Here is a 135,913-nt window from a genome sequence, read left to right on the forward strand (position 1 = left end):
TAACTACTTTCATAGTCTGTCTTAAATTCAGTTATGATTTTGCCTTTGGGTTTTTTATCCTCTTTTTTAATGCTCTCTTAGATTGAAATTTTTATGAGAATATTGAGAAAAGTAGCTTAAAGGCATCATTTTAACATAGCTTGAGAAAGGTCTTTTAAGGAGATATAAAATGGCAGATGGCATTTAAGGTGAAGGAGGAGCAAACACTGAAGAGAGAGAAGTTGCAGAAAACACCAGGAGAAAACTAATGCTGAGAAATGGGAGTTTTGTTGCACAATGTCCAGCTGAAGACTGAGTGAAACTCTGTATAATTATAAGTTTTTGTCACATAACAGCTTTCCCTGGAACCAGAGTTACATCTCTAAATATTAGCAGCAACTTGATGCAGTAGATGGATAAAGCTCTTAAAGAGTTATAGGAAGACCAGGGGGAGAAGGATATGCCAGTTATTCCCGCAGCTGCCTGTGGTATAATTGATATATCGCCTGACACTTCTTGCCCAGCAGCCCTATCCGACCCAGTGCTGGCACCCAGGGCTCTCCATACTCCTGGTGGCACTTGGTCACCAGCTGATTTTTGCTGATACAGCAGTTTGCTGCAGCTGCAAGAAGAGCCCAATCCTGCTCAGGGCAGCCTGGAAAAATGATGAGAACCAGCCCAGGCATCCAGAAACAGCTGCTCAATGAAAGCCATTTCCATTGGATTATGGCACTTTGTTTGCTGGGTCTTTAACATCCTCCATTAGAAAGGATTTTTCTGCCTCCACATGCACAGCGGATAAAATATCTCTATGTGTTAGTGCTCTGTGTGTATTTGCAAAGAGCTAAAACAAGCCCTTATAGCACAGCAATAATCACAGCTTATTGGATTGAGGAGATAAATCTTGATGAATCCGAAAAGTTTGTCAGCTGTTCCTGGTTTTTTCCCCAGTAAATAAATCAACAGATATCATTCTCAAGACACTATACCAGATTACCGTGCCTGAAACTACATCCATCACCCATTACGTTGTAATAAGACTCTTCTGAGAGTTAGATTGGATCTGCAGTATTGGGCTTCGGAAACACCTATAAATCAAACACTAGTGAAGATAGCCTATAGTAACGTAAAAATGACAACTAAAGATGAACCAGCAAAGACAATAAGCAGAGGAACACTGGTTACTGTAGTACCAAATATGCCCTTGCAAAGTCAGATAAACCCAGCTCGTCGTTCCAAGATGCTCTTTTGACACTGTATGACTAGACTGCCCTTTACAAATTATTGTGCTCTCCCACATAATCTCGTTACAAAAATAACTCCTCATTATGCTCTTGCACTGCCCTGGCTGGCACTTCCCCTCGCAACCCCAACATTTATGGTTATGCCAACACAGTGCGCTCCATCCCAGCACATTCGACATTCAAACACCCATCTACGGATGCTCAGAGTTTGCTGGCGTCATCCTGGGTGCTGCTCAGTGCTTACCAACGGCAATACAATAAAACCTGAGACTGAGCCATTTCCTCCACCACAGGAGCCACTCGGCAGGTGAGGAAGTGAGTTTCCTTTCCTCAAGTGTCATTAAGCTGGAGATGATCCTCAAGACCAAGGTGAAGGCTTCTTTAGCACTTTGAATGACTCCATAGTCTACCCAGGGCCATAAGTATGTCATGTTTTACATGAAAACTAAACCTAGAAAAACATGTCCTTTTTGTTGAGTGCATCAACTGTAATTTCAGCAAGCATTTCTTCATTCAAGAAATCTGGGGCAGAGATGGTCTTTGTGGCTGGGCTGCCCTGATCCCAGCCCCAGGCCTGCAGTGCTGGTGGTAAAGCAGCAAAGCAGGAAGACGACAAGATCCAGCTAAACCCTTTTGCTGGTCCATTTTATCTGGGGCTGGACTGCGTTTGCATCTCAAGACTCATGAGCAGCCTGTTCATTTTCTTCCCCCAGCTCTTCATTCCTTCGACGGTTCTCATGTTCCCCTCACCATGATCTCCTCCCCTCACTCATCTGTCATTATTCCTGCCTTGTGACACCTCTTCATCATCAGGGTGGAGCGTAATTGGTACAGCTGGAAAAGAGGCATCAGGTGTGATTGTGGCATTCCTAACATATCAGCAAGTAATTTATCCCTTTCCTACAGAGAGGAAGGAAAGGACAAAATGCCACCCAACCCAGGTTTGGCCAAACTTTGTTCGCAAACAAAAGTCGAGGACCTCATTTCTCGGGCATGGCTGAGAGCTTGTGTACAGACATCTCAGCTGGTACTGAGATGAAGGACCACGAGCAGTACCCCAGGCCTGGCCTTGCTTATTTCATGGGGCTGGGTGAGTCATTTTAGGAAGCCGATCCTCCAGAGCAGGTCAACTGCTGCACGTCTGCACTTGTGAGCGGTGCCAGTCTGGAGTCCACATTCTCCTGGCCTGAGTCACCAGCTCCAGAGGGTCTTCCAGGCACACTCAGGAGACTGAGAAGTCCAGCTAAAACTAGCATCTCCCACCCATTACTAAAAACAGAGAGGTCAGCACCCCTTTAGCACACCCAAGTAACTCTTCAAAAGACACACGAGCTGCACTAAGTGAAACATTTATCAAAAGTAATGAGTTCAGCCATTGCCACATCGGCTCTGAATTCCCTATTTCTTCATCCCATTTTTCCCCCTCTGGTTTTCAGGCTCCCATCCAGCATCTTACTGGGTTCAGGACCAGGTCACTCTTGCCCGTGGGCTGCGACTGGCTCCGTTTCGATCAGGGCACAGCTCTAAGTTTCAGCACAAATGTACACCTGGGCAAGAAGTTTCTGAGAATGGCTGGGAGCCTGCCAGAGCCCAGCACACCTTCCCCATGCTCACCTTTCCAGTGTAAACAAACAGAAATGTTGCTCTTAAACACGGCAGGCCACAGGCAGAACTGGTAGAGCCTGGTTTCCACCGTCTGTCCTGTGTCCAACAGCCCGATGAATGGAGAACCGATTAGTGCTTTCTACTACAGCAACATCAACCAAGTCTCTGCCAATTTTCATGAAACTCATAGAGATTTAGCATTCGTTTGAACCATGCCACTGTATCAAATTTGCTTGCAAATAATAGGTTAGGATATTAAAATCAGGAGCATGGAAACTTTATTTCTTGGGAAAGTCAGGCTAAAGAAAGATGAATACCTATGAACAAAAGCGAGCAGGTGATTTCCCTGGCTGTATATCTCCCTGGAATAAAAGGAGAGGTCTGGGAAGGGCAGGCAGGAGTTGCATCCCTGCCAGCAGCACAGGCAGCTCTAGGTGCATCAGCCTGGCTTTCCCCATCCTGCCACGCCACAAGCCTTCTGCTAGCAGCTTCCACGCTTGCACTGTTTGCCTCGGTGAGTGCTGCCTATACCACCACCAGATACGTGTCCCTGCCAGGCAAGCTCCATCTTGCCGCAGAGCACCTGCTCCTGTCCTCAGCTGCCAGCCTGACACAATGCCTTGTCCCTCCCCAGCAGGACCTTGCCCAGCCAGATCCACCACGCTGCCAGCCTGGCTTTGGTGGGGTTTCTTTCAGGACATGTTTCCCAACATGTCCTCTCTGCCCCCTTCCACCCTCTGCTCGAGACGACACTCCCGTTGTTGCAGCACAGACACCCCTGAGCACTTCTTAGTTGCTTCCTCTCTATCTGCCCTCAATGCTCCTGCATTTGAGAGACCAGAGCTACTTTTCAGGACAGCAGAAAACAGCTTTCTGCCCCAACCAGAGAAGACACTAAACCCAAGAATTTAAGCCATTGGCCAAAATTGCAGCTTCCTGCAAAAACGAGCTGGCAAAAGGAACTGAAATTCTCCCGCTGATGCACTGGGCAGGGAGGAAGCTAACGGGCAAGGGCACTGAAATCGTCCCCACCGCTGAGGGGAGCAGCCGAAATGAGTACAGCCCGTGACTCACTTCCACTGCGGCCACAGGAGGTGACTCAGGTCTCCACCAAACCCTCAGCTTTTGAGTGGAACAAGCCAACAGAGACCACAACTGAGCCAACTGCCCTCTCCTGTCCCAGCCCACCTCCTCCGCTGCCAGCCCTGGGAGAAGATGGTGAGCTCCACATGCACACGGGTGGCAGGAGCAAACTGTCACTGCCTCCATGGTCCCCACACATGGCAGGAGCGATGGCTCTGAGCTCAGGGTGATAGAGTAGGGGAAGAAAATCAAAGAGGAGTACTCACAGCTGGACTACTACACCTGCCCAACCCCTGAGCACTACGACAAAAAGCTGGTCCATGGCCAGAGCCCTGCCCAGAAGCTGATTTTCCAATGCTAAAGCCCGTGGCTGGCTCAGGGAGCATGTCTGAGCGAGGTCTGGGTGCGGGCAGCAGACGTGCCAGGAGGGATGGCACCCCAGCTGCTCACAGGTGTGTCTGTGCATGCACACGCTTGGCTGTGGCACCCACAGCACGCATGCACATGTGTGACCACGCATGCACACAGACAGCGTCCTCTGGTGGTGTATGGCACAGGAAGGCAGGAGGACACGGTCTGTTGGAGCTCGGAGAAGTTGAGAGGCAAGGAACACGCGAGAAGTGTCAAAGCTGGTTTTCTGGTGACAGATAAAAAGCAGGACTTGGAGTCTTCTGGCCTGGAGGTAACAAGTAGTAGCTGCGTGATTAATTCTGTCTTGATCGTTAACAGCATTCCCAAACACCTGGGATGAAGGCTGCCATGCAGCTTGCTGCCTCACAGGAGGTCCTCCTCCTTTCAGTGAAAAGCAGGTACCTTCAGAGGGAGGCAAAATAATTCTCATAGCGATAAACGCGGGATAACCTAGCTTTACCTTCCTCCCTGCCCTGTTTCCATGTTAGGTTTATTCTTAGTCTCTAATTGCTAGAGATTTGCTTAAATTGAGATACAGAGTTTCATACACGCTCTCTATGCGCTGGCTAGCTTCGTATCATCATTTCCTTTCCTTTTCCAGACCCAGGCCTGTTGAAGTAAACTTGTGAGTTCCTTTGCACTTTCAGGAAAAATATTTTACTCAATGATAGCTTCTACGTATTGAATTAAAACAGCCAACTGGATAAGTTATGAGCAAACGAAGCACAGAAAAATCCTGCTTTCACAAGGAGGATCACTGGGTGAGAGGAACAAGATAATCTGAGATACCTGGGCCCCTTTGTGCATTCTGGGGTACAAATACAAAGGAAGGGTTTAATTAACGTCTCCGTAAGTATAGTTAACGTATGTATTAAAACTGTCTCAAAACATGAAAAGTATCCTCAAAAGCCTTGTTTCAGCCAAGAGATTAATTCCTAATGTTAACTGTGGGATTATTCAAACGCAGAAAGAGTCTTTTAGATATTAAAGGCATCGCTAGCTGGCTTTCAGTGCATTACCACAGGGAGTCTTAGAATCCAATTATCTCTGAAGAAATATGTTAAATATGCTCATTAACATGTAAAAAGGTGGAAACGTGTATTAGAGAAAAGCTGATGTATTACACTTCTTAATGTCACAATAAATTATCAATAAAGGCGGTTACAACAGAAATAACTTGCTGAAATGCCTAGGCAGCACAGGAAAATAAAGCATTTTATTCCAGTTAGCTTAATTCCTGATAATGACATAGATGTAGCGATAGAACTTGCTGTATAATGGGCTCCGTCCCTGGGAAAGTTTAGGAATTGTGCTTTGTGTATGGAAGGAGTCAAGAGAAGGGAGGGAAGTCTGAACCTCAGCGTGAACTGCCCTCAGCAGGCAAGAGAAAGAAGGAAACACCGGGAAGAAGGGGCACATTGGGAAGGCAGTAACCACAGATAAAACCTCGGGGTCTCATGGCTGCACAGTGCAGGCAGTGACCAGGCATTTCCTTTTTTCTTTTAACCTCCCAAAGCAAGCCCCATCCACTCCAGCCCCGAAGACTTCCAGCTCTCCAAACCCGTATTTAAAGGCTTTGTCCCATTAAACCTTCAGTGCAGCACTTTCCCTCCTTCCTCAGCGCTAACCCACACTTCTGCTCCTCCCTGCTGAGCAGGAACAATCAGAGCCACGCAGGAATAAACAGTAACTTCCTCCTTTGTTTTTTGTTGGGAAACCTGACCGCTCTGACCTAACTCCCACCCCCTTGAGCCCCAGACCTTAAACACCCCTCCCCAAGTCCTAACACCAGTCCCTGCCATTACTGCCTGACGCGCGCTCACCACACTCCCCCGACTGCTGGCAATGCTTCTGCTGGGCCCCCTTCATCTGCTTTCCTTCCAGTCCCTACAGGGGCTCCAGGAAAGCTAGGGAGGGACTCTGGAGCAGGGAGGGGAGCCATGGGACCAGGGGGAAGAGTTTTACACTGAAAAAGGGGAGATTGAGATGAGATGTGAGGCAGAAATTCTTTGGTGTGAGGGGGGTGAGCCCCTGGCCCAGGTTGCCCAGAGAAGCTGTGGCTGCCCCATCCCTGGAGCGGTTCAAGGCCAGGTTGGACAAGGCTTGGAGCAACCTGGGCTGGTGGGAGGTGTCCCTGCCCAGGGCAGGGGGTGGGATGAGACGGTCTTTAAAGTTCTTTTCAACTCTAACCATTCTATGATTCTATGAAATTTAAGCATGACCTAAGTTGTAGATCTTCAGCAATCACCATGGCGGTAATAACAGCTACTAAGTTATTTTAACGCTCTTGCTTAACGCTTAGATTTTCCACACCTTTCTTTTTGTCTGCACTTCTGACACGTGTCTTCCTCCAAATGACCACACCAAAGTCCCCATGCTGCCGTGAGCCAGGTGTCACCTTCAGCTTCACCCAGCCCTGGTGCACATCACTCCTCCAAACCCATCCCAGCCAGGCAGTCCACAGCCTGGGCAACCACAGCTGCCCCTTGTGTGAAAGCCCAGACCAGCCCGCTTACAATATCATTTTTACCAAGAAACAGAAAGAAAGGTGGACTGGAAAGATGCGGATAAAATTAAGTGGTCAAACTGCTTAAAGGAAGCAACCAGAGAGCATTTTTACCAGCAGCCTAAGCCTGAATACACACTCTACCTATCCAGTGAAGCTGGTTTGCCCAGTGCCCCGACACATTTTCTAGAGGTGAGCTCAGAAAAGAGAGCTCCTTCAGCAAATACACCTCAAAGACTTGTGAATATTAGTGGAGTGAGTTTGCCAAGTTAACAAAGCGCCGCAGACATCTTTCCTCCTCCTTCTCCTCTGCCGCACCGTGCACCTTACCTCCATGTCTCCATGGTAAATCCACCTTGGAAAGCCAGCCCCGATTAATGTGCACTTTGGCTGCTTTGAACAAAAACTCCCAAAGTATTTATTCTTCTCTCAAGTGCAGGTGATGATCAATCACGCTAAAGGAAGGTGCTGCCCCTCCTGCCCCAAAATTTGAGCTGTGGTGCTAATGACCCCTTTCCAGCACCAGCAGGGCTTGAAGGTCTTGGGGCGTCCAGGAATCTCTAAGCACATGGGGCACAGCCTTAGAGACTGATACCCCCTCTTGATATTGGATGAAAACAGAGAAATTTGAGCTCAAGCTTTATCTCAGCCAAAGGCATCGTGAGCTAATTGTATTCAGCTTTGCTGGAAGAGCAGTTTTCAGGGTAAAGAGCAGCACAAAAGCTGCTTTTCTCTTGCAGAGGAGCTCCAAGGAAGACCAGCTTCTTCACAGACCTTTTCAGAGGGACCCCTCCCAGCCCCTTCCCAATCCTCTTCAAATCCCCCCAGCACCATCACAAACCAGGTGTGAGCTCAGGCAAAGCCTCCCCTCCTATTTCACGGCTCTTCAAGGCAGCACTGCTGAGGTTTGGTGGGATTTCTTTAGCACAAGGCTCAGAAGCACCTGCCCTTCACTGCCTGCGTTCACCATGATTTATTGCAAGCTCCACTAATGGTGGTGTTTCCCTCTTTTGCGTTCTGCAGCGCTTTTAACTTCTTCACTCATTATTTGACCCTCTAACCTTTTCTGCTTTATAAAGCAGGTACAAAACCCTGTACAACATAAACCTGTTATTGTCTGTGGCTGTCTACAAGAGGAGAAACCACCCTGCGCAGGGTCGGGGTGGTTTGACTAGAAATAACTTCAGCAAAAACACCCTAAATGCTTTTGCTTCTCCAAGGTGCCCCAGCAAATGCCTCCCACCCTTCTTGCAGCTTAACGAGAAGGTGAGCAGCCAACGTGCCACAGGGTAAGAGGAAAGCGGCACGTTTCCATGCAGACGCGAGAGGAAGGTTGATAGATTGAGAGACAGAAAGAAAAGGGAGATCACGGCTCCTCCCTGGGCACTGACAGAAGAGCTGTTTGATGGTACTTGGGATTAAACCTGCAATATATGAGAAGTCTCTCAGCTTAAAGAAAGGGCATGGCTTGGACAGAACTGGCCAGAGAAAAAGCAGCCCTGAGCTCAGGAGGACTCAGCACACAAAGGACAGAGCAACTCACAGAGCTCTCCTGACCCTGCAGCCTCCCGTATTTATCCCCTCCCAGTCCTTCCCTGCCCACCTGCGAGGATTTCACACAAACCCAGTGGGACCCATTAACTTTCCCCCTGCCAGGCCCAGAGCAAGCCAGGGCATCTTCCTGAAAGCACTTTTAATACAAAACTGGGTGTGTTTTATTTTCTGTGCCCAAAACACCTTGTACTTTAAAAGCTACATGCACTTGTGATATCTTTTTTTTTCTGGTCTTTCATATTAACCATGAATTGGCCAAGAAAAGGACTTTAAAAAATAGAAAGCTGTAGTGAGGACACCTCAAAGTCTCACTCAAAGTGCCTAGGAGACAACTTTCATATCACACTACATTTGCAGCACCTGGGAGGCGATAAGACAGCAGAGGGAGACATAACATTTATTTTCCTGAGCAAACAGCAATAATTGCATTTAGGCCTGTGGGCCTCCCAGTTAACCCACTGGTGGCCTCAGCCACAGGGTTGCAGTGGGGACTGGTGCTGGATGGAGCGCAGGGATTTGAAATCCCATGTGCATCAGTTTCCTCTTCTGGTAAATGGGCCATTGCAGCCCACCATGCCCATAGTCCCCAGCTGCTCACTGGCCCTGGGACACACCATGTCACCCCTCTGTCCTGCTCCAAGTGCCACTTGGTGGCACTGTTTGAAAAGATTTCTCTGCTGAAATGATTTCTTTGCTCGATGCCTACCTCCCCATCAGGAGTTTCTGGAAGGAATCACATTCATCTTGATGTGATCAGATTAATCTTGATGCATCACAATATCCTCATTTTTCCCCCTTTGTTTTCTTTTCTCTTTATTCACCATGAAATCAGTCCTGGGCGGTCTCCTCCCCTGCGTGTCAGTCACCGGGGATCTTCTCACAAAACACATTTGCCAAACACAAGCGTCCGGGGCGTTGCTCAGACATCACCTTAAACTAAATCCTCCAGTGGTAAAAATAGCCTTTTCTGTTTAATTCCTCTGAAGTGTGTCTGCAGGTGGGGCAAGCTTAGGAAGGATCATGTGTTAACTCCAGAGAAAAGCATCAGAGCAGAAGTTAATGAGAAAGAGACAAATGAAGACAGGGGCTTGACAATGTAATTGGGTGTGAGATGATTCAGGTCACTCTGCTGAAGGGGTGTCTCCTCGGGAAGATGCAGGCTGTGATCCTCAACTCTATATAAGACGACCGAGAGCTGATTTGCTCCAGACTACGCTCACGAAGCTCCACGCTCCTGCTACTCATCCAGGTAAGCCCAGACACACTTTTCACGCTGTCTGACTTTGCTGCCAGTAGGAAAGCTCCTTGCTGTGAGGACGTCCCTGGAGCTGCCACTGCCGAACTCTCCTAAAGGAAAAAAATGAAAAAAAAGAACACAGTAAGAGACCTGGATTTAAACTATTCCACGGTTTGGAAGAGACGATCTTCATTCACAGCTCTGCTCTGCTCCAGAGAAAGCCAAATGGGATTTTTTTTGCTCTCCTCCCTCACTGTGTGCCCCCAGCCTTTCAGCTCTCGCTGTCTCTCACCTCTCCAGCCATCACCTGCTGGTCCTCAATCCCAGTCATCTCCATAGCTGAGTTCCGTTTTCCAGATGTGCTTTCCTTGCTCTCTCTTTCCCTTCCCTTACATAGTCTCATTTTATCTGTGCCCTTCTCTGGCTCTTCTTTCCCTCTCACAGTGTTTTTTTAATAGCAACTTATCTGAAAACCAGACAAAGAAAAAAAAAGCCCTTTTTGTCTGTGTTTTTCTCACAGGCTACCTCAGTTTTGCAAGGAGATGGCCCAGCCCGAGGAAAACATCCATGACATCAGTGCTCCTGTCTACCTGTGTGGCGGAAGCGACGGCAACTGCAGCCCCCTGAGCAGGGAGGAGCTGAGGCAGCTCATTGAGCAGGAGTTCGAGGACGCGATGGAGGTGAGGATCTGGCCCTGCCACTGGCACCTTTGGGCTGTAGGACTGGGATCAGTAAAGCCAGGCTCTCCCGTGTGGGTGTACAGGACACCTGGCTCCCTGCGAAAGGCACAGATGCCTTCAAAACCCAGGATCTATAGGGAAAAAGAGAGGATGATCATTGACTCTGTGCCAGCAGCTTGTAGAGCTCGTTGTGGGGAGCAACACAAGCCACAGTGTGGGGGGCCATGGGGCTGGATTTCTGCCCTGAGACTGCTTGAGTGCTCCTAGAGTGGTGGCACAAATGGCTCATGGGCTTTGTCAAGACCGTTTGTCTCTTTACAGAACCCCCAGGACCCCAAAACTGTCAAGAAAGTGCTGCGCTTCCTGGATGACGACAGCAGCTACAGGGTTGACTTCAGTGAGTTGCTCAGCCTGGTTTTCCGCACGGCCAAGGCTTGTTACAAGCCGCTGCAGCCTGGCCAGGGGCAGGAAGATGGTCAAGAGCTGACAGAGGAAGAGAAGGCAGATGGGGAGCAGCCATCAAGGCGGCACACAGCAGGGAGGGTCTCCCGCAACCAGCAGGTCCCCGAGCAGGGTGTGAACAATCAGGTTCAGGACACTGACAACCATCAAACTCAGGAGGGTGAGACACCAGAGAAGGACCAAGACACCCGTCAAAACCAAGAGGGTGAGACAGAGGAGGAGGACCAGGACACCCATCAAAATCAAGAGGGTGGGACACCAAAGCAGGACCGGGACAACCGACAAACCAAGGAAGGTGAGACACCAAAGCAGGACCGGGACAACCGACAAACCAAGGAAGGTGAGACACCAAAGCAGGACCGGGACAACCAACAAACCCTGGAGGGTGAGACAAAGGAGAAGGACCGGGACAACCATCAGGATGACAGGACTGGAGCATCAGAAGGGGATCCAGAGAGAGGTGAGATTCTGGACACTGCAACCCCAGAGCAGAACAGAAATACTCATAAGGCTGAAGAGACTAAGTCACCAAAACAGGACCCAAAAACCCACCAGGCCAAAAAAACAGAGGCACCAGGACAGGGTTCAAACCACCATCAGAGTCCAGAGACAGAGTCAGCAGAGCAGGACCTGAATTGTCCCTCTGAGACACAAAGAAGAAACCCAAAGAACAAGACCCAGGTCTGCGAGGCCCCTCAGCAGGACCCCAACCCTGACAAGACCCAGAAGCTGCTACCCCCACAGCAGGGTGCAAGCCCCTGTCAGGATCCCAAGCCCCAGGGAACGCACCACAACCCAGCTTTCCAGTGGGTCCTTGAATCCAAGGTGCTGGAGCAGGAGCACAGCGGGGCAGAGGCTCCATCTTGTCCAGCACAACCTCAAGACACTCATCAGCACAAACAACCCCCTATAGAGCAACAGGTTCTGCAGTCTCTGTATCAGTGGCCACCACAGCAGTAAAGGCAAGTCTAAGTGAAGATGTTGCCCACCGCGAGGAGGTACATTTTGCCCCGTCCCCACTCTGTGTTTTGCATTTCTATTTGTCATCTCTTGCCCAATTCCTTATTAACCCTGGGCTTCACCTCCCCTGGTTTGTACTGGGCTGTGCATGACTAGAGACCTTCCCTCTTACTCTGTCTTGGGCTGCTTCTGCCTGTGTAAGCAAAACAATAAAACTGAAGACAAAACGGCACAGTGTCCCATTGTGTTGCTGCCAGCGTGCCCTCAGCCTGGCTCTGAGCAAACAGCCAGGGTGACATGATGGGGTCCATCCCTTGCGTGAGCATCCGTCCCTTGCATCACATACGGCCAGGTTGCCCCAGGGTGCAGGTGGAGGGATGGCTACAGAGATGCAGGTGTGTCTTGGGGGTGAATAACCTAAAGGAGCTGCTGCTCAGCCGCCTTTGCCATTTAGCCGAGGTGGATCAATTGCTCCCTGCGGGCTGGGATGTGACATCCCTGCAAGAGATGTCTTCCGAGGGGGTAGAAGGCTGGATTAACACAAAAGCGCGGCCAACCTGAACAGACTCCTCCCAGCATCCATCTGCTCCGGGCATTTTTCATGTCTGCTGTGGAAAGAATAAACAGCTGCTTAACGCTGAATGGGAGAGATTTGTCCTATTTAACCTCACTTAGTAGTAGTCTCAGAAGCAAGGGGAATGTGGAGCATGCTATGAAGATCACAAATCCCTATTAGCTATGGAAGTCTCCAAAGGAAGGAGTGGAGATATATTAAACACAGGAAAAAAGGATTATTCGGGTACATCCAGTCCCAGCAATAACTGGGAGGTTAGAGGGAAAAAGCTGACATGCAAACCACACGCAAACAGAGCCAATCCCAAACTCAGAGTCAGCTCAGGCGGTTCAGGGTACCAGGTCCTCGGGCTCTTGTCCAGATGCGCACATAGGAATGTGGGTAACTCTGTGGGCATGAGCAGTCTGGTGAAGTCAGTGAGGTTTATTAGGGGGTTCAGACGTGCTGGACCACCAGGCAGGCCCAGGGCTCGGCGTCCCGCAGGGAGGGTGATGCTCAGCCTGTTTTTCACTTGCGACCTATCAGCAAAATCAGCACACGATAAATGCACCCGCACCACCTGCTTTGTGGCCAGTGACAAGCAGCACGCAGAGACCTCACTGGAAAATAAAACGTCATTCCTCTGGGACACCCCAGAATTTCACAATTTGCTAAGTGCTGAATCAGAAAAACCAGCATTTCAAAACTATCCCCAGAATGTACATCACAAAAATGATTTGGTTTAAAAGTCCTAATGTCAAAATTCAATGTATTAGACACAAAGTACACCAGTCTGCTCTACTACTGATGAAACGTATTAAAAAAAAAAAAGTTCTGACCTACTTCATGACAGCTGTGGACACCCGACGGGAGAGTCAAGACTTAAATTTCATCACCTATCTGTCAAAACCCCAATCCATCTGAGACATTCTTCAAAACATTCCATTTTCCAGGGAATTCCATTTTTCTTGTAAAATAGAATCACAGAATGGTTTGGGTGGGAAGGGACCTTAAAGATCATCTAGCTCTCCCCCTCTGCGTTGGGCAGGGACACCTCCCACCAGCCCACGTTGCTCCAAGCCCCGTCCAACCTGGCCTTGAACCCCTCCAGGGATGGGGCAGCCACAGCTTCTCTGGGCAACCTGCGCCAGGGGCTCACCCCCCTCACAGCCAAGAATTCCTTCCTCACATCTCATCTCAATCTCCCCTTTTTTCCAGTGGCAAACCCTTCCCCCTCGTCCCGTGGCTCCCCTCCCTGCTCCAGAGTCCCTCCCCAGCTTTCCTGGACCCCCTTGAGGGACTGGAAGGGGCTCCAAGGTCTCCGCGGAGCCTTCCCTTCTCCAGGCTGAACCCCCGCAGCTCTCTCAGCCTGTCCTCACAGCAGAAGGGCTCCAGCCCTCCCAGCATCTTCGTGGCCTCCTCTGGACCCACTCCAGGTCTCAGAGGTTTGTCCAATAGCTCTTTGCTTCTCAGTAGTTCCGGCTTAGGGTCTAAAGTCACCAGACCAAACCATCCCCCTGTAGTCGGTCTATCCCTCAACCACCACCTTTTGCAGCATCAATAAAAACCTGACCTCCCAGTTCACACAAGCCCTGTTAGGGACATGTTAATCATACGCTGTATTCTGAATAACATTACTTTTGCCATCAGGAGTGTCATATTTGAAGTTAAGCATTTTTTTTTTGTTCATTTTAAGTAGAACATGAAAATTATCCCACTGATGCAAATACTTAAGAGTCCTGTAAACCTGGGTGGTGTTGGAAGAGAAAAGGTCTTTTATACACCCCACAAGGAACCCAATTCCTCTAAGATCAATGAAATACAAGTTCAGTCACCCTATATAAATGTTGACGGGGACGGGTGCAGAATTGGGTAAAAAGAAGGACGGAGCCCACCCTCCTGGGTAACAGCTTTTCAAAACCGACCCAAGTCCCATCTCATGAAAGTATTTTTGGGGAAAACCAAACCCTTGGAGAAAAGGGGGTTTCAGTGCTTTGAAACGTCTTGCTTTGAATGGCAGCAAAGCACAAGGAAGCAGGTGAACAGGGCCGAAACGCAACGTACCTTTTCGTGCGTCGATACCCGAATGGCACCCATCCATCCTGCACTGCCCCAGCCCCTGCCGGGGGGATTACCGACTGTTACAGGACACCAAGCTGCACTGTAATACTCTAATTTTAATAATAACTCCAATCTACCATAAAATTACAGTTTCCCAAGGGTATTATTATCCCACAGGTGGGGTATAATTTGCACAAGTATAATTTAATCTTGAAAAAAAGCTCAAAAATGAAGTATGGTTAGTAACAATCCTTCGTACGCACTTGTATGAGTATCCCCAAGGTGTAACCAGCACTAATTAATTAGACTCCTACACCCAGTATGATCTTACCTTACAGATGGGCCAGATGAGCCACTCACCCAAGGCTGCGTGACAAGTTCATGCTCTGGAGGCTCTCTGCAATGTCTCCGTCACGCGTGTCAAGGAAGCATCCTACCTCCAAAACCAAAAGCAGGGGCCCAGGTGGCACAGCTGGTATCTTCCTTATTTGCTCTGTGTAGTGGGAGAGTCCGGGGTGAATAACGAAACCAGTTGGTCTCTAATTAATTTACTGTTAAAAGATTTAAAAAAAAAAAAAAAAAAAAAGAAGGTTGTAGAGGTAATTACAGCAAAAGCTGCCTAGGGCAACCAGATGAAGATTCAACATGAATCGACCTCTCAGCAGAGAGGTTTCTGCTTTTATTTTTAATTAAAGATCAAGCAAAGTTGAAATGAAAGTCATTCATGGAAGACAGTTAATATGAAAAAAATTTTATCGTGATTTTTCTCAATGAAAAGTCATCGCTTATTGAACAGATGTTTTCTTGTACGAAAATTCATTTTGCAAACTTTGCCATTTAAAAATGTTCTTTTTTGGGTTGGGTTTTTTCCAACAAAGACCTGGATAATATAACAAAATGATCCTTGATAAGAAATTACAAAAAATAAATTACATCTTGCAGCACGCTCTACAAGGACGCCACACAAGCCAAGATCTTGGAGGAACTGGGGGATCTCACTGCTGTGAACCTGCATTTCACCATTTTCATAGCACTTAGGTCTTCTTCTGTCCCTCTGTGAGCGAAAGCCAGACCTAAACCCCATTGACTTCAGGCCCAAGGTGCCAAAGGAACTGCAGAAAAAGCAAATAAAAATAATCTCTGGTATTGTGGTACCAGGATCACGGGCCATACAGATCTCATCTGTCTCTGGTCTGCTCATCGTGTGTTCTGCCACCATCAGCGCTTCTGTCCCCATCCTCAAAATTTCGTTCTGGTACTATTTTTGTGTGTGTATTATACATATAAAAATTCATACCTATACAAACACACATTTATATAAAAATACACCCTCCCGTTAATACATATATACACTTCATAGCTACTCTAGATCTTTTAAAATCTGAAATACAATCAGCCTGTAAAATAACTTTACAGTCTGGATTAGGTGGAACCAGCCAGTGCCTGAATTGCCACATGGCAACTGCTATTTCTGGGTTAAAATGATAGGTAAGGGGATGATAAGTTAAATAACCCGTTTGAGGACGTGAAGGTGCAGCTGGGCTTGGCCAAAGATGAATCAGGACAATGTCCACAAAGGGTGTCTCCTTTCTGCAGCTCCGTCAAGGACCCTATAAAAGCACTCAGGTCCTCTGATCACTCCGCACGGCTTCACAGGAACCCCACTCGATCCCCTTGGTGATTTGGGTAAGTCACTCCTTCTGAAACATGCACTTTGCCGGGCAAGGACATGCTATTTCTATGGGATTCATGTTGGGTGGCAGTGTCATTCCTGCCGCAGTATTTTCTGAGAGTCTTTTGCGTTTCTATCCAGTGAAATGTTGGTTTGTGTTATTGGGACACCCGCATGCTCTCGTTGTGTGTCCGTGTGTAGAGGCAGCTTTTCTCAAAGGGGAAACGAGGGAGGGAGCCAGGTTTTGTGCCTGACTTTGGTCTGGAGTCAGCTCCCAGCCAGAATGAACAGATGGGAGGAATTTTCCGGTTTCTACAGAAACACCAAAACACGGGATTTCATATGCAGAGGTGTGCCCATGTGTTCATGCGTATGCGCATGTTACAGAAGCGGCAAGGCAGACACAGCACAGCTTCCCCAGCTGACAGCTGAGGTCTCAGCACTGATGTGCCTGAGAACAGGCTTGGGGATCCTGTGAGGAGGAAGGAAGAAGGTGGCTTCTGAGGTTTCCAGACACAAAGCTCCAACAGGAGCACTGCTTTCTGCCATGCAGATCCCAGTAAAATTAAATAAGTAGCCCTGACCTAGGTGATCTGGCAGTTCCCCTCTGGCCAAAGTCTATTTGCCAATGAACTGATGCTTAAAGAAAGCTTTATCAACTGTTTTGCATTACTATGGGTCACAGGAACATCAGCCACAGGCCTTGTTTTAACTCCCTGTGAGCACTCTACCTGTCTCTGACCCAACTAGATCTTGTCTCAGGCCATGCCAGCGCTGCGTTAGACATCCTCTAACCTGTTCCAGAGAAGCCAGTGTACCTCAGTGCCAGGTAGAGACAGCGTGGGTCCTGGAAACATAAGTACCTGGTATTGCCCCATGGGGATGGGTTCTTGGGGCATCTCTTGAGTCATCATCCCCAGTCCCCTCCCTGCGATCCATAAATGCAGGCATCCTGCCATCCCCTATCAAACGTCATTCAAACACGTCAGTAGATAAGTTGAAGGACACTCCCCATCCCACTAAAACCCCTAAGCATTTGAATTTCTTCCCAGTCCTCTGGTGAAACAGAGCTCACCGTGGCACAGGAGGGGACACACAACACATGGCACTCAGCATCCCATTAACACATGCAGCTTGACCCCAGCAATTCTCCCTCCTTTTCACGCTCAGAGACAAGCAAATCTCCCACCCTTAGGTCTGCTCCTTTTTTTGCAGGCTTGCTTGAATCTGCAGGAAGATGTCTCGCTTCTTAGACAGCATTTCCATCATCAGCAGCGTCTTTCACCAATATGCAAAGGAAGATGGAGACTGCTCCAACCTCAGCCGAAGGAAGATGAAAGAATTAATCCAGAGGGAGTTTGCAGATGTCATAGCTGTGAGTGCTGCTGCAAGGGGGAGGGCTTGAGCCAAGACTTGAGTGCAGGGACTGCAAAATCTCCTCCTGGGGAGGGGATGATTCTTATGACAGTGGGATTGTGAGGCTTTTACCAAAAGGGATCAGCAGTTGAGTTCCTTTATACCAACTGCTTTGACAGCTCTTCCAATCCATTTTGCCATGAGCAAATGGGCAAAAGCTGGAGAATGCGCTGTGGAGAGGTATGGTTTTCTTTCAAAGGTAGGAAGAAAATGCATCTAGTAGAGGGATAAAGTATATCTTAAAGAGAAGAGAGCTAGTTAGCTGCAGCCAGGGAGCAACCAGGAAAATGGAGAACAAAGACATAGTGTTTTTGCTGTGAAGGTGTGAGATATGGAAGGAGAAAAGACTGCAATTGCTCCTGTCTTTGCATTTCTCTGACAAGAAGCAGGAAGGCTAAAATCCCTTTCTTGTTCCCCTGTGTGTGTTTTCCCTGCAGACGCCACATGACCCTCAGACGATTGACAAGATTCTGCAGTTTCTGGAGTGGGATGGTGACGGGGAAATAGATTTTAATGAATTCCTGCTTTTGGTGTTCAGAGTGGCTAAGGCCTGCTACTGGTACCTGCCGAATGGACCATGCCTTCGGCAAAGAACAAAGCTAACGGCCAGTAGCAAGTCACTCCAAGAGCCTGAAATTAATAACAGAGGGAGCCGTCAGCAGCTCCAGGAAGAGGAACAACAAACTTGTGAGAGTAATCATGATCCCGCCAATGAATATGAGCTGCAACGAGAAACCAGGGTCAAGGAACTTGAAACACTAGAGGAAATAGGGAGTCATCACCAGCAACATAAAACACAAAGCAGAAACTACACAAAACGAAGAAGGGAGCCGGGGGAGCCAATCCCTCAGGTATACGAAGAACGAAGCCAGGAGCCATGCGACCAATGGAACAACCAGAGAAGACGTCAACCACCGGAGCCAGACAGAAGAGGAGAAGTAAAACTTTGCAAGCGTGGCAGCTTGCAAGCACATGAGCAGGAACTTCAGGCAGATGGAAGGCAAAATCAAGAGGAGCCTCAGCCAGAACAACTGGCGGATGCAAGGAGTCGCAGCCTTACGAGGGAAGCTCAACCACTGCCAAACCGGTGGAGTAGCCATCAGCCACATGAGACAGCAATACAAGCATACGATCAAAGCAACCAGCAGCCACAAGAAGCAGATAGAGGAAGTCGCAATCAGCCACGTAAACCTGAATTAGTCACAAAAGAGACAAGCCGCTACCACCTACGTGAGCTGGAACAAAAAGAATTTGAACACATCAGCAATGAGAAACGTGAGCCTGAATGTCTGGACTCAAGACGCCCACATCAGACATACATAGAGGAACCGCTAGAACTTGACGTCAAGTACAACGAGACTTGTGAGCCAGAGAGACGTATCTATGAACATAAGGTTGACTATACAGAAAGTGAGAGAGATATCAGTCAGGTAAACAACTGGGAAGAAAGACATGATGCAAAGAGGAAAGACACAGTGCGGGAGAGGAGGACCGATCGCCAACGTGAGCTGGAGCTGCAGGTCTATGAGCGCCGCAGCCGCCAGACACGCGAGAGGGAAGAGCGAGGTGCCACCACCGACCAGAGAGACACATGCGAGAGACGAGAAAGATGCGAGCCGGAAGACGATGGCAGGAGACAACGTGAGTCGGTGAGATACGAGAGGACAAGAGAGACCGCCGTAGCAGCAGTAGAAGCCGACGTGAAGATCCGCCGCGTGTCCCGGGAACGGGAGCCATGTGAAGACGTGGAAAGGAGGGACTGTCCCCGTGAGTGCGAAGAAGCAGAGGAGGAGAGGAGGATTGTCAAAGGAAGAGAGAGGGAAGAGCCCGTGCGGGAGAGGAGGATCGATCGCCAACGGGAGCTGGAGCTGCAGGTCTATGAGCGCCGCAGCCGCCAGACACGCGAGAGGGAAGAGCGAGGTGCCACCACCGACCAGAGAGACACATGCGAGAGACGAGAAAGATGCGAGCCGGAAGACGATGGCAGGAGACAACGTGAGTCGGTGAGATACGAGAGGACAAGAGAGACCGCCGTAGCAGCAGTAGAAGCCGACGTGAAGATCCGCCGCGTGTCCCGGGAACGGGAGCCATGTGAGGACGTGCAAAGGAGGGACTGTCCCCGTGAGTGCGAAGAAGCAGAGGAGGAGAGGAGGATTGTCAAAGGAAGAGAGAGGGAAGAGCCCGTGCGGGAGAGGAGGATCGATCGCCAACGGGAGCTGGAGCTGCAGGTCTATGAGCGCCGCAGCCGCCAGACACGCGAGAGGGAAGAGCGAGGTGCCACCACCGACCAGAGAGACACATGCGAGAGACGAGAAAGATGCGAGCCGGAAGACGATGGCAGGAGACAACGTGAGTCGGTGAGATACGAGAGGACAAGAGAGACCGCCGTAGCAGCAGTAGAAGCCGATGTGAAGATCCGCCGCGTGTCCCGGGAACGGGAGCCATGTGAGGACGTGCAAAGGAGGGACTGTCCCCGTGAGTGCGAAGAAGCAGAGGAGGAGAGGAGGATTGTCAAAGGAAGAGAGAGGGAAGAGCCCGTGCGGGAGAGGAGGATCGATCGCCAACGGGAGCTGGAGCTGCAGGTCTATGAGCGCCGCAGCCGCCAGACACGCGAGAGGGAAGAGCGAGGTGCCACCACCGACCAGAGAGACACATGCGAGAGACGAGAAAGATGCGAGCCGGAAGACGATGGCAGGAGACAACGTGAGTCGGTGAGATACGAGAGGACAAGAGAGACCGCCGTAGCGGCAGTAGAAGCCGACGTGAAGATCCGCCGCGTGTCCCGGGAACGGGAGCCATGTGAAGACGTGGAAAGGAGGGACTGTCCCCGTGAGTGCGAAGAAGCAGAGGAGGAGAGGAGGATTGTCAAAGGAAGAGAGAGGGAAGAGCCCGTGCGGGAGAGGAGGATCGATCGCCAACGGGAGCTGGAGCTGCAGGTCTATGAGCGCCGCAGCCGCCAGACACGCGAGAGGGAAGAGCGAGGTGCCACCACCGACCAGAGAGACACATGCGAGAGACGAGAAAGATGCGAGCCGGAAGACGATGGCAGGAGACAACGTGAGTCGGTGAGATACGAGAGGACAAGAGAGACCGCCGTAGCAGCAGTAGAAGCCGACGTGAAGATCCGCCGCGTGTCCCGGGAACGGGAGCCATGTGAGGACGTGCAAAGGAGGGACTGTCCCCGTGAGTGCGAAGAAGCAGAGGAGGAGAGGAGGATTGTCAAAGGAAGAGAGAGGGAAGAGCCCGTGCGGGAGAGGAGGATCGATCGCCAACGGGAGCTGGAGCTGCAGGTCTATGAGCGCCGCAGCCGCCAGACACGCGAGAGGGAAGAGCGAGGTGCCACCACCGACCAGAGAGACACATGCGAGAGACGAGAAAGATGCGAGCCGGAAGACGATGGCAGGAGACAACGTGAGTCGGTGAGATACGAGAGGACAAGAGAGACCGCCGTAGCAGCAGTAGAAGCCGACGTGAAGATCCGCCGCGTGTCCCGGGAACGGGAGCCATGTGAGGACGTGCAAAGGAGGGACTGTCCCCGTGAGTGCGAAGAAGCAGAGGAGGAGAGGAGGATTGTCAAAGGAAGAGAGAGGGAAGAGCCCGTGCGGGAGAGGAGGATCGATCGCCAACGGGAGCTGGAGCTGCAGGTCTATGAGCGCCGCAGCCGCCAGACACGCGAGAGGGAAGAGCGAGGTGCCACCACCGACCAGAGAGACACATGCGAGAGACGAGAAAGATGCGAGCCGGAAGACGATGGCAGGAGACAACGTGAGTCGGTGAGATACGAGAGGACAAGAGAGACCGCCGTAGCAGCAGTAGAAGCCGACGTGAAGATCCGCCGCGTGTCCCGGGAACGGGAGCCATGTGAGGACGTGCAAAGGAGGGACTGTCCCCGTGAGTGCGAAGAAGCAGAGGAGGAGAGGAGGATTGTCAAAGGAAGAGAGAGGGAAGAGCCCGTGCGGGAGAGGATGATCGATCGCCAACGGGAGCTGGAGCTGCAGGTCTATGAGCGCCGCAGCCGCCAGACACGCGAGAGGGAAGAGCGAGGTGCCACCACCGACCAGAGAGACACATGCGAGAGACGAGAAAGATGCGAGCCGGAAGACGATGGCAGGAGACAACGTGAGTCGGTGAGATACGAGAGGACAAGAGAGACCGCCGTAGCAGCAGTAGAAGCCGACGTGAAGATCCGCCGCGTGTCCCGGGAACGGGAGCCATGTGAGGACGTGCAAAGGAGGGACTGTCCCCGTGAGTGCGAAGAAGCAGAGGAGGAGAGGAGGATTGTCAAAGGAAGAGAGAGGGAAGAGCCCGTGCGGGAGAGGAGGATCGATCGCCAACGGGAGCTGGAGCTGCAGGTCTATGAGCGCCGCAGCCGCCAGACACGCGAGAGGGAAGAGCGAGGTGCCACCACCGACCAGAGAGACACATGCGAGAGACGAGAAAGATGCGAGCCGGAAGACGATGGCAGGAGACAACGTGAGTCGGTGAGATACGAGAGGACAAGAGAGACCGCCGTAGCAGCAGTAGAAGCCGACGTGAAGATCCGCCGCGTGTCCCGGGAACGGGAGCCATGTGAGGACGTGCAAAGGAGGGACTGTCCCCGTGAGTGCGAAGAAGCAGAGGAGGAGAGGAGGATTGTCAAAGGAAGAGAGAGGGAAGAGCCCGTGCGGGAGAGGAGGATCGATCGCCAACGGGAGCTGGAGCTGCAGGTCTATGAGCGCCGCAGCCGCCAGACACGCGAGAGGGAAGAGCGAGGTGCCACCACCGACCAGAGAGACACATGCGAGAGACGAGAAAGATGCGAGCCGGAAGACGATGGCAGGAGACAACGTGAGTCAGTGAGATACGAGAGGACAAGAGAGACCGCCGTAGCAGCAGTAGAAGCCGACGTGAAGATCCGCCGCGTGTCCCGGGAACGGGAGCCATGTGAGGACGTGCAAAGGAGGGACTGTCCCCGTGAGTGCGAAGAAGCAGAGGAGGAGAGGAGGATTGTCAAAGGAAGAGAGAGGGAAGAGCCCGTGCGGGAGAGGAGGATCGATCGCCAACGGGAGCTGGAGCTGCAGGTCTATGAGCGCCGCAGCCGCCAGACACGCGAGAGGGAAGAGCGAGGTGCCACCACCGACCAGAGAGACACATGCGAGAGACGAGAAAGATGCGAGCCGGAAGACGATGGCAGGAGACAACGTGAGTCGGTGAGATACGAGAGGACAAGAGAGACCGCCGTAGCAGCAGTAGAAGCCGACGTGAAGATCCGCCGCGTGTCCCGGGAACGGGAGCCATGTGAGGACGTGCAAAGGAGGGACTGTCCCCGTGAGTGCGAAGAAGCAGAGGAGGAGAGGAGGATTGTCAAAGGAAGAGAGAGGGAAGAGCCCGTGCGGGAGAGGAGGATCGATCGCCAACGGGAGCTGGAGCTGCAGGTCTATGAGCGCCGCAGCTGCCAGACACGCGAGAGGGAAGAGCGAGGTGCCACCACCGACCAGAGAGACACATGCGAGAGACGAGAAAGATGCGAGCCGGAAGACGATGGCAGGAGACAACGTGAGTCGGTGAGATACGAGAGGACAAGAGAGACCGCCGTAGCAGCAGTAGAAGCCGACGTGAAGATCCGCCGCGTGTCCCGGGAACGGGAGCCATGTGAGGACGTGCAAAGGAGGGACTGTCCCCGTGAGTGTGAAGAAGCAGAGGAGGAGAGGAGGATTGTCAAAGGAAGAGAGAGGGAAGAGCCCGTGCGGGAGAGGAGGATCGATCGCCAACGGGAGCTGGAGCTGCAGGTCTATGAGCGCCGCAGCCGCCAGACACGCGAGAGGGAAGAGCGAGGTGCCACCACCGACCAGAGAGACACATGCGAGAGACGAGAAAGATGCGAGCCGGAAGACGATGGCAGGAGACAACGTGAGTCGGTGAGATACGAGAGGACAAGAGAGACCGCCGTAGCAGCAGTAGAAGCCGACGTGAAGATCCGCCGCGTGTCCCGGGAACGGGAGCCATGTGAGGACGTGCAAAGGAGGGACTGTCCCCGTGAGTGCGAAGAAGCAGAGGAGGAGAGGAGGATTGTCAAAGGAAGAGAGAGGGAAGAGCCCGTGCGGGAGAGGAGGATCGATCGCCAACGGGAGCTGGAGCTGCAGGTCTATGAGCGCCGCAGCCGCCAGACACGCGAGAGGGAAGAGCGAGGTGCCACCACCGACCAGAGAGACACATGCGAGAGACGAGAAAGATGCGAGCCGGAAGACGATGGCAGGAGACAACGTGAGTCGGTGAGATACGAGAGGACAAGAGAGACCGCCGTAGCAGCAGTAGAAGCCGACGTGAAGATCCGCCGCGTGTCCCGGGAACGGGAGCCATGTGAGGACGTGCAAAGGAGGGACTGTCCCCGTGAGTGCGAAGAAGCAGAGGAGGAGAGGAGGATTGTCAAAGGAAGAGAGAGGGAAGAGCCCGTGCGGGAGAGGAGGATCGATCGCCAACGGGAGCTGGAGCTGCAGGTCTATGAGCGCCGCAGCCGCCAGACACGCAAGAGGGAAGAGCGAGGTGCCACCACCGACCAGAGAGACACATGCGAGAGACGAGAAAGATGCGAGCCGGAAGACGATGGCAGGAGACAACGTGAGTCGGTGAGATACGAGAGGACAAGAGAGACCGCCGTAGCGGCAGTAGAAGCCGACGTGAAGATCCGCCGCGTGTCCCGGGAACGGGAGCCATGTGAGGACGTGGAAAGGAGGGACTGTCCCCGTGAGTGCGAAGAAGCAGAGGAGGAGAGGAGGATTGTCAAAGGAAGAGAGAGGGAAGAGCCCGTGCGGGAGAGGAGGATCGATCGCCAACGGGAGCTGGAGCTGCAGGTCTATGAGCGCCGCAGCCGCCAGACACGCGAGAGGGAAGAGCGAGGTGCCACCACCGACCAGAGAGACACATGCGAGAGACGAGAAAGATGCGAGCCGGAAGACGATGGCAGGAGACAACGTGAGTCGGTGAGATACGAGAGGACAAGAGAGACCGCCGTAGCAGCAGTAGAAGCCGACGTGAAGATCCGCCGCGTGTCCCGGGAACGGGAGCCATGTGAGGACGTGCAAAGGAGGGACTGTCCCCGTGAGTGCGAAGAAGCAGAGGAGGAGAGGAGGATTGTCAAAGGAAGAGAGAGGGAAGAGCCCGTGCGGGAGAGGAGGATCGATCGCCAACGGGAGCTGGAGCTGCAGGTCTATGAGCGCCGCAGCCGCCAGACACGCGAGAGGGAAGAGCGAGGTGCCACCACCGACCAGAGAGACACATGCGAGAGACGAGAAAGATGCGAGCCGGAAGACGATGGCAGGAGACAACGTGAGTCGGTGAGATACGAGAGGACAAGAGAGACCGCCGTACCGGCAGCAGAAGCCGATGTGAAGATCCGCCGCGTGTCCTGGGAACGGGAGCCATGTGAGGACGTGGAAAGGAGGGACTGTCCCCGTGAGTGCGAAGAAGCAGAGGAGGAGAGGAGGATTGTCAAAGGAAGAGAGAGGGAAGAGCCCGTGCGGGAGAGGAGGATCGATCGCCAACGGGAGCTGGAGCTGCAGGTCTATGAGCGCCGCAGCCGCCAGACACGCGAGAGGGAAGAGCGAGGTGCCACCACCGACCAGAGAGACACATGCGAGAGACGAGAAAGATGCGAGCCGGAAGACGATGGCAGGAGACAACGTGAGTCGGTGAGATACGAGAGGACAAGAGAGACCGCCGTAGCGGCAGCAGAAGCCGACGTGAAGATCCGCCGCGTGTCCCGGGAACGGGAGCCATGTGAGGACGTGCAAAGGAGGGACTGTCCCCGTGAGTGCGAAGAAGCAGAGGAGGAGAGGAGGATTGTCAAAGGAAGAGAGAGGGAAGAGCCCGTGCGGGAGAGGAGGATCGATCGCCAACGGGAGCTGGAGCTGCAGGTCTATGAGCGCCGCAGCCGCCAGACACGCGAGAGGGAAGAGCGAGGTGCCACCACCGACCAGAGAGACACATGCGAGAGACGAGAAAGATGCGAGCCGGAAGACGATGGCAGGAGACAACGTGAGTCGGTGAGATACGAGAGGACAAGAGAGACCGCCGTAGCAGCAGTAGAAGCCGACGTGAAGATCCGCCGCGTGTCCCGGGAACGGGAGCCATGTGAGGACGTGCAAAGGAGGGACTGTCCCCGTGAGTGCGAAGAAGCAGAGGAGGAGAGGAGGATTGTCAAAGGAAGAGAGAGGGAAGAGCCCGTGCGGGAGAGGAGGATCGATCGCCAACGGGAGCTGGAGCTGCAGGTCTATGAGCGCCGCAGCCGCCAGACACGCGAGAGGGAAGAGCGAGGTGCCACCACCGACCAGAGAGACACATGCGAGAGACGAGAAAGATGCGAGCCGGAAGACGATGGCAGGAGACAACGTGAGTCGGTGAGATACGAGAGGACAAGAGAGACCGCCGTAGCGGCAGCAGAAGCCGACGTGAAGATCCGCCGCGTGTCCCGGGAACGGGAGCCATGTGAGGACGTGCAAAGGAGGGACTGTCCCCGTGAGTGCGAAGAAGCAGAGGAGGAGAGGAGGATTGTCAAAGGAAGAGAGAGGGAAGAGCCCGTGCGGGAGAGGAGGATCGATCGCCAACGGGAGCTGGAGCTGCAGGTCTATGAGCGCCGCAGCCGCCAGACACGCGAGAGGGAAGAGCGAGGTGCCACCACCGACCAGAGAGACACATGCGAGAGACGAGAAAGATGCGAGCCGGAAGACGATGGCAGGAGACAACGTGAGTCGGTGAGATACGAGAGGACAAGAGAGACCGCCGTAGCGGCAGCAGAAGCCGATGTGAAGATCCGCCGCGTGTCCCGGGAACGGGAGCCATGTGAGGACGTGGAAAGGAGGGACTGTCCCCGTGAGTGCGAAGAAGCAGAGGAGGAGAGGAGGATTGTCAAAGGAAGAGAGAGGGAAGAGCCCGTGCGGGAGAGGAGGATCGATCGCCAACGGGAGCTGGAGCTGCAGGTCTATGAGCGCCGCAGCCGCCAGACACGCGAGAGGGAAGAGCGAGGTGCCACCACCGACCAGAGAGACACATGCGAGAGACGAGAAAGATGCGAGCCGGAAGACGATGGCAGGAGACAACGTGAGTCGGTGAGATACGAGAGGACAAGAGAGACCGCCGTAGCAGCAGTAGAAGCCGACGTGAAGATCCGCCGCGTGTCCCGGGAACGGGAGCCATGTGAGGACGTGCAAAGGAGGGACTGTCCCCGTGAGTGCGAAGAAGCAGAGGAGGAGAGGAGGATTGTCAAAGGAAGAGAGAGGGAAGAGCCCGTGCGGGAGAGGAGGATCGATCGCCAACGGGAGCTGGAGCTGCAGGTCTATGAGCGCCGCAGCCGCCAGACACGCGAGAGGGAAGAGCGAGGTGCCACCACCGACCAGAGAGACACATGCGAGAGACGAGAAAGATGCGAGCCGGAAGACGATGGCAGGAGACAACGTGAGTCGGTGAGATACGAGAGGACAAGAGAGACCGCCGTAGCAGCAGTAGAAGCCGACGTGAAGATCCGCCGCGTGTCCCGGGAACGGGAGCCATGTGAGGACGTGCAAAGGAGGGACTGTCCCCGTGAGTGTGAAGAAGCAGAGGAGGAGAGGAGGATTGTCAAAGGAAGAGAGAGGGAAGAGCCCGTGCGGGAGAGGAGGATCGATCGCCAACGGGAGCTGGAGCTGCAGGTCTATGAGCGCCGCAGCCGCCAGACACGCGAGAGGGAAGAGCGAGGTGCCACCACCGACCAGAGAGACACATGCGAGAGACGAGAAAGATGCGAGCCGGAAGACGATGGCAGGAGACAACGTGAGTCGGTGAGATACGAGAGGACAAGAGAGACCGCCGTAGCAGCAGTAGAAGCCGACGTGAAGATCCGCCGCGTGTCCCGGGAACGGGAGCCATGTGAGGACGTGCAAAGGAGGGACTGTCCCCGTGAGTGCGAAGAAGCAGAGGAGGAGAGGAGGATTGTCAAAGGAAGAGAGAGGGAAGAGCCCGTGCGGGAGAGGAGGATCGATCGCCAACGGGAGCTGGAGCTGCAGGTCTATGAGCGCCGCAGCCGCCAGACACGCGAGAGGGAAGAGCGAGGTGCCACCACCGACCAGAGAGACACATGCGAGAGACGAGAAAGATGCGAGCCGGAAGACGATGGCAGGAGACAACGTGAGTCGGTGAGATACGAGAGGACAAGAGAGACCGCCGTAGCAGCAGTAGAAGCCGACGTGAAGATCCGCCGCGTGTCCCGGGAACGGGAGCCATGTGAGGACGTGCAAAGGAGGGACTGTCCCCGTGAGTGCGAAGAAGCAGAGGAGGAGAGGAGGATTGTCAAAGGAAGAGAGAGGGAAGAGCCCGTGCGGGAGAGGAGGATCGATCGCCAACGGGAGCTGGAGCTGCAGGTCTATGAGCGCCGCAGCCGCCAGACACGCAAGAGGGAAGAGCGAGGTGCCACCACCGACCAGAGAGACACATGCGAGAGACGAGAAAGATGCGAGCCGGAAGACGATGGCAGGAGACAACGTGAGTCGGTGAGATACGAGAGGACAAGAGAGACCGCCGTAGCGGCAGTAGAAGCCGACGTGAAGATCCGCCGCGTGTCCCGGGAACGGGAGCCATGTGAGGACGTGGAAAGGAGGGACTGTCCCCGTGAGTGCGAAGAAGCAGAGGAGGAGAGGAGGATTGTCAAAGGAAGAGAGAGGGAAGAGCCCGTGCGGGAGAGGAGGATCGATCGCCAACGGGAGCTGGAGCTGCAGGTCTATGAGCGCCGCAGCCGCCAGACACGCGAGAGGGAAGAGCGAGGTGCCACCACCGACCAGAGAGACACATGCGAGAGACGAGAAAGATGCGAGCCGGAAGACGATGGCAGGAGACAACGTGAGTCGGTGAGATACGAGAGGACAAGAGAGACCGCCGTAGCAGCAGTAGAAGCCGACGTGAAGATCCGCCGCGTGTCCCGGGAACGGGAGCCATGTGAGGACGTGCAAAGGAGGGACTGTCCCCGTGAGTGCGAAGAAGCAGAGGAGGAGAGGAGGATTGTCAAAGGAAGAGAGAGGGAAGAGCCCGTGCGGGAGAGGAGGATCGATCGCCAACGGGAGCTGGAGCTGCAGGTCTATGAGCGCCGCAGCCGCCAGACACGCGAGAGGGAAGAGCGAGGTGCCACCACCGACCAGAGAGACACATGCGAGAGACGAGAAAGATGCGAGCCGGAAGACGATGGCAGGAGACAACGTGAGTCGGTGAGATACGAGAGGACAAGAGAGACCGCCGTACCGGCAGCAGAAGCCGATGTGAAGATCCGCCGCGTGTCCTGGGAACGGGAGCCATGTGAGGACGTGGAAAGGAGGGACTGTCCCCGTGAGTGCGAAGAAGCAGAGGAGGAGAGGAGGATTGTCAAAGGAAGAGAGAGGGAAGAGCCCGTGCGGGAGAGGAGGATCGATCGCCAACGGGAGCTGGAGCTGCAGGTCTATGAGCGCCGCAGCCGCCAGACACGCGAGAGGGAAGAGCGAGGTGCCACCACCGACCAGAGAGACACATGCGAGAGACGAGAAAGATGCGAGCCGGAAGACGATGGCAGGAGACAACGTGAGTCGGTGAGATACGAGAGGACAAGAGAGACCGCCGTAGCGGCAGCAGAAGCCGACGTGAAGATCCGCCGCGTGTCCCGGGAACGGGAGCCATGTGAGGACGTGCAAAGGAGGGACTGTCCCCGTGAGTGCGAAGAAGCAGAGGAGGAGAGGAGGATTGTCAAAGGAAGAGAGAGGGAAGAGCCCGTGCGGGAGAGGAGGATCGATCGCCAACGGGAGCTGGAGCTGCAGGTCTATGAGCGCCGCAGCCGCCAGACACGCGAGAGGGAAGAGCGAGGTGCCACCACCGACCAGAGAGACACATGCGAGAGACGAGAAAGATGCGAGCCGGAAGACGATGGCAGGAGACAACGTGAGTCGGTGAGATACGAGAGGACAAGAGAGACCGCCGTAGCAGCAGTAGAAGCCGACGTGAAGATCCGCCGCGTGTCCCGGGAACGGGAGCCATGTGAGGACGTGCAAAGGAGGGACTGTCCCCGTGAGTGCGAAGAAGCAGAGGAGGAGAGGAGGATTGTCAAAGGAAGAGAGAGGGAAGAGCCCGTGCGGGAGAGGAGGATCGATCGCCAACGGGAGCTGGAGCTGCAGGTCTATGAGCGCCGCAGCCGCCAGACACGCGAGAGGGAAGAGCGAGGTGCCACCACCGACCAGAGAGACACATGCGAGAGACGAGAAAGATGCGAGCCGGAAGACGATGGCAGGAGACAACGTGAGTCGGTGAGATACGAGAGGACAAGAGAGACCGCCGTAGCGGCAGCAGAAGCCGACGTGAAGATCCGCCGCGTGTCCCGGGAACGGGAGCCATGTGAGGACGTGCAAAGGAGGGACTGTCCCCGTGAGTGCGAAGAAGCAGAGGAGGAGAGGAGGATTGTCAAAGGAAGAGAGAGGGAAGAGCCCGTGCGGGAGAGGAGGATCGATCGCCAACGGGAGCTGGAGCTGCAGGTCTATGAGCGCCGCAGCCGCCAGACACGCGAGAGGGAAGAGCGAGGTGCCACCACCGACCAGAGAGACACATGCGAGAGACGAGAAAGATGCGAGCCGGAAGACGATGGCAGGAGACAACGTGAGTCGGTGAGATACGAGAGGACAAGAGAGACCGCCGTAGCGGCAGCAGAAGCCGATGTGAAGATCCGCCGCGTGTCCCGGGAACGGGAGCCATGTGAGGACGTGGAAAGGAGGGACTGTCCCCGTGAGTGCGAAGAAGCAGAGGAGGAGAGGAGGATTGTCAAAGGAAGAGAGAGGGAAGAGCCCGTGCGGGAGAGGAGGATCGATCGCCAACGGGAGCTGGAGCTGCAGGTCTATGAGCGCCGCAGCCGCCAGACACGCGAGAGGGAAGAGCGAGGTGCCACCACCGACCAGAGAGACACATGCGAGAGACGAGAAAGATGCGAGCCGGAAGACGATGGCAGGAGACAACGTGAGTCGGTGAGATACGAGAGGACAAGAGAGACCGCCGTAGCAGCAGTAGAAGCCGACGTGAAGATCCGCCGCGTGTCCCGGGAACGGGAGCCATGTGAGGACGTGCAAAGGAGGGACTGTCCCCGTGAGTGCGAAGAAGCAGAGGAGGAGAGGAGGATTGTCAAAGGAAGAGAGAGGGAAGAGCCCGTGCGGGAGAGGAGGATCGATCGCCAACGGGAGCTGGAGCTGCAGGTCTATGAGCGCCGCAGCCGCCAGACACGCGAGAGGGAAGAGCGAGGTGCCACCACCGACCAGAGAGACACATGCGAGAGACGAGAAAGATGCGAGCCGGAAGACGATGGCAGGAGACAACGTGAGTCGGTGAGATACGAGAGGACAAGAGAGACCGCCGTAGCAGCAGTAGAAGCCGACGTGAAGATCCGCCGCGTGTCCCGGGAACGGGAGCCATGTGAGGACGTGCAAAGGAGGGACTGTCCCCGTGAGTGCGAAGAAGCAGAGGAGGAGAGGAGGATTGTCAAAGGAAGAGAGAGGGAAGAGCCCGTGCGGGAGAGGAGGATCGATCGCCAACGGGAGCTGGAGCTGCAGGTCTATGAGCGCCGCAGCCGCCAGACACGCGAGAGGGAAGAGCGAGGTGCCACCACCGACCAGAGAGACACATGCGAGAGACGAGAGAGATGCGAGCCGGAAGACGATGGCAGGAGACAACGTGAGTCGGTGAGATACGAGAGGACAAGAGAGACCGCCGTAGCGGCAGCAGAAGCCGACGTGAAGATCCGCCGCGTGTCCCGGGAACGGGAGCCATGTGAGGACGTGCAAAGGAGGGACTGTCCCCGTGAGTGCGAAGAAGCAGAGGAGGAGAGGAGGATTGTCAAAGGAAGAGAGAGGGAAGAGCCCGTGCGGGAGAGGAGGATCGATTGCCAACGGGAGCTGGAGCTGCAGGTCTATGAGCGCCGCAGCCGCCAGACAAGCGAGAGGGAAGAGCGAGGTGCCACCACCGACCAGAGAGACACATGCGAGAGACGAGAAAGATGCGAGCTCAAAAAGGATGAAATCCTTTTAGATGAGGAAGAAACATGTGAGCCTGATGTGACACATTTGGACGAAGGACAAATGCACGAGAGGCGTCTCTATCAAACCGTGGATGTGGATAACAGAGACCTCTGCCTTCCAGGAGAGACGGCCTCTGTCACAGACGTGAGGGTCCGTTATATCCCCGCTGAGCCAGATGTACAGCCAGAGGTCCGGGTCCTCCCTCAGTCCTGTGACCCTCAGACTGTTGCGTACTTGATCCACGTGATCCAGAATTCGAAGCATCCTGAAGCTACCACCTACGAGATTGTCTGTCAACAGCCCCATAACCAGGGACAGCCCATCTACGTGAAGAAGTGCTCCGTGTCACCCCAGCCACCAGCAGTCCTCTGTGACAAGAGCATCCAGCCAGAGCCACGACCCCAAAGGGACGAGCAAGAAACAAAGGAGCCCGAACTTCTACGGCAAAGGGTTACGCCAGCTTCTAACTCCCAGGAAAACGCAGGGGATCTCAGTGAGCCACAGGAGAGGTCTGAAACAGGGGTGAAGGAAGGTGCTCACCAGGTTCCTGCATCCGATCCGGATGGTGTTAAGGGTGACCCTTGCCGGGCAAAGCCCAAGGAGGACAGGAGGGAGAGCCAACGCCCCCAGATACCTGACACGGAAGAGAAGGAGCATCAGCCCCAGGGAGATAGATCAAAAGCTGCCAGGAAGCAGGTCCCGCGGGAGCCTGAATCCAGCTGCCAGGTGAGGGAGCCTGAGGACAGGGAGGCCAAGAGCTGCCCACTTCTGCCCCAGGCTCCAGAGCCACAGGAAGCTTTTGAGCCGGGCCATCCCCAGCCGCCCCACAGAGATGAAGCCAACCTCTGCCATGAGGATGCAGAGCTTCCCCTGCTGGAGAAGAGCCGGCAGCCATGGCAGGAGGAGAAGAGCAAGAGGAGCCCCAGGCAAGTGAGCGATGCCCAACCTCAACGGGAGGAGGACCCACGTCTTTGCACCAAGCAGAGCCAGGGTCCCCCTGTCTCACAGGAGGCACCGAGTCGTCCTGCCGGGGATGAAGCCAAGACATCTTAAGGGAGGTCCTCTCCCTGGAGCTGGTGGGGCTTCTCCAAGTCTCTTCGATCACTTCTTCGCTCTGCTTTCAGCTCAGGGTGTCACCGTGGGGTGACACAGAACTGTTCGACACAAAAGGGTTAACGGGGTGCTCTGTGAGGGTGTCAAGTGGGTTTGGGGGCTTTCCACCTAACAAATCCTCAGCAGGTAGGCAGAGAGTTACCCCAGGATCTGCAGCTTCTTCCTTCCTGGATGATGTCTACCCACCTTAACGCAGTATGTAGTCACTTTTCTGCTCTAATTGGATTCCTTGGGTCTGTCCTTTGTGTCCCTGTCATCTCTTCTACCCTGTGGCATGACTGTTTTGCATCTCGCTGCACTCATGTCTCCCTTAGCCCCGTGACTGGCTCTCCTGTTACCTTCTGCTGTGCAACATGGGAAAAAAACCGATTAAAAACGCCAGGAGCTCGATCGTACTCATTCTGGGGCCTGAAAATCCTTGAGGCTGGGGTGGGGGGGGTGGGGGGAAAGTCCCACTTTTGTAGACTCAATGGTTTTGGTTACACCTTTCTGCTCCCCGAAGAGCTGAGCAGAATCCGTGCTCCAGCCTCACGGAGGCTTTGAAGCAGCTGAGTCGAGCTGTGGTTACTGCAGGGTAACGGTGGTGGGTGGAGGGAGGGGGGGTCTCTTTCTTCTTCACACTGATGTATTGCATGAAAAATCAGAATAAATAACTGATGACTGCACCGACTGCTGCCATCCTTCATCCTGGTATCTCATTTCTACAAGGGCCTCAGCCTGCTGGGAGGTTGCCCCAGTTCAGATCACACGTCCCTCCTAATCCCAGGTACTTAATCCAGACAGGGGCTGCTGAAAATCCCACCAAATTCCCCCTCCTACATGTCTAGGAGCCCACATAACTCCCAAACTCCAATCCTCGCTACTGATCTGCATGGTTTCAGTACAGGCTGTGATCTGTGACACCCCCCGGCAGACGTGCGGATGTGGCTGTGCGCTATGGGGAGGGACAGTGAGAACCCACTGATGGTTAGAAGACACCCAGACACCCATTTTCCTGGTCACATGCATCCGTCTGCCTCTTCCCCTGGGCTGCCCTGTACCTGGGCCCTCTCCTGGATCCCTGGGTAGCAGCACGGCAGGGAAAAAACCCCGGATCTCACACACGGTGCACAAGGCTGGAGACGGAACATCCATGACCCTCCCTGGCAGAAAAGCAGATTTTATCAGTCTCTTCTCCCAAGGAACAGGCGATGGGACAGGAGGGAACGGCCTCAAGTTGTGCCAGGGGAGGTTTAGGATGGATATTGGGAAAAAACTTTACACCAAAAGGGTTATCAAGCATTGGAAGAGGCTGCCAAGGGCAGTGGTGGAGGCACCATCCCTGGAGGGATTTAAAAGCCGTGCAGACGTGGTGCTTAGAGATACGGGTTGGTGATGGTTTTTGTCAGGGTTAGGGTGACGGTTGGACTCAATGATCTGACAGGTCCCTTCCAACCTCGGCGATTCCAGGATTCCGTGATTCTAAGAGAGAACCAGTTCCCTTAGCAGCAGATGGGGCTGCAATTCTGCAAGAGAGAAGCGAGGAGAACGCCGGCACCCTCTGTGCCTTGCTCTTAAATGCAACCAGGCTGGTACCGGGGCCGGCCAGGAGGAACAAGGGCATCTCAGGTCCACCATAGCCCGATGCAGCCCCAGGGCTTCTCACCACGGCCACCATCCCGTGCCACTTGGAACCTGGTGGCAGAGGGACTCGGGAGGGTCCATCCCAGCCGGGGGACGATGCTCTCAGCGATGTCCGCTCCGCACACGTGGCTGCAGCGCGTCTCGGTGACAAACATATGGCAGCACAGATGGTCCGTCTGTGAACGGGGCCAAAGCCTTGACTGCAAACACACCCCCAGCGGCAGCAAGAAACAGAAACACCTTCCCAAAATCCCCCACTGCGGCCAGGATGGGTCCGGCTGGGATTTGCTCTTGCAAAAAGGGGGAAATAACACTTATCCCCCGCCCCCAGCTGGCTCCTATTTTATTGTTAAGGGGGCACAAAAAGGAGTTTGCAAACTGCAGGTGGAAGTGCAAAATCCAAGAAGAGCGGCAGGTTTCCCACCCTCAGCTCCCAGGTTTGAAAAATCCTTTGGATTTACATGAACCGTTTCCAGTTTGGGAGGGGTTGGATGAGGGGAAGTATTTTTTCCCCAATGCAAAAAAAAGGAGAGTTTTGAGGGAGGAAACTGGGGTAAGAAAGAAAAACAGACTGGGGATGGATGTCCATCCCCCCCCGGCGATCGACTGCTTCCCTTTCCCCGTGCTGAGTCACAGCTTCCAGCAGGATTTCCCGAAGAGCCCCGTTCCTGGAAGCTGTCCCAGATCCCAGAGCACATCCCAGCGTTATCCTGCCCTCCCCGCCCCAGGCTCCCCCCGAAGCTTTTGGGGTAAAACAGCAGCACCCAGGGCTGGGAGTCCCAGGGAAAGGGGGCCCTGGGTGGTGGCAGAGGCGTAGAGACGGGTGTCGTAACCACTGCACGGCTGTGCAAACACGACGTGTCTGAGCAGCTTCCCTCGTTCCCGACGGATGGGGAGCAGCCGGGAATCACCACCCCATGTACTGGTTTCTGAGCGGCACAAGCCCCGCAGCCCTCAGTCCCCCTGCTCGGAGCTGTTTGGGGGCATCACTTGCCCTTTTGGGTGCCTCCTGTCCCTCCTTCATAGAACCACAGAACGTGTTGGGTTGGAAGGGACCTCTCAAGGCCACCCAGTCCAACCCCCTGCAGCAAGCAGGGACATCGTCAACTAGATGAGGTTGCTCAGACCCTCATCCAGCCTGGCCTTGGATGTCTCCAGGGATGGGGCCAGTGTCCCACCACCCTCAGTGGAAAGAACTTCATCCTAATGGCTGATCTAAACCTGCCCCGCTCTAGTTTAAACCATTGCCCCTCGTCCTGTCGCTCCGTGCCCTTGCAAACAGCCCCTCCCCAGCTTTCCTGGAGCCCCTTGAGGGACTGGGAAGGGGCTCCAAGGTCTCCGCGGAGCCTTCTCTTCTCCAGGCTGAACCCCCCCAAGCTCTCTCAGCCTGTCCTCACAGCAGAGGGGCTCCAGCCCCTGGAGCATCTCCATGGCCTCCTCTGGCCCCGCTCCAACAGCTCCGTGTCCTTCTTGTGCTGAGGGCTCCAGGGCTGGACACAGCGCTCTCACCGAGCGGAGCGGAGGGGCAGAATCCCCCCTCTGGATCTGCTGCCCACGCTTCTTTTGATGCAGCCCAGGATGCGGTTGGCCTTCTGGGCTGAGAGTGCACATCGTTGGCTCACGTCCATCCAGCTTTTCATGCACCAGGACCCCCAAGTCCTCCTCCGCAGGGCTGCTCCCTATCCCCTCATCCCCCAGGCCCTACTGAGGGTTGTCCCCACCCAGGTGTAGGACCCTGCACTTGGCCCTGTTGAGCTTCACGACGTTTGCTTGGGCCCAGCTCTCCAGCTCATCCAGGTCCATCCCCGTCTCCTGATTTCAGCCCTCTGGGGTCTCTCTCTCTGCAGTACGGCCAGCTCCAGCCGGGAGCTCAGACCCACGGGGGACAAATCCAGCCCCCAGCACAGCACCCCAACCCCACAGGGCTGCCTTCCCCTGGCTTTTTCCAGCATGAGAAGGTGACAGGGTGGCACCGGCAAAGCTGGGAGCTGGTAGGGCTGAAGGGGGAAAGGTCGTGGGCAGCCCCAGCTGCGTCGGTGTCAAGGTTTGAGGAACCCACAATTGAGTGTCGTTTAGACAATTAGGTCCTCACCTGATGAGCCCTCCCCACCCGGGAAGGGGAATGGGGAAAAAACAAGGAGGGTTGAAATATAAAGAGATTTAACAGGATAAGACTAAATAATTAACATTCTTAACACTGAAGAACCAATATTGATCCTGATGCCAATATAAAATATATGATTATGCTCAGCTTATTCTATCATGGGAAGCTGCGCACTCACCCCAGGGATAGCAAATGTGGGACCCTGCGGCTTCGGGAGGAAGGGAAGCGCTCCGGGCTCCGGCGTCGGGGCGAGGAGTTCTCAGGATGGCAGCCAGCAAGGGAGAGAGAAAACTCCTCAGCAAACTTCCTAATTTCTGCTGAATGATATGAAATAACCCTGTTGGGAGCTTGGGGCAAGTGCCCGGCTCTCGCTCCTCCTCATCCCTGCACCTGGTGAGCTTGAAAACACCGAGATCTTGAAACCCGCGCCCCAGAGCTGGCTGTAAAGTAAATATTTTCACAAATTCAGACACTAGGGTCTTCTAGAAGCGCCGTTTGCCCAAGCATTAGAAGAGAAATTAGTCCTCTCAAAGCAGGACAGGGGGCAGGGGATCGCTGCCTGCTCTGCCTTCGGGAAGCCCAAATCTCCGGGGATGCTCCGGGGAGCAGCGAGGCAGCCCCGGGGGGGTGGAATTTAGTCCTGAGCCCGGGGACAGAATGAAGGGAGCCATAAAAGGGTGCGTTTCAAAGGACAAAAGGGCAAAAACAGGTAAGAAGGAGAAAAAGGGAGCGTAAATAGAAAACCGGAGCTTAAATAAGCGTGAAGAATAAAGCTTGGGAAGGAAAGGAATGGAGAATCTAAAGGAGGGGCCCGGCGCATTCCTGAGCCTGGGCCGGGAGCCGCAGGCACGTCCCAATCTGCCGTTAGAGCGGCGGTTGCCCAAGGCGACCCAAGGGGCTGAGTCAGGGCTGGGCGCTGGCCACGCCAGGAAGGGCGGTGGCCGCGGTGTGAGGCTCATAACCATAACCGCTCCGGCTCCGGCTCCGCCACATCGCACTGCGGCCCCGCTGAGGACCGAGCCCCCTCGTCACACCCCAGCCATGGTGAGCGAACCGGGACCCCCAGCTGGGGAGGGAGAGGCGGCTCCCTGGGGGCAGGAGGGCGATGGCGGAGGAGCTTTTCCCTGCGCGCGGCCCCGGAGGCGAAGGCGAGAGGGAAAGAGCAGACGGGGCCAAGGGCTGGGCTAAATCTCTGCTGGGGAGGGGGCCTGGGTGCAGGACGAGGCGGGACAGAGGGTCCCTGGAGGTGGAGGGGACCAGCGGGTGGCAGGTGTGCTGTTTCCCCCTTCCTTCCCTCCCCTCTTTTTCCCCACCAATGCTTCCGACGGCCATCGCCAGGCTCCGGGGTGCCTCTGCCGGCCCGTGTCCCTCCCAGCACCGGGGTAGGGGGGAGAAGGGCCAAGGGGCTGCAGCTGAGCACGGAAGCAACTCGGTTCCTCTCACATTAACCAAAAAAAGCCAAATTGAGCCTGGGGCAGGGCAGGATGTGGCAGGGAGGCCCCAGGATGCTGAGGTCAGGCAGGGAAGGGCGGGCTCCTCCCAGCTCTCCCCGAAGACCAGAGCCATGGGGGGGGGGGGGAAAAGCCCCCCATCCCCCCGTCTCACCCTGTCCATCCCAGCTCCAGAGGTTGTAGTTTGGGGAACCAACTCCGCTCGCGTTTTTCTCTCATGACTCAGAGTTTCTCCGCCATCCAGACAGGGCAGGGGGAGGGAATGGGGGAGCCGGGTTTATCTTTCCAGCCAAGCCGGGCTGGAGAGCGCGGAAAAAACTGGCACGTCCCCGCAGCTGCAGCGCAAGCTCTTCCCAGGCCAGGACACTCCTCTGCTGGGAGCTGACACCTCCCCAAGGGATTTTTCCATCAACCACTCCCCACCTCCTCTGGGTCCCTCCTGCCCCCACAGCGCCCTGCCAAGGCAGCGGAGAAATTAATACCCAAGAAAAATGCAGCCGGACAGGTTGGGGCAGAGGAGAGTCCTGGAAGAAAGCGATTGCAGGAGGCCCCCCCGCCGCCGCAGCCCCCATTTCCTCCAGAGATAGCCGAGGTCCCTCTTCCGCAAGCCCCGAGCTCCCCTGAACTCCCGCTTTTGCTCCCGCAGCCCACGGAGACGGAACGCTGCATCGAGTCCCTGCTGGCCGTCTTCCAGCGGTACGCGGGACGCGAAGGGGACAACTGCACGCTCTCCAAGAAGGAGTTCCTGGCCTTCATGAACACCGAGCTGGCCGCCTTCACAAAGGTGAGCAGATCCCAGGCCAGAGGAGGCTCCCATGGGACGCGCTTCAGCCCCCCCCGCCCCCACCACCCCGGGACAGCGATTAAAGCCTCTGAGCCCACCCGCACCATGGGTGGGCAACGGGAAGAGCTCGCTTCCAGCAGAAGCCGAGTGGGGCCTGACAAGAGTTGGGCTGCTCCAATCTGCCTCCCCCTGCCCGTCCCTCTCCCCTGCTGCCGAACATCCACAGCTGGGGCGAGGGGGGGTTCAGCGAGGGGCACCTGGGCCCCCAGGCAGCCATCGACCTCCATCTCTTTGGTCTTTTGCAGAACCAGAAGGACCCAGGGGTGCTGGACAGGATGATGAAGAAACTCGATTTGAATAGCGACGGGCAGCTGGACTTCCCCGAGTTCCTGAACCTCATCGGGGGCATCGCGGTGGCCTGCCACGACACCCTGGTTGTTAAGACCCCTCACCCCTAGACCCGGCCGCTGCGCCTCCCCCCACCACTGTGAACATTCCTCCAAGAAGGCCGATACAAAGCTGGAAGCAGCGCCCTTAAGATGGGGCCATCCCTAGTCCTCATTTTTATGTATAAAATAAAAGGTTTAAAATCCTAGCGTAAGGCATGGCTTTATTTTGGCATCATGAGCGAGGAGAAAGCACTATAAAGCAGCCCGGCCACGGAGGGAGCAGGATCTCTAGGTCCTACCCTCTGCTTCTCCACTGAGGGGAGAACATGCTTGCTCTCATTCTTGGAATCCAGAACCTACCATCTCCCTGGCCTTGGAGATGCTCCAGCCCATTTAGGACCACGGGGAAAGGTACAGTAATACCACAGGGTACAACTACATAGGGTAAACACAGCGACAGGACGACCAATACGGGTAATTTGAGCACTGCTAACAGCAATCAGACACTAATAATTAGAGGAAGCGAGCCCTGCTGGCATGATAAATTATTTTCCATTTTCTGGAAACTTCAAACCCCTCCCAGGGCGGGAGGAGAGGGAGGGAGGGAAGGTGAAAAGAGGAAATTTAATCTCTTCTATCTCAGTAAAGCCAGCTGAGCTACAGAACAGGAAGATCAAGATGGTCCGTTTACTTTATTCATGCGAGAAGCTGATGATTTTGAGAAATGTTGCTAGGACAACAAAACACAAAGTCAACACTGGCACCTGAACGCCGAGCGGCTCGCCTGCCACTTCCGAGGGGAGCAGAGCTGTCCCCGAGCAGGGCCAGGCTCTGGGGTGGCCCCGGTTCCAGACAGTGCCACACTCCTGGGAGAGCCAGGCTCGGCTCTTCCTGCTGTCCCCTGCTGTCCCTGCTGCCGCAGGGGCTTTGAGCTCTTCTTTCAGGAGCCCAACGCTGAAAGATGTAAGAGTTGCTGCCTCTCAAGCAGTTTCTAGAGAGCGCGCTGTGTGGTAACGAGGGCTCAGCGAGAGCCACCCTCTACCCTCCGGAAAAGATTTGCCTTGAGACAAGGGTATAGAAACTTCCCGTCAGGCGGATCGGGAAAAAGAAGGGCAAGTTGCTACTACTTGGAAGCAGCGAAGAGTCTCGCTAGAGGAGGTGGGGAAGAGCCGGGAAGAGACCGCACAGGCACGGCTACGGTGAAGAGACTAAACTAAAAGCTGAAACGGTGGGAGGTGAAAGTTTCCACACTCTGCTGTGAAACGAGACCTTTTCCCTCCACTTGCACCCCTCCCCGGGACACGGCATGCCCTAGCGGAACTGGAGCGGGCTGATCCGCAGCCCGATGACATCTTTGCCGATCTCCGTCACCTGAGGAATAAAAGGGAGATGATTAACGCTAAAAAGCGACTCACCGGCCCAACCCCGTACCCGGCCGTCAGAGCCTAGACGGTTCTCGAGAACGCCCGCTGCCAACCACTGCACTGCCAGTCCCTGAGGTTTGAACATTTAAACTGCACAGCATTTCACAACTCCCAAATGCCAAGTCCTCCAACATTCAACTTGACCCAAAATCCATGCCAAGGAAGTTTAAGGGGAGCACTTTAAGTTGCTGGAAGGGATTCTCACGGGAAACATCATGGGTTAAGAGTGGGTGGTAACGGAAGTCAAGACGCCCTTACCGTAGTGACGCGGCAGATCTGCCCGTGGAACTCCGGGCAGTAGCAGGCGCCGCTGAGCGGACACTTCTCCACGGGTTTGCCACGATAAATGGGTCGGTAAGAAGCGGCACAGATGTCAAAGGGGTTGTGCATGTCATAGTTGAGCTGGTAGGTGTCAGTGGGATTCTTCTCACACGCCGACAAGATCTTGCGAGTCTGCAAAGAGCAACCACGTTGACCAGAGGGGCAGCTAGGAAGAAATCCAAAGAGGATCTGCCAGGGCAGATATTTCTGCCCGTGCACCTCAGAGACGTACCTGCTGGGCCACCTCGGGCTTTGGACCCAGCTCCAGCAGCCGACGGGCAAAAGTAGCAGCCGTCTTGAAGTTTTTGAGCTTGAAAAAGAGGTTGAGAGCAGTACGCAGCACCAAGATCATGTGGACGGGCTGCAGGTTGGAGTGGGTGAAATAGGCAGCCATCTGCAGGAGGGAGAAGGAGGAAAAGCAGGGATACAATCACCACAAACCATGCGAATAACCGGATGCCCTGAAAATGCTGCAAGAAAACACCTCCCAAGTAATCCCTGCCATATCTGCTTTAAAGGAGGGAACAGCAGAATTCAGGATCCCCAATGCCTTTTTAAACCCCAAAAGTCCCCTCGTGAACCTCGTAGTGAAAAAATGCACAGAGTTTCTGTACCTCGCAGATTCGCTTCTGCTGCTCCAGGGTCTCCTTGGGCAGCTTCTTCCGCTCAATCTCCATCGAGAGTCCTACAATATACTCCCGGCAAATGGCTATCAGCTGCTGGGCCTTTCAGAGAGGGAGAGAGAGTCAGGCATTCGGCCTCCTGCCCCACGGACATGCAGACGACGGACAGAAGAGTCCGCCTCTCACCTCAGCAATCTCCTGCTTGTTGTCCACCACCAGCAAAGGCACGCTGAGCAAGATGGAGCGGAACTTCTCCACGGCCTCCTCAAATTTGCCAGCTGTGGTGAGCTGGTAGCACAGCTGCAGGCGCTGGATCAGGTCATTGAGTTTCAGGCCAACGGCAGGGAGGGCATTCTTCAAGCCAGCTTCTTTCCTGGGGGCACAGAATTGAGGTGGGGGGGTACAAACGGGACCACCGCAGAGGCTAGCAAGAACACACACGTCGTCAGCTCGACTGTGACTTGTCAGAAACATTTTGAACCTAGGGCCACGCTGGTTTTCTTGGCCATCAGCTTAGCGCAAAAGACATCCATGCATCCATAATTCTGCCACCCACAATGCCCAGCTCTCCCTGCATTAGCGCAGGCTGGGAAGTCTGGCTCATTTTGCTACAGCGGCTTCCAGGCACCACTTTAAAAAAAAACACACTTGTGGTTTCTCTAGATGCCTCAGAGCAGCTTTGTCAGAGGCAGAGCATTAGTGCTGGAAAACACACCATCCCAACTGCCTCGCTCTGATTTTAGTCTCAAAGAAAAAAAAAATAAAAAGAGGAAGGAAAGCAGTTCTTTAACATCTTTACATCTAACAGCAGGCACCAGAAAAATCCCGCTAAAGCCAGAATGCTCCCTCTTTTATGCAGGGAAGGTCCTCCCTTCACAACAGAGGGAGGAGACGTTTCTGGCTACAAGTGTCAAGGAGCCTGGGAGGTACAAGGAAAAGAGCACAGAAAAGGAGCTAACCCGACTGCTTACCAGTTGCGATGTGGGTATCCATACATGGTAGGGAGACACGGCAGGGCTTGGTAGGTCGTACGGCCACGGGCATAGGTCTGCAGGAACAGCTGCTTGTAGGGTCCAAAATTTGTTACTCCTACCTGGTCATGGAGGAGCTGAAAGACACACATTCACCTGGTGAGTAAAAGTTGTCTGGGGCTGTCCAAAGGCTGCGCAGACATCACCCAAGCTCACAGCACCTCTCATTTCACACCCAGAGAAACCAATGCATGGATTGATTCACAAAAGGACACAAAACAAAGCTTCAGATTGGATCAGAGACAAAAACCTATGCGGGCAAGGGCACAGTCTTTTCCCTAGAAACTCCAGGGGAAACTTACTCTCATTGCTGTCTCAAAGGAGCCGGCCAGAACGTGGTCAACAGGGAGCTGAGAATTGTTACACCACACCTACAAGAACGGAAAGGAAACACGTGCAAGAGGAACCATGTATATGCACACATCTGTCTTACCTACCCTCACCACCCCTAACTCCCCCCTTAACAACGTCCCTACGCTCACAGACGAGTGTTAAGAAGAAGGACTGAACCCGAAAAAAGCGGCACCAAAGTAGAAAGTTTCTGAGAAAGGCAATCAAAGACTTGTGCCATTACCTGAGCTGGGCTGGTGCCCTTGGTGGGTGGCACAAAGAATCCATCCTCTGCTGCTCCCGCTGGACCAGCAGGAACATCCTGGGGGAACACACAGAGCAGTGATTAGTGGGGAAGTTTCCAGCACCCAGATGAAATCAGAGCTGGCCACAGCTGTGGTGACCAAGTCTGCAAAGAAGCCTACAACACATTTCCCCCACCTCCACCACCACAAGCTGTCATTGCCTTCCCAAGTAAGTACAGCCAGGCTACTTAAGAAACCTCCCAGAAGCCTCCTACCAGTTCAGGGGGAAGATCCAAATCTTCTTCGACTTCCCATCCACCTCCTTCTTCCTGTCCTTTACCCAGACCTTCCTCTCCAAAGCCTTCTCCAGCATCCACAAAGCCATCTGCATGGAGGGGGCAGGGGGAAATGGTCAGAGCTCTTACACAGACACACTCGTACGCTTCTACAAGTAAAACTCTTGGATTCACCCACCTTCATCCAGCTGCAACTCTGCATCTTCTCCCCAGCCTTCGGTGCCGACAGTGTCGATATCAATATCAGCAGCCAAGGCACCCCCTTTGCCTACAAAAAGAGTAGGGTCCTTGACTTACTCATTTCTGAGTGGGTCAAGCGTTAAGTGAAGAATTATGCCAGCACCCTCCCCTCCCATCGCCAAGTGCCATCTTGTGCTAAAAGGCTAAAGATTAGAGAGATTTGCCAAAGATATGTAAATGCCAAGCTGGATTCCAACCTCTGGTAGTAACACATAAAAAACCTGAGGTGAACAGCAACAGTTCAGGAGCCACGGAGCCAAGTATCTCCAACTCAGCTTAATGCAACTTTCCAAGTCCAAAGCAATACCTTTGTTGGCAATTGTTCCTTCAAAGAACCCCTTGGAGACAGTCAGCAATGGCCAGTTGGTATCCAGAGGCATGACAGGAGCAGGAGGCTGCAGCAGCTTTGCGTTGTGATCAATGTCTGGAATCTGCACAGAGAGGAGCGGAAAACAGTTAGAGGCCACATAAAGAAAATCCCACTTTGACCAACCACCTCCAGGCGGCGCAGACAGTCTCAAGCCCAAAAAAGCGGTGACTGGAATGGAGATGGTTCCTCCCTCCCAGTAAGGAGCTGCTCAGCCAGTCACACTAACACCAGATCCCACCGTCATCATCTTCCCAAACTCTAGAGCTCTTGTAATGAAGGAGGAAGCATTAGTCAGTTTGCTAACCGTTTCCTTTTCAGGATCAAAGGTTTCCTTCAGGCTTTCAGCTTCCTCATCCAGACCATGAGTTGCAGCTGTGAGATAGGCCAGGGACTCTGAAAGGAGATAATAACTGACATGAATGATTGTTCTTCATTGTCTTGAAAGAGAAAACTTCTCATACCAGCACACATGGTCACAAAGGGAAGATGAGCAGCACACCAAGGCGTAGAATCACACCTTTAGGGGCGTCACTGGATTTAGAACTAGAATGCGCAGGCAACGACTGACCATTTGGATACGTTCTACACTCGCTTCAGGTCTCCTGGACGACATCCCAGCTCTCGGGGTACTTTCTCCTCATCTCATTCAGTTTCTCAAGTAAGGGATTACACTGATCTGCCTCCAAATACTGCCGTTAATCCCAACAACCTCTCCAGCTTCTCCCCAGCCCAGAGACATACGTTAGTCTGATATTACTCACTTTGCCCACAGTTCTTCAGGATCCTCACTCTCTCTGCCACGTCTCCTAGATACAAGGCATTCTGGTAGTGGCCGCTCATATCTTTACGGATCTCAGCTAAAACAAAAGAAAAAGAAGTCACAATTGCTTTGCTGTTCTTGACCTCCACTGTGATGCCGCTCGTTCCGTCTGGGAACAACACTCAGATCCTCTTATCTCATTCTTCTTTGCCACCACCCTGGCACTCACCTATCTTCATCATCTTCCGAAGCTTCTCCAGATTGCCAGTGATGAGATAGAGGAAGGAGAGCCTATCAAAGTTCTTGGTGCGCTGGTAGCACATCTCCACAATCTGGTGATTTCCCTGCAGCAACGCCACTTCTCCCAGTTTCTCCCAGCAGTTCTTGTCATCCAGAGCTTTGGCTGCTTCCAGAGCAATCTGACAAGAGAATCGAGATGGTTACAAAGGCTTTGCAGAAAGCAGTTTTCTCTGCAGGCTTCAGTTGATAATGCCCACGACGGAAAGCACAGGATTACAAGGATCACTGCACTAAACCATTCCCCCAGCTGAGGGCCTGCGCCTGCAGTCATCCTCAACTCCATCACTCTCAACTAATACTTCTTCTTCCCAATACTCCTCCTTCTCGCAATAAAGGTCGCAAGTGATGCCCCAAAGGACGTGCCTTCCTCACCGCACCAGCTGCCTCCTCACCTCAATGTTGCCGCATTCCAGCGCCAGGCTGAAACGGGTCTTCTCATCCTTGACAAAGTGGAGGGCCACCTCCGGGTAGCCCTTTTTCTGCAGGTAGGCAATGATGGACTGGCCCACGAGCTTAGCGTTCCTCACCATGTGCAACACCTGCAAAGAAAAGGCCCAGGCAGTGAAACCGTGTCACCACCCCATGCCAGGGACTTCCCTTTACCCCAAGGTATAGGTCAAGGAAAAGCACAGCGTTTCTCGTGTCTCCTCACCTCATCGTACTTTCTGTTGATCAACGCCAGCTTGAATTTGAATTCTGTGGGATCAATAGTGAGGACCCTGGGGCGGCACTCTCTGTCCAGGCAGTACACATTGTTCCCCTTCACACGGGTAACGTAGATAGGCAGGTCCAGGGTGCGGATAATTCCATGATCCCTACGCCAACACACAGCACGCGCGTGACGCACGTGCCAACGCATCTGTATGACTACATTCCCTACCTCAAAGAAGGCTCAACACTCTGTATGTTATTTTAACCTGGATTATAAAAGCAAGCCCCAGTCAGAACAACGGAGCAGCCATCCAGCCCAGCAATAAAATACCAGTGCGCAGGTTGAGCGACCAAACACGAGTATTTAGCTCCAGCTGTCTTTGGGTACATCCCTGCTGTAATCAAAGTGCTGTTTCACAAGCACCACCTTTGGTGTCAGCCAAAAACCCCCCCCCGCCATGGTAGTCTGCACAAGGCCTGCCAGTTCAAGGATTCCGCGCACGACTCCCAGACTCACCCCGTGGTGACAGCGTATTTGATGTGATTGCTGGTGGTATAGATGAAAACACCACTTTCATCCCAGGCGCCGCTCTTGACACGGATGTTTTCATGGATATTACACAGCGACTCCAGCTTTCTGTTGCAGATCATGATGGCTGGAGAGGAAAGCCAAAAGAAGTAAGGCTAGGGAACCCTCTGCTGTTAAACAGCTGGCTCTGAATTGTGGCTTTTCTTTCATCATCCCAGTAACACAGATTATATTCAAAAGACACTAAGGAGATGATGGAAAACACAAAAAACCTGCCACCATCTGCCGTTGTTTTAAGGGACTAGCCGGATCCTTTTTGAGGGGTACCAGAAGCCCTCTGTTTTACAAGCTCGTGGAAAGGTTTTGGTGAAGAGACAAAGCAGAAGGGCGCACACTATGAACGTCTTCAGCTGCACCTTCACCCCTAGCCATGGCACTGAACGGATTCTCTAGCAGGGACTCAGCTCCCAACCAAGGGAGGGGCTGGTGTGCACTAGGGTCCAGGTGAAACACTGTGCCCGCCCCCCCCGCCGCTTACCATGCTTAGCCAGCAGAGCTACATGGGACATGTCGGCCGACCAGATGACATATTTCACCTTGGAGATCTTCACCGAGGCCAGAGTCCTGGGAAAGGACAGCACTGACATCAGAGTTGGACAAAACCCCTCCACAGCAAGCTCTGCGATCAAGCTGTACCATAACGACCAGCGCCCAACACCCTGAACCCCATTTGCAGACGCTCTGAAGCCCCTTTTTGCAGTTCTGGAGCTACAAAATCGTGCGGCAGAACTGCGAGTCTCTGCAATCCGGTACAGCAAAACAAACCTCTGTCCATACTTGTGCAATAACAAATGTATTTGAGTGACAACTGAGTGCAAGCCCTAGATTTCCGAGGGGCTTTTAGGGATGGATTTAACAGAACAAGGGAAATAAGGTATTTCCAAGCAGCATTTGCCTTGTTCAATTTACTTGTAACTTTCCCAACACTGGAAAGACAAAGGCGTACAAATAAGGAAATGAGGCAAGTTCTGGGACGTAAGCGATGAACACACACCATCTCTATCTGCAGATAATCCAGAACCTTCTCAAGCCTCCAAAGATGGCCAAAAGCACCGACTCCTTGCATGTTTCTTTGTGGCTAGTAACGCGTCTACCAGCACAAACATGCTTCCAAAAGAGCATTTTGAGCAGATATAAAACCTAAAGGACAAGACATCAGGCAAGCTTAGCTCGACTGAGTTTGGGTTTTTTTGATTTCTCTCCACTTTTACAGCACCCGGTCCTGTAGTCACGGGATTTACAAGGGTATGGCACATCTCCCTGTGATCAATGGCACGATGCCTGCAGCATAAATTGCACCTTGGCTATGTTTACACTCTGCTCTTCGTAACAGTTGTTAGCCGTGGTTTGGATCAGCCTGACGCAGCCTGCAGCTGATGCTAAATTCTGGAGTGCATTAATAGCTATTACCTGTCCCCAGAGGGCATACGCCAGCAGGATTACAATATTAAGACTTCTCCCGGCAGACCAGATCTTACCGCTTCTGCTGCACGTCAAAGAGGGTGATGGAGTCTGCATCCCTCAGTAACAGGTTCCCGGTGCCAGCATAGAAAATCTCATCACAGTTCGGCACCTGCACCTTCTTCGTGATCTCATTCTTCAGGTTTTTGATTAGGATCTGCCATTTGGTGAGAGGAAACGCAACAGCACAGGAGAGTTAGGCAGATTCTACAAAGAAATTCAGGATTATTTTAACTCCGAATTTTTGCATAGATGAACCTCAGTGACAAGAGGCCAAAATAAGAGCTGCAGCCTCTCTCGAAGCAGAATCAGACTTTATCCTGCTGGAAAACCCAGCCACAAGTTTACCAGGGCGCAGACACAGCGTATCCTTTCTTTTCAGCCCCAGTGCTGTCAGTACTATAGGGCTGATCCAATCTGCCAGCCCTCTCTACAACGAGCACGTGAACAAAGTAAATATTAGGGAAAAGTGAGAGAGGACACATCGTAGACAGAAAAAGGAAATGGGGAAGTTGAGAGGGGAGAAGAGCAAGTGGAGAAGGGGAAGGCAGGGAGGAGTAACAAACAGGTACAAAATAAACTTGAATTTACTGAGCAAGAATGAATTTTAAAAAAGTTCAAAGAAAAAAAAAAAAGAAAAAATACAATATTCTTCACGGGGCAGAGAGCAAGAATTTTCCTCCCCATCACATCACGTTAATTCAAGCAGGGAAAACTTTCCATGACTACGTTCCCTTTTTTCTCCTACTGCAGTCCACAACTGAGAACAAAGAGCTTCAATAAAAATCTAACCTGTACTTTCACCATTTCCCCACTACGTTCATGCTCTGACAGTGACCTGGGGCCTTCCCCGTCCTGTTCTGGTCAGCTTTCATTCCTGAACTCCCCTGCTGTAGCAGGTTTCCAGCAACTGAGCTAAGGTTTACTGTCAAAGAAGTTAAATAATATTTCAACTCATTACATTTGCACTGTGTTATTATATTTCTTCATGTACGTCTGCAGCCCGCTCTCTACTGACAATGCTTTGCCAGTCCACTTGGATATCCAATAATTCTGTTAACCCAATCTCCCCGCTTTCCATCTGCACGCTTCCAAATGACAACATGCCCCATTAAAAAGACAACCCTATTAAGCTTGTCCCCTTACCGAATGCATGCGATCCAGGACTGCGAAGCGGTTACGAGCAACCCACACAGCTGTGAGCCCGGAGGAACGCTTCCCCTCAGGGGCTGGGGAGAGAAAAACGCAGGCAGTGAATAAAATCCTCTGGCACGCTCTTACAGCAACACATTAGTCAGTCTTGTTTGATCCCATCTTGGCCGTTGTAGCTGCTTCCTACTAGTTCATATTTAACCTGAGGCTATTCACAAGACTCATTTCCTCCCCCGCGATGTCCTTTCGGATCTCGGCGTGGCCAGCGCCAGCCCTTTTCTCCAGCCAAGGCACAAGACAAGTGGCTGGTTGTACCGCCAACGCCACTGCTTGGCTCCGAAACGGGCCATCCTGGGCGACAGCGCCGTCTGTCAAGCTAACGAGCAGAGCCTCGCTGGCCAAACGAACGGAGCAGCGAGGGTCCCGGCTTAAATGGAAGCCCCCCCCCTTTCTCTCTCTCCCCCCTGCAAACTGATATAACGAGCTGGAGGAGAAAGGCTGAGCTCTCCCCAGCACGCAGCTGGTCTCCCAGTTTTAAAATGCTAATACAAACACAGCGCTCCGCGTGTCAGACGGCACAGAAAGAACGGGACCGCAGGATGCGCTTCGGATGCGGGGAAGGCTTTTTGCAGCAGCAGAAGGGAAGAGAGAAGCAAGTGAAAGAGCTGCTGCTGTTTTGGTAAAATAAAATTTTCTTTAGTTCCCAATTTTCTTCAGTTCTCAGCCCCTTTTCTGACCAGTCCTGCTGCTTAACACCAGCAGTTTCGGAGACTCACCTGCTTACAGAGTGCTATTTCACCACGCACAGTGCCACTTGTGGCAGGTCTACGTCCTAACAAATGATTTAAACCTGGCTGTCTCACCCCCCAGCCCTCATTTACTACCCAACACGAGAAAGACTCATCTGAATTCAGTTCCCAGCTCCGCTTGGGATTTTCTGATGGCAGCTTCACCTGCTTTTCTGAATCGCCACAACTCAGCATTTTTACTGGCTTTAAGTCTTTAACACTTACTGTACATCAGGCAGAAAATGATTGAAATATATTCCCCAGAATACTGTTAAAACGCGGTAAGAAAGCTCTGCTTCCCTTGTAGGTGAAGTAAATAAGCTGAAGGACACGAGGATGACGACTCCAAGGCACATGTTAAATACCTACGTTAGAGTCCTGGGAGCCCATCAGAAGGTTGCATATGTAGGAGCTTGTTGGAGAAGATACATGACAACCAGTAGAATTTTACGCTATTCTTGAAAATGTATTAAAAGCGCATGGTTTTCATGAGGCCTCAACATTTCTTCCTCTAGAAGAATAAGCCCTTTTCTCGTTTAAAGGGTGACAAGCTGTGCGTCCCCAGACAAGTCAGCTTTGAACGTCTCAATCAAACTAAATATTTGAAATACATTCAGTAAGACTTAATCTATACGAAGTTACTGAAAAGCTCCCTTTCTCTTCCTCTCTCCAAGCACACCTGCTGACTGCAGGCAGCAAAGAAACCTTCCCTTCGTTAGTCCCACAGAAATCAATAAATCTACGAACAAGTGAGCTGGGTTCCAGTCTAACGCATTCATCACTCCCACTCGTTTCAAAGTCTTTACGACAGAGGCAGAAGGAACCAGCTGGAGTTTCAGATCCCAAATGGAATTCATGGTTAGGAGATAGAATTATATATTTATTTTTTTTTCCCTAAATCATGTTTTGACTTGTAAATTGCACAGAACTGATCTGGAATTTGCCGAGAGGAAGAATGACTACTGGCACCATGGCACTGTCACTTTTACAGCCACTTTTCAGAGTATAAAACCTCTTAGAACAAAACATATCTGGTGAAAATCCATCTTTGTTTGACAAGCCAGGAAGGCTGCCTGCTGCGTCGAAAGGGAAAATGGAAAGTTCCTAATAACAAAATTATAAAATATATATTTGGAGCAGTAAAATTTTGGGAGGAACATGAATTTTTCAAGTCAGTGCCGTGTGATATAGTGAGCGGGAAGCCTGCCAAACGATGCGTGCTGCAGGGGCACTGGGAAACACGGAGAAAGAGTCCAACCAGAGAGGCTTAGAGAAATGAAGCTTTTTTTATATATAACACACACACACAGTTGGAGAGCGGAGGAAGGCACAGCTACACGGTAATAAACACTCACAAGGATTAATGCGAAATAAGAAATGCCTACCATCCGGATTCTGGGAGTCTGCATCCTTGGGAATGGTGTAGAGGTCATAAGTGCTGTTCTCCAAGTTGCTGGCTCTCTGCAGAGAAGGGGGGGGGGGAAAAAACCCGTTTGGAGACAGGATTTCACAGAACCGACATTCACAGCCTGGCGGGACGTTCTTTAGCACATTATGCAGCAGGACTGACATACCGTGCAGAGAAGGACGGCGTTCTCAGCCGGGTTGTATGACATGTTGAACACGGGGAACTTGGAACCACTGAAGAAGAGTCAAGAAAAAAAGAGGAAGTTATAGTGGACCAAGGTCATTCCTACCAAAATCACCTTCTGATAAACACTCTTCATTTTCTGACATATACTGAGTACCAGAAAAGCTCAGTTGTGATGAATTTCCTGAATCAAAACCACTTGGAAACACTGTAAGAACATCAGCGTTTTATAAATGAAAGAGCTGGCATTTCAGTTTGAAACTTAAAATTAGTTTTAAAAAAAAATTTTATCTATTCACTGGTAAAAATTGACTTAAAAAACTTCTTAGAGCCAGTTGAAACCGAGGTATGTGAATACAACAATATGATCTATCTGTCAGCGAGCAACCAGAAGAGATTCAGGATATTGGCAACACCTCTTGGAATACGACGAGCACCCATCTCCTACCTTCGCAGCTGCATGACAGCCACGTCTTTTGAGCTGTTGAAATCGAGCTGGCGGAGGAAACGGTCCTTCACGTAATAGAGCATGTTGCCGTGCACAGCATAAGCAGGCCGCTCCCGCTCCAGTTTGAACACAATCATGCCACCGTCATGGCCTGAGAAAAAGGCAGGTGAGAATTCAAACGCGTGAATTAAATCCTGGGGGCTTTTCTCTCTCATTACGAAGATGACACTACCAAGCCCTTCAAACCAAGAAAGAGCCAACAAAAATCATAACCGATGACGTCCAGCCACCTCTGCCGCTCCTCAGCCTGCCTGGATTAACTCATTCCACTTTAGGTTTCCTAATAAATCTAAGATCTGACACTCTTCTAGAAACACTTTGCCTCGCTGGCACGCTTTTCTTTAAGTGTTAATATTAGACGGTGGGTTCCCCCTAGGATCTCTCCCACCCCTTCTTAGCTTTAGCAAGTTAATGCAGAGGCTGTCTTCTTCTAGCTTTGAACTGCAGCCGATACAATGAGATTGTGTTCTGCTAAATAAGGATCTTTTCCCTACGATACATTTAACAAAGGCATCTGCAAGTCAGCGTGTTCTGCAAAGTGTGCTAAAGAAATGCAAATCCTACATGGATTTCCTAAAGGGAATACGTTTCCTCTTCACAGCAACCTGTCACACACTGAGCAGGAGCTTTTTTTACCTGCAGCAAAGAGGTTGAGGTTGGGATGAGCAGCCAATACCCAAAAGCGATCATGATCACGCCGAAAGGTCTGGACACCCGTGCTAAATGTGCAACAGAAGGAATAAGAAATATAAACAAAATGGAAACCTTGGTGTAAACTTCTGTTCCCCAAATGAAGATCCTAAGCTTTGCCACATGGACCACCCCTAGCATTTGGCACCAGGAGTTCAGCGAGAGTTCAAAACACTGCATTCAAAGCCTTCTGTCAAATGACATATTCTCATTTTACACCTTTTCAGCAGCAGTATTACTAGACAAGTCAGCCCTCTTCCACTTGCTTTCAGGCAATCACAGCCCTTGCTCTTAACACGTGTCTCAAAGGGACAGAAAATGTGACAAACATGACTTCTCACTCACAAATTACCAAACACTGATGTTTTAAGAACTGCTAGTGTTCGGCTTGTCTAAGAATAACAGTAGGTCTCTTTCCTACGTGTAAAAACTTCCATCATACGATGGAGTCAGATGCTTGCCAAGCACTAACCGTTTAGACATATCCCAGACACGGATGCTCTTGTCTTCCGAATTGCTGAGGATGAGTTCCTGCCGCGGGTGAAAGACAGCGCAGGAGACGTTGTTGTAATGCCCCCGGCAAGTGTCAACTTCCCAGGCCTTCGATTCTAACCAGAAGTAGAAAAGAATAAGGAAAATAATCCTTAAACAGGTTAAGTTCTGCCATAGCAGCAGCACAGCAAGCACTTTATAATAAAACAAACTGCATCGGCCACTAGTTACTACACCATTCTCTGCAGTTTACATTTACGGTCTCTCTCTAACCACTAGCACAGCTCACCTAAGGGAAACAGATAAGCCAGATTACTGAAAAAGGTGCTAAGAATTGTATATAGTTTAGCTGGACTGAGCTGACAAAAGCCCAACCATTTCTGAGAGATGGAGGGCTTCTGGCTCTCAAATCACCTCCCTTTCTTATTCCGCCGCTGCATATTCAAAAAACTTCAGAGTCAAGTTTTTCTACTCCTACCAGCTCCTGCTCAGCAGAGCGTGCACAGCAAAGGAAGCTGGAAGTGTTTGCTAGAGAACTGAGCTCTCCTCAACTTCAAAAGCCAACACTGCTTGGGATTATTTACCACTCTATCGTACAGACTCGTTTGCAAAGTGTAAGTTACCTCCAGGTTCAGCCTACAGACGTTCAGACATAAATTTCAGCTCTTAACCCCCTTCTCCCTGCGGGCTCCCCCTGCAGAATCCTCTTACCGTTCATCCGCCAGATCTTCACTTGCCGATCGTCAGCTCCCGACACAATAAGTGGCATTGTGGGGTGGAAGGCAGCCCAGTTCACCCCACGATCGTGGCCCTGCAGGCAAAAGGACAACTCACTCCAAGCAACTTGGTGACTGAACAGAACGAGCAAAGGAAGGATGAAGCAACAAAGACTGCGGCCAGGCTTGCCAAGACACAGCTTTCATGACTTTTATACACCAAATGCTGACAGAGAGTAAGATTATAGATGCCCGCAATAATCAGCTTTGCAGATACCATTCTTCACCAGTAGAGCAAAGCTCGGCAGCGGAGCTGCACCACTTCCCAGCTTTAACAAGCCCTTGCAGAAGGCTGTCTCTACCATAATCTCCTCTGTTACTCCAGTAACACAAGGTAAGAACATCTGCTATTTAACTGAGCTTTTGGCTGTACAGAGAGCGCCGTATCTGTTTGGCTACAGCACAAACATCTCCAAAGTTCAGATTTTAACCCCGGAAAAGTAATGCCATGATCTGCAAGAGCGTGTAACTCTATAAAGCCAAGTCAGGTATTTCAACTCTTTTTTTCCCCTCTGCTATTTTTCCCAGCTTTTAGAGGATCACCTGCATCACAGAGATTTCATTAAATACATCTGAAAAGGCTGCCTTGCACACACACACTGACACCGTACCTCGAGAACGTGCTTCACAACCGCATCTGTTGTCCCAAACAAATCCACCCCCGTTATTCCCCGTACATCCGATTCCACAGCTCCAGGGGACAGGTTCTTCTTCCTTAGGCCTTGTGGAACAAAGAGGAAGGAGAAGCAGGGGCGGAGGAAGCAAAAATTATATTATCAAGACAATGTTTCTAATTTAACAAGTTGAGTGTTTACACACATCTTCAGGTGGAAAATGGGAACTTGAAAGAGCAGAAGAGGGTGAGAAACATCCAGGACTCCCTTCCACTTCTTCCAAAAGCAGCAGCTCAGATTAGACACACCAAAAGGGAACCTGCAATGCAGGTTCACACGAAGGATCACCCTGGCTCACAGGGACGCAGACAGCAGCGCCTCAGCAAAGGACTGACACATTCCAATTTTCCCCCTCTCACCCCTTTGCTAATCTGAGCTTGGACCTTTCAGGGGACTTTCCCTTTGGACAACCTGCCTGGACACAAAATATTTTCAGGAACGAAATTAAGCCTGTTCCCACTTCTGAAGAAAACTAAGTCATCCAAGTTAAAACAGACCTATATCTGCTATCCTTCGTTAAAAGCCAACGGAACACAGTAAGGAAACCAAGAACCAAAAAAAAGCTTCTCCAACAGTGCCCAGGGAAAAGACTGCATAAAACACTCTAAAACAAAACTTCGAAAATATGTTTTTCTATTTAAAAGTACTTGGACCAAGGATGCCATCACGAAATTTAGGAAGGATAAGAAAAAAACTATGCAGGATAAAAGCAGAATTGCACTGGATGCCAACAGAGAGGGAAGTGTAAGAAAAATCCAAACGATACTGAAGACAAAAATTCTTATTTTCTTCCTGCAATTCTGGTCCCCAAACCCCTCAAGGATTAACAGCTCAACCTCTCCGGCAACGTTAGTCTAACAAAACCAACGTGTTAAGCAACATCTCACAGCAAAGCAAAAACGCTCAACACACTGAGTGAGCTGCACATAAAGATGGTCCAGGTAATGGTGCGGGACTTGAACGGCTGAGTAGATACTTCTACAGAGCTTCTACTTCTACAAAGTACCCCCGAAAGGAGCAATAAAATATACATAAGCCAAGACAGATGAGTGAAGAAACTTTTAGAAGAGAAAATACTTGAGCCTTTGACAAGCCAGTGAAACGGGACTGGGACACAAGTGGAAAATTTCTGGTGGCACTGCACAAATGGAGAGGAAAGGCAGGACACTCACAGAACACAGCAGCCTCCTGCAGGGCTCCGGGGAGGGAGCCGGGACAGAAAAGGGACTCAGAACAGAAAGGCTGGTATTAAGCATTCTGAGGACAGATGTTATAAAACACCAGAAAAGGAGACGCAGCTCAACATGCACGCGAGCACTCAGAACAGGTATTAAAACAACCAGAGTAAAAGGGCAACGTGCTCATTGTGAATGACAACTTGCAAGTTATGAGAGAAAGAATAAGACAGATGGGCTTTTGCTCTGTTCTCTTCTTCAGCGGAAACTAAAGAGGGCTCTTGGCTACAGACTCTTTCATTGCTGGGCTCAGGTTCCTTCCCGTCCCTGTAATCCATCCACATTCAGTGGGCAATTAGAGAAGTGCAGTGGAAGCTGCAGTTGTACCAAAGGTTTTGCCAGTCATCAACGCAGATGCACTGAGGGTGCTCAGGGAGAGGCAGTCGGGGTCTACAGACGCTATCTGGGGACTCTCAGCCCAGGTCCTCCCAGTCCCAGGGCTTCCCAACCCCACCGGGTGATCCTCGCTTAAGCTGGTCATCCAGGTAGACCAAACAGAGCCCGGACAGAATAAGGAAGTTTCCTGCCAAGCATCAGACATAGACATTGGCCAGCCATAAGTAAGGTTAAACAGGAGTTGGTGGGTGATGTTAGAGCACGCACAAAAGCACTCTCATCGGGGTGAGACCACTAACACCCTCCTCACGGGTTAATACTTACAAAGAGACAGAAAAAGACGGAAGATTATTTTGTAGTTCCTGCAGGTTAATATCAGCATCATGAGCAAGGACTTCATTCCACAGCATAGGCAAATAATACAACACGAATGTTCATGCATTTTTATATATATATTAGCAAGCTTATTCTGACTGCATTCACACAGTCTCTCTCAGGAGATTATGAGGAAACAGACCCTTTAACCTTGAACGTACTTGTTTTACACTGAACATCCTTTACCAGAAGGTTTCAAACCAATATAGTAATTCAAAACAACAGGGCCATCTTGACATTCCGGTGCCCAGTCTGCGTCACACTCCTCATCCCTCAAACTCTCTGCTGAGGCTGCCAACAGAGCCGACAGTTTTGGGAAGAGGATTTTGGAATGCGACCTTTAAACTCATTTAACTGAGGGCATCAAAAAACAGTGCTCATAATCCCCAAACCTGCTGAAAACAATTCCCACCGATGTCAGCAGAAGCTGCAAGTTAACAGCGGCGCTCAGAAATGGAGTTACAGCTCAACACCAAATGATGCTCTCTATGACTAGGATTATGTGCACAGCACACATCAGGCAAAATGGGGAAATAACCCTTCCCAGGAGACTGCCAGAGTCAGAACAGAATCCTGCTACAGACATAAAGTCATTTGGGGGAAAAACTGGGGAGCGGAACTGTATTTTGAATCCATTTCTCATCTCTATCTTGGTTTTTTTCCACACACTAGTATTCTCGCAGTGTCGTGTCTGACTGGAGAGACAGCTGAGTCAATAATTCAGCGTGTCTCTAAAACCCCTCATCACGTATCAGCTGAGAGAAAGAAAAAAAAAAAAAAAAAAAGGTCTGTACCATCTCCAAACCAATTTGGCAGCTGGAACTACTGAGAGAGAGCGTTTGTGGGAGAATGCAGCAGCAAAGCTTACCAGCAGAATAGCTGTTAAAGTCCCCATGCTGGCAGTACAGAGAGGGGGACAGGTTTTAAATAACCAGGATATCCTGTCCCCAGCCCCTACTGTTGACACAGCTGGCCGTGTCTGAGCGTGTACTACAAATAACGCAGCGTGCCCAACCAAAACTGCAATGGCGAGAGCGGCAGGTCGGATAAAGGCTGTCTCTAGAATAGTTTATGTTATAACACCACCAGTACTGCCCCTGCCTCCCACCAGTCTCTTCTCTCCATCTAATATTTTCCTCATTTCTAGCTTTTCATTTAGGGATCATATTTAATTCCATTAAGTCACTCTGTGGCCTAGGTGCAACTACGAAATAGCTAAGATATCACCAAAGTACTCTGGAGTTTTGACCTGCGACTCCTGCTCTGATCTTTAGGCCACGCTTCATTTTATGAAGCGGACAAGCGGCTTGAAAAAGTTCGAAGAATCCCTAATAATATTATCTTCCTGTCACCACCCACAGCTAGGATACAAAACAAAAACCCTCAAAAATCCCAAACCCTACCCTTTTTGCAATTCAGACAGGGGCCTTCTTATCTTTCTCTCAGAACAAATGACTTACTGCTGCCTCCGAGAGTTTTCCCAGGGGATAAAGGTGATCCCGAAATTCTTAAAATCCTCTGGCACATCTGCAAAGCTGATCAGTTGACAACACAACGTCCCTTCTGACAGCAATACTCTTTGCCTATATTGGCTATAAAATCAGGCTGGGAGATTAGGGTTGTAGAATCTCCGTCTTTCAAGGTTTTTTTGGCTGCACAAAGCTACCGCTCACCTCACCTACTGTCGCAGAAGACTTGCTTCAAGCAAAAGGGTGGACTAGATGAGGCCCCGAAGTCCCTTCCATCCTACAACTTCATGAAAACCAAGTGGAATAGGTTTTGGCCAACAGAGACGACTTAATTTTCTGCCTGAGGTTCCTGCAGACAACAGGCTACTCTTCCTGCTCTCAGATCCGAACCCCTCTTTCCTGCCTCGCTTGGCTTTCGGCAATTGCAGTTTTGAAGTGGGCTTTGCCACTGGGTACCCCCTTCACCTGGGCAGCTCACCAGAAATATCCCAAACGCGCACAGTCTGATCCAAGCTGGCTGACACTACCAGGTCCTCAGAGGGGTGAAATTGGGCACACATCACATAGTGGTTGTGTCCTGTCAGCACACTACAACAAAAAGGACAGAAAATACCATTTAAACATAAGATAGATTAATACACATCCCAATTAGCAGCAACAGCAATAAAGCTCAATCTCAGGAGGGATGAAGAGGAATATAGGATTGCTAAATGCTACTCGTCAAGAGTTAGCGTGACTGAACACTGAACACATCTGTTCAAGAGAACTCAAGGGAATTCAAGGGCCGACTTTCTGATATCAGTAACTTCACAGGCTTCAGCACCGACACATATTATTTTAACCTCAAAACATCTCCAACCAAACAACATATGAATTTATGAATATAAGTCTAGCGGCATCAGAATAAACGAGCAAAAGACCGATGGAAATAATTGTAACAGATCAGTTCTCTTTGTCAGCTCTGTTCCTTCAACTAAGCATGGTTTCTGCTTGAAAACAACAAATGAAGACAGCTCGCCCCCAAACTGTGCAGTTATTTTTTTAAAGCACTCATTGATTTTACCAAACACAAGTTCTGGACTGCCAGTTCCAAACCCGAATGGTCTGATCATCAGAAGCACTCAAGATCCAGGGATATTCCTAAAAAGACAAAATATTCTGGATACGAAATACCACACAGCCCAGACATTCCCTCCCCGCACCAATTTTTCTAACTGTCCCCAGGAATGACCCTTTTTAAATCTTATTTCAGATTTTATAGGCAGAATTTCTGCCTTTTATGCCTCTACAGAAGGCCACCATACCTGGAGCGCCCTTACGCAAGTCCAGCACAACTTTTTTAGCAAAGATTCCCATCCAGGGAAGCAAAAGACAGATTCTCTTTCACAAACACAAAGGGAGCAGGCACCCATCACCGGGGTAAGGAGGAGAGCAGCTTACGTGGTGGAAGAAGGTGGTGCGAATATAATCCAAGTGCCCGAGCAGAGTGAAGAGACAACGGCGCAATTTGTAATTCCAGACCTGCGCAACACAGAAGCAGAACAATGACAGCACGTGCCACCACCTGGTGGATTTTTTGGGGTTTTCTCACATTTCAGCTCACCTGCAGGCCTCTCTCTTTCATTTTAAAATATTCTCCTAACACGAGCTACAACTAGACTTCAAGTCGCTGCAGTTAACTCTAATGTCTCTGAAACAGGGGAATTACAATTCCCAAACAATATTTCCCCACACACACACACTCTTTCTCATCTTTTAACCAGTTTCTTTGCACATTCCCTTCCCTGCATGACACCTTTTAGAGAACAAGAGCTAAAGAGGTAAAATTTTACCTTTATTTTGTAATCATCTCCTCCAGAGACAAACAGAGGCTGCTGTTTGTGGAAATCAATCCCTCGAACGGGTCCTACAAAACGGGAAGAGCAGGTTGGACACAGCAAGGTGGCTGGAGCAGTCCCTTGCACCACTCAAAGGCTACAGTTTGCATTCCTCCTCACTGCTTTTGCTATTAATGAATTAAGAGCTTCAAATCAACCATAACAAGTCACGTAATAATCTAAGATCCCATTCTCAAACCCGTTCCTTTCACAGAATTATAGACTGGTTTGGGTTGAAAGAGACCCTAAAGATCATCTAGTTCCATCCCCCTGCCCTGGGCAGGGACACCTCCCACCAGCCCAGGTCACTCCAAGCCCCGTCCAACCCGGCCTTGAACCCCTCCAGGGATGGCGCAGCCACAGCTTCTCTGGGCAACCTGGGCCAGGGGCTCACCCCCCTCACAGCCAAGAATTCCTTCCTGAAATCTCATCTAAATCTCCTCTCTTCCACTTTGAAGCCATCACAAAACACCCAGGCCCCTCTCTGTATTTACTGTTCAGTTTCATGCCAGAAACAAAATTATTACCCCACTTTATGCATATGCAAACAGTGTTCAGAGACAGCAAACTGGCCACAAAGAAACATAGGCTAAACCAGACGTAACCTGAAGTCAAGCAGGCAGAAGCCTTAGCAATGCTTCAGCAGAGCCTCCCTTCCTCCTCCCACACCCCAGTCTTCCTCCATAACAGGTCCCAACGCCTCCCCTCCAGACACTGACCGTCGTGCTCATCGAATTTGTCGATGAGGGTGCACATCCGATAATCCCACAGCTGTATGACACCATTGTGCAGGCTGGTAAGGATCCACGGCCGCTTGGGGTGAAAGCTGAGCCCTGCGAGACACACAGAGACGTGACAACGACGCCTCCGAGCACCTGGGAGCCCAGAGGCCCGGGGGAGCCCAGAGGCCTGGGGGAGGCCCTCCGGCCCTCCCCGCTCAGGGACCCCAGGGGCGGGCGACAGCTCCCGACACGGCTTGCCCAGGTCCCCAGGGGCTCCCAGCAAATCCCGAGCCCAACCCTGCCGTTACCTTTCACCCGGGCCGATTTAGTCTCAAACTTGGTCAGCATCGCTCTCCGCCGCGGCCCTCAGCGCCGCCGCCACCACCACCCCGGCCCTCCACGTCAGCGCCCCGGAAGTGCCCCAGCTGACTTCCGCTTCCGCCACCTCCCCGGACCATAGAGGGTCGGTCCTCCTGTCGGTGCAGAGTAGCTTCCGGCAGCGCCCGAGGAAGCGGAAGGGCTGGGAAAATGGCGGCGGCGGGGAGAGCCTGGGGCAGCCGGGGGATGGAGGCTGCTGCAGGGAGCTGCTGGGCCCCGCTCCCGGTCTGGCGGCGGCTGCTCCGGGGGCTGCTTCTCGCCGTGCTGGTAGTGGGTGAGGATGAACGGGAGAGGGACGGGACGGGACGGGACAGGGTAGGGCAGGGCGTCCCCCGGTTTGGGGCCGCTCCGCGCCTAAGGCGGAGGTAGGGCGGGCCTCGCTCGACCCCTCTGACTCGGGGAGGGGTTTGTCTTTCCCCCCTGTTGATTTGAGGAGATGCTTTTTGAGGTACGGGGAATCCCTGGTTTGTTCCCTCTCTGAGGTGGGGCTGTGTCTTCTCCCCAGGCTGCTGCCGGGGGAACTCTGTTGAGAGGAAGATTTACATCCCCCTGAACAAAACGGCGCCGTGCGTTCGCCTCCTGAACGCCACGCACCAGATCGGCTGCCAGTGTGAGTACAGCTGTTGCTTAGATCAATATTGCCCTTGTTCTCAGCGCCGTTTGCCCTTTTCCAATTGTGCTTCGGTAACTCTGAATATTCTGACCTGTTCCTGCTAAATTGAGGGGTGGAGACCTTAGAGACTGTTCCTGCAGACCTCGAAAATCCCTGCCAAGGCAGAGAGCAGCATTTTGAGCTCATGCTGTTAGTGCACACACAGGATAAAAGCAAGCCACAGCTTCTAGGGGGGCGAGGCAAAGCTGGGAGCGCTGCAGACCATGCTGGGGTTAACGAGGTAGGAGAGAAAGGGAGCAGGGAGCGAATAAGTGAGATGGTGATGTCTGAAGGGAGCAGAGGGTTTGGTTGAGCTGCTGGTGCAGGGCTGGTTAACTTTGTAGGTTGTTTTTGTCATGTTGAAAGGGGGAAGGCAGGACTGCACGACTGTTAAAATTAAAAGATAGGTAAGGGAACCCCATTCCTGGCTGCAGTTAGCGTGAGTCAGTGTTTTTGCTGGCTTCCAATTCAGTTTTGCTTCCACAGGCAGCCACGCCCTGCCGCGGAGGTTGTCGGCTGCCACTGCAGGGCAGCACGGATGCACTTGGTCTGTGAGATTACTGAGGGTACAAGGTTCTCTGACTCCTCTTCCACCCTCTGTGGGAGCCTAGTGTTCAGGCAGGCAGCTCCACACGGTCCTGCTCACAGGTGGTTTCCAGCAATGACACCAGTTGCTAACTGTGGGGGTTTTGCTTGTCTTTATCAGTAGCTTCTTATGAAAGTGCTTTATCTGTCATCTGTTTTTTTTGGGACAAGGCAAAATGACAAGCGGTGGACCTGCTTTGTTGCTAGTCGCCTTTGCTGTCACAATCTTTTGCCCCTTGTGCCTCGCGCTGAGCTGTCTTTGAGGTCTCCGTTTCTGAATTTGCAATCTTTACTCTTAAAGCACTGCTTAAGACCACTTAAAAAACTGCTTCCGTGGCTGTGGTCCTTGAGTGTCTGTCTGCTCCGAGCGTCCTTCTGTCTCAGGGCCTGTTTCCTGCTCTCCTTCCTTATTGTCTTCAGTCACAGGAGACCCATATAGTGCTTAGTTAGCTGAAGGTCCTTAAGTGCTTTGATGTACTTAAACAAAAGATGCTTTCAAAGCATAAGTGCTTGTTGCTTGACATATGCCGTTCAGCTTTTTTTCTTTCGCTACTGAAAGCCACTGTTCCTTTTTCTGTGCCAATTCACCAAATTGTTTCCTCCAGCCCTCTAAGCCCATGAGCTGTTCTTCCCTAAAGCCCTCAGTAAAATACTGCTATTCTGGGATGGTTTGGGAGCGCGAACAAAGTAGATCACTGTGAAACATGAAGGACACGCTCTCTTTCCCCAGCCTCCATCAGCGGAGACACGGGGGTGATCCATGTGGTTGAGAAGGAGGAGGACCTGAAGTGGGTGCTTGCTGACGGCCCCCACCCACCCTACATGATTCTGCTGGATGGGAACCTCTTCAACAGGTCAGTCGTCATCTGTTGTTGCCTTCCCAGGGTGACTGGAGCCCAGCAGACCAATATGGGTCCCTAATCTGGTGATGAAAATGTCATTTTTCAAGTGACAGATGGTAGAATCAGCCCTGACTGCGCTGAATTATATTTGTGGGTTTACTGTGTTTTAGTCCTTGATTTTATTTCTTCTTAAATGCGCTGTTTTGCTGTTAGAAGAGCTCTGCTCTGTGCAAATTCTCGTGCCGTGTTCATCACTGGAGCAGTTACTAAAGTTCATTAAACAACACGATTAAGATTGGTCACATCTCTTCCTGGGCAGAACGGGAAAGAAGTGGCTGAAGTTTTCTGCTTGTTGCTGTCTGCGTAATCTTACGCAGTTCTGAGCAGAAAAAGGGGCATGTTGGTTATTTTGATCAAAAGCATCATCACGTGCTCGACTGTAATGTCTTGGATTGTAACTCTTCATTAACGAATTCAAAATTTCACTCATGTTTTCTCTCTTCCAGGAGGGTAATGCTGCAGCTGAAGGGAACCTCCCGAGTGTCAGGCCTTGCTGTGGCCGTTGCCAAACCCAGCCCTCCCCAGGGATTCTCTCCTGGTTTGAAGTGCCCCAATGATGGCTTTGGTAAGGAAATGTTAAGTCTTTATCCTCATTAGGAGGAGGAGAAATGGTGCCTTTACATTGGACAGCCCAAGCAAGAAAAGCAAAGGGTAGCTGAAATTGCAGCTACACTTTAACGTCAAACGTTTAAGGTAACAGGGTCAAAATGTTCTTTCGAAGTAGTTTTTCTGAGCTGGAATCTCATCATTTCTCGGAAGGACTAGGGCAGGTGTTTGGGGGAAGGCTGTCAGATAAGCTGGCTAAAACAGCATCGTCACTAAAGCGTTAAACCTCACGAGGGCTTGTTGTAACTTCTGTTTTCTTTCCCATGTGAAACTTGTGCTTTGTCCACACGTGATCATTAAAGCATCTTGCGTTGGCATAGACTGAGTGGAGTGTGTGTTAACCTCTCCGTCTGGGCCAGTCGCTACGTTTTGAAATTACATTCTGCCTCCCTGAATTCCCCTGGTGGTTTCAGTTCGGTTTTCATGTCACTATTTTTCACGCAGCAAATTTACTGTCTTGCACTTTGAGGGGGAGAAATCGCTACACCTTCTGTAGCTAGCACAAAGCTTTCTGCTGTGAAGGATGCCGTGTACGCTCCAGAGAGGAGTTCGGCGTGCTGGCATTGGTCGTGTCTCTGCTTCGTGCTGTTTGCGCAGCGTTTAGGTGTTAAAATGATTGGCACGTTACAGATGCCTTGGGGTACTTCCAGCACATGATGAGCTCAGAAAATGCGGGTTTGTGTGTTCGTCCTTTTGCAATATAATGTTTCTCTGTGTGCTTCCTCCACTCGCTCAGCATGTGATAAATGCTCGCCACGTGCTCGTGCCAGCCTCCTGGCCTGCGATGGCTCTGAGCATCCATGTTTCTCATTCTCTCTGCATGGCACGCCGCTCTGCCTCTGCCACTCTGCCGCACGCAGTGACCAACTCCATCTCTCCAAGCTTTTGTCAGCTGGTTCCTCGGCCCATAATGGGGCTCATTCTGTAGTTGCTGCTATTTTCTCCGCAGGCCCTACCTCTCCTGCAGTCTCTTATTCTCTTGCAGGCTCAGATTTGTCCATTTTTTTCTGTTTCCAGGTGTCTATTCCAAAGATTATGGCCCTCAGTTTGCACACTGCAATAAGACTGTGTGGAATCCTGTGGGGAGCGGGCTTTCATATGAGGATTTTGACTTCCCTATTTTTCTTCTTGAAGATGCCAATGAGACTCAAGTGATTAAGCAGGTACTGCACTTCCTTAATGAGGAGGAGAGGGGAACTGCTGCACAGTTCAGGAAAAGGGGGCAGAAGTTTTGTTTTTTCTCAGCTCAGATGTTGAAATCTACAGTAAAAACGTATGGTCTGATTTAATATGCGGTACGCAATGCTATGACAGAAAGGCTGAGTTTTATAATGATTTTAATTTCCATCCAGTGTTACCAAGACCATAATGTCCCTCGTGAGGGATCCGTCCCCGAGTACCCTCTCTGTGCCATGCAGCTGTTTTCCCATATGCACGCTGTCACCAGCACCGTTACCTGCATGAGGCGCAGCTCCCTCCAAAGCACCTTCAGCATTAATCCAGGTGAGCGGATTCCTCTTCCCTTGTCACGATGCGGGATAAGGCTGGTGGTAAAAATCCCAGTGGAATACAGTCGTGCAAAGGAAAGAAAATTTTAGAGTTTCCTCAGCTTGCCAACTGAGCCTTTTCAAAGTAATTCGGGGCTATGTTTGTCATCGGTTTAGAAAATAATATGTGAAACAGATGCTGGCTGAGAAAGGTACCTAATATCTGCTGCAGAGGTACCTAATATCTGCTCTGTAATGTGCTCTGAGGTTCCTGCTCCATTAAACGGCGCGTACGTGAGTTGAAATCCCTGCTGAGCAGAAGTTTGCTCCTCTGCTCGAACCACTGGTGAGCAACAGCTGACCAGAAAGCTCGTTTCTCACTTGGCACTGCTGTGTTCTCAGCTCAAGCAACGTTGTTTCTGCTTCCTAGAGATTGTATGTGATCCCCTTCTCGATTACAATGTGTGGAGCACCTTGCAACCCATCAATTCCTCTGGGAAAGTCGATCCTGAGAAGGAAGTTATTATTGTCGCTACACGAGTAGGTATCTCTTAATCTTCCTTTGGAGAGCATGGACTGGAAGGATTCTGGAAAGATGTGGGCTTCGAGTCTCATGGGAATATACTTGTCTTATATATTTTCATTTATTTCCATGTTCCAGACCTTTTAGATCTGACTGACTGTTATGTTTCTGCAAGTATGAGCCTTTTAGTTGGCGGGTTTACCTATTGTTTCAATATAAGGAGATCTGCATTATGTTTATTTCTTTCTGTCTTGTTATATGGGACTTTTTTCAGCGTTTTCTTCACTAATGGAACCAGACCAGTAGAAATAGTTAGCCTATCTGTCCTGCTTCCCTAATATATTTCACATCCTTAAAACGTGTTGCAGAGAGGGAGGCAGCGTAGTTGGCTCACCCGTACTTCTTGGGAGGGAGAGGCCGAATCACATGGCGAATTTTGTTGTGTGTCGAGCAGTGAGTCAGTGTCAGAGCTGAGAAAGACGTTCACTTCCCCGTCTGGCAGCCTGTTTCACAGTCACTTTACGCCCTCCAGAGATGCTGGTTCAAAACTCCATTTTGTCACCACCTCGGAGCCCCGTGCTGAGCAGTGATGCTAGCACTAAAATTATGGCATACTTCAGATAATCTCAGTTTTCAGGTCAGGGCTGAGGGGGGGTGGTGGTGGCAGGGCTCTGAGGCCTCAGGACTGCCACAGCAGAGCAATTGGTATTTTAAGTTTCATTAAGCCAGGTGCTTTGGCGGTTCCCTTATCGGTAGGATGAGTGGGATAGGAGGGAGGTGATAGATTTCCTTTCCCAATAGAATATTTCTCTGTATGCGCGCACATTGCTTACACCTCCTGTTCATGCTTACAGATTGACAGCCATTCCTTCTTCTGGAACATCGCACCTGGGGCAGAGAGTGCTGTCTCTTCTTTTGTAACCCACTTGGCCGCTGCTGAAGCCGTTCATAAAGCATCAGATATTCATTCGCTGCAAAGAAATATCATGTTCACCTTCTTCCAAGGGGTAAGAGCAGCGGCATCGCTCCACCGTTTGGCTTGTTCTAAGATAGCGAATCAGCCCATGGCTCCCTGCAGATGAACTTTTTCCCCTATTCTTTGTGCAGAGTCATTTGTCTGCGTCCCCACACCCTGGTTCTCTCCGCTCCCTCGGTGAGAACAGGATCTTAATGGCACTGGGATAACAACAGCAGATGGAGCTTCCACTGGGGCAGCCCATATTCTGCCCCACAGTTCATTCTGGATGAATGACTCGAACTTTGCTTTCCCTCCTGTCTCCTCCCAGTGTGGCTGCCTGTATGTCTGTTCTCTGCCTCACCCCTGTTCGGGATGAACTGCAATGGCCAGGCTTTAAATTCTGAAATGAAGCCCAGAAAAGGCTAGATTAAAAATATATGTGTTGACAGCAGCGAAACGTAGCTCATTTCTGAGAGCCCAGCACTGGAGTTGGCAGCTGTGGAAGAGCAGAGCAAGCCTGTGGAGGAGGGACTGATGGCCAACAGCTGATGTTCCCCTCAAGGCATCTGCACTGATGGCTTCTTTTGTGCAGTTTTGTGAAACTGGCTCCCACAGCCCCATGCTGTGGCCATGTGATTCCCCTCATTCACCCTCCTCAGCACATATATCCCTAGTCAGAATTTCCCTGGGGGAGACAGGCGTGCAGCGCTCTGGAGCGGACGTTCTCTGTCGTGCTCCCAGGATGGAGGAGGAATGAGAAGACTTGGCTGTAAATTAGTCGGGGGGGAAGTCTGGTGGCTGGCTTCATTGCCCTTCTTTGTCATGGAGTTTCTCGTCTTGGGGGTGCCTATTCTTCCCCAGGCAATGCTCAGCTTCTTACAGCTCCCTTGACAAACTCATGTCTGTCTTCTGGCCTTCCCTCCTTTTTTTGCAGGGAAACGGACACCCCTCCTTTCAGGAAAGCTTCATATGTTTAATTCCTGGAATGGAGGATTGCTCTTTTCCCTGTCTTGCTGTCCTCTTTATGAAAACGCAAAGAGGATGGCTTGTGCCAGATTGAAGGCTATATTAATGCCTCTCTGCTGTTAGTAACAGTATCTTGCAAGATATCGGTGCTTGCTTAAGTCTTACTTTGCCCCTGTGCCTTTCTTACTTGTGGAATTCGATAGCTGTCCCCTGGTTTTTTTGCTCCTTGCCTTCCTTTTTGTCCTTTGCTCCATCCTACGATACCTTTGTCTTTGGAGCCAGGCACAAAGTAATATTTACTTTGGTCTTTTAGTGTGTGCCAGGCTACGCGCACCTTCAGAAATGCTTGGTGCAGTAGTTGGCCCTCGAACTCTTGGTCTTGCTCCACCTCAGCCTCTCTAATATTGCTGTTTGTTGTGCCACGCAGATATCCCTGTGTGATTCATGTATGATTATTTTCTTTTTTCCCCTTGCAGGAGACCTTTGATTACATTGGCAGTTCGCGCATGGTGTATGATATGGAAAAAGACAAGTTTCCTCTGCGCTTGGACAACATTCATTCATTTGTGGAGTTGAATCAGGTGTGGGATAAGTTAGGGGACCTTTTTATTCCCTGTTTCTCTGGGATAATTTAGCTGTGGTTTTCCCAGTCAGCCTTTCATTGTTTTCGATTATTCCTGGGACTGGACTTTGCTGCTCTGCAAGATTCAATGATGTCCAGTTGTGTACTTGGGACGTTTTGTGTTTTTTCTTGAAGGTGGCTCTAAGGAATGACTCAATTCTATGGATGCATACAGACCCCGTCTCTCGGATGAATGAATCTGTTGAAGTGCAGGTAATAGAAAGCAATCTGTAGTCATTCATTTCTACAAAATGCTGTGGCATCTTTAGCGCGCTGCAAGTTAACCTTTCCAGAGACATCCACACATCCAAAAGAACAGCGGAACAGTGCTGTTTTCTCTTCTTGCAGGTTAGAAACTTGCTAGATATTCTGAGTAATAGCAGCATGGGAGCAAACGTGACTTTGCAGGAAGCTGGATATTCGCAGCCTCTTCCCCCGTCTTCCTTCCAGCGCTTCCTTCGGGCCCGGCACATCCCCGGAGTGGTCCTAACTGACCACAAAACTGCCTTCCAGAACAGGTACTTCTTCGGGGTGGAGGGGCAGAGGGTGGCCCACAGCCGAAGGCAGCGGAGCCGGCAGAGGGCATCTGAGCTCCCGCAACGCCTCTGCCAGGGGGGTGCTGCCTAACATACATGTAGAGCGGCACTCCGGGGGGAGCGGAGGAGCAAACATGTGCCATGTAATTGAACAAGCGCAACATAATTATTCTGACAACCGAAAGAAATCGAGTTTTGTACAGAAAATGTTCCCCACAGCTGGCTAGAAGCCAGAGGTGAGCAAATGGCAACTGAGCGTGCCTAAGCCTCATCTGTTCTTCCAGAAGCTAGCAGCTTTTTTTTTTTTTTTTTTTTTTTTTTAAATATAGCTTTCTATTTCTGATGGCAGAAAGCCCCAGGCGTTGGAAAAGGCACTTTTAGTCACCCCACATGACCCTACCACAGCATGTTCCTTGAGGATCCCCTGCTCCTCCTCCACTTTGGCAGTGGAAATGTAGGGTAGAGGACAGACATATGCCCCTCCCCTCTTCCCTCAACTCTTCAAATTGTCTCTTTCCCTTCCTTTTCTGTGCTTCCCTGCTGCTTCTGAGAATCTCGGTAGCAATCAAGGAGAAGTAGCTTCCCTTTCACTCTTAAATCTGCACTGCTCTAAAGGGGTAAGAAGAGCTTGGGTGGAAGAAAGCACAACTCCCTGCTGTGGGACCTGTCTTTAGACTGGGGGGGATCAGTCCCAGGTTGGCTGGGAACGTCAGGTGCGTGGAGCATGCGGTGGGCTTTCAGCCCAGTTCAGCTGCGTGCGCTGCAGATGCATTGGTGTAAATCTCATAGAGTTCACTTGGAATTCCTCACTGCCTTCAAGAGAAGGCATTAATAAAATCCACTGGCGCGACTTGCATCAAAAGCCCTCTTCCCAGGAGACCTTCTGCATGGCTTGTCCTTGCCTCAGTTTCTCTACCCATTTAATAGATTGGGCTGTCGCCCACCTGAAAGCTAATCACAGCTTGTAAATTGCTTGGAGATCCTCAGATGGGAGAAGCTGTGGAAGGGCCAAGTTAATTATAAAGCCTCATTAAATGGTTTAAGGAGCGTGTGGCAGGGCAGTGCTTTGGCAGGCCTGGATCTCTGCTCCCCAGAGACTGCTCCCACTGTTTGCTTTAGGCACACTCTGAATTGAATTCCATGCCCTGTGGTTTCTTTCTGCCCCTCCCCAACCTCTGTTTGCCTCCTTCTTTTCAGATACTACCAGAGCATGTACGACACTCCAGAGAACATCCGGATGCAATACCCTGAGGGCCTTAGCCCCGAGGAGATGTTGGAATATGTCACAGACACAGCCAAGGTTCCTACTTTGCATTTCCTTTAGCTGCTGTATCTGGGGTGGCTTTGGGTAGGTGCGGGTAGAAGCAGGGTTGTGGGGAGAGGGGGGAAAGCCGTTTCCAAAAAGGGCAGAAAGAAGGTGGGAGTGCTTTGTACAGGGACAAAGGCGGTCGGCACTCAAATGCTAGCACGGTGTAAGCGTTTTGATGGATGTGTCGATTCTGGCTTGCTCTCCTCGCTTGTTTTGCTGGATCTGCCTATCTTGATTAACACAGAGCGCTCTTCCTTTGCAGTCCCTGGCAGAAGTTGCCACAGTGGTCGCCCGTGCTCTCTACCGGCTTGCGGGGGGAGCCAACAACACCTCTGCTATTCAGGCAGATCCAAAAACGGTACGAGCAGATGGAATTGAGTCCCTGGCATCTCTGATGAGCCCTCACGTACCTCCCTTCTGTCTCTGTTTATATGTGTTTACACAGCATGCTGTCCTGTCTGTCTCGGTGAGGGCTTTGCCTCCCCCTTCTCCCTTTTCCCCACCACAGCTGAATGAAAAAACTTTCCCCCTTCTCCAGTTCCTTGCCTCTTGCTCGCAGGGCAGGCATTAAGCTTCACGAGCGCTGTATAAAACAGAGCTCCTTTTATCCTCGTTCCACGAAGCAGAAGAGGAAGCCGAGGTGAAATGGCGATGTGTGCCACAGGGATCACCTAAGGAGCCAGTGGAGCTGGAATCAAACCCAGTTTTCACATCTCAGTCCTGAATTCCATGCAATTGTGGTGTATGGTCTCTCCTTTGCTGTGTTCTTGGCCCTTGTAGTGGGAAACATCTGTCCACCAAATAGCTGGTAAGATGTTTTCTCTCCACTTTGTATCTAAACCAATTTCCATCTCTTTCCAGGTCTCTCGAATGCTCTATGGGTTTCTGATTAAAATGAACAATTCCTGGTTTCAGTCCATCATCAAACCAGACATAAAAGGAATTCTGGGTAAGAGCAATGTAGGGAAGAAGAACACAGGACTGGGTTTGACCCCATATGTTACCTGGCAGCTTTCTACAGCGCCACGCTAACATTGCCTGCTTCTGGCCATCTCCCCGCCAGTCCCATTTCTCTCGCTGTTCCAGGTGATGTTCCCCAACATTACGTTGCCGTTTCCAGCCCTGTGAACACCACCTACCTTGTACAGTATGTCCTGGCCAACCTGACGGGCACTGTTGTTAACCTCACCAAGGAAGAGTGCCTCAGCCCTGAAAAAACACCCAGCAGTGAGAAAGAGGTGAGTAGCCATTGGAGCGGGATGAGAGCTAAGGACAGATCTGTCCGATTTGCCTTTGAGGAAAGCGGGTTAGGGATGCTTTCTGTTGCTCGTAATAACACATGGGAGAACTGGGAAACTTCTCAAACAAGGAGGCAAGGGAGGAGTGGGCAAAAGGATCCCCTTACAGTGAGAACAGGCAGTAAAGCCCCTTTCTCTCTCCCCAGATACGTGGGTAAGGTTCCAGAACAAGGGAGCGGTCTCATTATTTGCTAGTGTCTGTTTGCTGTCTCTTACTCTCCCGTTTTCTTTCCAGATGTACGAATATGCCTGGGTGCAGGGTTCTCTGGACCCCAACTCAACCTCGCGAGTCCCCTACTGTGTTCGGTCCACTGTTCGCCTAAGCAAAGCACTCTCTCCGGCCTTCGAGCTGAGGCAGTGGGGATCTACAGAGTACTCCACGTGGACGGAGAGTCGGTGGAAAGAGATCCGTGCCCGAATATTTCTGGTAGCCAGCAAGGAGCTAGAGGTGAGTTTGTACAGGTCAGAAAAAGAAAGTAGAGGGGGGGAAAAAAAAAAAAATGCGTCTAGCTGTGAATGACATCTGAGAGCTGGAGAAACAGTTCGGAGTTTGTTATGAGATGTGCCATCATCCTGTGTGAGCTCCCCACTTAAGAACAGCCGGGCTTCGATCCTTGAAAATGAGGGAGCCAAGGGTGCCTGGCTGGTGACAACCCTACCACCTCCAGCCATTTGTGGGTTAATAATGTGGTCGCTGAGGCTGAGACAGTGCAGAATAATCAAGAGTCCCAGGAGCAGGCTGAGCTCTGTGAATAAAAGATAGAAGTGACAGGAGTCTTAACCCCTTCCCCAAGCACAGGAAGGCCAAGCCAGTGAATCTGGCTGGTTTGGCTGATGTGCAGCCCCAGTCTTGCTTCCTGCGGTCCGAGTCCCCTCTCAACAACGCAGAAATAACTTGTGCACAAACCTTCCCAAACAAAAGCTGCTGTTGTTTCGGCATCTCGGATTCCAAGCCGCCCTTGGCTGGGGGTGATGCGGTTTAAGCGCCAGCAGAATAAGGGTTAAGCGTACAGTCACTTTGGGACTGTCTCATGCCCTCTGGTTGGCTGTTAATGATGTCATACCCTGTCACAACAGACTCCCCAGCGTCATCATGTGCCACCCAAAGGCCACGCAAGCCCAAGCCCAGCAATCGTATCTCTCGGATGGTTATTTGAAATCTGAGCAATTTGTTTGTGTGGCACTGGGCCTTTTTAACGCTGGCAGGCGAGCGCAATGCCCGGCCTGTGTCTCTCGACCCGTTACAGCCCAGTAGATACTGGTGACCTGGAGATGCACAGTTTGAGCCCAGCCATCCCTGAAGTGCTGACCCGATACAAAACGTAGTGAGAGCGTTGTAGGAGCACATGAGTGTCTGGCTGCTGTATGGGAGCTGCTCTATGATTGATGTGGGGGAGACTGGGGATGGCAGTCCCACCAAGGAGAAGGGTTGAAGGAGGGAATCTACGGAGACCTTAGACTGGTCTGGCACTTAGGCTTCAGGAAAGGTGCTGAGCGGGAGCGAATCTCAGTTATTCAAAGGCTATTGACAGATGATTCTGCCAGCAGCTGTGCGTCTTGAAGGCAGTTACAGCTCTTTGCTGGCGGGGATGACAGTTCGTGCAGGAGTAGCCAAGGTGTAACATTAAACGCTCGCTAAAAATCTTTGCAATGCGCATGCGACTCTGAAACGTGATACGTTCTTTATCCGTGAAACAACTCTCTTACCTTTTCTCTTAAACATCGGTTTGTGTGAACTCTCAATAATGAAAGCTGACCTGATCCCGTTGCTTTTGCCCTGAGGCTGTAAGGTCCTCGGCGTATCTTCTTATTTCAGTGTACACAGTGCCTCGGCTGGTCTCTGTAGCTTTCTGACAGAGACCCCCCCCCCGTTCGATGCAAATTCTCTGAGGTGCTGCAGGTCTGTGTCTGTAACAATGACACTGAGTGTTTCTCATCCCTTCCTAGATAATCACTTTGGTTGTGGGCATTGCCATTCTGATCATCTCCCTCCTCGCCACATACTTTATCAACGCCAAAGCAGATGTACTTTTTAGCATCCCGCGGGACCCTGGGGCTGTGGCTTACTGAAGATGCTCTCGGGGCTGGAGAAGTCTTAGCCCTTGGATTACAATTGTCAAAGATAAAAAGTACACTGGAATGCCCCTCCCCCTGGATAGGGACGCGAGTGGCTCTCTCCAGAGCTCCCGTGCTCGGGTTCTGAGGACTGAGCCCAAAAAAGTAAGAGACTTTCCCAGAAAACCGTGCCGACCAAGCCCTAAAGAAACTGTGACCGAGACGGTCCCGAAGCCTTTCTTGTTAATTTGTTCTTACTTCTGAGCAACTTGAGAGGATTGGTCCTGAACGCCGCTGAGACGACGATGGGATGGATGCGTTCCCTAAATGAAGGCGAGGGTGGAAAGGGTAAAGGTATTTTCTCTGGGATGTACGTGGACCAGCAGATCTCCGTGGTGTCTGCCAGCACAGGCTGCCTGTTAACGTCCAACAGTTGCTGTGAATCTGTGTATACTACGATGCAGGGAGGGCAAGGTGTGTTCAACAGATGATTAGATGTAAAATGTCCTGGTTTTTAATGGTGCAATATTTTCTGGGTTTTGTATATATATAAATAGTTCTGTTTAATTAAAAAAATCTCCCCTTACAAATTAACCCGTTGCCTGTTTTGTCTTAGTTGGTGCCAAAAGGGCCAAAACCGCTGGGTGTTGCAATATGTTTTGGTCTCGGGAGACACAAGAGTTTGTTTGATTTGTTGGTTGACTCGCGTTGAAACTTGGAATTTTTCGTACAGCCGGACGAAAGAAGGACGCGGTGCCCTCAGACAGGACAGGGAATGAACTCGCTGTTGTTTAGAGTGCAAGCTCTCCAAGGCAGGGATGGCTCGTCGCTCCAAACGGGGCTTTGTACGATGGTACCTTGATCTCAGTCGATCCCTGGGCGCTGGTATAATAAACACGTGTTTTAATGAGCACGCTCCCGCACTTTGTTTGCTTCGGTGCTATTCCTTAGCGCCCAGCAAGACTGGGCTCTCGGGGCTGGTGGCTGTGATTGACCAGGCACTGGAATAGTCCTGATTGTTTCTTTCGTATGAAAATTCACGTGGTCTTCAGCAATCAGGATTTCAAGGCGCGATGGTGCCGTTGTCCAAAGTGAGGAGCTCAAAAATAAGTAGAGGGGATTAATGCCAGAAATCGGAGCTGACGAGCACTAAAGCAGACATCGCTTTCTCTGCCCTAGAGGACAGAGTGGGCTTTTGTGTTTAAGTCTTTTCTCAACTAGGCATAGGCTCCGGAGTTTTAAAGGAGTTCAGACCTTGTACTTTCAGTGCTACCTTGAGGGAGATTTCTTCCACTTGCTAATGCATCCCGCAGTCAGGAAGCTGCTCCTGATACTTGGTGGAATGTTTCTGTGCCTGGTTTCTTTTCATTTCCCCTAGCGATGCTGCAGAAACCCGTATCTCGATTTACATGGAGATACCTTGTCTTTGCAATAAGGATTTTTGTAGCCTCTAACTCCTAATCCTTGGACTCAGTCCAACTTTGTCAGAACAAAGTCAGTTCCCCAGAATTTGTCCAAGTAGACTATTTCTGTGCACGGAAGTATTTTGGGTGAGACACAGCACCTCAAGAGAGCGTGCGTTCTAGCAGAGAATTTTGTACAATTTTTTTTTTCCTTTACGAAGGTAAGCTTATTATATTTTTTTATTTTTTTTTTTTTTTTTTTACATATCAAAATGCAAATGCTTAACTCATGGTTGAGAGATGCTGTGTGGAGAGATGATGGGATCAGTGATGGCTAATTGGGTCAATACACGTAGGGTTCAATCTAGTGGCCGTCTGTGGTGGAGTGACTGCACCAGGGGACAAGGGAAGAGCTGTGGATGTCGTCTGTCCGGACTTCTGTAAGGCCTTTGACACGGTCCCCCCAACATCCTTCTCTCTACATTGAAGGGATGTGGATTTGATAGTTGGACTGTTTGGTGGATGAGGAATTGGTTGGATGGTCGCATCCAGAGGGTGGTGGTCAACGGCTCAACGTCCAGATGGAGATCAGTGACAAGTGGTGTCCCTCAGGTGTCTGTACTGGGACCGGCGCTGGTCAATATCCTCATCGATGACAAGGACAGTGGGATGGAGGGCACCCTCAGCAAGTTTGCAGACACCAAGCTGAGTGGTGCGGTGACACTCCCGAGGGACGGGATGCCATCCAGAACGACCTGGACAGGCTGGAGAAGTGGCTCCATGTGAACCTCATGAAGTTCAACCAGGCCAAGTGCAAGGTCCTGCCCCTGCGTGGGGGCAGCCCCCGGTGCCAGCCCAGGCTGGGGATGGAGGGATGGAGAGCAGCCCTGTTACGCTGGGGGTGGTGAGACACTGGCCCAGGTTGGCCAGGGAGGTGGTGGCTGCCCCGTCCCTGGGAACACTCCAGGCCAGGTTGGACGGGGCTCTGTGCAACCTGATCTGGTTGAAGATGTCCCTGCCCGTGGCAGGGGGTTGGACTAGATGGCCTTTAAAGGTCCCTTCCAACTGAAAACCGTTCTATGATTCTTGGTAATTTTCAAATTTAAAATGTGTCCTTCCCATCCTGATCTCCCATCTTTCAAATCTAGATTCTGTGCTTGGGTTTGGGCTTTTTTTCCTTTTTCCCCTGAAGGCTTTTGCTTGGAATATTTTTATTTTTTTTTTTCCCCTCCTTATTTTCCCCATACAAATAGAAATAAACCCTTTTGCCACTCCCAGCCCCATTTTCCCCTCCCAGCTTTTTGTTCGGAGCTGCTCTCTGGCGAGGCGAACAAACAGCTGTCTCTGTTGCCTGTGCCTACGCCGCTCCTTGGATGGCCAACAGGTCTCCCCTGTGGCCACTGGGATGAGCAACCCTCCTATCAGTGGCTGACAAAAGGGGGGGAGAAGCAAGGGGACAAGGCTGGCAAACGCTGCGGCAGAGACACATTTCCCCTCCCGCTGCCAAGGCTGGAGAACGCCGCAAATCTTCGCTTGACTCTCAGCCCAAAATTTACCCTGTGTGTCCCTCCAACTCTCCTGGTGCCAGCAGCGTCGCTGCGCGGAGGCGCAGGAGGAAAGGCAGCAGCCTTTCCGTGTTTCCAGCCCTCCTCCTTGTGTTTTGCCACGGTCAGTAAATTGGTTTTGCTCAGCTGGCTTTTGATGATGAGGCTTGTGCCGTGCAGACCTGAGCCTCCCCCTCTCCGGGGAATCGGGCCTGAGTGCGGGATGAGAGGGGGTAGGGGGGAAAGAGGAGTGCGGGATCCGTCTGGGAAGTAAATGAGCTACGGGAGTGAGTCCTGGTCCCCAGGTTTCTCCTCCCAGCCCGGCTGCGGCCGCTGGCCGTCCCCTCACGGTGCCCTTCGCTCACCAGTGACACCGACCCCGCTACTGCCCTTTTTCAGAGGGGTGACAAGATGCTCTTGAGACCTTGAGGTGACCAGGACTTGAAATACGAAGGTGTTTTGCTAAAACTAAAGCTACTGTTGGTGAAAGGAGCCGGGTTTCGCGTGATGGAGAAAGAAATCCCATTTTATGCAGAAAAAAGACCATGCAGAAAGGTCTTACATTCACCTGCATCCCTCCCTGGATCGTAAGTGGGGCACGTTGGGGGGGAATCTGGATCTCCGTGACCTGTTCAGTCGTTTAGTCTCACTCCTGATCTTCAAACAAAGAGCTGACAGTGGATTTGGGAGTGCTCGTTCCCCTCCGCTGGGAGCGGGGAAGCCTTTGCTGCCTTTGTGTACTAAAGCTAAATCACTGCCCCTCAGGGAGCTGCTGTCGGCTGCTTGAAGCCCAGAGTTCGTGTCTCAGCCCTGGAAAAGCTCACTCTTAAGCCATCCTTTCCGTGCCTTCAGTCTGAGTACAGTTATCTGCAGTAGATTCGTGTCCCCGCTTTAAAAACGAAACAGGGCGGCCTTTTGCGTATCTTCCTTCGTACAAAGCCTTTGGTTCGGGGGGTGAGTTGTGTCTCCGGTTCCTCCTGCCCATCCTGGTACGGCAGCAGCTGTCCTCAGCTGCGCCAACCTTAAAGTTGATAACTCCCCTGATACACTTTCCCCCATCACTCCTGAGATTATGTGCATTAATTAGAGCATCCCTAATGCTAATAAGCAACGGGGAATAAGTGCCTTCTCAGTAAATTAATGTGGAAAGTAGCTTGAATGTTGGTATATCCGTGGATTTAGTTTTATCTTTGCGATAGAAATGAAATCACTGAGTCCTGAGCAGCAGCTACGTGTATGTCGATGTGTGCTGGCTAAATAAGGGAGAGCCGAAGTTGCGCTGGGTGCCAGCGCAGAGCCGGTGGTATGGCCGCCTTTAAGGTAGGCTGGCGCGAACGAGAGAATTCCCCAGTCAAAAACCCATTTGCTTTGATAATTAGAAAAGTTTGCATGGGGAAATTAGGCAAAACGTATGGAAAGCGAACAACTTTCCAGCCCTGCGTCTGGTTGTCTTTGAAGCGGTGGCTCGCAGCAGAATAGCCCTGGCTGCCTCTGGGTCTAGGGAAGGGATGCGGCAAACGCTGCTCCCAGCTGTCGCGGCTGGTCCAGGAGGACATAGTCCAGCTGGGAAACAAGTCCCATCGAGAGATACCTCGCTGTTTTCTGGCTTTGAGAGATTTCTCCTGGCTACCCTCGCTGCAGTGATTTCAAATACTCTCCCAGCCCACAGAGGTTACCGTGTCTCTAGCACGGTCAGCAGAGGAGACAAAAGCTCACTCCAGCATCGCAGTCAAGTTCAGGTACCGGGAAAACGTTCTCTTCTGGCTCTTAAGACTTTGGCTTGCCGTTCTAAAGCACGAGTACTTGAATTTCTTCCAGAGCTAGTACATTTTGAGGTTGGTTTACATCATTCCTGGTTGAACCAGTTCTTCCTGCCGCGTAGAGATGCTGGACAGCTTTGAGTTCTGTCCAAGCGCTTGGTATCTTCTGGGCACTGGGTTCAGCAGGTCAGTTTTACCGATGGTTTATGGGACGGGGGTTCTGCCAGCTCCCCCCTACTCAAGGCTTGACCAAAGAAAGAGGGAAGAAAGGAGAAAGCAGCTAAGCAGCCAAGGGCAAATTCACCCTCAGGAGCTGGAGCCTGGGAGAAGCAAGTTCTGCAGCCCTCTGCCAGGGGAAAAAAGGGGTGATGCAACTTCCAGCAAGTCTTGCTGAACGGCTCCTCAAAATAAACAGGCTCCTGACGCCAGCGAGGGCTGGGGCAGCTGCTCCCAGGGGCAGTTGCCTGTCTGCACCTCGCGCTGTGTTTTGCTCCTGAAGCTGCAGCTCTGCGCCTGTTCCCATCTCCTCTCGGCGCTGGTGAGCCCGGTGCTGGCACGACAGCCCTGGAGAAGATCAGACAGACCCTGGAACCACCTTTCCCATCGTACATGAACTAATTTGCTACCTGCTGATGGCTTTTTTTGGCCACAAGGTGCCAAGCCAGGAGTAGAAACCCAGGGATCTCTGCCTTGCTTTTCTCCTGACCGTCCTCCAAAATCAGCCCCATTCCTGTACCTCGCCCTGCACGAATCTGGGAGGAGTCCCGTCCCCGCGTCACAGGCTGGTGGGGGTCGGAAGGGACCTCTGGAGATCATCTCGTCCCACCCTCCCTGCCAGAGCAGGGTCACCCAGCGCAGGTCACACAGGGTCACATCCAGGCGGGTTTGGAATCTCTCCCGAGGAGGAGACTCCACCACCTCTCTGGGCAGCCTGTGCCAGGGCTCTGCCACCCTCGTGTTCAGATGGAATTTCCCGTGTTCCAGTTTGTGCCCGTTGCCCCTTGTCCTGTCCACAGGCACCACTGAGAAGAGCCTGGCCCCGTCCTCCTGCCACCCCACCTTTAGCTCTTGATGAGCATTGATGAGATCCCCTCTCGGTCTTCTCCAGCCCCGGGGCTCTCGGCCTGTGCTCCCTGGAGAGATGTTGTCCGTACTGATAACCCCATGGAACTCCCACCCGTGGCTCTGGTACTGAGATACCGCTTGCCTTACCCCAAAGCACCTCCAGCTCCATCAGCCGTGGTTTTTTGGGCAGCCGTGGAGGGCAGCTGGCACACGCTGTCCCCGCTGTAGAGCCCCCGGGCATCTTGCTGAGACGCACACGCTCCCCCCCTGCCCTGCTTCATGCACACACACACACATAATTTTCGAGCATCAATTTCCTCTCCTCTCTCCCCGCGCAACTCTACCAGGGATTTCGGCACAAAAAAGAAGATGCCACTGACTCTCTTGACCCCTGAACTCGGCTGCCTCCCAGGAGGCAGAGGGCTGGGGCTGAGCCCAGGGAGGAGGGTTTGCAGCTGCCCTTGTGCCCTGAGGGGGGAGACATATGGGGGTGACAGTCAATGAGACAAGGAGAAAGCAGAGGAAATGTGTGTTTTCTTAGCGCCCGGCCTCCCCGCTCCTGGGAACTTTATGGCTCTGGAATATTAAGAGGCAGGAAAGTTAATTAATACCCAGAACAAAGCCAGGGCTGTTTGGCTTCTGGGAGAAGGAAGCGGCGGAGACAGGAAGAAAAAAAAATTGGTGTCGTCTTAAATAATTTGTTTTCTGCATTTTATCAGCAGCTAAAATAGAGATGAAGCCCACCGGGGGGATGATGGGATTGATTTGTGGAGAGCAGAGAAAGGATTTCCGACAAGGGGCAGGAGAGTGTGTTGGGTGAGCTGTAGGAACCGCTGCTGTTGCCTTATTCGAGCTGGGGACGGAGCTTGGGACGCCGCAGAGCAGCATTCGTAGCTCTGTCGCTTCTCTGAGAAGTCGCTTATGTCTCTTACTCGCGATGACGCTTCTCCCCACGTAGCGTCCTTCCTCTCGGGTCTTCCCAGCTTCTGCTGCCTCTGCTCTTCCCAGCGCGGTGCTTCGGGCAGCAGCGGCTGCAGCCGGCCGGGCTCGAGCTGTCCCACCCATGGCCTCGCTGGGACTGTCCTTCCCCCTCTTCGCTTCTCCCCCACTGTCCGCCCGGTAGCGTGGCGGGGTTCGGCTCCCGGCTGGGCTTCTGCCTGCCTGATAATCTAGCTCAGGGTTTGGAGAGACTGAGGTATTGCTCTACGTCGTGTTCAGATAACCAGACCCTGTTTTCACAAGTGACGGCTGCTCAGGCATCGATTATTCGAGGGAGAGTGTGTAGCTTTAACTCCCAAATAAATACGGGGAGAAAACCTGCCGCAAGAGCTGCTGCTCTGCGCGCCTTTGAACCTGCTCTAGATCCGTCTGGGCTGAATACTTTAAAAAACCCCGAGCTCTGCGTGCCCCGTGCCTCGCGTCTCTCTGAAGTGGGCCTGAGCCCATGCTTTGCCTACGTAGCCTGGCAGGTCTTTGCTCCGTGGCCCGATAAAGGGGACACAGACCTAAATGAAGCCTTTGTTTGATGTCTGAAGGATCCATGGAGTCTTGTGTCCGAGTCCGGTGCTCTGTCCAGTCGCCTGTGGTCGCTCTCTGCCATCAATGTTGACAACTGCGTTGTGTGTCCTACCCCTGAGCAGCAACGAGGGTCCAGCTGAAGGAAGGAAGGCAGCTCAGCCCGGGATAACGATGGCAGCAAGCGAGGGCCGTTGGCTGGCACCCAGCGGGCAGCTGAGTCCAACATGTGTTTAAAATCAGGGCCTGACTACTACAAATAGGAGCGTAGCCATTGCCAGACTGGATCGTGCCCAGCGTCCAGCTCCGCTGCCGCCCTTGTCCCTGACGGAGACCAGCACCCGCTGCTGCTGGGGGAGGCGCAGAAGACCCTGGAGTGGCCCGGCGGCCCAAATCCACAGCACCCTGATGATTCCCGAGCGCCCGGTTCCCACGCTGGGATCCGCTGCAGCCGCCTGCCCTGGCTCTGCTCGGCCTGGCGTGGCGAGAACATCCAGCCAGATCTCACCACCGCCACGTCTGTCCATCCCGATGTCCATCGCCCAGCCGGTTCCACATGTTCCTGGAGAAAAATCTTAGCGCTAGAGAAAAAAGAAGGCATTTTGGGGAGGTATTTTGAGTCAAAAACGTTCTCGTCAAAGCTTTTGTGGGGACGGATGACCATTTGGGATTCGTAGGTTCTGATCCGAACGTACTCGGGGTCCTCGGGGACACTGGGATGCTCGACCGCCCGTGATTCAAGCTTGCTCCATGCAGCCCAGTGCTCCTGGGGCCCCGTCCTTTTATCTCCAGCCCCTTTCCCTACGTGTGGTGCAATTGCCGGGAGGAGGGAGAGGATGAGGCGAGGATGGAGGATGCTGCTTAGGACCTACAGCTCTCTGCTACCCAGGTGATCCTTCCCCAGTGCCAGCGCAGCTTTAACAGCGAGGTTTCTGGGGCTAATCAAGATCGACACACAAACAAAACAGCATCTCTGCGTCTCGCAGCCAGCAGAAAGGGAGAAGCAGATGGGCTGGAGGAGGCAGGGAGCTGCTGCTAAATGGATTGATGGAGAGGCCTTTAAGAGAGATAGATTGGAGAGGGAGCCGCTGGAGGAAAGGGCCGGGGCGGCCACGCTGCGAATGGGGCAGGGGCCCAGGGAGATGATGGGAAGGGAGAAAGGCCTGCAGATAACAGATGGATGGACACAAAGACTGGAAGGGAAGAGAGGGACAGATGGACAGGCAATAGAGAGAGTCAGGAGAAGAGAGGGATCTGAACGTAATTAGATTGGATCCGATTATGACAGACTCGATTAGAGCAATATTATGATCAGGAGCTTCTGTCGCTATTTGGCTTTTAGGGGGGAACAAAGCCAGAGAGCACGTGTGGAAGGGGGACAAGCAGAGGCGAAGGCAACCGGGAAGGATGAAAGGAAAGGGGCTCCTTGTGAAAGCTGTCAGTGGTGGTGGTGACAGATTGTCTAGTTATCGAGCACCGGGGCCGTCTGTCACCGACCGCTCACAAAACCTGCACTCAATAAAAGCCGGGGAGACAAAGGCGAGGAGCGGAGAGGGGCTATCGGAGCCGAGAGCTTCTGTCACTATCCAGGCAAGCGTGCCCGGGGCACGGGGAGAGCCCTGCAGCTCGGGGACCTGCTGTTGTTAGCTGGGCGCATGCACGACTCAACGTAGGTGTGCACCAAACGCACATGCCGAGGGGTGCCGGGCCCCGCTCGGCCACCTTCCCCCACGCACGTGGCCTCTGCAGCCCGAGTGTGCCCGTGCACGCGCACGTGTGCACGCGTGGCTCGCGCAGACAGCCTGCACGTGCGCACACAGCTGCGTGCTCTAACGTACTTGCCCAAAAAGACCTTGAACCTCAGCTTTGCAGGGCATCATCGCCCCGGGTGAAGGTGAATGGGCTGCCCGGGTGCATCTCCAGCGTCCATCCCGCGGGAGAGCATGGCAGCCAGAGCGTCCCCGGGCTGAGCATCGCAGCGTGGCCGGCGAGGTTTTGCGCCGTCCATGCAGAGCGTCGGAACCTCTGCAGCCGGCCCAGGCTGCAGCTGCGGGATGCAGGAGCGCGCTGCGAACCAGACATGATGGAGCCGGCAGCTGCCCCCTCCGCAAACCTCGCTTGTGCACGTCTGGACTGAGTGTGATGGCACCAAACGGGACGCGGTGGATGCCGCGGGATCTCTGACAGCTCGGCTGCAGGGAACGCTCCAAAAAGGCAGGTCTGCCAGAGGAGACTTCGCCATGAATGAGCAGCTGAGTGGTCGCAGGAGCCCAGCGCCTTTTGTTCCACAGAGGGTCCTTGCTGGAGAGATGGGGCGCAGTCCCACCATGTGAATTAAGGTGCTGGTTGATGGGCAGGAGTAGTAATGTCGTCTCCCCCAGGGATTCTGTCTTTCCAGCGCCCCTGAGTTGCGGCAGGGATCTTCTTCCAGGCCTTGGAGGTGCAGCCCCTCACTCCGTACAAGTTACAAAACTCCGGTTGGATCTGCTCCAGCAGCACAAGGGTTAAAGCTGCCTGGTTTTCCCCGACAAGCCCAGGCCAGTGTGGTCCCCAGTGGTTTGGTACAATATGTCGCCTCATCTCCTGCCAAATGCTGCCTCTTCTAGTCTCTGTTCATACCTCGCCGTGCCCTCCTTGCACACACGCACGCACGCGGCGCGCCCGCCGCAGGTCCCCCCCTCCCCGTGCCACGGCTCCTCCCTCTGCAGCTGATCCCTGGACCTTGTGGGTCGAGGTGGGCAAGTCCTGGAGGGCTTCATCCCCTGGGATGGAAGCACCACGATGGCCCCACCCGGGTCCCTCGGCCTCGAGCTGACGGCGTCGAGCCGGGTCGATACCATCGACGGGTCGAGCCGAAGGTATCGAGAAGTGTTTAAAAGCTGGGGGCGCTCCCACCGCTGCACAGCAGCCTTTTGCTTCTTGAATGCTGGGTTGAAAAGAAGGCCCCGGGAATTCAGAGGAAACACGGGGGTTTTCTGCAGGCTCTGGCTTGTGGGCTCCTGCGATTAAGAAACCTGGTTGGTTTTGACAAGGAATACCAGTTTCTGCCAGCCGGGAAGTTGGGAAACTCGCAAGGGAAGAACAAAGGCAGAGGGGCTCTCGTTCTCCCTCCCCCAGATCTCAGCGGGTTCTGCCCAGCCGTAGTTTGGCTGAAGCTCAGAAGTTCTTGCTGAGGAGGTAGGGAACGAGGCAGCAGCCAAAAGCCCAGGGACCACAGCAGGTCCCGCAGGCTCGGAGCAGGGACCGGGGAGGATTTCAGCCCCAGGGCAGGGAATATTGGCTTGGATTGCAGGAGAACGCTCTTGAGTTTCTCACTCTGCCCTCACCCTCTCACGAGGGCTGTGGACCTTCCCCGTCCCCCCGGCACAGCCCTGACGGTGTCCGTCTCACCCGCCACCAGCGGCTCGGCTCCGCGGGGCTTTGCGGACTCGGTGTCGGGGCCGCATCCTGCCCGGTGGCACTTCTCAGGTACAAAGAGCGCCCGTTTTCCAACCTGAGGAACGTCCCCAGGTGAAATCCTCCCTCCTGGCGCCATGAAATTTGGATGCTGGGAGGTGAAGGGGCCTTTGCAACCTCAGCAGGAGGAGGAAGGCTGAGAGTCTGCATCATCCCGGGGCAGAGTTGAGGTGACCAAGTTACGGGAAAGGGGTCTGGGCTGCTGGCAGCAGGCGCTGGGCTTGTGTCACTGCGGCGAGCAGAGAGGGCTGGCCCCGGTCTGGGTCATAGAATCATTTTGGTTGGAAGAGACCTTTAAGATCGTCGAGTCCAACCGCTAACCCAGCACTGCCGAGTTGCCACTAGCCCGTATCCCTCAGCGCCACGTCTACACGTCCTTTAAATCCCTCCAGGGATGGCGACTCGAGCCCTTTGGGGACACTCCGGGCAGCCCGTGTCCCCGCAGGGCGCTGGTGCGTCTCTCCCCGGGAGATGGATGTGAGGCGGGAGCAGGGATTTGCCAACACCCCACCTTGCGAGGAGAACTCGAGCGGGAGCCGAAACCTGCCCGCTTCGCCTGGATGCTGCCGTGGCTGCGAGGCCAGCACAGATCGGGCTTTGGCGGCCCCGGCGGGGAGGCTCCGGCAGCCAGCTCCGCTCCTTCCCTCCCCGAGCCCAGCCCGGCAGGATGCCCGGAGCAGTGCAGCATCAGCTGCGGAGGGAGGTGGGGGCCCTGCTGGCGTCCTGGCAGGGGGAGAGGAGCTGGCCCTGGGGGTGGGCAGGCGAGACGGGAACGGAGGAGGGACGGGGGAGAGCAGAACGAGAAATAAATACAATTTATTTACCCCATCAGGCTCCCCGGGGAGATGGGGGGGCCCAGGCGGCGAGGGAGGAGGGGGCCGTGTGTGCAGGGGGATGCGGGGTGCGGAAGGGGGTGGCGAAGGGTGCGTGCACCTCTGTGGACGTGGACGCGCCGCTCGCGTGTCCCCACGTGAGAGAAGGAGGGATGCGTGTGGGTGAGGCGTGTGCGCGGGGCGCCCGGGTGATGGATGCGTGGCGCGCGCTGCGTCCCGTGCATTGCCCCGGCGTGCTGCGCAGGGCGCGCGCGTCAGTCTCGGGGGCGGACGCAGCTATTGCCACGAGCTCATTAGGTGAATATTGTTTTCTAATCGGTGCCATAGCAATGGCGAGGCAGGCTTCTCCCCGCCACCTGATCCCTCCGCCTCGGCCGCCGCTCGCCCTGCAAACCCCAATACCATCTGCTGAGCCGCGCCGCGGGCTGGAGTCTGCCCAGGTGCAGATGCCCATCACCTGGGCTTCTCCTGCCGGGCAGGGGAGGGGGGAGCGGCCCCCAGGGCCTGGGAGGGAGGCGAGGGGGGCCGTAACCTCCAGCACAGGAGGGAGAGGACGAAGGTGGGAGAGGACGAAGGTGGGAGACTCCAGCAAGAAAACCCCAGGGAGATCTGGGAGGACGCAGACAGATACGGACGCGAGGGATGGGGGACGCGGGGATTTCAGAGCAGGGAGTTTACTGATAATGAGGATAAACTGGAGCAGATTTTCTCAAAAGAAGAGTTTAACGGGAGAATTCGAAATCGGAGAAGGGTGAGAGGCGGAGGCCAAGCCTAACCCACAAAAGAGAGCATCGTTTCGCCGTTAAGTCAGTGTTTCAATGCAAGACCTGTGTATTCCAGCTACCTCTTCCTTTCACTTTCTCTTTCCTCCCCAAACTTTACTCCAGGGGAATTTTACAGGCAGGACCTATGGGATGGTAGTTGCTGCTGGTAGAGCCTGGCTGGGAGAGTCCAGGGGGGTCCGGGCACCCATGGGTGCTCTCCCGCCCCACGCGTGCACCCGCAGACCCGTGTGGCACAGCACGGACACACGGACACGCAGGCACAGCACGGACACACAGCTACACATGGGTGGGAGCCAGCGGGAAGGCTGTGCCGTCCATCCCGCTGCTTCTGCAGACGCTGCTCCTCATCCCGCCCCGGCGCAGGGACGCGCCTGCCTCTCTCTCCCCCTCTCCCCTTTCCACGCTCGCTCCCATCTCTCTATTTCTCCTTTATGAAATATGCATGGAGAACAGATGTCGCCTTCTCCCGGAGCACCCCCACCCTCCTCCCTCCCTCTCTCCCAGCCCACCACCTCCATCCACCCTCCAGGACCACATCCAACCTCCACCTCCCTCCTCTCCCGGGGGGCTCCAACCTCCCGCGCAGCCAATGGCATCCCCTTTCTTGACTTTAATATTTATGAGGGGGGGAGCGCCGGAGCGGCCAATGAGGCAGCCGGGGTCGGACCCGGCGTGCGAGGCCGGGGTGTATATATAGCATCTGGGCCACATGCCTCCTCGGGGTGTCCATCTCAACGCGCGGTGGTGGCCCGCTCGCACTCCTGCCCGAGGAGGAGCATGCCTTGGCCCCAGAGCTGCCGGGCTTCCCCCTGACCCCCCCAGCTCCATCCCGCCCAGCAGGACGCCGGGGAAACTTTCTGCCTCCTCAATGGAGGGATGAGCCAAGCAGTTCCTCCTTCCTTGGATTACTTTGAGCTTCGTCCTGCTCTGGAAGAGAAGAGCTGGAGCCTGGGAATGGTCATCGGCTTGGGGGTAAGGGGGCTGGTCTGGGGGTGGGGGAGCAGCGGGAGGGTGCTGCAGGGGTCGATGCTGCTGAAACGGGAGAGGGAGAGCGTGATAAGCCGCGTGGGCAGCCCCAAATCTCCCTCGGGAAGGGGGCTTGGCCCCGGCGTGAGGTTTAAGACCCAAACCCCCCTGCGCCTCCTTGGCTTTGGGCTTGGCGGTGGCACGGGGGATCTCCCGTTGGGAAAAAGCAAAGGAACCGCCATTCAGATGGCCTGAAAGCAGGTCCCAGAGGCTCGGCGTGGCCAGGGGCCCCTCAAAAATTGTTAGGGCGCTGGGCTGGAGCGCGAGGGAAAGGGCAAGCGAGGTGGGAAGCGCTGCTTTCCGTTGGGGGTTTAAGCGTTGCTGGGGTTTTGCTGGAGGCAGGACCGGCGCAAGGGTGGGTTTAGAAGAGGTTCTTGCAATAGATGAATTTAGGAAGACGGGAGTTTACGGTTCATCTGAAGGAAAGAGTGGAAAAGAGTCACCCGCACGAAGGAAAAGCTTTCAGAGGACTGGCCTGACCCAGCGGAGGAGAAGTGGGAGAAGGAGTTTGTTTGGGTCCAGTCCCGAAACTTGTCTTCAGGCAAATGGTGCGGAGTCTCCTGCTGACATCCTTCTGGGAGTGAGAGCGGAGACCCCCGTGCGGGACTCCTGCCTCCCATACACCTTAAATTCACTCGAAAGGATGCTGAGACGGGGACAGCAACGTGTCCCGCAGCCCGTGTCCTCTGCGGACCGCGGCGGAGCAACGAGTGGGACCCGTGAGTGCGGGTCACCGCCCCCGCCTGCCCCAGGAGAAGGAGGTTTCGCAGCCTCCCCTGCTCTAGGACGAAGCGACCCCCTGGTGCCTCAGTGCTGGTGTCCCAGGAGGGGAGAGGAGGCGATTGCTTGTCTCCTTCCCTGCCCTGTGCCGAAGCGATGGGGTCGGGAGGCAGCGGGGCCGCTCCGTGGTTTCTTGCCGGGGTGTCTCCCCCGCGTGCGGCCGGGAGCCCCGGCACGGTGGGACGAGGCAGCACCGGAGTCTGCAGGGCAAGAGGAGACGAGGCCGGGTGTTTTCAGGGACAAGAGGGAGAGAGAAGAGCGGGGAAGGTCATGCAAGAGCCCAGGTGCGGTTCCCCGGCCCTGAGAGCAGCGGGGAGAGGGTTTAAAGAGAAGCTGCGCCCAGAGGCACACGCGAGCTGCAGGCGAGAGCGTGAGCCTGGGCGTCGAACCCGCTCCTCGCCATTGAGAAGCTGGAAGGGCGCATGTCCAACCCCGGAGCCCACCCTCCCTCCTTCTCCCGGCTCGGCCGTGGCCCCTTCGGAGCTCGGGCTCGGTGCTGGAGCAGCAGCAGCCCCGGGAGCGATGCTCCAGGGATGGCTGTCGTGAGCGGGGTGGCACTGCCAGCACCCAGGGAAATACGGCCGTGGGGACAAACCTGGAGCTGGCCCCGCTCACCGGCCAGGCACAGGCTTGCTCTGGGTGGCGGTGACCCACGGACACGCTGCTCCTGAGGGCAGAGCCGCCGGCAGGGCAGGAACGGCTCCATCCGCCACCCAGCAGCAGAAGGGAGGTCCCAGGTGCGCAGGACGGGGACAGGAGCAGAAGGAGAAAAGGAATTAAAGTGGGAGGGGAGGGAGGGGGGCAAACAAGGCACAGGAGTCACGGCTACAGTGGCTGGCTGCAGCAGACGAGGTGATTCCTAGCTCAGGAACTTGAGACGCGTGCTGCTGCGCGGGTCGCGGTTCTGGCTCCCCGGCTGGTTTGTCACGACGCCGACGGCAGGAGAGCGAGCGACACACGCGCCCCGACTCAGCCCTGCTCCGGGGACAGGGCGCTTTATCGCGAGCTCAAAGCCTGGCGAGGGCACCTCTGTGGAGCCTGGAAGCCATGTCTCCATCACCTCCAGATGATGCTCTTCACAAGAGAAACTTTGTGTTCAGGATTTGGGCCGTTTACTTGGACGCTCACCCGTAGCCGGAAGGTTTCGTACTATAGAAAATGAAGGCTAGGTTCATTTTTTTTTTAGGGAGACCTGAATATCACAGTGCAAGGGGGAGCGTGTGTGTGTGTGCGCGCGCGTGTGTGTCCGCGCAGAGATGCTTGACGTGGGGCAGGTTTAGGAGCGCGGGTGTAAATTACCGTGCCTAAATGGCTGCGGGATCCCCGCGGAGGAGTTTCGGACTGGCAGCATTTGCACGTGTGCGCTGGGAGACGTGTCTGCGTGTACGTGTGTGTGTGCGCGCGTGCGTGTGTGTGTTCGTGTAAGCACGCAAAGAAACAGCCGCGTGCGCTTTGGGGGGCTGCAGGGGGCTGCGCGGACCTTTCTATACACACTTCGGGGGTTTCTTGGGCAGCACTTCTGCGAACGCCGGTCTTTTAGAGCGGGACGTGGGCTATTCCATCCCAGCCGTCGCCCGTCCGTATCCGTTTAGTTGCCGTTTCTCCGCCGTACGGCTCACTAGGAGCTGTCAGGCCCGGGAGAGGCGGTGAGCGGTACGTCGCTGCCTGGCCGCTCTCCCCACCGCGCCGCCGCCGCCGCTTCCAGCAGCAGCGTTTCCCCATCCGAAGTTTGTTCCCCTTCCCCTGCTCCACCCCAGCCCTTCCCCTGCACAAAGAGGGGGGGAAAAGATGCGCTTTCGGCAAGACCTGCCTTTCCCAGACCTGCTCCCGCAAACCTGGACCCCCTCCCGTGTGGAAGCCAGGGCCGGGAAGGCAGCGGGGGGGGAGGAGAAGGGAGAGGAGCAGCAGCTTTCCCGGCCGGCGGCGCCGCGTCCCGGAGGGAGCCGGGAGCCAGCGTCTATTTGGACACATCAAGCAAAGCAGCTGTGTTGGGTTCCATATGTCGGGGGTGCCAGGATCCATGACATACGGGCTCATTTAGTGTACAATGAGCCCCCCCCCCCCGCCTCCCCCTTTCCTCTCGCCTCCGCAGTCTGTTTTTCCCCTTCGCTCATCCACCACCTGTCATCCCTCCGGAGAGCCCGGAGAAATGGCTTCTACCTTCTCCCGCAGCCACCCCGCCGGCTCCCCCTCCGCTCCGGGGACCCGGAGCCCCGTCCCAGCCAGGAGGGGACGGATTGAGCCCTGTCCCGGCCGCAGCCCAGCACCCTGCTCTCCGGGAGCCGGGGGGGCACTGAGAGCCCCTCTCCTTCTCTTTTCTAGAGTGCACGGAACGACTCCGACACCTGACGGCTCCGAAACTGGATCCTGCCACGTCTGCGGGGAAGAGCCAGCAGTCTCCCTGCGCAGGGACGCACGGAGGATATTAATTTCTTTATTGTATTTATTTTATATGCATCCTGCCGTCTTTCTTCCGCTATTTGTGGTGAAAGCTGTCACCCGCCCAAGGAATTCTCCAGGGAAAAGGGAAAATTTTGAAATCCCCTTGCGGAGGCCGTGTGTGATGAGGAGGAAGAGGAGGAGAATAACCTCGCCGTGAGCTGGAGACCTCTTTAAAATAGAGTTTTGCTTCAGCGTCGTGCCCAGCTCGGTCTGTCCTCCTGAACCCCCCGTCCCTCCGCCCACCCCTCTTCTGCCAAGATGATGCTCAATTCGGACCAGACCGACATCGACCTGCCCCCGACACACTCCGAGTCCGAATCCGTCTTCAGCGACTGCGGCCGCGCGGGCGGCCCGGAGGACACCGGCGGCGTCGGCTTGTGCGCCCAGTCCCGGGTAGCCGAAGCAGGTGAGGCCGTGAAGAAAGACCTGCAGCACCTGAGTCGGGAGGAACGTCGGCGCCGGCGCCGCGCCACGGCCAAATACCGGACAGCCCACGCCACGCGGGAGCGCATCCGCGTCGAAGCCTTCAACATGGCCTTCGCCGAGCTGCGGAAGCTGCTGCCCACCCTGCCGCCCGACAAGAAGCTCTCCAAGATCGAGATCCTGCGCCTGGCCATCTGCTACATCTCCTACCTGAACCACGTGCTGGACGTCTGAGCCGCCCACCCGCCGTCCGGCTGTCTGTCTCTGCCACATCTCCTACCTGACCGAGAGCTCGGGTCCGTCTGTCCGTCCACGACCTGAACCGCGTGTCGGCCATCCGAAATGCTGTGCCTGCGTCCATCCGTCTCTTCAAATGGACCGAGCCCCCAGCTGTCTGCTCTACCCCCTGTCTGAACTATCTCCCCGCCGCCAAGCCCGCGTCCGTCTGTCTTTCCATCCCGCCAGAGTTCAGGTTGGATGTTTGGTCCCTCAGCCATCTGTCCGTCCTGCTGGATCTGCTGCCCGTGGATGCTCCCGACTTCTGTCCTTCCTTCTGCTGCGCATCCCGCTCGTCCTCCTCCTGATCCTACGGGATCCCGAGCCCGCATCCCTCAGTCCATCCGCCCCGTCCTGACCCACAACAGGAGCCGCTGAGCTCAAGTTCTGTCTGGGCGTCACCTCTTTTCTATGAGCCTCCCCCAAAAATGGACCTGGGAAGCCCTGCAGCACCAAGCAGCCCCCGGGGGCTTGTCTGTCCGTCCGTCTGTCTGCACCTTCTGCCACCAGCCGCCCCCCCAGCCCGGCCAGGCTGGGCCTTTTGTCTCTTTGCCCCTGCTCTGCCCCTGCCATCGTGCTGGGCACCTCAAGGCCCACGTCGGGAGCATCCTCTCGGCAGAGGGAGCAGAGCCCGGGAGCATCCTTGGGCACAGAGCGGCTCCTCTGCGCTTGCCCGGGCTTTTGGCCCCCCGCAAGAAAGCACCAAGGGCAGTGCGGAGCTGGCAGGACCCGGCCACGCTCTCCATGGACGGCAGCGGCGGGTTCCAGAGACGGTGCTCGCTCACGGGCGCCGCCCCCGCTCCCGTGCCAGGCTGGGGCAGCCCCCGGGGTGTCCCCGAGCCCCTCCGTTGCTGGTCACCCCGAACGTCAGCGCTCTGCTCCCCAGGCTTTGCTGCCCGACTCCCCTTTGCACTAGTGGACAATGAGTGTGAAACCCTCCCCGGTGACACCGGCGGCCGTGACCACCCTGGGGCACCCGCCTGGCAGCGCTTCACCCCCCCACTCCTCCTCTGTCCCCCCCCAGCTGGGTTCTCCTGGTGAAAAAGGCTTGAGTGGGGACACAAGGGTGGCACATACCCCAGCATGGGGGGGGACACCGACACCCGGCTTCCACAGCGCCGTGTCCCCCCTGGTGCTGCCGGGGCTCATGTACAAAGAGGACGCACCCCGGGGTGCCACAGCCCCCCCCCTCCTTCCCCCGTTTACACCAGGATGGCGCTGGTGCAGCGTGACGTTTCACAGCACGGGCTCTGCTGGGGTAAACTGCACTTTACCCGTGGCTGGCAGGGCGGCGGGGTCGGAATGGGGGGGGGGGGGGGAAGCAGACATGGCCCCTGTGCAGCCCCTTCCAGCAGCCGGCGCTCTCCCCGCCCCCCCCCCCCCCCCCCCCATACCACAGGTCAGCACTTTGGGACTGGGAGGGGAGCGGGAGGGGAAAGCAGAGCTGAGCAGCCTCTCCTCCAGCAAGGCTGAGGCTGGGTGAAACTCATTGCACGAGTGAATGTTTTGCCTCGATTTATGGGTGTTTATTTGTTTGAAGAGTTCAGTTTGCACTGGCGGTGGCAAGAGCAGAAACAGAGCCCGGGGTGGGGGGGGGGGACACCAGGACCCGGCAGAAACCACTGGATGTGCTTGGAGCCAACGCTCCGGGCCCGGAGCAGAGCCATGGGGAACGGGCTGGGGCTGAGCCTCGTTGGGAAACAAGGCGATGGTCCATCCCGTGGGTTGGGCACTGGGAGAGATGGACTTTGCTGCTCCAGAGCTGGGACGGTGGTGGCGAGAGGCTCCGCGCCGCATCCTGCCAATGCCAGCGAACCCCCGCAGCCGGAGAAGGGGGTCCCAGTGTCCCACCCCCCCTCTGCCTTTTGCTTTCCCGAGGTGTCAGCCGCTGCCCGTGCCGGGTGTCCGAGCCTCAGCTGGGCTTCCCAGGGTCTCCCAGTCCTCCCATCTCCATCCCAGCCCTCCCGTCTCCATCCCATGTCCATCCCAGCTCCATCCCTGCCCTCCCATGTCCATCCCAGTCCTCCCAGCTCCATCCCTGCCCTCCCAGCTCCATCCCAGCTCCATCCCTGCCCTCCCATGTCCATCCCAGCCCTCCCAGCTCCATCCCAGCTCCATCCCTGCCCTCCCATGTCCATCCCTGCCCTCCCAGCTCCATCCCAGCTCCATCCCTGCCCTCCCATGTCCATCCCAGCCCTCCCAGCTCCATCCCAGCTCCATCCCTGCCCTCCCATGTCCATCCCAGCCCTCCCAGCTCCATCCCAGCTCCATCCCTGCCCTCCCATGTCCATTCCAGCCCTCCCAGCTCCATCCCTGCCCTCCCAGCTCCATCCCAGCTCCATCCCTGCCCTCCCATGTCCATCCCTGCCCTCCCAGCTCCATCCCAGCTCCATCCCTGCCCTCCCATGTCCATCCCAGCCCTCCCAGCTCCATCCCAGCTCCATCCCAGCCCTCCCATGTCCATCCCAGCCCTATCTCTACCCCCAGCCCCCAGCGCCACCTGGCTCCGGACCTCATCTTCCCCCTCCCAGTAAAACTAGGGAGATCCATCGCTACCTCCGTCTCACCGGGAAAAGTGGGATCCCCCAGGATCGGAGCAGGGGACCCCCAGCCCCCCCCCCCCATCACTGGGGGGCAGCGACAGAGCAAAAGCAGAGCAGGGCAGCCCCCCCCCCTTCTCCCCCCTCCACTCACCAGCCACCTCTCTGTGCCACGAGGATATTTATTGAATTAATTTATTGAGAAATGTTATTATTTATTTGCTGTGTTGTGCACTTTTGGGGAAAGGAAAACTAGAAAACAAACGAACGAACGAATGAAATAATAATAATGACCACGGCGGAAAAGCAACCGCCCCCCGCCCCGTACGCGGTGTGCCCCAGCGTGTGTTTGTCTTGGCTCTTCAGACTGTGCGAGGATTTATTATTTCTGAGTTCACAAGGAAGTCGGGGAGGGGGAAATAAATAATTAAACTGCCAGCAAAAGAGAGATCTTGAACTTGGAGTGCCCGGCTTCCCTTTTTCTTCCCTTTTTTTTTTTTTTTTTTTTTTTAAAAAAAAAAAAAAAAATATCTTTGAGCCCAGCTTGGGTCTGCTGGGAACATCCCAGACTGGTTTGGGTGGGAAGGGACTTCAAGGAGCATCTCGTCCCCGCCGTGCCCTGGGCAGGGACGCCTCACGCTGGACCCAGACCCACTAGTGTCTCACCGTACCCGGTTGCTCCAAGCCCCGTCCCCAAATGGCCCAGTCCCTCTGGTGACAGCAGAGGGACAAGGACATCTGCTCCGGCCACCAGCATCTCCCAACGCCCCCAGTAAACCACCTTCTCTCCCCTGCGCACCCCTGGGAAATCCCTGCGGCCCCCACTCCCATGTCACCCATCACTCGACTGTGCACCTCGCGAGGTCCCCTTCTCCGTGTCCCCTTCTCTGTGTCCCCTTCTCCGTGTCCCCCCAGCGCTGTCCCCGCAGCCCTGGCCCACCCCGAGCTCCGCAGGGAAGCAAGTTTGCGGCTCTTCTCCTTTGTCTGCGCGGCTCCTGCGCGTCCCCGGGGGCAGGTTGCAGCTGTTCCCCGACTGGCTCCAAATTTCTTCATATAATCAATTGGCCTCGGCTGCAGCTCGGCGCAGCGCAGACGCGTCAGAGGGGAAATAACGAACGTCGGGGGGGGGAGCGGGGGAAGCAAGCGGGGCGACGCTGCACCCCATCGGGCTGCAGGGGCAAGAGCGGCTGGTGGGGCACGGCAGGGGACCGGGGGGACCTCAGTGCCCTTTTTGTCCCAGCTCAGGGGTTTCTCCCTGGTGTTCGTCCCCTGGGATGCGCCGTGTCTTTGGTGCCTGCATCCAGACCCAGCTCTGCTCCCAACCCCTCCGGCCGGCTCCAGCCCATGGAGGTTGGTGCGAGACAGGTGTCTCCACCCCATGGAGGTTTGTGTGGGACAGCCATCTCCATCTCACAGAGGTTTCTTCGGGATGGCCATTTCCATGCCACGGAGGTTGGTTGGGGGTGGCCGGCTCCATCCCACAGAGACTGGAGCAGGACGGGTGTCTCCATCCCGTGGATGTTGATGCTGGATGGCCACCTCCATCCCACGGAGGTTGGTGTGGGACCTCCATCTCCATCCCACGGAGGTTGGTGTGGGACCTCCACCTCCATCCCACGGAGGTTGGTGTGGGACCTCCATCTCCATCCCACGGAGGTTGGTGTGGGACCTCCATCTCCATCCCACGGAGGTTGGTGTGGGACCTCCATCTCCATCCCATGGAGGTTGGTGTGGGACCTCCATCTCCATCCCACGGAGGTTGGTGTGGGACCTCCATCCCCATCCCACGGAGGTTGGTTGGGGATGGCCCTCTCCATCCCACCCCCAGCTGCATGCACCCCAGGAGGACCTAATTGTGTTGGGGCAGCCGTAGCTCCGCGGTGGCAGCTACCAAACCTCCATGGGGCCCGTTGTCGCCAGCTGCCAGCCCCGGCCCTGACATATGGTCCTCATTGTGCCTCGCACAATGGAAACACTTCATGCTAATTTAGATGCTGGTTCTGGCCTTGCTGTCATCTCCGACAGATTGGGTCCCTCGCGGGCTCTTTGTGCTGGCGGGCGGGCAGGGGAGCAGGCAGCTCGGCTTCTCCTCTACCTCCCTGAGCGTTTTCCTAGCCGATTCCCAACTCCTCCTCTTTTCCCACAGCTATTTCCTTCTCTCTCTCCTTCCACATCTCTCCATCCCTTCCCCGGCTTCTGGATGATGCTGGTCCCGGTGAGCAGGTAGGTTTGTGCAGGAGGAATAATTCCCAATGGCTTTTCATTGGAAAAATACCCATGGAAAATAGTCGTGAAGGTGCAGATAAAGAGACAGATGGGAAACTGCTCGGCGGCTGCTGCTGCCCCGCGGCATTTCTGTGTCCCTGCCCTGGGGACAATGGCGTGGGGCTGGCCGCTGGCCCCCTTCCACCTCCCTTCCTCTCCCAAAAAGGGGCAGGAGGTGATGCCCCGGGTTGGGAAGGGGGGAAGGACACCTCTTGTCTCAGCCTTCGCGTTCCCTGGGTCCCCCAGGAATGCCACCGTGGGCCGCAGCTGTGTCCCCAGCTCGGCTGCGCGAGGCGGCAGTGCCATCTGCTGGGTCCCCAGGATGGGGACGGTCACACCAGACCCCCGTCACCCCCCTCCCCGGCCTGGGCACCCCCTGTCCCTGGACCATCCCTGTGCCCTGCGAAGGGACCCACCGCAAACCCTCCTGGGACCGCGACCGGTGCAAGGGACAAAGGCAAACGGCACCTGCACGCGGGACCTTCTCAAAAGCATCCGCCGTGACCCATCCTTGTAAATGCCCGTTTCACACCTGGTTTAGAGCACGAGGGTCCCCTGGTCAGAGACGGGTGGCGGGGACAGACAGGCCCTGGCCCCAAAAGGGCCGAGGGTCTCCCTCGATAAAGCACGGATCCGATCCCTTCCCTCCAGACAAGGAGCGTGAGCCATCGGCTGCCTCGCGCCGGCCATCGCATGCCGGAGATAAAGAGCCCGGCTGGACGGAGACTGGGGACGGCGGCGTGGCAAGAGGTGGTGGGCAGTTTGGGACCCCTGCGTTCCCCCTCAGGCATGGTCCTCAGTGCGTGGTGCTGGGAGAGGAAGGCCAGCAGGATGAGGAGGGGCTGGCAGCATCGCCGGCCGCTTGCCACCCCCGGGGCTGGCACCCAAACCTCTGTGGGGATGGGTGAGATCCTGGCCGGGGCAGGGAGAGGCTGGGTGCCCCCCACCCTGCTTTCTGCAACTCCAAATCTCTGGAATTACATGCCCGGAGCTTCTGTCCCCCCCTCCCTGCAGAGTGGGACACCCGGCTGTGACACCTTGGGACCGATGGGATCTGTCTGGGGTGCGGTTCTTAGCAGGTAAGATGGTGGGGTGGCCCTGCAGGGGGGTCTGATGGGTGTGAAAGGGACACGACTGTCCCCTCCCTCCGCTCAGGGAGGTGTTCGAGGACTTCGCAAGGGCCCTGGGTCCTCCCTGCTCTGCAGAAGGTCATTTCCAAGAACAAGGCAGGACAGAGCCAGTTTTGGGGATTCCTTCTTCCCCAGAGATGGGTGGGAAGCACCCAGCACCCTGCCGATCCCGGGTGCCCCACATGGGACAGGCACCTTGCAGAGCCGGGCAGGCTCCTCTGTCCCGAGAGCAGGACGCGGAGGGAGGGGACGGTCCCTGTAAATCACAAGGTGGAACAATGCGGCTCTTCCCAGATGGCAGGGAGGCTCCAGCAACCTCAGATAGCCAGGAATGAGCTCCGAGGGGCCATTAATCACTCCCGGAGCAGGAGCGAGAGGACACCCAGGGCAGCTGGCGCAGAGGAGGGCAGGGCAGAGGAGAGCAGAGGGGGCCCGCACCCGACTCTGCTGGGTGACAAGGACCCAAACTCGGCCACAGCTCCTGCAACCCCAAGGTTAGACCTCAAGGCTGCTCCAGGGACTCACATGGCCCATTGAGCCACGGGAAAAGGGGGGACACCGACCCCCCAGCTCTGGGATCCACCTCCCTTAAGGCTCCGTGGCCGGTGCAGGACGCAGCGTGGGGTCTCCTTGATGTTTCGTAGGTGGAGAGGGACCTGGAGCTGGTCCCAGGGAACAGGCTGGAGCTGGGAACAGGCTGGAGCTGGGCTCCCCCAGGACAGCTACAGCACGGAGTCCAACTGATGGCAGGAAAACACACCGCGGGATAAGCATCACCGGCACCACGGCATGGAGCACCCTGGGCCAGAAGCCACAATGATGGTTCCTCGACGGCCTCCTCCACCAGAGCCAAGACCCACAATTAAGAAGAAAAGGAGGAACAAGTGGCCAGACCCAGGGTGTCCCAGAGGTGCCCCCGAGCTCTGCCCTCCAGCTGACAGCTCCGGCTTTTTCCTCCCTTCTCTCACCGAGCTCAGCCCAGACCTCTGGATGCTGCGGAGAGGATAATGCCGGCCACCACCCGCCGGGTGCTTCGGCTTATGGGGCACAGGCTGGAGGGGAGGGGACCCAAAATATGTGGGCTGAGTTGTGCTGGGGCTCAGGTGGGGCAGGATCCCACCCCTTCCCCCCGATCTCAGCCCGGCCTGGGACAAACCAAGCATTAACCTGCCCCTGCCCCTGCCCCTGCCCCTGCCCCTGCCCCTGCCCCTGCCCCTGCCCCTGCCCCATCACGCCCCCCCCCCCGGCCCCAAACCCTTCTCCCCATTGAGGCCAAAAGAGCCATTTAAATCCGGCCAATGACGTGCGCCCAGAGGAGAGCGCCGCACGCCATTGGGCAGCGTGAGGAGGGGAGGGGGCCCCGCCCCTTTCCCAGCCTCCGCTCATTCATATAAAGCGCCCGGCGGCGCGGCCCGGCTGTTCCAGGCATGGGGCGCCCTCCCCCCGCCGCCGGCAGCCCCACGCGTGGGGGTGTCCCACGCCTCCCCCAGTGCAGGGACTGGTTTTACTGGGCGCTCTGCGTGGGGGTCCCTGGCCCCTGGGGTGAGGGGGTCCCTCCCTCTGGAGCAGGTTGGGGGCGCTGCTTTGCCCCCCGCCCCCCCCCCCCCCCAAATCATGTGTAGTGCCCCCCCCCCTGCTGCCGGGGGGTGCGAGTGGCGTGTGAAAGGCCAGTCTCCTTCCCACGGGCCCCACTGGGTGAGGGGGGGGGGGCTGCTGCCCCAAGGCACTGGGCCCTGAGGCCCATCATGCCTCATTCTTTCCAGCACCCCGCCCCCCCAGCAGCTCCCTGGGGGTCTGCAGGTGTGTGCTGAGCTGCTGTCCCCTGTTCCCCCCCCATCCCTCCTCGTTCCCTGTGTGTCCCTAGGGAGCGGGGCTGGGAGATGGGGTGGGGGTCTTCCTGGTACCCCCACCCAGCCCGGGGCAGCAGGAGCCTGGCTGGAGCGGAGGGTGGGGGGGTCCCATGTGCTGTGACCCCTTCCTGGGCCAAGCCAGGACACCTTTACCATGTGGGTCATGGGGGGGCTCCCTATCCAGACCCCCCAGGGGACAGACCCAGGCCATGCACCCAGTTTTTGTGGGTGGAGGCACCCAAGGGCCACAGGGATCCCCTTGTTCCCAGGCACGTCCTCGCCCCCACCCCAAAACAGCCCAGCCTGGCACAAGGGTGGGAGCAGGAGAGGGACCCCCAGGGGCTTTGCCCCTTTGGGGGCACCCCTGACCCAGCCATGCTCATGCCTGGGTGCAGAGGGGCAGCTGGGGGGCACAGTGACCCCCGGGTGCAGTGGCGCTTTGGGGGGCAGGGTGACCCCCAGGTGTAGAGGCGCCCTTGGGGGGCAGGGTGACCCCCAGGTTACAGAGGGGCAGCTGGGGGCCACGGCGACCCCAGGGCACAAGAGGGGCACTTGGGGGGGCACGGTGATCGCCCTCACGGGCTCTGCATCACCCCACCGACCGCTGAAGTGGGGGGGAGACTCCAGTGGGGTTTCACCCTGAGCCCCCCCCACACACACACACACACACCCACCCCCCCAGGCAGTGGGGGCCCCCACCCCAACCACCGCCATCCTTATCCCAAAAGCCTGGTCTGCGGCTGGAGGACCGGGGGAGATCCCCCCCACACAACCCCGCCACGGACGGGACCCCCCCCCGGGCGGTGCCCCCTCCCCACCTGCAGGTACGGGGGGGAGGATGCCGGTGTCCGTGTGTGTCCCCCCCCCTCAGACAATGGCCCCCGAGGGGCGCCGGGAGCGCGGAGCGGAGACAATGGGCGGGCGCGGGGGGAGCGGCCGGGAACAGCGGCGGGGCAGGGGCGGGGGGGGGGCGGCGGGGCCGGTGGGACGGCGGAGCGGAGCGAACGGGGACGGGTGGGTCGGGGGGTGTGTGTGTGTTTGGGGGGGGGGGGCCGCTCCGCTGGGATTCGGGGTTTCCTCCGCCTCCTCCTCCTCTTCCTCCTCCTCCTCCGCCGCCGCCGCCGCCGCGGCAGCACCAGCGGCAGCCCCGGGATTTGGGTGCGGGGGGGGGGGACGCGCACAAAGGTGCGGCGGCGATGGTGAGTGCGGGGTTGGGTTTTTTTTTTTTGGGGGGGGTGGGGGGGGGTTGGGGAGGAGGGGGACACGCAGCGCGGGGGGAGCGGGGCGGGGCGCTGTGGGGGGGAGCGGGGCCGGGCTCGGCGCCTCCCCGCTGGAAGGGCCTGGGAAGCCGGGGACTTTCCTGGGCCCGCAGCCAGGCGGGGAGCGGCCGCTCGGCGAGACCCGCTGCCGGGGGTCGGGACGGGGAGGGGGGGGAGATGCGGGGGTGGCCCGGGGGGGTGGGGGGAACGGTGGGTTTGCCCCCCATCTCCCCCCATAAGCCGGAATTTGGGGCGGGGGGGCGGGGGGGGGCCTGAGGATGCCCCGCTGCCTTTTCGCAGGGCTGTGCTGGCCCTGGGGACCCTCCGCGGTGGGCGACGCAGTGGGGCTGGGTCGTGTCCCGTGTGCGTCCCGTCCCGTCCCCCCCCCAAGTTGCATCCAGCCTGGCAGCGGTGCCTGTGGCTTTCCCCCTCGGTGGGCACGCTTATACTGGAGTTTACTGGCCGAGCTGCCCCGCTGCGGTCAGCCGGCCCTTGGCCTCCGAGCCCTTTGTGCCCACCGCGGGCGTGAGACGGCAACGGGGGGACGAGGGTGGGCACTGACGGGTGCCAGGGCCGGTGGCCGGGTGCCAGGGCTGGGTGGCCGTTTTGAGGGACGACGAAGGAGGCGAAAACGGCCCCCCCACCGCTCCTGGGGGACCCGCCGGGCAGGGTCCGTCCCTGCCAGCACCCCCCTTTACCTGCCTCCGGGGGGGGACCCGGCCGGATTCTGATCCGGTTTATCTTGGTCCCCTCCTGGCGCGGCGCCCTGAGCCGAGAGGGAGTTCCCTGCGCCCAGCTCAGACATCGGCCCCGCTGCTCCGTCTGGGGCGAGAGAGGCTTTATTTCCTTGGGAGAGGGCGTAGAGCCTGCTTCCCCCCCACACACACACACACAGCCCCCCCCCGCGCTCCCTGCTCCAGGCCTTGGGATAATAACCGAGGCGGAGGTTTTAAAAAAAAAAAAAAAAAAAAAAAAAAAAAGAAGAATTAAATATTATCTTCACGGAGCCTCTGGGGATGGCTGTTGCTTAATCACAGCAATTGGGGATTGTGCTGGGACCGGGCTCCGAGGCAGCCTGAGTCAGACGCGATCTCGCAGCCCGGCTTCTCCTGTGTATTTACGCTGTCTTTGTGCTGGGGGGGGGGGGGGGGGGGGAAGCTCAGGAGGAGACCGGCTGATTTAATTAGCAGACAGCTTGATTGGGGCCGGCCGTGGCTCCTCACCCGGCTGTGGGACCCTGGGGTGGGCGTTGGAGGGTTGCGGGGTCGCTGGGGCCCGTGGGGACGGCCCCGAGGATGGGCGCGGGGCTGGGGGACACCGGCTGCCCGTCCCCGCGTCCCTTCTGGGCTCCCTTCGGCCATTGGAATCGTCAAATGGGGTTTTCTTGTTTTCATCCGCTCGCAGACAATGGGGCCGAAGGGGGCGTGGGGGGAGGCAGGGAGCCCATCACCCTGGCGTCGGGCAGGGCCGAACCAGCCTTGGGTCTTCAGTCTCAAATTAATTTTAGATTTTCGGGTCTGTTTTCTGCGGGGCAGATGCTTTGTGGTTTTTGTTGTCCAGACGGGATGCTCGGGAAGGGGCGTTGGGAGGAAACCACCTCCCTGGCTGTCCTCATGTGAGTGCCCGGCCCCGCGGGCAGCGTGGCACAGGGGTGGTGGTGCCGGCCACCAAAGCCGGATCCCACGCCAGGGGGATTTTTTTCTTCCCTCGTCCCCTCCCAAAGGTGTTCGCCACCTCGAGCGCGGCGGTCAGTGGGTGAGCACGGTCGCTTGCTCCTTGCCAGGACCCAGATGATCCCGGCTCCACGCTGCTTTTCCAGACTCTGAGAGGTGGATAATGCTGTCTGCCCGACGCAGCCCGGCAGGATTTACTTGGGTTAAGTGTTAGGCACCGGGAGCTGATGGAACAGAGCTACCATCGATGGAAAAGCGCCGTCATTTACGCTGCGGGTGTCCTTTTTGGGGTAGGAAACCCACCTTTTGGGGTGTCACTGCGGCACCCTGGGGACGATGCTCTTGGAGAAGGCGCCGACATCAAAATAACAAGCGTCGGGCCCCTGCGCCGCCTCGGCTCACCCTGTCCCCGCATCCTGCGCACTCACCCGGGTGCTCCTGGCCACTGGAGGAGCAGCCTGGGCTGCCGGCGTTTGCGTCCCCCTGTGCCCCAGGGTGACCGTAGGTTTGTCACCTCACGCCGCCATCCCACCCGGAGGTGCCACCTGGAGGGGCGGTGGGAGCAGGAGGGGAGGGGGGGGATGGGATTTGGGCAGGAGCAGGGTAGACCTGGCAGCTGTGGCATCTTGTTGGCCATGTGCTGGGCATCCCGGTGCCATCCCACCTGGAGATGGTGCCATCCCACCCATCCCACCTGGACCCGCCATTGAGGAACCGTGAGGACGAAGCCACCGCTCGTCTCCCCACGAGCTGGGGGGGACACGCGTCCCCGCGGGGGCTGCGAGGACGTGGGGTGCAGGCTGAGCCCCTCGGGAAGGGTGAGACGGACCAGGTAAGCTGCCAGTGGACAACTGGGAGGCCCAGTTAGGATCCCTCGGTGGTGCCAGCACCTTTTGCAATGCAAATCCCTTTCTCTTTGCTCCGAGCCCTGTTCTCATGCAAATCCCTGGGGTTTTTGTACTTTTTTTGTTTTTTTTTCTTTTCTCCCTCTGGTTCTAGATCTCGGTGCAGGCATTTTTACCCGGTGCAGGCATTTTTACCCGCATCCCCGCCACGGCTGCCACCTCCGTCGCTCCCGGACACACCACGGGATTGAAATGCCGGGAGAAAGGTCGGGCTTTGTCCCGTAGCCGCGCAGTGGGACTTTCCCCGCCGGAGGAACCTTGGTGGGCACCGAGCTCTGGAGGGACTGGACGTTCCCGTGGTTATTGGAACAATCCTGAGTGATCGTAATTAATGCTGGCAGTTTGGAAGGGATATTAAACCTTCTGCATCCAAGCTGACGCTGAGCAATTTGAGAGCAGAATGAGACCCCATGGGGGAGTTGGATTAAGCCACTCGGGCTCCCCATGGGCCTTTCCCGCGTCCCTCTCAAGCGCCTGGTCGTGCCAACGGACCGAAAAGCTGGAAGTTTGTGGATTCCTCCCAGCGGTGGCATCTCCTGGGGATGGAGCGATGGCAGGGGAGGGGCTTTCCCAGCCCGGAATGGGGGGGACTCGGTCACGGAAGGGAGCGGAGGAGCCTCTGGCTGGAGGGATGAGCTCGCTGTGAAGCCTCAGCTTCGATGAGATGTGGGGCTGGATGAGGAGCGGGGGGGAACTGGGGGTGTTTGTGCTTCTGCAGGGGGTTTGCGAACAGATGGGGGGCAGCGAATTGCCTTGGTGGCCTCTCCCCATCTCCTCAGTAGATGATGCACGGCCTGAATAGACGTGGCGGGGGGGAGGGTCTGCTTTGACCCCCCAACTCCTGCCTGGGGAGCCTGTTTCCCCCCCAACCCAAGCAGGAGCACCCGTGGGGGGGTTTCCTGGCCGTGCACGCACCTTCTGCTCTTTGTGGGTCGCCCGTGGCGCTGGCAGCCTCTTTCGTGGGGTGCATGTGTGAAATACCGTCATTGCTGTGTGTCCCCCGCCTTCCCCACCGCCTCCCGCTCGGCAGCGGGGCTCGGGGGGCCGGTGGCCGGCAGGGGAGCGCGGTGGTAGCCGGCCGGGGAAGGCGGCTATTGTGCGGAGGCAGCAAGGCGTGTTTGTGTAGCCAAGCAAGCAAATGTGCCGGGCGTCGGGCTCGGGGGAGCCGCGGGACGGGGCTGGGAGGTGCCCCCTGTTCCCAGGACCATCTGGGAGGCGTTTTGGCGGCATCCCCACCGTCAGCATCGCTGTTCGGGGGTCCCCGGGCCAACCTCGCTGGGGGGAGGACGGCCCCAAAATGACGGTGTGAGGCAGGGCTGAGGCTTGTGTTATGTTTTCTGCTTGTCCGCAAACAGCTGTGGGCTCCGGCTTGCGGCCTGCCTCAGTTTCCCCATCTCCGCCACGGGCAGAGCCGTGCTTCCAGCCCTCCCGGGCTTGTCAGCAGGATAAACATGGAGAGCTTGCCCAGAAAAGCTGTGGTTGCCCCATCCCTGGAGGGGTTCAAGGCCAGGTTGGGCTTGGAGCAACCTGCTCTGGTGGGAGGTGTCCCTGGGTGGGACGAGATGGCCTTCAAGGTCCCTTCCCACCCAAACCGTTCCGTGATTCCGTGATTCTAAACCACGGTGGAGTCCTGGAGGAATCCAGGGCCCCGGGGTTCCTCCTGAGCCCGCTCCCTGACTCAGTTTCCCGGTTGCCGCGATGCTTGTTGGGTCTGGCAGGGAAACACCTGCCCAGGTGTGGCTGATGTTTTCCTTCTGCTCCTGCTTGCTGTCGCCGGTGCGCGAAGGGCTGCCTTCGCACCCCTCGTAAACCACATTAGAGCCTCCTGACTTAACGCTGGGGGTTATTTAATTGATCGCGATGGGCAGATGCTGGGGAAAAGAGCACCGGTGGCGTAAATCTGGCGCGGGAGCGGGTGGGCGCTCGCCGAGCCGGTGTAATCCCAACCCTCTGGGCCGGGAGAGAAGTTGTTCAGGCGCCGGTTTCTCCCTCCGCCCTTTACCGAAAGCGGGTTTTTCCTCCAGAAAACGTGGTGCCCGGCTCACACGAGGTCTCGGCCCTGAATAAAGCCGGGGAGAGAACCACACGGCGTGGGTTTGAGCTGCCCGGTCCGAGGGGATGGGAGGAGAGGATTCCCCTCTCGGGATTTGCCCCGGAGCTGTTTGAAATAAGAAAGCTTTCTCATCTAGAAACGCTTGGATCTAATTTTTTTTTAAATTTATTTTTTCGGAGGAGGGGCCCGGGGGGCCATTTGAATGCAAAAGCTGGTTTGTGTTTGAGGTTCACGGACTCAAAGGCAGGAGAGACGGTTTTCTGACCGCCCCGAAGCCCCAGCCGAGCTCTGGCGGCTTTGAACCCTGTGATGTGCTCCAGCATCCTCCCGAGAAGCCATCCAGTCTGGACTTGAAGATGTCAAGAAATGGCAAATCCTCTCCTCCCCCCTGGGGAGTTAGTTCTGGTGGTTAATCACCTCGCTATTAAAAATGTGAGTTTTCCTCCTCGTTTGCATGGGGCTGGCACTCGCTCCCAGCCCTCGGCGCTCGCTCGGCATCTCCACGGGCTCGGGAAGGAGGCGAAGCGGCTTCTCCTCCTGGAGCCGAGGCATCATCCATTTCCAGCCCGAGCGCCTCGTGCTGCCGAACCGGCTTTCCCCACTCTGCCGGGCAAACCATCAAATGAAAAAATATTCCCTTTCTTCCCCAAGTTGCTCCACCGGCACCGGGGCGGCCACAGGACAGGAGGATGAGGAGCTCCTGGCTCCAGCGACCTGCGGGATGGCTGCTTGATTTATAAATTAGCCTTGGAAAACTGCTGGGTGGAGGGTTTTTTCCCCCCCCCAGCCTTTCCTGGGGAGAAAGTTGGGCCATTTTGGGCAAGACGGAGGGTCCTCATCGGCTGTATTGGCAGCTTGGGGGTCCCCATGCCCCCGGTGCGGCTGTCCCCTGGCTTGGGGATGAACTTGAAGTGTGGCTACTGGCCGCGGGATTGCGGTGACCGAGGAGCGTTAAATCCACGGGCTGGAGCCTTGAATTGCTGAAAAAAAAAGAAGTCTTGATTTTGGGTGATAAATCGGCCTTGCCTCTGCAGGCGAAGGAGCCGGGGGGATGCAGGGACGGTGTTCAGCCTGGCTCCGGACACCTCGGGAGGGTCGTATCCAGCACCCACGCGGTGCTGGCGTGTGGGACAGGGTGCCGATGCGGCGTGGAGGTGACGCCAGGATGTGTTTTGGGCTGTGGTGGCATCCGACCAGCACTTGCCTTCCTCCCCTGGCCATCGCTCGTCTCGGGTGCTCGCCGGGGGTCACGGCCAAGTGAGGGGCTCTCATGGAGCAGATGCCCCCAAAGGCCACCAGGGTGGGTGACCCGCAGGACAAGGACTTTGACTGGCGGTGCCAGCTGTGACGCACCGTGACTCCCCCAAACACGTGGCTGGGTGGCCACCACGGCACACGCCTGGTCCCCGTCCCCGGGGAGGGGAATGCCACGGAGCGTCGGTGCGCGGCAGCGATGCTCGGCTCCTGATTTCCTCCTCTCTTCCTTCCCCCAGCTCGACCGCGGACCCTCGGCGCTGCCGCCCATCCCGTGAGCAGCCCCCCATGCTCGGCCCCCCTCCGGTGCCCGCCAGCTGGATGCCGTCCCCGCCGGAGGCTCAGGATGCCCCAAGTGCCTCGGTGACCGCTGGGACGGGGGACAACACCCGCCTGCAGCCGCCTCGCCCCCACGTCCCACGCCGCCCCGCCAGTGAGTCCCGTCCCCCCGCTCCCAGCATCCATCCCCTGCCCCAGTATCAACCTCTTAATGGTTTTAATGGGCCAGACTGGGGACAAGCCGGTCCTCGGCCCCCCGATGGAGGCGGCCGCATTGTTCCCAGCAGAAACCTGATCGCTGCTGGCAAACAAAGCCCAGAAAAGGGGGGCTGGCAGGAGGTTTGAGACTGGGGGGGGGACGGACACAGGGGGGTCCTTTCTCTCCCAGCCCCTTCCCCCATCGCTCGCTGGGGATGCCGGGACGAGCTCCGGGCCCCTGTTGCCATCTCCTAGACAACCGGTGTGGGGGGGGGGCTTTTGTTTCCATAGTGATAAATGTGTGAGCATCCAGCATCTGGGACAAAAGGATCCCCCCCCCCCCCAGTCCCTCCCTTTTTGCCTCCTCGACCCCATCTCCCCCCTCCTTGCAAAAGAGGCCAAAAGACATTTGGGTTTTATTTGGTTGAAATGGCATTTCCGTGGTAACCCGGCACGGGCCCACCCCCAAACACAGCCGGCGCGGCCCCCCCGGCATGCGGGGCTGGCTGGGAAGGGGGGTTGGGGCTCTGGGGGATGCCTCACGCCCGCAGCCCCCCAGCACCCTTAGGGGGAGGGCAGCAGGATTTGGCAGGACCCCTCCGACGGGGTCCGGCATCCCCCGGTGGCGGTCAGGCAGCCTGATGTCCCCGCTGGGTCCCCTCCCTGGCGGGGTCACAGATCCAGCACCGGGGGCTGCGAGCGGCTTGGGAGCCCCCAAAAGCCTCCCAAAAATGGGGTGACTGGGACTGGGACCCCGGCAGACCGGCGACGCAGACCCCGGTTCCTGCCCGCATCCCTGAGCCTTTTCCCCGCGGTGCCGGCGCCGCGTGCTGCCGGGCTGGGGTGTACGCAGGGCGTTGTTTTCCCACCCCGGCAGAGAGAAGCCGGCGTAGGTGGGTGTCGCGCGCGCGTGTGTGTATTTATATCGCCCTGTGCCTACAAACGGCTGGAATGGGAGTTTGGGGTTGGCTAATAACGACGTGGCAGCCGTGAGTCAGCGCGGGGCTCCCAGCCAGCCGTGCCGTGGTGGACCAGTCCCCTGGGGTGGCCAGTGGTCCCATCCTCACAGCCACCATGCTGGCTCCCGGCAGCCCGGGAGTCCCCCCGGTTTCCCCCAACAGCTCCAAGCTCTCCCCAGCCTCGGAGCCGGTGCAAAGCCGTGGATGGTCCTGGAAAAAACGGGGCTGAGATCCCAGCTCCTGGAAAAACCGGGGCTGAGATCCCAGCTCCGCGCTGGGAAACGTGTCCGGGCAGAGCCCCCGCGCTGCGAGATTGGCCTGAAACGTTGCCTGCGCCCGATTATTCATTCCTTATTTTGTTGGCCCCCACCCTAGGCACTCTTTTGGCAGTTAAAATAACGATCGTGATATTAACTAAAGTGTAAATCCCCCAAAACAGGAGCTAATTGTGGAGTATCGTTAATAAAGGGGAAGGTGGCCGTCCCCGACACAGCTTGGGCATGGGAAAAGATCGAAAGTGACCCAAATTCCCTTTCCCTGCTGGACTCCTGTCCCCGTTTGGCACCGGGGATGGAGCTGTGGTGGTGCAGGGGATGGGGGCAAGGGGATGCTTGCCGGTGGCCGGGACCCCCGGGGGCCTTGCCGCTGAGCCTTCCCTTGGCCTCCGCAGGCGGGCGAGCCGTTTTCTCCTGAGACGAGCCCAACCAGGTGATCAAAATAGAGTCCCTCAAGGTGACGGTCGACTTCTTGAAGGTGCCCCTGGGCCTGAAGAAGCCCCCCCTGAAGGAGGCCCTGGCCGCCGTCCCGGGGCCGGGGAGAGCAAAGCCCCTCGGCGTGGAGCGGCACAAGCCCCGGCGCTCCGACACCATGGACAATGAGTCGCAATACTCGGGATATTCCTACAAATCCGGGCATTCCCGCAGCTCCCGCAAGCACAGGTGAGGAGGGGGTGGGTGTGTGCCCGAGGTGGGGGGGGGTCCCTTGGGTGCTGCTGCCCCGGTGCACCCACCCCGCTCCACTCTCTCGCCTCCCAGGGACCGGCGGGACCGGCATCGCTCCAAAAGCCGGGACGGGAGCCGCGGGGACAAGTCGGTGACCATCCAAGCGCCGGGCGAGCCCTTGTTGGACAACGAATCCACGCGGGGGGATGAGAGGGTGAGTGGGGCGCGACGGGGGTCGGCATCTTCGTCCCGCCACGAGGATGCTGCCGAGGGTGGGAGCCGCCGGCGGGGCGCGGGGGCTCCCGGCATGCCCGCTGCTCCCCAGCAGAGCGGTTGAGCCGGTTGGGCTGGCCCTGGGCTGGCGGCGGTGCCGGCGGGGAGGGAGGGTGGCAAATGAAAGGGGACTGGCTGTGGCGGCACCCCGGGGTGGGCACGGGCTGCCCAGGGGTGGAAAACACCCTGGGGATCCACTCCGGCTCCAGCCCCTCGCTCGGCAATGCCAGCGTGGCCGCGCCGAGGCGGAATAACCCCAGCCCGGCTCCCGGCGTCCCAGTCCCACGGGGGTCCCGCTGTGACCCCCCCACGCTGGGTGCCGGCACTCCTCCGGCCGCCGCGGAGACCGGTTTTAATCGTCTCCCAGCCACCTACGCGGGCGGCTCCGGCGTTTTTCATCTTCCCCCACCAAAACGGCGGCGCCGGCAGGGTTTGCGGCGGCTGAGCCTGCTCGGTCCAGCCGCGGCCGGAGCGAGCCGATGGCGGCGTGGGTTCGCCTGGGGCCGGGCTGGGATACGGACTGGTCCTCCTGGACCCTCCTCCCCTCCGCATCCCTTGGGAAAAGCCCAGGCTGGGGCTTTATTTTGCCGTTTGGGATGAAATTGCTGGCTTTCCCGCAGTAATTCAGCGGGGAAAAACATACAATGGGATAAAACCTCAAGTTCCAGGGATGCCAAAGTGCTGGAAAAGAAAACGTGAGGGTCTGAGGGAGAGGACAGAGAGACGGTCAGACCCGGGGCGGCGTTTTCCATCTAACGTCTTCTCTCTCCCCTGAAACCCCTCCCTGTTTTAACTGGGAAGGAATCGAGCGGGGCCGGGTCATTCCCACACCCCCTCTGGTTTGAGGAGGGGGGATTTGGGAAGCGGTGGGGGATCCCTGGAGCTCTCGGAGCTGCTGGATGACGGGGGACTTTGTCCTGCCCGGCGCGGGAGGAGGCAGCGCCCGGCGGCGGCGGGGGTGTGTTGGGACGGCGGCCGGGCATGTTCCTTCTGGCCCCGCTAATGAGGGGGTTTGCCTGGAAGCGGGATGATGCTTCCCATTTCCAAAGCTGCTCGCACCGGTGCCGGAGAGTTTGGAGCGCGGCGGCACGGAGCCACCGACGGGGGTTTTCTAGAGGGTCCCGGCCAAATCGCCGCGTGTCCCAGGCACCGTCTAAATGGGGGTGATGGCACCGGGCAGCGCACCGGGCTTGGAGGTTTGGTGGATGGGAGACGGTGGGGTCGGGGTGGGCGGGGGTCCGGCAGGGCCGGTAGCCCCCCAGGGTGCTGTGGATGGGAGCGGGGGGGACGCGACGCAGTGCGATCCCCTGTTTAACCCTCCCGTCCGCCCTCCCCAGGACGACAACTGGGGGGAGACCACCACGGTGGTGACAGGGACGTCGGAGCACAGCATCTCGCACGATGACATCACCCGCATCACCAAGGACATGGAGGACAGCGCCCACCTGGACTGCTCCCGGCACCTGGGCGTCTCGCTGGCTGGGGCGCTGGCCCTCCTCGCCTTCCTCACCCCCCTCGCCTTCATGCTCCTGCCCCAGCTGCTGTGGCGGGAGGAGCTGGAGCCCTGCGGGACACCCTGCGAAGGGCTCTTCATCTCCGTGGCCTTCAAACTCCTCATCCTCCTGCTGGGCAGCTGGGCTCTCTTCTTCCGTCGCCCCAAAGCCTTCTTCCCCCGCGTCTTCGTCTTCCGAGCCTTGCTCATGGTGCTGGTCTTCCTCCTCGTCGTCTCCTACTGGCTGTTCTACGGCGTGCGGATCCTGGACTCGCGGGACCGTAACTACCAGGGGGTGGTTCAGTACGCCGTCTCGCTGGTGGACGCCCTGCTCTTCGTGCACTACCTGGCGGTGGTGCTGCTGGAGCTGCGGCAGCTCCAGCCCCAGTTCACCCTCAAGGCCGTGCGCTCCGCCGACGGGGCCAGCCGCTTCTACAACGTCGGCCATCTCAGGTACGGGGGGGTTGGGGGCCAGGGTGCTGCCGCGGGGAGGAGCTTCACGTGTTTGTGGGTGCGCACGAGGGGTGTGGGTGCACCTACAGATGTGCACGGGCATTGGTGCGGGTGCATTCCTAGAATTATAGAATTGTTTAGGTTGGAAAGGACCTTTAAGGTTGTCAAACCCAACCATGATCAGAGAACGTTGTAGGTGGGAAAGGACTCTTGAGATTGTCAAGTCCAACCGTGAAATTCTTGTGTGTGCACGTGCGTTGATGCCTGTGCATTCACAGAAACGCGGAATCGTTTAGGTTGGAAAAGACCTTTAAGATTGTCAAACCCAACCATGAATCAGAGAATCTTTTAGGTGGGAAAGGACCTTTGAGATTGTCAAATCCAACCGTGAAATTCGTGTGTGTGCACGTACGTGTGTGCACGTGCATTGACGCGAGTGCATTCGTAGAATTACAGAACCATTTAGGTGGGAAAGGGCCTTCAAAATCATCAAACCCACACATGATCAGAGAATCGTTTAGGTGGGAAAGGACCTTGAAGATTGTCAAGTCCAACCGTGAAATTCTTGTGTGTGCACATACGTGTGTGCACGTGCGTTGATGCCTGTGCAGTCGTAGAATTACAGAATCATTTAGGTGGGAAAGGACCTTTAAGGTCGTCAAACCCAACCATGAATCAGTGAATCTTTTAGGTGGGAAAGGACCTTTGAGATTGTCAAGTCCAACCATGAAATTCCTGTGTGTGCACGTGCGTTGATGCCTGTGCATTCACAGAAACACGGAATCGTTTAGGTGGGAAAGGACCTACAAGGTCCTCAAACGTAACCAGGAATCGGAGAATCATTCAGGTGGGAAAGGACCTTTAAGGTTGTTGAGTCCGACCATGAAATTCATGTGTGTGCACGGACATGTGTGCGTTGATGCGTGTGCATTCACAGAAACATGGAATCGTTTAGGTTGGAAAGGGCCTTTGAGATCATCAAGCCCAACCATGAATCAGAGAATCTTTTAGGTGGGAAAGGACCTTTGAGATTGTCAAATCCAGCCATGAATCAGGGAATCGTTTAGGTTGGAGAGGAACTTGAAGATTGTCAAGTCCAACTGTGAAATTCGTGTGTGTGCACGTACATGTGTGCATGTGTGTTGACGCGGGTGCATTCGTAGAATTATAGAATCGTTTAGGTGGGAAAGGACCTTTGAGATTGTCAAATCCAACCATGATCAGAGAATCGTGTAGGTGGAAAAGGACGTTTGAGATCATCGAGTCCAACCATGAAATTCTTGTGTGTGCACGTGCGTTAATGCCTGTGCATTCGCAGAAACACGGAATCGTTTAGGTGGGAAAGGACCTACAAGGTCCTCAAACCCAGCCATGAATCGGAGAATCATTCAGGTGGGAAAGGACCTTTAAGGTCATCGAGTCCAACCGCGAAATTCATGTTTGTGCGCGGACGTGTGTGCGTGTGCAGTGGTGCGTGTGCACGTACACGTGTGCACATGCGCTGATGTGTGTGCAGGTGCGTATGCGCGCGGGCATCGATGCGTGTACATTCCTGGAGTTGTAGAGTCGTTTAGGTTGGAAAAGACCTCTAAGATCGTCAAGTCCAACCGTGAAATTTGTGTGCGCACGTACACAAGTGCGTGGGCATCGGTGCGTATGCGTTCGTGTGTGTTCGTATGCATATGCGTGCGTGCAGGCGTGTGTGTGCCCGTGCATGTGTGCACAGGCCTCGATGCGTGTGCGTTCGTAGAATCACAGAACGGTTTAGGTGGGAAAGGACCTTGAAGATCGTCGAGTCCAACCGTGAAATTCATGCATGTGCACGTGCGTATATGCACATGTGTTGATGTGTGTGCACGGGCATTTTGCGCGTGTGTGCGAGCATACGTGCGCGGGCACTGACGCGCGGCTACCTTCATGGAATCGTAGAATCGTTTAGGTTGGGAAAGACCTTGAAGAGCATCAAGTCCGACCGTAAAATTCATCAGCGGCGCACGTGCATATGTGCGCGGGCATCGATGCGTGCGCGCCCATGTGTGTGCACATGCATACGTGTACAGCCGTCGAACCCGAACCGTTCCGTGATTCTATGATGTGTGTCCATTCATAGAGTCTTAGAATCATTCAGGTTGGAAAGGACCTTGAAGATCGTCAAGTCCGACTGTGAAATTCATGTGTGCGAGCGTACGTATGTGCGTGTGCGTGTACATATGTGCACGGGCATTGATGTGTGCGCGTGTGCGTACGCACACGGGCATTGACGTGTGTGTATTCATGGAATCATTTCAGTTGGGAAAGACCTTTAAGATCGTCAAGCCCAACCGTGAAGTTCATCCGTGTGCACGCACATGAGTCCGTGCGTGTTCCTGTGTGCGCAGACACGCGTGTGCACGTGCACACGTGTGTTCACCAGCCATTGTGCCCACGCCGCTTCCCTCTGCGGCACCCGGCTCCGGCCGGAGGAGCTGCTGGGGGGCTGACCCATCCCCGCGGTGCCACGCGTGGTCCATGTCCCCCATCCTGGTCCTGCCCCGCTCCGTGTGCCCCCCTGCCCTCGGCACGGCGCTAACCGGCTCTCTGTGCCCCCCCGGGCCCGGCTGTGTCTCCCCGCAGCATCCAGCGAGCGGCCGTCTGGATCCTGGAGAACTATTACCACGATTTCCCGGTCTACAACCCTGCCCTCCTCAACCTGCCAAAATCCGTCCTGTCCAAGAAAATGTCCGGGTTTAAAGTCTATTCCCTCGGCGAGGGTGAGCTCCCCTTCCCTTGGCTTCTCCTCTCGTTCTCTCTCTTCCTTCCCTTCCCCATCCCTGTGTTTTCCTCTCCGGAGGCTGCTCTCGGCTCCGTGGGGCAGGGGGAGCATCGGGCACCCCGCTGCCCCCCCAACCCCTCTGGAACCTCCATCCCTTTTTTTATTTCCCCCTGGCAGAAAACACGACGAACAACTCCACGGGCCAGTCCCGGGCCGTCATCGCGGCGGCCGCCCGGCGGCGTGACAACAGCCACAACGAGTATTACTACGAGGAAGCAGAGCACGAGCGCCGGGTGCGGAAACGCCGCGCCAGGTACGGGGCCGGTGGCGGGCACCACCTCCGGGTGGCACCGGGTGCCCCCATTGCTGCGTGTCCCCCATGGGGTGCCCATGCCAGCACCCCCCTGAGGACCTGGGCTGTGCTGGGAGGGGCTGGGGATGGGGTGTCCCTGCTCTTGGGGAATCACAGAATGGTTCAGGTGGGAAGGGGCCTTGAAGACCATCCCGTCCCCCCCCTGCCCTGGGCAGGGACACCTCCCACCAGCCCAGGTCGCTCCAAGCCCCGTCCAACCTGGCCTTGAACCCCTCCAGGGATGGGGCAGCCACAGCTTCTCTGGGCAACCTGCGCCAGGGGCTCACCCCCCTCACAGCCAAGAATTTCTCCCTAATATCCAATCTCAATCTCCCCTCCTTCAGTGTAAAACTGTTCCCCCTCGTCCCGTGGCTCCCCTCCCTGCTCCAGAGTCCCTCCCCAGCTTTCCTGGAGCCCCTTGAGGGACTGGAAGGGGCTCCAAGGTCTCCGCGGAGCCTTCTCTTCTCCAGGCTGTTGCATGGCACAGCCAGATCTCCCCAAAACTGGTTTTGGGGTAGAAGCTGGGTTCCTGGCTGCCCCCAGCCCCATGGGATCTCCTGCCCATGGCCGGACTCTGCCCCTCTGCAGCCACGTCCCTGGCTTTCCCCCCGGCAGGCTGGTGGTGGCGGTGGAAGAAGCCTTCACCCACATCAAGCGGCTGCAGGAGGAGGACCAGAAGAACCCCCGGGAGATCATGGACCCGCGGGAGGCGGCTCAGGCCATCTTCGCCTCCATGGCCCGGGCCATGCAGAAGTACCTGCGCACCACCAAGCAGCAGCCCTACCACACCATGGAGAGCATCCTGCAGCACCTCGAGTTCTGCATCACCCACGACATGACGCCAAAGGTGTGCGGGGGGACACAGCGCGGTGGGACGGGGTCCACGGGTTTGCCCAAGGGCTTGGTCCAGAGGGCGAGGACTTGGGTGGGGGTTTTTTTCCTCACCGTGTGAGAGCATCCCCCTGGGAGGAGGACAAGGGTTGGGAGATAGAGCCAGAAAAGCAGGTGGAACCCCAAGGAACAACACACTGTGGTGGGAACCGGCCGCGCGGGGACGTTTTTCCTGCAGGACCTGCCGAGCAGCTTGAGGCTGCAAAAAACCCCAGGTGGAGCTGTAGGAAGGTGACGTTCACGTGTCCTTTCCCCTCCTCCAAGGCGTTCCTTGAGCGGTACCTGACGGCCGGCCCCACCATCCAGTACCACAAGGACCGCTGGCTGGCCAAGCAGTGGACGCTGGTGAGCGAGGAGCCGGTGACCAACGGCCTGAAAGACGGGGTGGTCTTTGTGCTGAAGCGCCAGGACTTCAGCCTCGTGGTGAGCACCAAGAAGATCCCTTTCTTCAAGCTCTCGGAGGAGTTCGTGGACCCCAAGTCGCACAAGTTCGTCATGAGGCTGCAGTCGGAGACCTCGGTGTGAGCTGAAGAGGGATGGAGAGGGGTTGAGGGGGGGGGAGACCCTCTCCGCACACACACCCCCCCCCCAGTCTCCGCCGGGGCTCAGGGAAGGCCACGGCTCGAGGGCAGAACTGCGGCGGGCGCCGGGGAGCAGCACCCGTGCCCGACTCCACCACCTACCTGTGACCACTCGCCCTCCGCCTCGGCTTGGCCCCCGCTGGGATGGGCTGAGCCCCTTCCTCCTCCTCCTCCTCTTCCTGCTCCTCTTCCTCCTCCTCCTCTTCCTCCTCCTCCCCGAAACCCAGGTGCGTGTAGCATCCCCCCAGAAGGCGCTGCCAGCGGAGGATGGCGGCGCGGCCAGGAAGGAGACGGCGTTTCGGTGCCATAACTCAAGGGCTAAATCTCCATGTTCTTCACCAGCGTCTTCGAGCACCATCCGGTCCCAGGGACCTTCGGCTCGTGCCCGTTTTCTACCTGGCAACTGTCCTGGCTCTGGCCTTAAACCACTGCCCGCCGTCTGGGGCTGGTTTTTAACCCTAGAGACTGGGGGGGGGGGCGGTTTGGGAATATTTTTTGCAAACACCTCAGCGATCCGTGGCTGCTATGAAAACCTCCCCCGGCATCCGAGACACCGGTGCTGCTCCCGGCTGGAGGGACGTCCTCCTCGCCCCCCTGCTGATGGTTTCCGCGCTCAGCTCTTAACAAAAGCAAGTGAAAATCGGGTTTTTAAGAGAAGCAGAAGGTTGGTTTGGGTTTTTTTTTTGTAAGCGGTTTCCCCGCTCCCGAGGTGACCCGTCTCCCGGCAGCATCTCCGTGGGGCTTCCCCACGCCGTGGGTTGCAGGCAGAGCAGCTTAAAACGTCTCTCGGGGTCCGATCCCAGCGCCGGAGCCAGCGGGGGAACGAAAGGAGGGGTTCCTGGCGTGGGTGACAGGGGCTCGTGGCTCGATGAGGTCCTTAATTAACGTCCCGCAGTGGCAGGTGGCCCGTGGTGGCCCCCGGCTCCTCGTGGGGGACGCGAAAGCTTTTGCCTTCCCTTGGTTTTGTTTAAGGTCGCGAATACCTCATGGATTTATTTTCTTTTTTTTTTTTTTTTTTAATTTTTTATTTTTTTTTCCCCCCTCTGGAGCCCGTCGTCCGGCCACGCCAGGCCGGGGGTCTCGGGGGGGTCCCAGGGGGGTGGGAGGTTATGGCTGGGGGGGGGGGGGGTGGTTTAATGGGGAGCTGCCATTGGGGTTGGTTTGATCGTGGGGAGTTCCAAGTTCGTGCCAAGTTCCACTTGGGATTGGATTTAATTTTGGTTTATTTTGTCCTAAGCACTAAAAGAGGGGGTGAGTTTGCGGGGGGGGGACGACAACCCCACGATGCCACTTGGGCCGCGGCACGCTGGCCATATCTGCCACCCCAGAGGGGCTTCCCCAGTGAGTACCAGTAGCAACGTTAAGATGCCGGTGGGGTCCCAAATTCCAGGAAATCTCCGTTTTTCAGGAGTTTCCATCCCTTGCCTGCGCTCCCCTCCTCTTCCAGCCTTTTGAGGCCGAAGGACCCGGGTTTCACCCGCTTGGTGTCGTGTCCCCCCCGACTCCCTCAGTGCTGCTGCCGCTGGGAGCCCATTTTGGGGTGTTCTACTGCAAAAACGACTTCAGTGAGCGCGAGTGGATGGGTCGGCCGGGGCGGGGGTGGGGGGGTTTCACTTGGAATTTAAGAAGAATAAACCCTTTTTGGTTCGTTTTTGGGGTTTGGAATTTTTTTTTTTAATTTTTTTTTTTTTTTTTCCCCCCCCGCAGAGCCGAGCCCTTGTGCATGCGTGTAGAAAGTTGTAAAATGTAAAATTGTTTTTTAATATATAAAAAGCTTGGGGTTGTGTTTGTTTTTGTTTTTTTTTTTTTGTTTTCCCAGTTTGCAGTGGATCGAAGCAGTACGGCCGTGGTAGGAAGTTTTGTTGGTTGGTTGGTTGGTTGGTTGTTTTTTTTTTTTCATAGAGGAACTAAAATTGTACAAATTTTGTTTGTTTTTTTTTTTTTTTTTTATAAAATAAACCCATTTTGACTTTTTTTTTTTTTTTTCCCCACCCCGTCTTTGTCTTCCCGCACCCGGTTCTTTGGGGTGAGGCAGCAGGATTTAGGTCCCCGCGCAGGGGAGATGCTGCAGTGGCAGGATGCGGCCTCAAGGGAGCACTCGGAGAGAAACGCGTCCTGGCCCTCGGAGGGTGCTGGGGGGCAGGACGAGGACTTGGGCTTGGTGGGGACCATGGATGTGTGGGGTCTGTGGGGCCAAGGGCTTGGGGTTCTAGGTGTCAAGGGTTTGGGGGTTATGGGGGTCAAGGACTTGAGGTTTGAGGGGCCAAAGGTTTGGGGGTTATAGGGCCGAGGGTTTGGTGTCTGTGGGGTGAAGAGTTTGGGCTTTATGGAGCCAAGGGTTTGGGATCTGTGGGGCCAAGGGTTTGGGGTTTAGAGGGCCAAGGGTTGAGGGGAGCCAAGGGCTTGGGGTTGGAGGAGCCAAGGATTTGGGGTCTATGGGACAAAGTGCTTGGAGTTTACGGGGCCAAGGACGTGGGCTTTGTGAGGCCAAGGGTTTGGGGTTTAGAGGGCCAAGGGTTTGGGGTTTGTAGGGCCAAGGAGTTGGGGTTTAGGGGTCCAGGGTTTGGAGTTGGTGGGGACCAAAGGTCTGGGGGTTGAGGACCAAGGGTTTGGAGTTTGAGGTGTCAAAGGTTTGGGCGTTACGGGGGTCAAGGATTTGAGATTTGAGGGGGCCAAATGTTTGGGGTTTATAGGGCCAAGGGTTGAGGAGGGCCAAGGGCTTGGGGTTGGAGGGTTTGGGGTCTATGGGACCAAGACTTGGGGTGTTGAGGGCAAAGGATGTGGGGTCTGTGGGACAAAGTGCTTGGAGTTTATGGGGCCAAGGGTTTGGAGTTCATGGGGGCCAAGGGTTTGGAGTCTTGAGGGCCAAGGGTTCGTGGTTAAAGGGGCCAAAGATTTGGGGTCTGGGGGGCCAACGTTTTGGGCTTTAGGGAGCCAAGGGGTTGGGGTCTGTGGGGCCAAGGGGTTGGGGTTTAGGGGTCCAGGGTTTGGAGTTGATGGGGGCCAAAGATCTGGGGGTTGAGGACCAAGGGTTTGGGGTTTGTAGGGCTTTTTGCGGGGGGAGCGAGACCCAACCCCCCCATGCAACAGCTCCGGGAGGGCTGTGGAGCTGCTCCCAGCCTACAGCCCCCCCCGCCAGCCCCCGCCACCCCCCGGGCTCCTGCCTGCGGTCACCTCGCTGCCACAGCCCGGGTGGCAGATGTGCCGGCACCTGCAACCCCCCCCAGCACCCACCTGCACCCCCCCCAGGGCTTGTGGGGGCCCCCCCCCCAACTGCAGCAATGGCAGCGTTGATTCACCGGGACCCAGCGTCAGCTTTTCCTTTGGCTTTTGCACCTTTTCTCCCCCCGTCTCACCCCTGGGGCCCCCACTCTGTCCCGTTCCCGCCCCCCCCCCCCCCCCCCCCGCCCCCCGTGCACCTCACAAGTGTGGGTGGGGGGAACAGAGCGAGGGAAACTGAGGCAGGTCAGGGCCACTGCGGGGCTGGCCCCAGCAGCGGGGGCAGGAGCCGCACAGCGCATGCACGGAGGGTATCGGGGGGGTCGCTGGCCCCCCCCGCCAATCTCAGGGTGCCCCCCCACCCCAGGCTCCTCGTTTCCCCAGGGCCATTCTTGCTTCTCCCAGGGCACGTTGCCCACGGTGGCATGCGGGGGTGTTCGTTTCCAGCCCCCATCTTTTCCCCCGTGATGAGTTCAACAGTCATCTGAGGAGCTGCTGGGGGCGAGGGGGGGGGGGGGGTGTGTGGGGGGGTGGGGCGTGGGGGGGGTGTTATTTCAGTCTTCTGTGGTTTTTGTCACCTTCGGGAGGAACTGAGCAGCGCAAGAAGCTCATCCCCCGGCGCTCTCGGTGTGGGCCGGCCACCGGCTGCCCCTGCGCCCTTCCACGCCACGGGGGGAAAAAGTGACGGCTGGGCCGGGTGGGGAGGGGGGGCTGCCCGCCCCACCGGAGAAAAGTCCAGTGGTTTTGGGGTGAAATCCTGCTTTATTGGCTCGGCTGCGCCCGGCACAGGCACCCTGAGCCCCTGTCCTTGCACACGCGTGGCACACGCACGGCACACGCGGGTCCCAATTCCCACCGGGATTCGGGCACGCGCTCCAGCATCCATGGGAAGGGCCGAGGCCACGTGCGACGCTCGCGTCCCCCAGCCGGGAGCATCGTCCCCGCTCGGTCCCCACGTCGTCCCTCGAGGGTGGCCTCGTGCTCCCTGGGGGTGGCTGGAAGCCACCGGGCTCCCCCGAGACCCCTCAGTCGGCCCCGGGCTCCCCGGAGCAGGGGGGGCCACTGGGGGCTGGGGGGGTGTCGGGCTGGGGAGAAGCAAAATTAGGTGCCGGGGGGCGGGGGGGGCTATGAACCCTCCAGAGGGACCCACATGGGCTGGGGCCCAGCTGGTCGCCCCCCCACACACCCCGCCCCCCAAGCCAGGCTCAGTGAATTGGGGTGACGTACCTGGGGCGGGGGGGGGGTCCGGCTCGCAGAAGGTGGTCTCGGTGTGCGGCGGGGCTGGGGGGGGGTTCCGGCCCCTTCCTCTCCTCCTGCGAGAGAAGCAGCGGCTGCGTGGGGAGCATCCCCAGCGACCCCCCCGCTGCGTCCCACCACGCTGGTGGATGGGGAAACTGAGGCACGGGCTGGGGCTCGCCCAAAGCGAAGCAGTTCTTCCCCCCCCTCCACCCTGAACCCCCCCCCCCAGCTCAGGCACCGCCAGCCGGAGGATCCCCATCCGCCGGGCTCACCTGGGCAGCGGGGATTATGGAGGTGGTGTCGTGGGTGGGGAGGTGGTCCAGGGCTCCCAAATCTGCAAGGCAACGAGCCGGGATGTGAATCGCGGCGCCGGGATGAGCGTTACACCATCTCAGGATGGCGTAACGAGTCACCCCCCGGCCTCGGGGGTTTTGGGGTGACCCCACGTCCCACCTGAAGAGTCACTGGCGGGGGCGGCTTGGTCTCGGCTCCCTGCGGGCCAGGGCAGACGCGGGTGTCACAAGGGCAGAAAGATCCCAGTAAGATTCCCAGAAGATCCCCGGGCGGATGGTGGGGGGAGGGATGGTGGGGGGGAGCTTTGGGGTTTGCAGGAGGAAAAAAAATCCTGGAGCACCAGATTTGCGTCAGAGCAGGGAAGGGGAAAGCGGAGGGGGAGAGGGCAGAGCTGGCACCCGGGGAGGCAAAAATTGAGCAGAAAAGGAAGTTTTGGGTTCAAGTTTGAAAGCAAGAGCTGAGCGAAGCCGGGGGGGGGGACGGGGGGGGGGGACGGATGGACACCTCATGGGGCCACACCGTGGCCAAAGGGGTTTGTGGGGACAAGCCTGTGGTGGGTGTGAGGGCCTGATCCTGCCTGTCCCCCCGCCCCCAGCATGAAGCCAGACCCCCCCCCCCCCCCATCGAGCTGCACCAGAATAACTGATGTTTTGCAGCGTTTAACGACACTCGGAGGATGTGGGCTGGGGCGGCCGTCAGCCTTCCCTGCTCACCCAGCGCCCCATGGGGGGGGGATGCTGCTGCGCTGCAGGGGCTGGGGGGGAGCTCACCTTCCTCCTTGGTCCGCCGGTAGGCGAAGAAGAGCACAAGCAGAGCCACCACCACAAAAATGGTGGGGGACCAGTACCTGACGGGAACAGCCGAGGTGTTTTCTATGGGGAGAGAGAGGAGATGTGGGGACGCAACCGCAATGGTGGCTGGAAGTGGGGGGGGAGCAGAGGGGCAGGCACTGGAGGGTCTTTAGGGACGCAGGACCCTCCAGGATGGTGGGATATCCCCAAACGGCGTCTCATAGAATGGTTTGGGTTGGAAGGGACCTGGAAGGTCATTCTACCCGCCCTGGGCAGGGACACCTCCCACCAGCCCAGGTTGCCCCAAGCCCCGTCCAACCTGGCCTTGAACCCCTCCAGGGATGGGGCAGCCACAGCTTCTCTGGGCAACCTGGGCCAGGGGCTCACCCCCCTCACAGCCAAGAATTTCTTCCCAATATCTCATCTCAATCTCCCCTCTTCCAGTGGCAAACCCTTCCCCCTCGTCCCACGGCTCCCCTCCCTGCTCCAGAGTCCCTCCCCAGCTTTCCTGGAGCCCCTTGAGGGACTGGAAGGGGCTCTAAGGTCTCCGCGGAGCCTTCTCTTCTCCAGGCTGAACCCCCCCAGCTCTCTCAGCCTGTCCTCACAGCAGAGGGGCTCCAGCCCTCCCAGCATCTCCGGGGCCTCCTCCAGCCCCGCTCCACCACCTCTTCCTTTCTCCTTTGGGACTCACGGGTTTTGTTCCCTGCGGTGCCTGCTCGCGTGGCCAGGGGGGTGGTGACAGGGTCCCCAGTCCAAGGAAGGGTCGGGGTGGCCGTTGGCCACGTCGTCAGCGTGTCCGCGTCCCCAGCGCTTGTGGTGGGGGTTCCCGTCGGCGCCGGGACATCATGGCGCTGGGTGCTGCTTTGATGCCCTGGCTCCTCGTCTTGGAGGTCAAGAGCTGGGCACGGGGGTGATTAATTCACGATAATGCCCCCCCAAAACAAACTGCCCCCCCCCGAGGCTCAGGAACGGAGTTGCAGAGCTGGGGGCTGCCATGGCCCCCCCCCGGCATCCTGCACCGCAGCAAGTCGGGGGCGAGAAATGGCAAACCCACATCCCTCCAGCCCCAGGTGACGTGGGACGGGGGTGTGGGGCTGGTGGGAACAGCACAGCAGTCGCCCCACATCCTGACACCCTCTTGCATGACAAACATCCCCCCCCTCCCACCCACCCCCCCCCAGCTAACAAAGAAAGTGCTAACTGGGGCTGTGGCAGCGCCATGGCGGATGCCGGGGAGACCACGGCGAGGGCTCGTTGGGTGTCACGCGTGGCCACACGCCACCGTGACGCAGCCCCGCCGGAGGTTGGGCAAGCGGCAGCGGTGCCTGCGCGGGTGGGTGCTGTGGGGGTGGCGAAATGGGGGTCCCCCGACCAAAGTGACCCCCCCGCCTCCCAGCTCCAGAAAAGGGCCTGGGAGGGCAACAAGCATCCTGGCGGCTTGGCCAGCAAAGGGCTGGGCAGGAGCCGGGGGAGCCCGGGGTTTTGCCACACGGTGCTGGGGGAGCCCAGAAAACCCCCATCCCCGCCTCCACGCACACACCAGACCCACGCCAAGCAATAAAGCGGCGCCCTGAGTCTTGCCCCCCCCCCCCAAAATGCCTGGGTGAGCATCCTGCCCTGCTGTGGGGGGGGTGCCCTGGGAAGGCATCGTGCCTGCTGCCTTCACACCACCCCTTCCTCCTCCTCCTCCTCCTGCTCCTCCTCCTCCTCCTCCAGGCCCAGAGATGGGGGGAGCCCCCCACATCCAACGCTGTCCCCCCCCCCCCCGAGCCCCACTCACCAGCTGCAGAGCAGAGCACGGCGAGGCAGAGCCAGCCCGTCCCCACGCCTCGCGCCTCCATCCTCCTCTGCCCCACCGAGCCCCCCGCCGCTCCCCCCGCTCGCAATGGCTTCCTTCCCCTTTCTGCCCCACCAACGGCTTCCTGCCTGCCCAAAGGTGTTGGCACTGAAATCGGGGTGATTAATGGCCAGAAATCATCCCCGGGGGGGGGCTGGGGGGTCACTTCTGGGGTCAGGGATGGAGCCCCGTCAGCCCTCGGCGTGGGCGAAGGAGGAGGTGATGCTCCGTCACTGTCCCAGCTCCCCTGGGACCGGTCCCTGGTGCCACCACCACTGGCTTAAACCCTGTCCCGGCTGGAGATCGCGGTTACAAGGCCAGATGTGGCGCCACGCGGACAAGTCCCTTGGTCAAAACGCACGACCCGCCAAGGTACGTATTTTAATTCAGCGTGAATTCGAGGAACTCAAAAAACAAGCCTGGCACATACCGTGAAAACCCAGAGAACAAACAAATTACTCCGCGGGCTCGTCAACAATGGCCTGTTTTCACCCCAAATAATATGCAGACAGAAATTGAGCTCGGATGTGCCTTGCATTTTTATTCCAGCAGCTCCTAGAGGGCTCTCCTGTGCCAGGCACTTCAAAGAAATCTCCGGTTTCATCCCTGAATAATTTACTATCGGCACAGACGAGACAAAGAGCAGGGGGAAGCGGCATGGGAGGGGGTTTCCCAGCGCGGGAGGCGTCTGTCTGTCCGGCGGCACCGGAAAATTGATGCCAACGTGGGGGTTTCGCTTGGGGCGGGTTTGGGAAGCGGCGAGGGTGGGGATGTGCCCCACATCCCCCTCGCTGGGCACCCAGGTCCCCCTAAGTCCCAGCTCTGGGGAGGGGAAGCTGCTGCAGGACACGCATCCCGGCAGGATGCAGGCAGTACCACGCCGTGCAGCATCCCTGCATCCCGTGGGGCTCGGAGAGATGCTTTTCCTCCGGGAAGCCACCAAAATTCCGCAGACACAGCGCTTGATGTACAAATGTTTTGCCCAAGAACCAGAGCTCGTATACAAACACATCGAAGGAGCGGAGCAGAACAGCACCAGCCACCTTCCTTGTCCTGTTTTCATAGAATCACAGAACAGTTTGGGTGGGAAGGGACCTTAAAGATCATCTCATCCCCCCCCACCCTGGGCAGGGACACCTCCCACCAGCCCAGGTCGCTCCAAGCCCCGTCCAACCTGGCCTTGAACCCCTCCAGGGATGGGGCAGCCACAGCTTCTCTGGGCAACCTGGGCCAGGGGCTCACCCCCCTCACAGCCAAGAATTTCTTCCCAATATCTCATCTCAATCTCCCCTCTTCCAGTGGAAAACCCTTCCCCCTCGTCCCATGGCTCCCCTCCCTGCTCCAGAGTCCCTCCCCAGCTTTCCCGGAGCCCCTTGAGGGCCTGGAAGGGGCTCCAAGGTCTCCGCGGAGCCTTCTCTTCTCCAGGCTGAACCCCCCCAGCTCTCTCAGCCTGTCCCCACAGCAGAGGGGCTCCAGCCCTCCCAGCATCTCCATGGCCTCCTCCGGCCCCGCTCCAACAGCTCCATGTCCTTCTTGTGCTGAGGGCTCCAGAGCTGGACGCAGGGCTCCAGGTGGGTTCTCACAGAGTGGAGCAGAGGGGCAGAATCCCCCCCCTCGCCCCCCTGCCCACGCTTCTTTTGAGGCAGCCCAGGCTGCGGGGGGTTCTGGGCTGCCAGCGCACGTTGCTGTTGAGCTTCTCGTCCAGCAGCGCCCCCAAGTCCTTCTCCTCAGGGCCGCTCTCCAGCCATTCTCCGCCCAACTTGTGTTTGTGCTGGGATTGCCGTGACCCAGGTGCAGAACGTTGCACTTGGCCTGGTTGAACCTCATGAGGTTGGCAAGGACCCACCTCTCCAGCCTGCCCAGGTCCCTCTGGATGGCATCCCTTCCCTCCAGCGTGCCAACACAGCTTGGTGTCCCAAGCCTGGGCCACCACCTCCTGCCCATGGACCCCGGCACCATCCTGCAGCACCTCAGGGGACTGCAGGCAGCTCGTTCACAGCACAAAACGGTGCTGAGCAGGGTGCTGTGGGGTTTGGAAGGTCCCCGTGAGGCCCAGGAGCTGTGAGTGCTGAGGAAGGAGCCTCCACCGAAACCGCAGCTGCCTGGGGGGGTGGGCTTGGGCAAAGGCACCTGTGGTTCCAGATCCGGCTTTCAGCCACCAAGTGTTATTTTTGCTTTCTCTTGGGGTTTAGCAACCCAACGAAGTGTTTGCCAAGTTTAAAAGTACAGCCAAAAGGAAAAAAAAGTTAAAAAAAAAATATTAAAAAGGGCTATAAGAGGTTCCTCAAGTTTTCCCATCCTCTAATCCCACGGCTCCGCACTGTGGGGGCTGCCGGGTGAATCCCAGGAGCATCAGCTCACGTCCTTGCGCTGGGTTCGCAGCCACCGTTTTGGTCCATGTCCCTCGGTCTGCTCAGAGAGGGCAGAAAAAGGAGCCCAAACCCCCACGTGGATCCCCAAACCCAGGCAAAGCTCCTGTGCCAGGCGAGCCGGAGCTTCCAGGGCACTTATTCCTCCCGTCTCCACAGCGTTTGCAGATGGATGGCCGGGCACCGCGGCTGGCATCGGAGGCAGCAGCGACGGAAGGGAAGCGGGGGGATGCTGAGCCGGGCGGAGAGGAGCACCATGCTCAGAGCAGGTTCATGGGCGCAGCGGAGCCGTGCCGGGGCTCTTCCAGGCGTTCCGGCTTCCCCACCGAGGAGCAGATGGTTTTCTCAGCCTGCTCCTGGCACCCTGGCGTGCTGTTGCCCATCTTCTCATTGTCCGTCTGCAATCGCAAAGGGACAAAAGCTTTGCTTGGGTTTGCGGGAGCCGATCCCTCCCGTCGGCGAGAAAGAGGGGACCCACAGGCTTGGCTGGAAGCTCCAGACCCCAAGAAAACCCAAGTGAAGACCCATCTGTCGGCGCCCCTTGCTCTGGGGTCTTGCCCATCGCCTTGCTTGGGGCTGGAGCCCCCCTGGGGGTGGTGGCCACGGGCATCAACTCACCTGGGCCGTAGCCTGGATGGTGGAGTAGATGGTTTGGGAGGTCTCCTCATTGGTGGACAGCATCTTCTTTGGGCTGTGTAGCTCTGCGCTGGAGAAACTCTGGCGAAAAAGGTTTTTAAAAGCGTTTCCGGAGCTGGCAAAGGGACCTCAAAGCCTGGGCGAGGCAAAGGAGCCAAGTTTGGTGGGATCGGGACGCTGGGGATGCACCGGGAAGTGCAGGCAGGTGACCGTGGCCGTGCTGGATCCTCCTGGGCCAGCCCCAGCGTTGGCACGTCCCCCTTCGGGCTTCCAGGAGGAAGCGATTCATGAAGCCGGGGGGTGTCCAGCTGCCCTCCTTCCCCACCGTCCCCACCATGTGGCCCCCGGGGCCATCCCCATCCCGTGCAGGGACTTCCCGGTGCCGAGGGCTGAGCCCACACGAACTCACCTGCTGGTAGGGGCCGACTTGGGCGTACACCGTCATGTACTCTGCTCCGGGCTCTGCAGGGGGAAGAGAGGAGGAAGGTCAGTGAGGGAGCAGCCGGGAAGGGGCCGTGGTGGGTCCCCCGGGATGCTCCTGGCACCCAGCAGCCCCCGGGAGCTGCTCCCCCCCGGGTGGAGGTTGAGCATCGCTTCTCATCCCGCTGTCCTTCCCGGCCATGGCGGGAGCGGGGACGCTCGCTTCCAGCTGAAAGAACAGCAGTTGAAGGGACTTGCTAGTGAAAATCAGCTTTTTTAAAAAAAAATGTATTTAAATACAGGACCGTCGGCAGCTTTTGGAGGGCGATATGCATTTGTCTCTCCTTCCCGTGTCGCCACCATCGTGGCAAGCGTTACTGGCAACTCGTTCTTTGGCTCGTCAAACAGAGGAGGGGAGAGAGGATGTAAATCCTTCATAATCCCGGGTTTTGGGTCAAAATTTCCGTGCCTCTCAGTAGAAGCGCTGCTGCCAGCCCCGCAGAGGAACAGTCGCGTCAGCCCGTGCGGAGAGGATGGCTTCGGGGAGAGGTTTTGCCCGTGATTCCCAATGGGAGAACTGGATCCGAATCACCGGCCGGGAGGAGCCTGTGGTCCTGGTGCTTGGCTGCGTCCCCGACATCCCGCTCAGGCAGGGGCGAATGCAAAACAGGAGGCAGGAGTTCCCCCATTCGCATCAGCTTTATTTCAGATAATGGAAACAACAAAACAGAGACGTAAAAAAAAAAATTTAAGAAGTCGGGCAGTTCTCCGCTGAGCACTGGCGCGGTTGTGGCAGTGACGGGCCCAGCACGGCCCAGCACAGAATGGCCCTGAATGGAGGGAGAGGAGACGGGACTGCTTCGGGGGTCTGCTCTTTCTCGGCTGGATTCGCACCCTGGACCCCTGAGTTTTGCGGAGCCGATCCCGAAGTGATGCCGAGGGGGGTCCTTCACTCCTGGTGCCACCATCCCGCTGCTCCAGGAGCTTCACATCTCTGTCCCCAAGGGCCGGCGGCGGCGGGTTCAGGCAGCGACCCCCAGCAGCCGTGGCTGGAGCCGCGTGTGGTGCCGCGGGGGGATATTTCTGGCCATGGGGCTGGCAGCCCCTCCTCGTGCTGGGGGTCTTATGGCTGCGCTCCCGGCTCCTTCTTCGTGGGCGGGCACGAAGTTTTCCAGCGGAAGACTGGGGGGGAGCAAAGCTTCAGCCACCACGACGTCACCTGGGCTCGTCCCCTTCCACTCGCCTCCACGTGCGCAGGGTGGGGGACACGGGGAGGCGGGGGGTCCTGCTGGCCGGGGTACGCTCCGCCACCCAGCCCCCGGCGGTGGATGATTTCCCTCCTGATCTTAAATGCGACCAGGTTGTTCCCATCAGGAAAAAAGTCGGGGCGGGGAGGGAGGGAAATGCCTGGGGGAGCCCCCAGAGTCCTACCTGTGCTCATGGCCTCAGCTGCGGGCAAACGGAAGACGCTCCAGCCTGGGGGAGAAGCGACACGGGGGCTCCCGTCAGCGGTGATGGCCAAAGTGGCCACCGCAGCATCCCCAGCTCTGGCTACCACAGCCCCTCCCTGGGTGCCCAGACCCCAGGGCTGGCTCCTGTGTCCCCTCCCAGGTCCCGTCTCCCGCGGGGCCGGTTGCCCGCGGAGGGGACGCCGCTCACCTTTGCATTTACAGTAGATCAAGAAGACAAGCGCTGCCACGAGCACCACGGCTCCCGCCACGCATGCGGCCACGATTCCAGCCTGGCTGCCGGAGTAGGCGCCTTGAAAGAGAAGAAGGTCCGGTAACAACATCCCAAAATGTAGCTGCCTCTTCCCAGCATCGGAGTCAGGGCGGGGGGCGAGGGGGAAGGGCCACGTCTCTGCTCCGACGCCCCGCTGAGCCCTTTCCCGCTTCACGGGGACCCTGATTTCACCCCGACAGGGTCCAACACAAACAGAGGCGACACGTTGCACGAGGACGAACGGCTTTGCAGGCAGAGCGACGGCTGGGAGAATCCCACCCCAGCCCTTCCATGGCCGCGGCCGCCCCCGCCGATGTCCCTTTGCGCTCCAGGGACCTCACGGGTGGCTTTTTTTTTTTGGGGGGGGGGGGGGGGAAGCCCCACGTGGGCTGGGGGCAGCAGGTGGACGTGGAGCCAGGCTCCCGCCTCCAGCCCCTCCCTGGCTCTGCCTCTCGGGTTACGCTCATCGATTCGATGCTCCCATCCCAAGTTGGGACTTTTAGGGGGGGACAATCTCAAAACCTGGACCCCACCTTCCCGACTTCCCCAGGTGACAAAGGCAGCACACGGATGCTAAGAGCACATGGATGCCCAGAAAGCCTGGATATGCCCCCCCGGGCTCTTTTTTGGGAGGAGACGGACCGTGCTGGCCTCAAGCTCCCCACCTCCCCCTGCCTCGGCGGGGGTGCCCGGGGCGGCCTGGGGCTGGTAGTGAGTTCGGGCACACTCAGACAGGGAAGAGCGGGGACGGGCGGTTTGGCAGCTCACCGGTGGTAGGAGGGCGGGTTGTGTTTTCTTGGTGGCACGGGCGGCGCGGCAAGGGGAGAGAACAGGGAGAGAGGTAAGTGCCCCTGCTGCGGGTCCGCGTTCCTCTCTTTGCACGCCGAGGCACAGCTCGGGGTAAAGCTGGAGACAGCGGGAGCAGGATACGACCCACCCCCACCACCCATCCCCACACCCTCCTGACCTGGTTTCACCTGAGATAATTTGCTTTCTGGTGTTTGCTGCGTTTTCAGCTCGGGTACGAAAGGGATGTCGGCAATGCATATTGTTTTAGTTGTTGCTAAGCGATGTTTATACTATTCAAGGACTTTTTTCAGCTTCCCATAGAAGCTGGGAAGGAGCAGAGGCGGAACAAGCTGACCAAGGGAATATTCTGTACCATAGACTTCATGCTCGGCATATAAATGGGGTTGGCTGGGAGGGGGGTTAAATCCGCAATCGCTGCTCAGGTCAGGCCAGGAAACCAATTCACCGGGCAGTGAGGGACTTGTGTCTCGTATATTCTTTTACCGTTATTATTATTATTATTACTACTGTTATTTTCCTTTTCCATTATTGTTCTATTAAACTGCCTCTACCTCAAACCATGAGGATTTTTTTTTCCCTTTCTCCTCTTTTTCTCCCTCTTGTTCCCTTTCTCCTCCTTTTCTCCCCACCCTTATGGGGGAGGAACAGTGGTGGCCAGTGAAAGGCGGTGCGTGGTCCCAGTTGTTGGCTGGGGTTAAATTGCAACACGGAGATGCCGGGAGGGCTGGAGCCCCTCTGCTGTGGGGACAGGCTGAGAGAGCTGGGGGGGTTCAGCCTGGAGAAGAGAAGGCTCCACGGAGACCTTGGAGCCCCTTCCAGTCCCTCAAGGGGCTCCAGGAAAGCTGGGGAGGGACTCTGGAGCAGGGAGGGGAGCCATGGGACGAGGGGGAAGGGTTTTCCACTGGAAGAGGGGAGATTGAGATGAGATGTGAGGAAGGAATTCTTGGCTGTGAGGGGGGTGAGCCCCTGGCGCAGGTTGCCCAGAGAAGCTGTGGCTGCCCCATCCCTGGAGGGGTTCAAGGCCAGGTTGGACGGGGCTTGGAGCAACGTGGGCTGGTGGGAGGTGTCCCTGCCCAGGGCAGGGGGGTGGAACGAGATGATCCTCAAGGTCCCTTCCCACCCAAACCATTCCATGATTCTATGACTTTCCGTGCCTTTTACCTGCGCAGAGGGCAGCGGGCGAGATGACTGTGGCGTTGCGGCTGCTGACGGGGTTTCGTGCCATGCACGTGAGCGGCAGCTTCTCCGGGGCTGACTCCTCCACCAGCACCGTGGGCCCCTCACTCAGTGGCCACCCCCCCGCGCTCCAGCCGTAGGAGACGTTGCCAGAGCCGGAGCCCGACGCGGTGCACCGCAGGGTGTAATGGCAGCCGTTGGCCGAGCAGTTCTGTGCCACGCAGGTTACCGTCGGCACTGCCAGCTCCCCTGTGGTGGGAAGCCGGGGGCTGTCAGGAAATCCCCGACCCCCTCAAAAACGGTGAAAAAAACCCAACCCACCAATACTAAAAGGCACTTACTGTACACACGTAAGGCGAAGGAGGTTTTTGCCCTGTTGCGCTTTGCGGTGTAGGTCCCAGCATCGTCCAGCCTCAGCTGGGAGATGGTGAGGGCGCTGCCATTCTCGGGGAAGGCCAAGCGCGACTTGTAGTTGTCGTCAAAAAACGTGACTTCGGGAGGATTGCCGAATTTCACGGTCACTATGATTTCATTGTGAAAGCTCCAGGCTGTGGAGGTGTCCATGCTCTGGAGGGAGAAGGTGATGGACCTGCCCACGGCCCCCACCACTTCTACCTGGTCACTGGCACATGCTGGGGAGAGAATCAGAGAAATGGTTTGGGTCGGGAGGGACCTTAAAGATCACCCGGTTCCACCCCCTGCCCTGGGCAGGGACACCTCCCACCAGCCCACGTTGCTGCAAACCCCGTTGGCCATGAACCCCTCCAGGGATGGGGCAGCCACAGCTTCTCTGGGCAACCTGGGCCAGGGGCTCACCCCCCTCACAGCCAAGAATTTCTTCCCAATATCTCATCTCAATCTCCCCTCTTCCAGTGGAAAACCCTTCCCCCTCGTCCCAGGGCTCCCCTCCCTGCTCCAGAGTCCCTCCCCAGCTTTCCTGGAGCCCCTTGAGGGCCTGGAAGGGGCTCCAAGGTCTCCGCGGAGCCTTCTCTTCTCCAGGCTGAACCCCCCCAGCTCTCTCAGCCTGTCCCCACAGCAGAGGGGCTCCAGCCCTCCCAGCATCTCCGGGGCCTCCTCCGGCCCCGCTCCAACAGCTCCATGTCCTTCTGCTGAGGGTTGCAGAGCTGGAGGCACCACTGAGGGGGGTGTCCCCAGAGAGGGACAGAGGGGCAGAATCCCCCCCCTCACCCACGCTGCTGGGGATGCAGCCCGGGGTGCGGGGGGTTCCTGGGCTGCCAGCGCACGTTGCCACATCACCAAAACCCTCTGGGACATCCCTGGGGACGAGGACAGACACTGGGTCACCGACCCTGGATGTGGAGAGCACTGAGAAACCCCCCCGTCTCAGGGTGATTGCAGGAATTCGGAGATTCCATTTTATTTTAAACGAACTAATTGCGTCTGAGGCTCTGGGCTGAGGGCCCGCAGGAGGACCGGTGCTTTCGCATCCCCCAAAGGGCTCGTTCCAGGTTCCCCTGCGGCTACAGGACACCCCACGCTGCTTCCCACCTGAAAGGGGAAGGGAAAAGGGGAAAAAGTGGGAAAGGGGCAGAGCCTTGAGGCGCAAACTGAAATTGCAAGGACTCAAATGTCAGGCAGGTTTCCTCTCATCTCCAGACCGAAAGACCAACACGAGCACGCAAGAAAACAGATGGCTTCTTCCCCAAATGTGCAGCTGCCTCTCCCCTTTCCTGAGAAGGAAGAAAGTATTTCCCCCTTTTTTTGCTTATTTCCATTTTGAAAATCAGTGCTGACCAGTATGGGCTGGGGACGGAGGGGTTTTTCCCCCTGTTCCTGCCAAGGGGATGGATCCTGGCTCGGCCGGGCAGCTGGACCCCGAGGCTGCCACCTCTACCCGGGCCTCGCCATTCCTGGGCCCCAAAGGGACGTCTCCGGGACACCGCCAACAGGCATCTCCGATGGCGGGGAAGGAAAACTGGCCGGGGAGATAAACTCGAAGGGCCCCAGAGCCTCTGCCTCTGCCCGCTTCCCCTTGCCTGAAAAGTAGCAGAAGACATCTCCTGGTCTCCAGACAGCACCAAAATACCCGCCAATGAAACCGTGGCACGGAAAAACTCAAAGGCAACACATGGGGCAGCAGATACTGAGCCCGGCGCAGGACGGCAAATGTGTGTCAACGAGCTGGCTGGAGCCCGGGCTGGAGCTGAGACCTGATGCATTCACTCATCAGCAGAGAGGGGGAACCACAGGAGAGCGAGAGGCCAGTGCCGGGTCATGCTGGGCACCTCGCACCCCGGTTTGCCCGACGTCCTGGGGATAAAGTCCATCCCCGTGGGGCTGCACCGCTCGTCCCGCACATGCCAGCCCTGTCCCCGCTCTTTGGGGAGTCCCTAAACCACCCCACCCCGAGCCCCCCATGGGCTCCTTCCCTTCCACCACCGAGGGAAAAGGAGCACCTCGCGCTTACCTGCTCGGTGGAGGAGGAGGAGGGTGAGCGGCAGGCACCAAAGCACGTCCATGGATGCCCGGAGAGCGGCTCTCTGCAGCCGGCATCTGCGACAAGTCGTGGTGAGAAGAGGAAACTTGCTACGGAGTCACGTGTAGCATTCCCTCCCACGGACGGATGGGTGGAGAGAACTGTCCGTGCCCCATCCAATGGCTGGTTCCACATCACGGGGGCTGCCACCAGACTGGCACTAGAAGGGGTAGAGTCAGAGAATGGTTCGGGTGGGAAGGGACCTTAAGGACCATCCCGTCCCCCCTGCCCTGGGCAGGGACACCTCCCACCAGCCCAGGTCGCTCCAAGCCCCGTCCAACCTGGCCTTGAACCCCTCCAGGGATGGGGCAGCCACAGCTTCTCTGGGCAACCTGCGCCAGGGGCTCACCCCCCTCACAGCCAAGAATTCCTTCCTCACATCTCATCTCAATCTCCCCTCTTCCAGTGGAAAACCCTTCCCCCTCGTCCCATGGCTCCCCTCCCTGCTCCAGAGTCCCTCCCCAGCTTTCCTGGAGCCCCTTGAGGGACTGGAATGGGCTGGAAGGTCTCCTTGGGTAGGACAAGGAGAAATATCTCACGTGCGCACACAACCCCACAGTGAAAACACGAGCTGCAAAACTCCATTTCTAAGCAAAAATGAGTGTGGCGGCCGGGGCAAAGAGCATCATCGTGGCCGTGTGTGACCAGTGTCCCAGCTCCTTCATGGAAACCAGCCCTAAATAAGGGGTATCATGGGGACCATCGGGGCGTCAGCGCCTGGGACCAACGTCACCGGCGCATCCTTTGGAAAGAACGTTGGGGGTGTTGGTCGACTGGTGGCTAAATACGAGCCAGCAGTGTGCCCAGGTGGCCAAGAAGGCCAACAGCACCCTCGCCTGTGTCAGGAACAGTGTGGCCAGCAGGACTGGGGCAGTGATGGTCCCCCTGAACTCGGCACTGGTGAGGCCCCACCTCCAGGGCTGTGTCCAGTTTTGGGCCCCTCACCCCAAAAAAAGACACTGAGGGGCTGGAGCGTGTCCAGAGAAGTGCAACGGAGCTGGTGAGGGGTCTGGAGCACAAGTCTTGTGAGGAGCGGCTGAGGGAGCTGGGGGTGTTCAGCCTGGAGAAAAGGGGGCTGAGGGGAGACCTTCTCGCTCTCTGCAGCTCCCTGAAAGGAGGGGGTAGCCAGGGGGAGTCAGGCTCTTCTCCCAAGGAACAGGTGACGGGACAAGAGGAAACGGCCTCAAGTTGCGCCAAGGGAAGTTTAGGATGGATATTGGGAAAAATGTCTTCACCAAAAGGGTTGTCAAGGATTGGAAGAGGCTGCCCAGGGCAGTGGTGGAGGCACCATCCCTGGAGGGATTTAAAAGCTGGGCAGACGTGGTGCTTCGAAATATGGTTTAGTGATGGTTTTTGTCAGGGTTAGGGTGATGGTTGGACTCGATGGTCTGACAGGTCCCTTCCAATCTCAGCGATTCTAGGATTCCGTGATTCTAAGGATGCCGAGATCCAAATGCTCCCCCTGGATGGGGCAGTCAAATGACAACCACAGGGAAAGCAGCCGCTTCCATAATTTCAGCTGATTCTGGAAAGTAGCGTGATGCCGGCGTCATACTGAAATTCAGGTGGGGGAAGCGTGCCGGGCCCAGCCGAGGATGTCAGGCTTTAAAATAGCCCCAGTTCCTCTACCCCAGCGATGGAGCGGGGGCTGCTGTTGCCTTCCAGGGCCGCCCCGACGCCGTGCTGGTGAGTGATGGGATGCGTTGGTACAGGGAGAGCATCCTCCCAGTGCCTAAAGGGGCTCCAGGAAAGCTGGGGAGGGACTCTGGAGCAGGGAGGGGAGCCATGGGACGAGGGGGAAGGGTTTGCCACTGGAAGAGGGGAGATTGAGATGAGATGTGAGGAAGGAATTCTTGGCTGTGAGGGGGGTGAGCCCCTGGCGCAGGTTGCCCAGAGAAGCTGTGGCTGCCCCATCCCTGGAGGGGTTCAAGGCCAGGTTGGACGGGGCTTGGAGCAACGTGGGCTGGTGGGAGGTGTCCCTGCCCAGGGCAGGGAGGGGGGGGATGAGATGATCTTTACGGTCCCTCCCAACTCGCACCATGCCATTCTATGACTGTCACCGTTGCTCAATCCCAAAGCAGAAGCTCAAGACCAAAGAAAAGCTGAACTGAGCTGCTGGATTCGGTAGCCCCCGAAGGGCTAAAACCAGCCCCTCTCTTTCGCAACACCCTGGCGAGGGAGGGTAAAATGAGTGTCACAAAGAGACGACGAGGAGGATGAGCCACCCCCTAATGCCCTTTACCTCCTCTGATCACCCCCTGGGAGCAAGGGGGGGCTGCGGCATCCCGGCTCGATGCTCCTCTGCAATTCACCTTTTTCCATGCCCCCTTCCCCGTCCTGGGCACTCGAGGTCCCCTCGCGGCCGTGGGGCAGGCTGGGACCTCGGGGTACACCCATCCCAGCGCGTCCCGTCGTCCTGCGAGGTACCACCGGGCTCCATCCCGCACCAAGTGCCAGGCACGGAATCCGTGGGTTTTTTTTTTACACCATTTTAGGGGCAGGAGGGCGAGCGTGACCTTGCCCGTCCCTGGAGCTGCCCCTGCTCCCGGGGGAAGCGGTTGCTTTGCCGGCAGACTTTTCCAAGGAAGCAGCTCAGATAATTTTCCATTGTAACGAAAGAGGGAAGCTGAAGAGGTGCACAAACAGCGGTTTCTCTTCTCCCCGCCTCCCCCCCCCGTCCCCGACACCAAAGCCTGATCCAGCCTCTGACACATTCCTCCAGCAAACTTTTCCAAAAGGCTTCCCTACAAATTTATTTTCCTTTCCCTTAGCAGCAGCGCGCGAGGTCGGGCCTGCCGTACCGACTGAGTTATGTCGGGGTTATAAAACAGCTCAGACCGGGGCGGGGGGGGGGGGCAGGTTGGAAGGATTTTCCAGCCCTGGTGTCCCCGTCAGGCCACTTCCAGCATTCCCAGGCCGGGTGTTCCCGCAGGGAAGCCGAGAGGTGCTGGCAGAGGGTGGCCAAGCCATATCCAGGGGCTGCCCCCCGCCCCCCCCCTCTTCTCTCAGCCAGAAATCCGGCTTTAAATAATCCACCTGGAAGATCCTCGCCTGTTCCCGGAGTCGGAGGTGGGAAAGGAGGGGGATGGAAAAGTGCAGTGGGACGCGGGTGCTTCCCCCCGCTCCCCGGTGCAGGACGGGGGGGCTGATGGGCGCCGGGCAGGGCTCGGCCGCCAAGGGTTTGTGAAAACTTTTCTTCATCGCTTCAGCCCAAAGCGGCCTGTTTCGTAACCGCTTGCAGGGCAGAGGTTGAAAGAAAAAAAAAAAAAATATATATATATCACTTGTGATGTTCCCCCCCCCGCCACGTTGCGGTGTCACTGGTGTCACCGGCTGCCACGAGCCGGGGGCTCCCTCTAGTGAAGCCGGGGCCGGAGGATGAGGCCGTGGGGTGAAAATCCATGGGGCAGGGATGAGTTTGGGGCGCAAACCGGCTGCGGCCACGCTTCCCAGTGCTGCTCCGCGGTGCCTTCCCTCCCGAGGCGCCGATGCTCCCTGCGGGGTCGTATCCAGAGCCCCCCCGCCCTTTCCCGATGCTCCAGCATCTTCCCGGCCGCCCTTCGCCGCGGTACGGGGAGGTCCTTGCCTTGCTTCAGCCCCGCCATCCCGCAGCCATCGGGGCAGCCCCAGCTCGGCTGCGGTGGGGGGGGGTCAGCCCATGCCGGAGGCGTTTTCGCCCCAATTCCCCAGGGATGAGCTGGGTGTTTTCCAGCCGGGAAGGTGGAGGCGGGTGCCCAACGAGCAAGAGGGGGTGCCGGAGATGCTCAGGCCACGGGCATCATCACGCTGGCATAAACCGTCGTGGGCTCCTTGTCGGGGCTCTGCAGCAAAAAGTGGGGGGGCAAAGGGGTCGGCGAGGTGCCCGAGTTGGAGGGGGGGGTCCATGTGTTGCCCCATGGCGATGCCCATCCGGGATGATGCCCTTGGAAGGGGGGGGGCAGCCAGTCTTACCTGTGAGAGGGATGGGTGGCCCTGCTGGCTGGGGGGGTCTGTCGGGGGGCTGCGCGGGGGCCGGGGGGCTGCGCGGGGGGACGGGGCCGTGTCCGGGGGCAAGCCGGTGGCTGCAGCGTAGATGGTGGTGCAGGAGGGGTGCTCGGCGGCGGGGGCCACTTTCTGCTTCTGCGTGGGGAGGGGAGGATGGGCAGCTGCCGGCAGCTCGCCACCCTCCATCACACAGGGACCCCCCCCATCTCCACCCTCTGCCCCCGTTTGTGCTGAGCAGGACGCGGGGCGGGGGCGGGGGGAAAACCACAGGGTCTGTCCCCAAAGCCACCCTGGGATGCCGGGGAAGCTGCAGCGATTCCCGAATGCCCAGCGGTCAGGCCGACTCCTGGAACGGCAGGGATGAGCGAAGCCGGGGAGCCCACGGCCACCCCAGTCCCCC

The 135,913-nt window shown here is 56.2% G+C and overlaps 8 protein-coding genes across 14 annotated transcripts in view; 5 read left to right on the forward strand and 3 right to left on the reverse strand.

Moving 5' to 3' along the window:
* The first annotated feature begins 10,161 nt into the window (after window positions 1-10,161).
* On the forward strand, window positions 10,162-11,721 carry LOC128901042 (cornulin-like). Its single transcript, XM_054182791.1, has 2 exons — window positions 10,162-10,299; window positions 10,621-11,721. Exons 1-2 carry the CDS (start codon window positions 10,162-10,164, stop codon window positions 11,719-11,721), a joined length of 1,239 nt encoding a protein of 412 aa, XP_054038766.1.
* A 25,337-nt stretch (window positions 11,722-37,058) lies between these two features.
* S100A11 (S100 calcium binding protein A11) lies at window positions 37,059-39,115 on the forward strand. The gene is made up of 3 exons (XM_054182707.1): window positions 37,059-37,328; window positions 38,382-38,519; window positions 38,825-39,115. The coding sequence occupies exons 1-3, from the start codon at window positions 37,074-37,076 to the stop codon at window positions 38,975-38,977; spliced, it is 546 nt and encodes a 181-aa protein (XP_054038682.1). The 5' UTR covers window positions 37,059-37,073; the 3' UTR covers window positions 38,978-39,115.
* Window positions 39,113-60,670, reverse strand: COPA (COPI coat complex subunit alpha). Its single transcript, XM_054182706.1, has 33 exons — window positions 60,543-60,670; window positions 60,232-60,345; window positions 59,468-59,541; window positions 59,076-59,156; window positions 58,699-58,775; window positions 58,114-58,223; window positions 54,158-54,267; window positions 53,482-53,581; window positions 52,751-52,886; window positions 52,225-52,307; window positions 51,529-51,679; window positions 51,064-51,130; window positions 50,875-50,950; window positions 48,696-48,778; window positions 47,567-47,706; window positions 46,567-46,652; window positions 46,017-46,155; window positions 45,501-45,663; window positions 45,241-45,387; window positions 44,778-44,967; window positions 44,550-44,645; window positions 44,093-44,181; window positions 43,726-43,849; window positions 43,357-43,446; window positions 43,158-43,267; window positions 42,882-42,959; window positions 42,610-42,678; window positions 42,248-42,384; window positions 41,463-41,649; window positions 41,268-41,378; window positions 40,886-41,047; window positions 40,591-40,785; window positions 39,113-40,279 (listed from the first exon to the last, which is right to left on the reverse strand). Exons 1-33 carry the CDS (start codon window positions 60,580-60,582, stop codon window positions 40,220-40,222), a joined length of 3,675 nt encoding a protein of 1,224 aa, XP_054038681.1. The 5' UTR covers window positions 60,583-60,670; the 3' UTR covers window positions 39,113-40,219.
* Window positions 60,671-60,727: 57 nt separating this feature from the next.
* On the forward strand, window positions 60,728-73,705 carry NCSTN (nicastrin). 2 transcript variants are annotated; one of them, XM_054182831.1, is made up of 17 exons: window positions 60,728-60,886; window positions 61,118-61,222; window positions 62,580-62,703; window positions 63,198-63,316; window positions 64,375-64,520; window positions 64,710-64,860; window positions 65,275-65,384; window positions 66,222-66,374; window positions 67,768-67,872; window positions 68,049-68,126; window positions 68,262-68,431; window positions 69,647-69,749; window positions 70,021-70,116; window positions 70,620-70,707; window positions 70,845-70,996; window positions 71,292-71,504; window positions 73,004-73,705. In XM_054182831.1, the coding sequence occupies exons 1-17, from the start codon at window positions 60,763-60,765 to the stop codon at window positions 73,124-73,126; spliced, it is 2,160 nt and encodes a 719-aa protein (XP_054038806.1). In that variant the 5' UTR covers window positions 60,728-60,762; the 3' UTR covers window positions 73,127-73,705. The 2 variants fall into 2 exon arrangements, with proteins under 2 accessions (XP_054038806.1, XP_054038807.1); XM_054182832.1 differs by lacking the exon at window positions 70,021-70,116.
* A 16,157-nt stretch (window positions 73,706-89,862) lies between these two features.
* On the forward strand, window positions 89,863-91,683 carry NHLH1 (nescient helix-loop-helix 1). Its single transcript, XM_054182702.1, has one exon. It carries the CDS (start codon window positions 89,979-89,981, stop codon window positions 90,375-90,377), a length of 399 nt encoding a protein of 132 aa, XP_054038677.1. The 5' UTR covers window positions 89,863-89,978; the 3' UTR covers window positions 90,378-91,683.
* A 7,510-nt stretch (window positions 91,684-99,193) lies between these two features.
* Window positions 99,194-115,572, forward strand: VANGL2 (VANGL planar cell polarity protein 2). 3 transcript variants are annotated; one of them, XM_054182644.1, is made up of 9 exons: window positions 99,194-99,218; window positions 105,588-105,781; window positions 107,455-107,722; window positions 107,819-107,939; window positions 109,336-109,943; window positions 112,557-112,693; window positions 112,873-113,008; window positions 113,663-113,894; window positions 114,203-115,572. In XM_054182644.1, exons 3-9 carry the CDS (start codon window positions 107,652-107,654, stop codon window positions 114,461-114,463), a joined length of 1,566 nt encoding a protein of 521 aa, XP_054038619.1. In that variant the 5' UTR covers window positions 99,194-99,218; window positions 105,588-105,781; window positions 107,455-107,651; the 3' UTR covers window positions 114,464-115,572. The 3 variants fall into 3 exon arrangements, with proteins under 3 accessions (XP_054038619.1, XP_054038618.1, XP_054038620.1); XM_054182643.1 differs by lacking the exon at window positions 99,194-99,218 and adding an exon at window positions 99,273-99,403; XM_054182645.1 differs by lacking the exons at window positions 99,194-99,218; window positions 105,588-105,781 and adding an exon at window positions 99,282-99,403.
* A 6,752-nt stretch (window positions 115,573-122,324) lies between these two features.
* On the reverse strand, window positions 122,325-131,751 carry LOC128901103 (SLAM family member 7-like). 4 transcript variants are annotated; one of them, XM_054182899.1, is made up of 9 exons: window positions 131,461-131,751; window positions 129,374-129,664; window positions 129,018-129,281; window positions 127,815-127,841; window positions 126,984-127,085; window positions 126,756-126,800; window positions 125,314-125,366; window positions 124,887-124,985; window positions 122,325-124,666 (listed from the first exon to the last, which is right to left on the reverse strand). In XM_054182899.1, the coding sequence occupies exons 1-9, from the start codon at window positions 131,510-131,512 to the stop codon at window positions 124,529-124,531; spliced, it is 1,071 nt and encodes a 356-aa protein (XP_054038874.1). In that variant the 5' UTR covers window positions 131,513-131,751; the 3' UTR covers window positions 122,325-124,528. The 4 variants fall into 4 exon arrangements, 3 of the variants coding, with proteins under 3 accessions (XP_054038874.1, XP_054038875.1, XP_054038876.1); XM_054182900.1 differs by lacking the exon at window positions 127,815-127,841 and having other exon boundaries at window positions 122,326-124,666; window positions 131,461-131,747; XM_054182901.1 differs by lacking the exon at window positions 122,325-124,666 and having other exon boundaries at window positions 124,941-125,040; window positions 131,461-131,748.
* A 2,521-nt stretch (window positions 131,752-134,272) lies between these two features.
* The window catches only part of LOC128901076 (signaling lymphocytic activation molecule-like), an 8,928-nt gene continuing 7,287 nt past the window's right edge, over window positions 134,273-135,913 (reverse strand). Inside the window, exons 7-8 of the mRNA XM_054182855.1 lie at window positions 135,481-135,648; window positions 134,273-135,350 (exon numbers count right to left, since the gene is read on the reverse strand). Coding sequence (XP_054038830.1) covers window positions 135,294-135,350; window positions 135,481-135,648 — 225 coding nt within the window. The 3' untranslated portion in view covers window positions 134,273-135,293. The remainder of the gene's footprint in view (window positions 135,351-135,480; window positions 135,649-135,913) is intronic.

The sequence above is a fragment of the Rissa tridactyla genome, chromosome 23 (assembly GCF_028500815.1).
Source record: "Rissa tridactyla isolate bRisTri1 chromosome 23, bRisTri1.patW.cur.20221130, whole genome shotgun sequence".
NCBI classification, from domain to species: domain Eukaryota; kingdom Metazoa; phylum Chordata; class Aves; order Charadriiformes; family Laridae; genus Rissa; species Rissa tridactyla.

Excerpts from the sequence above, each read along its gene's own strand:
- LOC128901042 (XM_054182791.1), top strand. The coding sequence starts at position 10,162 with ATGGCCCAGCCCGAGGAAAACATCCATGACATCAGTGCTCCTGTCTAC. Across the intron at positions 10,300-10,620 it reads AGTTCGAGGACGCGATGGAG|AACCCCCAGGACCCCAAAAC; the intron begins GTGAGGATCTGG and ends GTCTCTTTACAG.
- S100A11 (XM_054182707.1), top strand. The coding sequence starts at position 37,074 with ATGGAGAATCTAAAGGAGGGGCCCGGCGCATTCCTGAGCCTGGGCCGG. Across the intron at positions 37,329-38,381 it reads CTCGTCACACCCCAGCCATG|CCCACGGAGACGGAACGCTG; the intron begins GTGAGCGAACCG and ends TTGCTCCCGCAG. Across the intron at positions 38,520-38,824 it reads AGCTGGCCGCCTTCACAAAG|AACCAGAAGGACCCAGGGGT; the intron begins GTGAGCAGATCC and ends GGTCTTTTGCAG.
- COPA (XM_054182706.1), bottom strand. The coding sequence starts at position 60,582 with ATGCTGACCAAGTTTGAGACTAAATCGGCCCGGGTGAAAG. Across the intron at positions 42,385-42,609 it reads CCTTTGAGACAGCAATGAGA|CTCCTCCATGACCAGGTAGG; the intron begins GTAAGTTTCCCC and ends TGTGTCTTTCAG. Across the intron at positions 41,379-41,462 it reads ACAAGCAGGAGATTGCTGAG|GCCCAGCAGCTGATAGCCAT; the intron begins GTGAGAGGCGGA and ends CCTCTCTGAAAG.
- NCSTN (XM_054182831.1), top strand. The coding sequence starts at position 60,763 with ATGGCGGCGGCGGGGAGAGCCTGGGGCAGCCGGGGGATGGAGGCTGCT. Across the intron at positions 66,375-67,767 it reads TGTTCACCTTCTTCCAAGGG|GAGACCTTTGATTACATTGG; the intron begins GTAAGAGCAGCG and ends TTCCCCTTGCAG. Across the intron at positions 71,505-73,003 it reads TAGCCAGCAAGGAGCTAGAG|ATAATCACTTTGGTTGTGGG; the intron begins GTGAGTTTGTAC and ends ATCCCTTCCTAG.
- NHLH1 (XM_054182702.1), top strand. The coding sequence starts at position 89,979 with ATGATGCTCAATTCGGACCAGACCGACATCGACCTGCCCCCGACACAC.
- VANGL2 (XM_054182644.1), top strand. The coding sequence starts at position 107,652 with ATGGACAATGAGTCGCAATACTCGGGATATTCCTACAAATCCGGGCAT. Across the intron at positions 109,944-112,556 it reads TACAACGTCGGCCATCTCAG|CATCCAGCGAGCGGCCGTCT; the intron begins GTACGGGGGGGT and ends GTCTCCCCGCAG. Across the intron at positions 113,895-114,202 it reads CCCACGACATGACGCCAAAG|GCGTTCCTTGAGCGGTACCT; the intron begins GTGTGCGGGGGG and ends CCCTCCTCCAAG.
- LOC128901103 (XM_054182899.1), bottom strand. The coding sequence starts at position 131,512 with ATGGACGTGCTTTGGTGCCTGCCGCTCACCCTCCTCCTCCTCCACCGA. Across the intron at positions 129,665-131,460 it reads CCTCCTCCTCCACCGAGCAG|CATGTGCCAGTGACCAGGTA; the intron begins GTAAGCGCGAGG and ends TTCTCTCCCCAG. Across the intron at positions 124,986-125,313 it reads AAGTCGGCCCCTACCAGCAG|AGTTTCTCCAGCGCAGAGCT; the intron begins GTGAGTTCGTGT and ends CTTTTTCGCCAG.